This window comes from Rhinolophus sinicus, chromosome 16 (assembly GCF_057876585.1).
Source record: "Rhinolophus sinicus isolate RSI-liver-muscle chromosome 16, RSI-T2T, whole genome shotgun sequence".
NCBI lineage: Eukaryota > Metazoa > Chordata > Mammalia > Chiroptera > Rhinolophidae > Rhinolophus > Rhinolophus sinicus.
This window is the reverse complement of record NC_142516.1, coordinates 19,389,764-19,517,690: the sequence shown is the minus strand read 5'-3', so window position 1 is coordinate 19,517,690 and position 127,927 is coordinate 19,389,764. Positions and strand designations below refer to the sequence as shown.

The 127,927-nt window shown below is 35.5% G+C and overlaps 1 protein-coding gene and 1 pseudogene across 7 annotated transcripts; both read right to left on the bottom strand.

The window, feature by feature from the left end:
* Nucleotides 1–6,279: 6,279 nt before the first annotated feature.
* LOC109456966 (large ribosomal subunit protein uL13-like) lies at nt 6,280–7,042 on the bottom strand (annotated as a pseudogene).
* Nucleotides 7,043–19,008: 11,966 nt separating this feature from the next.
* Nucleotides 19,009–118,902, bottom strand: PTBP3 (polypyrimidine tract binding protein 3). 7 transcript variants are annotated; one of them, XM_019749546.3, is made up of 15 exons: nt 118,593–118,902; nt 115,606–115,639; nt 80,221–80,305; nt 65,621–65,790; nt 62,468–62,614; nt 54,646–54,810; nt 46,361–46,471; nt 44,727–44,901; nt 32,006–32,074; nt 31,044–31,183; nt 30,770–30,803; nt 28,312–28,404; nt 27,330–27,546; nt 24,359–24,436; nt 19,009–24,207 (listed from the first exon to the last, which is right to left on the bottom strand). In XM_019749546.3, exons 1-15 carry the CDS (start codon nt 118,829–118,831, stop codon nt 24,075–24,077), a joined length of 1,890 nt encoding a protein of 629 aa, XP_019605105.3. In that variant the 5' UTR covers nt 118,832–118,902; the 3' UTR covers nt 19,009–24,074. The 7 variants fall into 7 exon arrangements, with proteins under 7 accessions (XP_019605105.3, XP_019605106.3, XP_019605107.1 ...); XM_019749547.3 differs by having other exon boundaries at nt 80,230–80,305; XM_019749548.3 differs by lacking the exon at nt 115,606–115,639 and having other exon boundaries at nt 118,593–118,805.
* Between the last annotated feature and the right edge of the window lie 9,025 nt (nt 118,903–127,927).

The window sequence follows — 127,927 nt, the reverse complement described above, 5'->3', positions numbered from 1 at the left end:
ATAGAACCACCCATGAACACACCCATATAAGGACTAAACTGGTGCAGCCTTAAAAAGTAGTTAAAAATAAACTTCCCAGCCTCTTCTGCAGCAGGCTTTTTTGCTAATTATTATTATTATTTTTTTCAGTTCAAAGATAAGAGACTGCTTTGAGGAGTAGAAGATGGACATCGTGTCTATTGTAGCATATCTCCTGTTATTTAGACAATTTTTTTGTTAAACAGCTCTCCATGAACTTTGAAATCGTAATTATTTCAACAAAAATACGTTCATTTAAGACATTTTAAAACCAACCTATACCTCTCTTTTTCTGCCATGCCTCCCTGCAGAATAAATAAACATATACTTGTGTGTGTGTGTATTTTTTTAATTGGTGATGTTAGGAAAAAGTCCAAAACTTGGAAATAGGCAAAAGAGATTATTGAGTGTCTTTTTCAGTGGGACTCTGGGTGTTGCCTAGTAGCCCTTTTAGAGATTATCTGATTCCACAGGATGGACACCTTTGGCTGGACTTTCTATTGACTAGGCTATTTTCAACTCTGTAGGGGTAGACGTTAACTTGCAGAAAACTGATGATAATCAAAAGATTCTTGTCCATAGCAATGCAATTAATTTTTCCAGTATTAATATAAGTGATTTCTACTAGGTGAAAATAAGATAAGCCTAATAATTGAATGTTGTCCTGTATGATACTAGTTAGCCAATTTTGCATCTATTAGCAAATTCATTTTATCATTCCTGACTGTGCATGTGTATATATATTATTTTTTTCAAATTTTCTTTTGAAACAGTATCTTACTAGTTCTCTGAAGTAAACATCTTACTGAGTCCCTCATGAATTAGTTGAATAAAATCTTAGCTAGGTTTTCATTTTATATTTGCATTAAGTGTATTTTTAGTATTTTGAAAAGTTTATGTTAGCACAACCTATGTTACTCTTATATTCCACATTAGACTGTGTGTCTCTCATTAATTTTATTGGCTCACTTTTTGCTTTCAAATAAATATTTTTGTAAAAAAATTACTTCTTACCCAATGGTGAGTTCATGAAATAACGGAACGGAAAAATGTCTCCTCATCAGTATTTGTCACTAGACTTAAAAGAGAATATTGAACCAGTGTTAAAATTGGGAGCAATAGGATTATTGCTGAGAAAATATTTAGCTTAAGAAAAATGTTCTTTTAAGAGAGCATGGCCGATACACCAACATCTTCTGAAAGGATTTAGAGAGAGCTCTTTTTCCCCATGACATCTAGAAGATTTTAATGACTTCAAAGAAAATTTTAACTTTTGGTTTCAAGATGGCATTGTAAGCCCTGAAAGTTCTCTCTCCCCTCCTGCCCAAACCCCAGTAAAATGGCCAAAGATACACACACACACACACACACACACACACACACACACACACCACAAACAATAAATATGCAGCAGTGCTTGCAAACAGGAAAGAATGACATCATCGAACCAGATAGCTTTGAGCAATGCGTTGGACATGTCTTCCACAAAAATATCCACCAAAAGATATGGAAGGTAGGGAGAAAAATAAAAAATGTAATTAAAATTTTTTAAAAATTATATGTACACTTCAAGTTATTATTTGTACATGTTAATATAATGTGAAGATTTTATAGTATTTTAAAACTCTGTAGGAATTGTTGAAAAAATACAAAGTACACTTCTTACCAATTGAAAGCGTTTAATTTTGCTCATCTGTGTACATAGTGTTCTCTACAATCAGCAACTTCTTCAGGCTTCAAGACACCCAAATACGAGTTTCCTGGCCCTCCAGAAAAACTGTCATTTCCACACTTTTAAGAAATCATTTTTAACTTCATTTAAAAAAATCTTTTACAATAATTTAGTTATCAGAGGGCGTTTATGTGGTTAGACAAAATATTTAAATCCCACCTAAAATATTGAGATTACTGACCAGTATCGGAAGTGATCTTAAAGGATCTCAAGTAAGTATATATACTCAAGAGAGATTCCCAATTTGTTCCTTTCTCCAGCCATCAAAGGTTAATAAATGTTGAAGTCTTAACGCATCTTACTGCATCTTGCTATACAATCAAAACCCTCAATGACAACAAAGAAATATTTGTACACCCCTGTTCACAGCAGCATTATTCACAATAGCCAAAAGGTCAAAACAACCTAAGTGCCCATCCAAGGATGAATGGATAAACAAAAGGTGGTCTATCCATACAATGGGATATTATTCAGTCTTAAAAATGAAGTAAATTCTGACACATGCTACAACATGGATGAACTTTGAGGACGTTAAGGAGGGTTAAGTGAAATAAGCTAGTTAAAAAAGGGCAAATACTGTATGATTCCACTCATATGAGGCATTTAGTCAAATTCATAAACAGAAAGTAGAGGGGTGGTTGCCAGGAGCTGAAGGGAGAGGGGGAATGGGGAGTCAGTGTTTAATGAGTAGAGAGTTTCAGTTTCACAAGATAAAAAAAATTCTGTGGATGGATGATGTTGACGGCTGCAAAACAATGTGAATTACTTAATGCCACTGAACTGTACACTTAAAATATTTAAATGGTAAAAAAGAAAGGAAGGAAGGAAGGAAGAAAGAAAGAAAGGGAAAAAATCAGCGACAAAAAAAATTTAGGTGCCAATTTTTATTTTTATTTTACTTGACTGGCACTAACATATAGGACTTTCCAAGTCAATTTGGATCCTGGTGAATCAGAATTACAGGAAAGTTCCCATGGAAAGCCCCATCCCCCAACTCCTGAGACATAATCTCTCTCTCTTTCTCTCTCTGTCTCCTTCTCTCTGTCTCTCTCTGTCTCTGTCTCTCTTACACACACACACACACACACACACACACACACACACTGTCACCTGCCTCATTTGAGGAGGCCTCGGCTGTTTGTTCTATAAACCATGAAAGGAAGCCTTGCTGACAGCCCATTTCCGGACCCAAGATCAGCTAGGGGAGCCTTGCAGCCACCCACAGCCCTGAGGAGAAGTGGGGCATATCCAGCAATGACTGACACAATTGCTGAGGAAACCCACAACAGCTGTGAAGGCTGATTGAGATAGACTTCCCTTGGTAAATAGCAGCTGACAGTGAAGACGCATATCACCGACCTTAGCAAATAATGCAGTCTTCGAAATATACTTTATGCAATTATTTTGAACTTGAGGTTATACTGGAGTTCTAATTATAAAGTACACCTTTTTGAGAAGCCTCTCTTTCTGCTTTCATGGGGTTGTAGGTGCATTGGCTCTTTCATGTTTTTGTTAATCTGATGATCTCTGCTTTTTATCTTCCACAAATCATCTCTATTTTGGTGCTCTGCTAATATACCCTGTCTGGATTTCCAGTACTGCTTTCAAGTGATTCTTTTTTCCTCTCCATTTAAAAAAAAATGAAAAAAAATCAAGGCACAATTTACATACAGTGAAATACATAAATATTAAGTGTACATTTCTACTTCCAAAGGTCCCTATGAGCCCCTTTTTTGTCCATTGGACTCTAAATTGCTCCAAGTCTCTGTGAGTGCCATATTAACCAGCGATCCCTGTATCTGGCAAAACGACTGGTACCTAGTAAGTGTTCTGCATATCCGGGGAAGGAAGAAAGGAGTGGAGTCCATTACTGTCAGTCCTGGGTTGCCAGTGGGTGTTAATATTCAACTCAGCAGCACATCCGTGGAGCAAGCTGGTATAGAAAAGCTTCAGATTACTCATCTGCCTACATGCCTCATTTCCTGTTCATTCAAGGGCTTGGTGGTTCCTAGATGATATATGTCCCCAGGTGACTGTCTCCCACACTGACTTGTCTCCGGGACTCGGATGATGCCCCACATTGTACGGACTTGCTCACACAGTTGTTTTAAAATGGATATGAGTGAGGAACTTTGACTCTGTGCCAAAGTGGGTAATGAAAAAGGAAGCACGTATTAACCAGTTCAAAAGATTTCTTGTGCTTTGATTTCCTCTGGCAGGTTTGTAAAATAAACCCTAAGCACCCATGGGTAATTTTTTAATCAAATTATTCTTTTGCATCAGGGTCGCTACTTCTTGAAGACAATTTGCCAATGTCAGCTACGATATTGGGCTGACAGGCCACAAACCTTAAATGCTCATAAAACATAGGTTGTCACACATCGTCTAAATGAAGCTGCCTGCCCCTGCCTAAACAGGCTAGCTCTCCGTATTGCCAACTCACCAGCTGCTGTCAAAACTCCCCTCCTTCATACCCCATCCTGTGTACTACTTAGGAGACTTTTGGTCCAAGTGACTTAAAATGATCCAAAATATTGAAAGCAAAACTGGAATGTATTGGCTACCATAACCTAAAAGTTTCCCTGACAGAGCTGACATAAGGTGTGACGTGACCAAACACTGAGAGTGCCTCTGGAACCCTGTTCCTTCCTCTCCATTCTCAGGTTTCCCCCTCATTGTTGTAAGATGACTGCTATAGTAGTAGCAGTTCTCTATCCAGTGGACAGAGAAAGCAGAGGCCTTGAGCCTATTTATCCCTGGGAACACGTGTCCTTAGCCAAACCACTCACACCATTGTACTGGATAATAGGATCAATAAATAGCCTAGAGCCACCAGGGCTCACCCTCTGTGTGGGGTCAGCCTCACCCAAACCCCAAGGACTGAGCTGGGGAGGGATGGTTCCCAATGGAAATACAGCGTAGTGTTTTATCAGCAGGTGCTAGGCAGCAAAACCAGCATGTGGGACTATAGTTTGTGAGCATGCTGCCTCTTTGGAATCGCTCCCTTCTCAATTTAACTAACATGCATGTTCACAAATCCTAACTTATTTGAGCTGGACGCCCTCTTCGGACATTCTAGGACGTGGCTTTGAGACGCTCATCATTCTGGGTAACTCCTTTCTGTGGTGTTGTTGTTGTTTTCAACTTCTTTTTTCTAAAGAGTTTACTTGTACCCGAAACTGAACACAACACTTGGAAATAGTCTGGCCAGTGTGGATCTTTTCCTGCAGGTCCTGATAGTAAACCCTTGTAATACACTCAAATTTTGGATAACTCAAGTGTAGGACCTTAAATGCATACCCGCTACATTTTACATTGTTAGACGCAGTCCATTGCATGTACCCTCTGGTCTTTTAGAACATGGTGACTGCAGAATGCACTATAAACTGCTTTCTGGAGATAAACTCTCTCTCTCACCCTGGAATAATGAGCCTGAAGTCCCCTCAGGCTAGCTCCCAGGACCTGGGGGGGGGGGGGGGGGGGCAGAGCAGGGCCTAAAGCGGAAGTATGGGGCAAGGAGACTCCATGGCTTCCATAAACCACACATTACATTTGTAGCCTCTGCAAAGATTTAGGAAGGACTATGGCCTCTAGATCACTGTGTTTTTTTTTAAACATCTCCATTCATGCACCTTACATTTTATTTATTTATTTATTTAAGATTTTATTGGGGAAGGGGAACGGGACTTTATTGGGGAACAGTGTGTACTTCCAGGACTTTTTTCCAAGTCAAGTTGTTGTCCTTTCAGTCTTAGTTGTGGAGGACGCAGCTCAGCTCCAGGTCCCGTTGCCGTTGCTAGTTACAGGGGGCGCAGCTCACCATCCCTTGCAGGACTCGAGGAGTTGTACCAGCAACCTTGTGGTTGAGAGCCCCCTGGCCCATGTGGGAATCGAACCGGCAGCCTTCAGAGTTAGGAGCACGGAGCTCCAACAGCCTGAGCCACCGGGTTGGCCCCAGATCACTTTTTAAGAAGCTTTTCCATCTGGCTTAAACAAAGGCCTATGGGGCCTCAGAAAAGGAGCCTTCCATCTGCTAAGATCAGGAAAGATATCATTAAGGAGGAGAACTTCAAGGTAGACCCTAAAAGATGGGTAGCTTTACAATAGGTGAAAATGGGGACCCAAAAGGCAACACAAGATCGACAGAAAAGGTCGTCTCTCTGAAAAAAACAAAATGCACGTAAAGAAATTTGCTAGGGGATGGAGGGGTCTGATTTGCTGTGGACACTCAGAGAAGACAGAATGAAAAGGAAGCTCAAAGGAAAATCCTGCTTGTGCCCAGCCTGAGCCCTCATGCTCTCAAAGAAATTCCCCAGGAAATGTCTCTAAGCCAGGATGCTCTTTAATTATAGCAAGAGGAGCCCTCACCCCGACCCCTGCTTTTCAGAGGGCCCTGCACGTTACAAACATATTTTTAAAAATTAAATTTATTAATGCACAAAGTAGCACTTTCTGGTTCATCATATAATTATAAAATTGACTGAATTATGGACTTTGTTTTTTGGAGGAATAAATAGTCTTTATTAGGCTCAGACCAGGAGTCCGAGGGTCTTAAGGACCTCTCCATGTGTCAGTTTTCTTCTCCAGGTCCTTTTCAGCCTGTTTCCATAGCCTTGTGAGCTACTGTGTTTCCCCCAAAATAAGACCTAGCTGGACTATCAACTCTAATGCATCTTTTGGAGCAAAAATTAATATAAGACCCAGTCTTATTTTCCTCAAGATCTGGTCTTATATAGTATAACATAACATAACATAACATAACATAACATAACATAACATAACATAACAAGACCGGGTCTTGCATTAATTTTTGCTCCAAAAGACGCATTAGAACTGATTGTCCGGCTAGATCTTATTTTGGGGGAAACATGGTATTCTTTCTTTGGTAATTGATCTTGGCCTCCTCCTTCCTCTTCTCCAGGGTAACATGGAGAAGTGGTTCTTCCAGGCAAGGTCGTGAGCCAGGCACCCTTGGTACTTGTCATAGGGCGGTAAGGTCCCATCAAACACCTTGAAGCTTTCAGGGCAGCCTGGCCTCGCTTGGTCTTGGGGACAGCCTGCTGTGCACCATCCAAAAGATGAGGCTGGATGCTTGGAAGTGGAATGCGTTGGCATCCATCTGCTTACAGCGGAAGGCCACGTACTTTCACTTGTTTCTGTAGAAACTGCCTGAAATGTTGACACCCTCACAGCACACAACCACCAAGCAGTATTTGCTTGGCCACAATGGGCCTCCAGGGGCCCAGGGAGATGGCCTGGGCAGGTGAGCACCAGGATTTGCCCCTCTGCCATCCTCCTCAGCTGCCTGGGAAAGCGGACCATTTTAATACAGAACAATTATGAAGAAGAAAAGAAGACTGGCCATAAACACGATTGTTTAATTATAAACATCACACAAGTGCCCCATCACTCAGAGTCCTACTGTTACCATCAGCGTAAGCAACCTGCCACTCTTAACATCCACTTCCATGAGCAACCCCATCTGGACTCAGCAGAGTCTTATCCTACATTCTTGAAACAAGTGGTGGCAGCTCCACATGCCCGGGAAGTTTCTCAAGGTATCACTGCTGACAGCAGAGGTAAGATGCTTCAAAATGTAGGGAGGGTTGAGAAGTGAAAGCACATTAAAAAGAGAGAAGACAGAATCGACTGACTTATTACATCCCTTCTCTGTGAGAGTATGAATGTAAAAGATTCTTGCATGATGAAGAATCATTTCCCAGTCGTGCTGTGTGTTCATTTTCTGGTTTTCTTCATGTTCTATCTAAATCAGGGCTCTCAAGGTACTCACAAGTGCCCACAGGTTTTGCAACAATTGCTCATGACAGCTAAGCATTTGTAACATTAGGAATTCCTATGACTTTTAAATGTGTGAAGATATAGATCTAGAGCTAAGGTATAGGAAGCCTGATGCCAGTTCTTTATGTCGGCAACTAAATGAACATTAAAGGCTAGAATTGTGAATAGGTTTATTTGTATAAAACTATGTAATAAGATTTAGTCAGATCTTTACAAAATTAATAGTCAGCTTTATTGAAATGATTTTGACTTAAAATGTTGCTATTAACTAACCTAATTTGTATTCTACTCTTAATTTGAACATAGGATTTGGAATATTTTCGAGGACAACTTATTGAAAATGTATTTAAATAATTAACAATTTTTATTTACTGTTTTTGAAAAAAATATAGTCAAATTTTGTCCCCTGTTACACAATTATATTTTATTTTTAACCCTGTGGGGTTAAATCTGGCACACCACCTGTTTTTGTTTTGTAGATAAAGTTTTATTGGAACACAGCTTTACTGCTCAACGCTTACATATTCTCTATGGCTGTTTTCATGTTTCATGTGGCAGAGTGGTTTTCACAGAAACCACATGGTCCACAAAACCTAAACATTTTACTCTCTGGTCCTTCATAGAAAAAGTTTGCCTACCACTGCTTTGGATGACAACTGCCAAAAGAGAACAGATTATGTGAAAATCTTGAGCGTCAATATAATTTTTCTGTAATAAATACAAAACCCCCAATTTTATGGAATGCATCTATAAATCTGATAAATTATGTATGTCTTTATGACTCATCCAAACATCACTGGCTTCCCAACAGAACACCCAGGCATGTGCAATAATAATTAAATTCAATCATCTTTAATAGCCTGTCAACTTTCAGCCATATAAAAGTCAGAGCCTTGCCCATGTTTTTCAATTTTGCACTTAGGAAAGTGTGTTTTTCGATGTGAGGCATGTTTTCTCTTGCCCCAGGCTCTGCAAATCTAGGGGCAGGTCTGCCAGAGTGTGCCTGAAATGTTCCCATGTTCTGCCACATTGAGGCCTGAGTTTGGGAGACTGTCCCTGTGCCTCTGATGGTAGATTGTACAGAGGGCACCGTCCCAGAACAGTAACACACGTCCCCCCCTGTGCCCCTGATTCAGGCTGGGTGGCCACCAGGACATCTGGACACAGTGCCCGGAAGGATTCCTCTTCCCTTCTGCAGCTGACCAGGTGGGACCAGCTTTGACGCTAGAAGCCCATGTGAACTTCCAGACCACGTGTGTGGGAGGCTCTGGCCTTGGGGAGAGCTCATGAAGGCCTGTCAGTGCAGAGACAGATCTCCTGCTCACACCAGCAGCCCTGCATTTCCTCTAGCAGCTGCAGTCTTTTGGCCACTGCCTGGGCTCTGCTCTGCCTGCCCCGCCAGACCTACATGCCAGCAAGAGCTAGTGCTGTCTGTGGTGGCTGTGCAGCTCAGAATGTCAGGCTGATGCTCAGGGCCCATCCGTCTCTGCTGCTGGGGGAGACAACCATTCACAAAATGCCAGCTAACCTTAACCGTTGCCAAATTCAGGGGGGGAAAAAAAAAAAAAAATATATATATATATATATATATATATATATATATATATATATATATATATTGCCCAGTAAAAATTGGAATCTCAGATAAACAGCAAATGCTGTTTCAGTATACGTATGTCCCATGCAATCATATTGAATAATATAAGTGTGTCCCATGTGTCACTTCTCAGACAAGGCATTTAATAACTGGGACATTTAATAATCATTGCTCTTTCCTTGCTGAGGAGACTTTAGAGGCCATCCGTTTTAGATGATATAGCTACGAGATGGAGAATAGTCTCCCAGCCCATAGAAAGGAACTTTTATGCATTGTTGGAAGCTGTGAATTTTTAGGGCTTATCTGTTACCACAGCATCACCCAGACTCCCCTATTACATCATCCAAGCCCCGACTCAGACTTCACTCTTGCTCCTTCTCCTCCACTGTGCTCCTTGGGTGTTTTATAAACCCCTCTCTTACAACGCTTTGTGAATGTTTGCTCAGTTATCGCTCTCCCTCCAACAAGGGCTCAGGGGCCTGGTCTCATTTGACTTAGCGACCACAGGACATGGTATCATAAGCTCTTTAGTGTGTGCTGAATGAATGAATGAATGAATGGCCAATAATTTCCCGAGTTTAGAGCCAGGAATTAGCTTCAGAATCACCTTGGTCTCACCAAGGACGTCACCTCTCCAGGTTTTATCTCCATTATTCCTTAAGTAAAGGATAACCTCCCTTTACATAGGTCCAGGCATCTTGGGAAATGCAATTACATAAAGCTGTGTTATTTATATAGTGGCTGGTAAACAGAGGAGCGAGAGATTGTGGGCGATGACATTCATTCTTAGTCACAAATTAAAAGCGAAACATGACAATGACATTTCCACTGTGAGAGAAAAGGTCACCTGGCATTCACAGGCCTTACTTGCAAGGCTGTGTTTGTGTTCTAATGGTCCGTACTTCCTGGGATGTCTTACACCTGATGGAGAAAGTCGAAGTCCACCGTCTACTGAGAAGAAGAAATGATAATTTCTCTAAATGTTTACCCTCGCTAGATCAGTAATTGTCAACCAAGGAATGGAAAGGGGGCATATCGGAATCTCAGAGTGGGGGAGAACAAAGAAACTATACTTATTTTATTTTAAAAATTCATTATCCTAATAAAAACTACAGAGATTCAAGTGTGACATTGTGGGCTGATAGGCATGTGGAGAATATGGAATGAAAAAGCATTCAGACCAAACTGTAGCACAAGGTGGGGCTCAGCAGACGTTGGCCAAAGGCTGTTATTTGTATTCCATGTCTGGTACCATCTGTGCTACAGTTCCTACTGCAAACACACAGTGAGTGTTCTCTATTTTAAGGGAAGTGTAGGTTTTTATTTTAAAGCAAGTTCTGATTTTGAGTCCTTACGATGTGGCAGGAATGAGGTGGTTTTGATGAGTGTAGAAAGATGAAGCAGCCGCAGAGACAGTTCTGCTTGGAAGTTTGGCGGTGAAGGGGAAGATAAGAAAGGCAAAGAAACACTGGGGGTTTTATTCCTTGTTTTCAGATTGGAGAGACTTGAGAATGTTTAAAAGGCAGGTAGGAAGACCCAGTAGAGCCCACGAGGCAGAAGGAGCAGGAGAGACTGGACAATGGATAGAGAGAAAGGTTCGTGGATAGAGTGAGATCTCTGAGGAAATAGGTGGGGATGAGATCCTGAACACACAGGAGGGAAAGAGTCAAACAGGACAGAGAACTGGGGTGGCCGCAGGAAGTTTTAGAGTCCCTGGTAGTTTGCTGAGGACTGCAGGCCATCAAGGCAGTTAGGGGGTGAGTAGAAAACAAGTAAATGAATTTGCCTATTTTTGTGAATATCTGAATGCCGATGCCAAATTTATACAAATTTCTTCAGTTCCATATGGAAGTTTGTGGGTGGTCAAAGTAATAATCAGTTGGCTAACTTTATAAACTATTACCCTGCATGGGGGAGAGGTTAACTTTTTCAAATTTTTCAAAGAACGCTAACTTGCAGTTGAGCTTGTTTTGTTTGAAATACAGAATTGAAGCCCTGAAGACATTGAATCTGAAATATAAAGGCTCAAATACCAATCTTGTTTGTTCTTTTAAGCATTTATCACAAAAATCCATTTCTAAATTCTTCAAGTTGATATTAAAATGGCCTTTCCTTTTCTCATCTTGATGATGCTCTAAAGGACAGAGTTTTGAGATTGGTTTCCAAGAAAAACAACCTTCCCCTCATCTAGCCCAGCTGCAGGATGGATTCAGGCTAACTTTTCCTTGGGTCGGGGGGAGACCCAAATTTCCTCTGTGAAACACTGGGGGTAACTTCTTCCTTCCTGATGTTCAGTCTTTGCCAGAAAAAGACTGAGGAAGGGTTTAAGCGACACAGCTGTGAGTCAGTTGCATACCATTTAGAAGAGCACGTTAGAGAATTTAGGGATGAAGTGGTTCCGTTTATCCCAGAAAACTGATGTTGTATGCCATTAAATCATTCCCATCAATGTACATTTGCTAACCTGATTTGTCGGCACCTCTGGTTCTGTAAACCAAGCAGCATTTGAAAATGCTGTGACTTTCACACTGTACGAGGCTTATGATGGCAAGCTGGTTGGTACATTCAGGGATCACATTGACACCCCCTTAGTACGGTTAAAAAACATGGACTTTTTTAAAGACCAAAATACATTTGTTTTCAAAAATCGCCATTGCTTTATTTTAGGCATGATGTTTACATGGGATGGGCATGAAATTTTAAAGATTATCAAAGGCGAATAAAGAAGAGTTGAGAAAAACTGCTCTAAAATGGAAAAAAAAAATAGTGCTGCGAATGACGATGCTGGTAGAGGAATAAGGAGTAGCTGTCTGCAGAGGTCCCACCATGTTGCCAGTACCCGACTTAATTCAAATTCGTGGCTTAGTTGGAGGTATAACTTGGTTCTCTGTATTTGGAGATACGAACTTTAAAGAGATAATTAAGGTAAAATGAAGTCAGATGGGTGGGCCCCAATCCAATATGACTGATGTCCTTATAAAAATAGATCACGACGCAGATACACAGAAGACTATGTGAGGACACAGTTAGACGCAGCTGTCTACAAGTCAAGGGGAGAGGAAACGAAACCTGCCGACACCTTGATCTTGAATATCTAACTTCCAGAACTTGGAGGGAATAAATTTGTGGTTTAAGCCACCCAGTTTGTGGTAGTTTGTTATGGTAGCTCTAGCAAACTAATAGTGTGCAAGGGAATATTTTGGCTTCTTTGGGATTGACCGTATTTGGGGAATCTATGCTTTTGGGGGGCATCATGGAAAAAGTTATGGCCACCCCCAAAATGTATAGGTTAGAGGCGATACTGTGTTTCCCTGAAAATAAGACCGGGTCTTATATTAAATTTTGCTCCAAAAGACACATTAGGGCTTATGTTCAGGGGCTGTCATCCTGAAAAATCTTGCTAGGGCTTATTTTCCAGTTAGGTCTTATTTTCGGGGAAACGCGGTAGTGTCAGTAAGGGTAGGGATCTCGAATACATATACTTTAACATAGTTGTGTCGTTGTAGTTTCACCAAAAGTGGAGTGGAAAGTAGGTGTTTTTGTAGATTGGGACAGACCTGTAATTATTTCTGTGAGTACTCACTCAGCTTTCTGTGTATTTCACTAATCAGCTGGCAGCTTGGTCTAAGTGAGGTGTTGGTCTCTAACAACCAGTTTTTACTCACAATGTCACCAGAAGCCCCAGGGTTATATTTATAATGGTCTCAGTAGTTTTACTTCAGGAGTGGAGGATGGGAACTGTCAGGAAAAAAACTGGCCCTGGGTTCCACCAGAAGCTCCCACCAGCTACAAGGAAATGGTAAATCTTGATTTATCCAACAGATAACGTATTGTGTGCTGGTCTCTGCAATGAGTGCTTTATTTCTTAAGGAAAGACTCTGCTACTTAGTGAACAGGGGTTTTCATTAGAATCCTGTAATCTCTAATTTTTATGCCTTTATTTGTGAGAATTGAGAGAAGTTTAAGTGTCATTCGCCGAGCACATAGCTAACAGATAATTCCGTAGCTCTGAAAGCTGTATTTTTTGAAAAAAGAAAAAAAACAAACAAAAAAAAACCATAGAAGCATGATCTGAAAATACGAAGATACTATGCCTGTTCTAGAAAGTCTCAGAGGCTTTGTTCTTGGACCACATGGAGAGATGTTTAAAAACACTAGGTGTCAACGAATCAGGTAATTCTTTAGAATGTTTGTAAGCTAGAACCATGCCGCAAGAAAAAACATACCAGCACTTTACATCTTTATTATGTTCCTTGATGGCATTGTTAGAATTACTTTTACAACTTTGGGCCCTCCAGCAAACATGTTTGTCCATCAAACCAGCCTCCACTAAGTACAATAAAAGGTATGGGGGTGAGAGAATCATTGGGACAATCCTAAACCTTGTTTAAGTTTTCATTCCTGCCTAGTTTTATTTCACTCTCAAGCCTGTATTTATTGTTTTTGTCATAAGGGACAGATATGCAGTGGAAATCTTTAGGTTAAACAAGGCAATCAAAGCAGATAGCTATGATTAACATACCCTTTTACAAAAGAACCACAAAATAAAATCAAAGATAATATGAAACATAAAACATTAATGAGCTACAAAGCTAATTTATTTGGGGGATCAAAACAAACGAAAAGAAAGATTTTTGAAAGTACTTCTGGCAAGACAGCTGAAGAGAAAAAGAGAAAAGGCACAACTGAAAAAAGTAGCCAATTACAAATGACTGTAAGTACCAGTAAGGCAGAGATTTAAAAATATTATAAACAACTTTTTACCGATCAATTTGAAAACTATTATATAAAATAAATTATCTTAATTCATTAATAATCTTCTAAGTAGAAGGAGACAATGAGTAGGGTTATGGAAGATTAAACACAATGTGAACGTGAAGTTTCATTATGCTTGTCTACTTTAACAAACGTTTGAGATTTTCCATAAAAACACAGGCTTAAAATAAAACTAAGGTAAACAAATTTTTGGAGGATGAAGAGAACAAAATAACTATTTTGAAAACAGAGAAATAAAGGGAAAGATTGAAGCATTTCTCTTGTCTTTCCTAGAGACTATACCTCAAAGTAACCACATAGTTGATATGGGGATGTTTCTATTATATAAAAGTAATCCAAATAATACATGCACAAGAAATGATAGCACCTTGCCATTTTGCAATCCCCAAAAGTAATGGATCTAAATGAGCATCAATAGCTACTACCAGTACAAGACACATTATGTAAGTACCCAATGCCGTCTATAAAGTATTTTTGCCAAAAAGAAGAAGAAAAAAAAAAAGAGCAGGGAAGCAGGAAGGAGGTAAGGAAGGAAGCAGCTCCCAATTTACAGAAAATGTGAAGTGGGGAGACATATTAAAGAAATCACTTCATGGGGCATAATCAGTGAAATCCAGACTGTTGGAATTTTTACAGAGTAAATAGCTGTTTCTTCAACAAATAAGTTGCAAGGGGAAAAAGCAATGGAAAGGAAAGCTATATATGAAGAGCCTTTACCAACAATTGCATTGTATGGACTTGAACATACTGAAATGTTTGTAGATGAAATTATATGAGTGGGATTTTTTCCCCCAAACAGTCCAGGGAGTGGGATGAAGAAACAAGATTTGGCCGCTAGTGGCAGTTGGGCATTGGGTACATGGGGGTTCATCACAGTATACTAATTAGTATGTATTTAAGAAACTTAATGACAAGACGTTTTGCTAAACCTTTGTATAATGTCTCCTTTTAAAATGCTAGAGAACTAGGTAGGTCTTTCTGGCTTTTCTTGATGAAAATACGTAAGGGGTCAGACATCAAATAGCCCACCGGATGAGGCTTACAGCTGCAAAAACAAAACTAGTATGTACAGTTGACCTTTCAACAGTGCAGGGACGGGTTAGGGGCATCACCCCCCATGCAGTAAAAAAAGCAGAGTATAGCTTTTGATTCCCCCAAAACTTTAGTCACCCCTCGGTATCCATGCGGATTGGTTCCAGGACCTCTCACGGATACCAAAATCCGGGATGCTCAAGTCCCTCATATATAAATCTGCATAGATGGTGTAGAACAACGCATAGTCAGCCCTCTGCATCCAGGGATTCCCAACCACATTGAAAAACTGCTTGCAATCCGCAGTTGGTTGAGTCCACAAATCCACGAGTGGACCCACGCAGTTCCAACCTGTGTTGTTCTAGGGTCAACTGTACTAACAGAATCTTTTTTGAATTTAGTTGGCTATGAAACTGTTCAAACATGTACACAGTTTATATTTTTTGTTTTGTCAGGGCAACATTTTTCCTGTAGGTATACGATGGTGAGAGAAATGCAACACGTACATTTGTGGGAGGGTTTCAAGGTGAAACTCAGTCCATGGCGTCTTGAGTACTTGTAACAAGGACTTCTTTACTAGGGAGAATAATCAGCTGACTTAAGCAGCAAGAATGGATTACAGCACCTTGCTCAATTACACAGTTTTCAAAATCCTTTTAAATGAACTATAATGCACAGAGAAATGTACAAGCTCAATGAATTATCAGAAAGTAAACACTCCTGGGTAACTGGTACAAAGGTTAAGAAATGAAACATTAACCATGCATTAGAAACCTCTCTTCATTCCCTCAATTATCTCCTTCCCAAAGGTAAGCACTATCCTGTTTTTGAACTTGATGTAAATAGAATTATACATTGTGTATTCTTGTGTAGGAAGCTTCCTTTGCTCAACGTCACTTCTGTTGATTCTTCCAGGTAGATTTTACATAGCTTTATTGTGTTCATTTGTATAACTATAAAGTATTCCATTATACATCAATATGATATATTGACGTCTAATAGTGCCTATTGCCCAAAAGTGAACTTTGTCTAACAGTAATATAACTCATACCAGCTTTCTTTGGTTAAAGACACTCTCTTGATCAAAGATTCAGCAGATAATTCCATAACTTTAGGTGTGTTTTACTTAATCTGAGGGCAATTTATTCCAAGAGAACCACTGAGTTTTTCCCGTTACCCTGTCTATAACCTTAGAACATAGGAATAAAAGAAATATACAAATCTTCATGAAACATTAGTATCAACTTTTCCTGGTTAATTATACTTTCTTCATACTAGCAAAAGTGGGGAGCTCTACATCCAAACCCCTTAGTTTATCAATGCAGTAACTCCAACAAAACTGTTATTAAATGTTTTATCAGTTCAGCATAAATTGTTTTGGTAGAAACACAGTGACGAATTTCCATGAGAAGTTGAAATAGGACAACAGAAACAATTGGTGATGTAGGAACAACCACACAAATTATAAACTGAGTGGATTTAACACTTCTATCCCTAACCCAGCACTCCAGGTCAAGTATTGATAAATGTTGTACATTAAAAATTGGGTACAGCTTGCTTGATGGTGTCCTCTTACTTGGTTATTCCTGTAATTGTTCAACTAATGGCATATGTCTCAAACAATCATCGCTCTAAAATGGCTTATTTCTAAAAGTAAGGAGTAGATACTTATTGAAGGGTGTGTGTCCCTACATATTCATAACGAGCTGTAGGACAGCTTTAGCCTATGTATTCTGACTAGAATTGCCTGGAGACTTCCTATCAAAGGCATTTTGGGGGCTCCCTATCAAAGGCAAGAGTTAAAGACTATTTGATTTATGGATTTAGGCTGACATTTCCACTATATTACACATTTCTAAAGTAAGTCAACATGTTCTTAACTCTATCATTCCCAGCACCTAGCTCAATTGATGGTACAATCAGCACTAGGTGAGCTGAATGAATCAATTTTTTAATTAAACAGTGTCATGGGCTGAATTGTGTTCCCTCAAAATTCTTACGTTGAAGTCCTAAACCCCAGAATGTGACTGCACTTTGGGGCTAGGACCTTTAAAGAGGTAATTAAGGTAAAATGAGGTCAGTTGGATATGATACAATATGCCTGGTGTCCTTATAAAAAGAGATCAGGACCCAGACACACATAGAGCAAAGACCGTGTGAAGGCACAGGGAGAAGTGGTCATCTATAAGCCAAGGAAAAGAGGCCTCAGAAGAAAACAATTCTGCTGATACCTTGATCTTGGACTTCTAGTCTCTAAAACTCTAAGAAAACAAGTTTGTTATTTAAACTGCCTAGTCTGGACTACTTTGTCAGCCTTAGCAAACTAATACTAGTAACTACATTTTTTAAGTTTTCTCAAATTTACAACTTGAAACTACATCTTTAGTTTACAATCTTCAGAAGTAGGTAGGCATTTTTACCCTTCAGCAGAAACACCCCCACTACTTATGCAATGTCTCTAAACTGGTGTGGGTAAGTATAAACGCCCCGATTCCTGGTACAGACCTTCAAGATTATAACCCTCACAGCACTCAGCGGGACAAAAGCACACCCCTGGGTGCAATGGAGAGTGCTGGGTAATGTCAAGGAGACCTAGTTTCTAGTCCCGACTCTGCACTTAACTGGCATGTGGTCTTGGGCAACTCACCTCCTTCTGTGTCGCTTAACTTTAAAAAGTGGAAATTGAACTAGGTGGTCTCATTTATGCTCAAAACTACAACTCTCAATGATGGCTGAGCCCTTTGCTGTGTAAATAAGCATTTCATGGTGAAGTAAATTCATAAAAACCTCATTTGGTCATAGGGTTCTTTTATCTTTTCCTGACAAAAATGCCTCTTATGCTTAAAAGAAACAAATTCATCTAGTTGCATTTCTGGAGAGAACAGATTTTACAGGTTGGACAGCAAAGAGCAGTAGTGTTTACCTAATTTTCTATTCCATTAAAAATCGTCTTCCAAAAGATCCCAGAATTAAAAAATTAAAATAAATGACTACTTAGGCTCCTACAATGCAGTAACTCTTTAAAGAACCCAGAAATAAAACACTGTACAAGGAAAAGCAATATATAGGCAGCCGGTAACTGTATTTATTCTTTAATAAAAATGGACACAAACTTGGTTTGAGATCACATCTCCTGTCTCAAAATTTATGGATACTAATCCCATAGGAAAGCCAAAAACTGAACTAAACTGGAAAAAGTGTTCCAACTCCTGCTTGGCATTGCACATGTATCGTGTGAGTGCGTGTGTTGAGAGAAAGAGAGAGAAACTCACGCCAAGTGTGCCAACGTGTACTTGTACTAAAGGAGTACTACAGAAGAAGTTACATTATAGGACTATAAGAAAGGCAGTTTGTGCCTCAAAATGAAAATTTTTCCTTAATTTAAAAAGAGGTGGTTTGGGGGTGGCCGGTTAGTTCAGTTGGTAAGAGCGTGCTGCTCTTAACAAGGTTGCTGGTTCGATCCCCACATGGGCCACTGTGAGCTGCGTCCTCCACAACTAGTTTGAGACAACTACTTGACTTAAAGCTGATAGGTCCTGGAAAAACACACGTAAAATATAAAAAATTTTAAAAAAAAAAGAGGTGGTTTATTCGATGGACACTTGTCTTACTAGGGAGACCACTTCAGGGATGGTGTAGATGCCTGACCACTGTGCCGTACACCTAAAGCTGAAGAACAATGAATGTCAACTATAATTTAATATAGATATAGTCACAGGATGTGGAGTACAGCGTGGGGAATAGATGGTCAATGAACTGTAACAGCTATATACAATGTCAGAGGGGTAGTAGATTGGGGGAGGGGGTTATCACTTTGTGAGGGGTATAAATGTCTATTACATTGTTTTGTACACCTGAAACTAACAAAAAAAAAAGGTGGTTAGTAGACTAGAGTTTTTTTCAGTTTTTAAAGTTGTATAAATATATGGTTGTTATTCTTTAACTACAACAAGTTTAGATGGATGGCTATGGAAACATAAAAGAAAATATGACATCATTAGAATTACAGGAAAGACAAGGGGAAACCCAAAGTACAGACAAGAACACAGAAAAATTTTAAGAGAGTACAGATGTCATGACATTTATTAAAAGGCATGCTACAATGCTGTATTTGTTAGGAAAAGAGATTAGCGATATCAAGTAATAGACAGCAAATATACAAACTGAACGAAAATGGAATATACTGTAGTATACAGAAGTTTGAAGTAACCATGCACTACGCATTTAGAAAAGGTTTTTTAATATTTTATCTTCTCTTTGCATTTATAACATAATTCACTTCAACAATCACAGAAGCCTTTTTTTCCAATGCCACAAACTGTGTTACAAATGAAAGCTGGTACTGTTGCTTATCAAAATATACAAGACAATTGATGTTTTATATAAAACCACTTTATATGTTAACTTGTTCCCCAAAACCTTTCTTTTTTTTTTCCTTTTTTGGCCTGGTTAAAAAAAATGTTACAAATATTTACAGCATCTTCTTCTGTTAGATGAACATTCTTATAAACTGAAAAAGGGAATTTAATGAACAGACCATGTAAAGCATGAGACAATGTCAGAGGCTCCTAGCTGTGCTATTTTTTTTTTTCTTAAATACAGTACTGAAAATGCCCATCAAACCCTTGTCATTCTAATCCATTCTGTTCACAGTTAAACTCCCATTTTCTCTTAAGTAGTCTATTCACCAATAGGAAATAGAAAGTAAAGGCCGCTTTGCAGTGGGTCTTCTTTCAGAAAGGAGCTTGAGAAAAAAATGCTTAATAGAGGAGTTAAAACCAGGTGTCAGTCTTTGGTCAGAGCAATGAGGTGACATTTTGATGCAAAACTTTGCTTGGTCAGCAATCTTTATAATTAGTACTTTCTGGATGTGGGATGAATTTTTAAAATATCTGGGTTAATAATGGTAAGGGGGGGGGAAAGGCCAGAGTATGACATCAAAAATAGCTATTTAAATATTTGTTATTACAACTACTACATAGATTCAAGAATTGAAAATAACACAAGAACAAAAATCTGTTTACAGTGCTGAATTAAGCTTGCCATAAGCAGCTTTCAATCATGACTATGATCACCAAGGTCACTGGACCAGACAAATATCCCTGTTCTCTGGAACATATGCCTCAGGTTACAAAAACTAAGGTGACTACCAGAGATCCAGAAGGGCTCTGTTCTCGCACCTGCACAATGCTATAGCGTGTATCATGTGATACAGGCAAAGGCGTAACTGAGACTTCATTTACACAGTTACCATTCTTTGCTCGTATGAATAGTCTGTGGGATAACATTCTTTTAAAACTATATAGTACGTATTTCCTGAAAACCAGAATACTGATTCTACCTTAGTCTCGAACAGGAAGAAAAGGTCAATTACGACTAATGAAGAAGGCACATAAACTTTGGTCCCGTTTTGTTTTCCTCCCTCTATAAAACCCCAAAAACTAATATTTTAGTAATTTTCTATTTTTTAAACCATTAACAATAAGCTGTTAGAGTTTTCTCTGAAAAAAGACTGCAAGTAGTCTTGTAAATAACAACACAGCTCTTTTAAAAGACATCTGGGTTATATTTTCTCTAAAAGAAAAGTTTTGTGCAATCTAAATTGTTTTTCTTTTAGCACAACAGTAGAATATTTTAAGTCTGGCAGTTTTATTCTTGTTAACAACAGATCAAGACAAAGGAAAGGCTAAGAAAAATGCTTTTACGCATAGTCATGCTGTCTTTCGGGTTTAAAAATAGCAGTACACATTAGGTTTTTCTAGGAGATAGGCTAGTAGTTTGGCAAACTTAGGGTTTTTTAAGTGACGCATTGGGGGGAACGCAAATTTTTGAGCTTGTCATCTTTTGTCCAAAAATATTCAGTGGGAACAGAAGAGAAATTACATGACAATATATATACTCAATGTATATAGGAACTTTGCCGCCTAATGACACGGAAGCTTTGGAAAGTCAATATGAAACAACAGAGATATTTATGAGTGTTACTTCTAATCAACTGCAGCAGAACCTGTGATCACCATCCGAGGTGGAGCCAAAGAAGGCACTGCTCCACTCCCATAGGAATTAGGCAGGTAGAAATATGTCTCTAAAACACTGTGAGCTCTGCAACTTTGAACAACAAAGTCAGAAACAAACAAATGATTGCAATATTTAGTCTTAAAGGATTTATGGCATTCTGTAGGTGCTATTGGGTAATTCTGATACTCTCCAATAAGTCATCAATTAAAGATACTGGGTCATTTTTCTATTTGTATCTCACACAAAACACATCTTACGGCTCTGCAAGTTATTTAAATCTCAAAGTAAAACTTTTTGGCATAAATTGCTACTGTTAAACATGTACTGCTATTTTTTTAAAGTCCTGAATATATATACTCTGTGTAAATGTCAAGACACCTCCAAAAGTGATGAGACAATACTCCTTAAAATAAAGTAAATAAACAAAAATAGAATAGCATGACAGCTCAACAGCAATAACATTGCTTAGAAGTTACGTCTAATAAACACAATGCAGAACAAAAATACAAAGATCTAGTTTTTCAACTGCCCTGGTATTTTAAACTCTTTTTACAGAAACTATGCCAACACAAATACTGTAGACCTCTAGAATTCAAACAGCAAATAGCCCAGTATGGACAACATCCATATGCTACAGCTAATTTTAGACACAAATTGATGGTATGAAGCACACTATTTTAAATAAGAATAGCTCACTTTTCCAAATCTTAATTTGATTTTGTCAATAAATTAAAATGTATGTAATGTGCATATGTATGTACAACATTAGAAGAGTGTATGTATATATATACACACTTATCTATACACACACATACACAAATCCCTGAAAAGGATTCAAATGTTCTTTCTCAGATTTAAAGGCCATGCTCTACTTTAAAATTACATTCAACACCATCATGATCTCCTTCCTGCTACACTTACACTGAATGTTGTGAGAATCATGACTTAAAATTACACAGTGATTCTTAACTCAAAGTAAAATGAAATAATCCAATTTAACATGCCACTGAAAATTGTAATAGTGCCTTTATGGAAGGAAAACAGAAGCAAATTTTGGAAAGTTTCTCAAAGAAAAAATTTTTCCTCCTCCTTACTCCGTGTTTTGCTAAGTGAAAAAACAACTTGATAAATGATTATTCCTATCAATTCAGCCAATGCTAACTTGGAAGGTCTCACTGTTGTGTCCTTCTTTCTATCTATTCCACCACTAACTGTTGGGCAGTATTGAGTGAATTCTGCTTTTTAACAACCTATCATATCTTTTATAGTCTCTGATTTCTAGTAGAATTTCTTTTGTAGAAACCTTCCCGTGTTCAAATTAATGGCTGAAATATATGTAGCAAAGAGATTGAGATATTCTTTTAAAAGGTGAATGAGCCACTCTGCGAATCTGAGAAGTGTAAAAGGGGTGGACAAAAATGTTCCTTTTGACAAACTCTTCTTTTAAAAAAATGTGATCAAGCATTAAGGGAATAATTAACAAAAGCACAGTTTCTCATTAAAAAGAAACAATTTTACATTATACAATCACTGAAGCAACATTAACATGTACTCTTACATTCAACCAAAATGAGAGTGACAGAGTATGAGAAGCCCACCTTCTCATATTCCATATATGTGGGCGCTAAGTAATGAAGTTACATTAATAGGATAGCAAGTTCTCAAAAAACACAAGTAATCCTGAGACAAATTCTAATGGATGATAAAGATTACACAAGATCCAGAAACTAAGATTGCATTTCATAGCCCCAAATTGGTTGCTATACCTGGCAATGACCGCTGTTGGTCACAATGTAAAGAGGCCTACAGGTGTGCACTGAGTTATTCCCCAAACCATTTACCTTTCCCCACCCAATCTCTGCACCAAAGCACCATAAATTTGAATAAAAACTATTACTTATTGAAAACCACTTAAAATTGCAATGAAAAAAACTTTAAAATCCTTACCAAAACAGGGCAAGAAAAAACAAATCCTCACCAAGCCCACAATATATCTTTCCAAGATACTTAGATAAAACTCTAACCTATCATATCATAAGCACATAATAAGGCACATAATAAGAAATTAAGTAAATACACAGTAATTCTGAATAAGTATTACAGATTATAGTGGTACAAAAAACCCTTGAGATTAATTTTTTTCTAAAAGAAGACCATACCAAAAATAACTTTAAAAAATCTGTCAAACCATGATAGACCTGAATATTTTCCTTAAGACTGTAAACTTTTTTCTGAAAACAATTGTAAAAAATTAGTTTATAAGTACAATTATTTTTTTAATTTTCCAAGATTATTTTACTCAGCAAATAATTGTCATTTTGAAATTTAAAACATGATCTTTCCTAATAAAATTATTAATTATTCTGACACCTTAATAGATCCCGGTTGTATTCCACTTAATTTCCTTGGGGTCAGTTGAGACACTTAATTTCTCCAAATAGTCTTAAAAAGTTAAAGATATGCAATATTCAAAGGAGTGTCTTACAGTGAAGAAAAAGAAACCATTGAAAGAAAATATGCAGGTTTATAAATCTGCTTCTAATATAACCCAATTTGTTTATGTAAAATAGCTATCAATATATGCCAAATAATTGATATAATTTATAAGTGAACATAATTTCCTATGGGGGGGGTCGAATCAAAGTTTTGAATCATAAAGTTAAAAACTTAGTTGTAAGGAATTTAAATTACTTACATCAAGTAATTTAAAAAGTCTGTATGTTTAAATTTTTTAAAGTACAAAGGAGTTTAGAAATGTATAAGGCTGATCTGTACCCAAACTAAAAGTCTGTACTCTTGAAATCCAATTCAATATGGCGAATTAAATTAATGAAAACAATTTTTCCTGATTTTTTTTTCCTGAAGATTATTTTCATAGAAACTATGGTAAAAAGAAAAAACAAACCTTTGATCACATATTGGCGGGGTGGGGGTGGGTGGGGGGGAGAGAACATCTCTTAATTTTTTTGAATATTCTTGAATATCAAACTCAGAAAGAATTATTTTTGTAAGAGGCAGAATTGGTCTTGAGCTGCTTCAGTCTATGTCTGAACATTTTACTGAAATTATGGTCCAGTCTCAGCAGAAAAATTCACAGAAAGCTCAGATTGTAGATTTTGAGAAGGAAACTCTGAGGTGGTGATTTTCTCCAAGGTCATGGTTATGAAGCTCAATGAGGGCCTGGATTGCTTCTTCCACAGATCCCAACTGAATAAGGGCCATTTTGCGATCTTTCCTGAAAATGGTATAAGAAATATAAAAAGTGTACAGAATTAATTGTGCCTATAAACCTCCTCCCCAACCCTAGAAGACTTCATCGAACTATCTTAAAAATTTGCACACCATATTAAATAAAGCTAATGTATTTCTTGAAAGCAGGGACTTACTGAAAGAATTTAAAAGCCTTCACTGAACATCCAGCTTCTGTGAAAAGGTTCTTCAGATCATCCATTGTAACAGAAGGGCTGTGAAAACATCACAGAGAGAGTCAACCAACAACCCTAATGAAGCAAGGATGACCTTGCAATCATCAAATCTCTAGAGTATCTGACATTTCAAAGAAAATAAAGCCATGCATGAACACATGATTTGGAACTGCCCTGGAAGAGGTTCGAGGCTGACACACACATGTCCTCAAACAATGGAATTTTATCTCAAATCTTTTGCAAAAGATGTGGGCAGGTATATAAAGAGCAGGAAAATGTAGGTAAAGAAGGTAACGACAGGAGCCTGCCTCAGTTATGCAGCAGTAGCTAATATAGTGGTCTATCACACGAGAGTCAACTGACTAAAAGTAGATTCTTTCTTATCTCACAACTGCCAGCAAGGACGGTACAGAAGAACATTAATTAGCTCTGCAGGGAGACAGCTCAGCATTCATTCTATTTTTCATTCATTTGGTATGAAAGTTTAAGTAAGTTACTTAACCTGAGCCTCTCAGTTTCATTGATAAAATGAAACTCATGACCTTACTTCAAACGTTATTATGAATACACTGACAGGCACAAAAAGCAGAATACAGTAGTCCCCCCTTATCCGCAGGTTCGCTTTCTGAGACTTCAGCTATAGGTGGTTTGAAAATATTGAATGGAAAATTCCAGAAATAAACAATTTGTAAGTTTTAAATTGAACGCCCTTCTAAGTAGTGTGATAAAATTTCCTGCCATCCTGCTCCATCGCTCCTGGAACATGGATCACCCCTTTACCCAGAGTATCCACACTGTATACGCTACCAGCCTATTGCCATTAGTAACCTTTCTCAGCGTTCAGATCACTGCCACAGTATCGCAGTGCTTGCGCTCAAGTCTCCCTTATCTTACTGAATAAGGGCCCCAAAGTACAAGAGGAATGATGCTGGCAATTTAGATATGCCAAAGAGAAGCCGTCAAGTGCTTCTTTTAAGTGAAAAGGTAAAAATTCTTGACTTAAGAGAGACCACATTCACATAACTTTTATTACAGTGTATCATTATAATTATACTATTTTTATTGTTATTGTTGTTAATCTCTTACTGTGCCAATTTTTAAATTAAACTTTATCAAGGTATTATGTATGCATAGGAAAAACATACGATACATAGAGTTCGGTATTATCCATGGTTTCAGGCATTCACTGGGGGCCTTAAAACATATCCCCCGTGGATAAAGGGGGACTATTGTAGAGGTTATCAGGGACTGGTGGTTGGAGGGAAATGGGGTTATTGTTTAATGGGTACAGAGTTCCGGTTTGGGATGATGACAAAGATCTACAGATGGATAAAGGTGATGGCTGCATAATATGGATGTACTTAACGTGCATGTACACTGAACTGCACACTCAAAAATGGCTACGATGATAAATTTTATGCTGTGTATATTTTATCACAATTTAAAAAAAAGATTAATAGGGAGATTTAATGAGGTAATACATGTAAAACACCATCACAGTGCCAGAACTCCGTAGATGGCTCAAAAAATATTAATGCCCCTTTCTCTTCTACCTGCATGTCCTGTGTATGCTGCAACTGAGACCAGCTCCTGGATAATGTATTGTATTTAAGAAGGTAACAATGACAGGAGCCTGCCTCAGTTACCTAAATATGTTGCCCCTCTACCTGACTCTGTAGTGATGAGCTGCTAAATTTCTAGATCCACATAATCTAGATTTTTCTTAAGTGGCTTTTCTAGTTTCCTGGCTGGCATGAGGTTTGAGCCACTGTCCAATTCAGATTTAAGGTTTCTCCATGTAGCCTAACTGGGGACTAGCTGGGACCGAGTATTCAACACTGTTTTGAGGAATTATTTTCTATACCTATTCATCTCCATCTCTCATTCTCAATAGTGTTCCAGCACTTTACCATTCTCCATTCCCTCAGTCTTTAAATTTCCACACACATGTGCACGTACAACCATACCCCACAGCTTTTACCTCTCCCTTCCCAAAGCTTATCCTGCTTCATGTATTAGATTAAGTTATACAAAATTGCCATCTTTGTAGGTCAAGGATTTCAAGAATTAGAACAGGGATTGCCAGATGTTATCTATCAAGGTCCACACAGTAAATATTTTAGGTTTGAAGACCATACAGTTTCTGTTGCAACTCTTCAGCTTTACTGTTTTAGCCATAGATAATAATACATAAATGAATGAGTATAGTTATACTCCATGAAATTTTATTTATGGGTTGTGAAATTTGAAATTTAGTATAATTTTCTCAAACCAAAAAAAATTTTTCTTTTGCTTTTCCCCCAACTATTTGAAAATATGAAAATCAATCTTAGTTCATAGGCCATACAAAAACAAATGGTTTTGGCCCATGGGCTGTAGTCTGTTGATCCCGGAGTGTGAAGATGGCTAAAGAACAAGTCTGTTACAACAATGGTTAATACACAGTGGCTACAAAAAAAAACAAAACTCATTTTTAACTATTAAATAAATAACTTATATAGGGCTTTGAAGCTTATAGATAAAAAATAAAGAATTCTTTTTTTATCAAATTCTTAGATACATAAATTATTTGATTTTGCTATGTTGGTTACTTATCTTTACTTCTATACAAAGGGATGAACAAGTATGTGCCAATGGAATATTTCTGCATAAATTTATTTTTATGCCCTTTTATAACTGAACACTAGCTGCTAATTCTCTATTTGGAAAATTTTTTTTAAAAAACTGTTATCTTTTACTTTTGCAGTGTATGACTGGAGATATAACCTTAAGACATAATGGCAAATGAATCATCTCACAAGAAATTAGTTAATAATAAGACAACTGCTTTAGAATAATTTCAGAGTTTTTGCCTCTCCTAAAACATATACTGTAGGTTATTAATTATCTAAATTAATAATATCTAATGAATAATATCTAATTAGGTACATACGGGATGTTGGAAAGATGCAGAGTGGCTGACGGCGGAAAAATATTCTGGAAGTTTTTAGAGCCAGGCTTTTTAAAGCGATGCAAAGGACTGTTACTAAAATCCTTAGTCAGACCTTGGTCTTCTTGTCCCTCTCGAGGAAGCTGAACTGTCTGATGTTTGGACAGTGTAGCACGAAGCACTTTTCCATAAAGTCTCTGACCGCTCAGATGGTTCATTGCTGGTGCATAGGAAGAAAACGAGAAGTTTGGGAATTAAGACAGAGTCTCTCTAAAATGTGTCTAAATTATAAATTCTTTTATTTAGTCATTTAAAATTATATTGTCAGTTTGAGGGTTCAAATGGTTTTAAATTAAAAAACTCTTATATGTAGAAATGTATTAAATGATTTATTTTACCATAATGAAAGAAAAATAATCAAACAAAAAATAACTGTCTTCCTAGCATAGTGCCAGGAAGTTCCAGAGTCCCTGGAACATAAGTGCTCAGAAAATGATTACTGAATAAATTAGTTTAATCTCAGGCAAAGTATTTTTTATAAAGTATCTCAGTAGAAGTATTTTAATAGCCACTATAACAATGAACAGTGTGGTCATGGAATGACACTTTGGACCGTCATTATGAAGTTTGCCTAAACTTTTATGCCATGCAATGGTTCTAGAAAACTTAATTTGGAAGGAAAACAAACAAGTAAACAAACAAACAAGGTAAAAGAGAGTAAGTGATGTTTATTAGTTTAAACTTAAAAAAAAAACCATACAGTCAAAGCTCTAAATATCAATATGTTCAAGTAGATAATGAACTTCAGACTTCAAAGAGTAATAAATATGTTTAATCTTAAAATACAAGAGGTCCAAATAATAAAGATGTTAGCATAAAGAGGCACTCTTCAGTAAAAGTATATTCCTACTAGTTGTAAGTTTGTTTACTTTATAGGAAGATTCCTGTATAAAAGGGAGAGGTTATCATTATTAGTCATTAGTACCTAGCTGAGCTTGATTTGCATCTGCCATCTGAACCAAAGCATTCTCTTTCTTATTAAACATAATCTTCACTCGATGTACATCACCATATACTCCTAATTAAAAAGACAAAACAAAACAATTTTTAATGTCCAACTATGTAATATTTAATTAATTTTACTAATACACTTAAAGGCTTCTTTTCTCAGATTACATATATTCCCTGGGCATTTCATACATATGCTCCCAAATATGTAACTCTTCTATGTTCCAAATCTTTTCCCCTTCCCACTTACAGTGACCACAGACTACTGATAAGTGTTACTATCATACATACTCCAGACACCTGGATTCATGTTTGGACTTCCTTTCCTTAAACTCATATATCCAATCAATCACTGGCACCCATTGATTCTATGGCCTAAGTATCTCTCACATTTGTCCACTTCTTCCCATCCTCATTACTATCAAAGCTATCAACATCGTTTAACATCTATCTGGACTATTGTAACAGCCTCCTGCTGAGCTCATTACATTCAATTTTTCTCCACTAGTGTTCCTCACAGTGGGCACCACATCCCAAAGGAGAGGCAAAATGGTTCACTGGAGTATGGGAGAAAAAGAATCAAACTCTTCTTTACACTGATTTGTTTATATAAAACCAGTATGAAAAACTACATTTTACTAATTTTTAATACATAGATAAAATTATAGGCAGAAGTGTCTATAATATAAAGAGCATCCTGATTTTTTTCATCCAGTGTATTAAAATATATTGCAGTTTATATGCTACAGGGTATCACCAATATTACAAAAATAAGACCCTTATAAGTAGTAGCATCATTACCATATTTTGTAATGCAATGAGAGAATGACTATGAAAATCTTCAAGGCACACAAAGGAGTGCTGGTTATCTTGTGGGCAAGCACAGAAGAGCAACTGAATGCAGAGATGAATGGTACTTTTAGAATTTAAAACAACAAGACAAGTATTCCAAATTTGCTGTCCTTTTCAGAAGTGACAAGTGGCTGAAATAACGTATTATTTTTATAAGAACACAATTTGGCCTTCAAGCTGAACGTGGTATTTTTTTTAAATGAATGAGAAATTAATTACTTTTAGAAAGACATGTGGTTTTGCTATTAAAGAGACATATGAAAATGTATCATTAATACATGATTTTGTTACCGAAAATTACAGAAATGTGCCATGAATAAAAACTTTTATGGTTATTGCAAATGAGCATAAAGGATCTCTGTGGGGTGATGGAAATGTTCTAAAATTGGACTTGGGTAATAATGGCTGCACAACTCCATAAATTTACTAACCATCCTGGAGTTGTGTACTTCAAGCAGGTAAATCGTGTGGCTATAAATTATACCTCAAAAATGCCTATTACCCATTCAAAAAATCTGAAACAATTTTCTGTTGTATTAAAAATTCTTCCAAATGAAAATGAGCTTTAACCCCATTTGTTAAAAATATTCTAATGCAACAATTTTCAAGACCAACTAATGTAATGAGGAAAAAGGGAACTTTTCGAAGTAAAGCACAACAAAAATTAGTGGTTTAGATGGAAACATCAGTATTGTAATTAGGTACAACAACAATGAAACACTTCTATTTATGTTACACATTTTTATGAGGTATCTTTTTCAATTATGACAACCATTAAGATCAAGTACTAAAGTGAATTTAGAATCAGACCTTGGAATACTGAATCAAAACAAAAGGATTTCTGAAAATAATGACACAGATTAAACCATATTTCTCACTCAATGTTAATAGTTTTTATACAAAGTTTCACTAATAAAAATCTTTAAAATATCAAATATTGCTTATTTCATTGCCCATATATTTGTACATATTACACTACACATAATGAATATAGTAAAAGATGGATGAAGTTTATTAATAATTAATCATATATAAATTAGGAGTACATGCTTTTTTTTTTTTTAAACTGAGAGAGGAACACTATTAGAAAGTTTGGAGATTTATTTGTAAAACCTGTATCTCATTTTGCCTCTCTCCTGCTGAAAACTATTCAATGGTTTCCCACTGTTCATAGGTTAAAACCAAGCTCTGTAATTTAGCTTACAAAGCTATTCATGATGTTGTTCCTATCCACCTGTCTCTCTCTCTCTCTCCTACGTAGTACCTGTGAAAGGACATTTGCCCTCCCTTTTCTGTGTGGCTAACGGTTTCTCATTTTTCGTAAGTCAACTTAACTGTCATTTCTCTTGGTACATCATCGGTGATTCTCTCAGTAAGGTTAGTTCTCCCACCTATATACTTCCATTACAATAACTATTTCCCTTTTTATAAAATTTTATTGTAATTGTAATTACTTTGCGACTCTATCCTCAGTGTCGAACACACTACATGGCACATAAAGATAGTCAATAAATATTACTGAATGATGAAAGGTGTTCAATCCACATCACAGATAATATTAAAAACAGCAAAAAACAACTTACCAAATAGGATAAAAAGCCCATGTGGTGTGATAAACTGAAAAGAATAATACAAAGTATAAGTATCTGACTAAGTAAAAATTTTAAATAAATTTACTAGTAATGACAGTTGACTTTGTTTAAAGTATTTATTTTATATGCTCATCTATATATACTAGTGATGAATTTTAATAAAAATGCTTACAACAAACTTGAATGTTTTTATTGGAATACAACACTAGATCAGAAGCTACTATAGACCTCTTCCTGAAAGACTTTATAATACTCTTCAACTCACATCAGGATTGAGATTGGTGACAAGCAGAACAGAATTTCCTGGTATACCACCAGCCCCAGGAATGGCCATCCTTCCAGTGACAGCAGAGGAGGTGAGTGTGAGCGGACCAAGAGCTCCAGGAACAGCTGGGACTGATATACCTTTTAAAAATACCAAAAGCATTTCATATTCTAGTTATCTGGAGAATTACCGTACAACACTTATATAATGTAAGTAGATAAATGAAGAAAAAAGCAAAAATATAGAAGAAAATGTGTCAAAATTACCATAAGGTTATCAAAGACCTATTTTTTTTGCCCTACAGAGTCTATCTGGAAGTCAAGTTCCTTATTTTTTGACATCATTCTCAGTATTCTATTATTTATATAGTACTTTGTGGAGCAACTGAATTCACTGGTCTTAAAAGCCATTAGGCTTCTCAGAGGGTCTATCAACTACAAGCACTCCCTTGTTTCTTGAAATAGATATACTGTAGCACATTTCTACAAAGTAGATGTAATTTTCAGATTGACTTCTCCCATAAAACCCGATATATATTTTTAAAAAGTCCTTGAACAGAAGTCACAAATATACATGTAAAGTGGTTGTGGAGCATGTTCTAAACTGGACTGTGGTAAATGGCTGCACAACTCTATAAATTCACTAAAAAATCAGAGTTGTATACCTAAAACAGGTGATTGTATACATGCAGAACGCAGGACATTCTGTATTTGAAAAGCATTTTGTAACTTTGTAAAGAGCTATATAATAAGTATTACCATCAGACACAGATTTTATAGAATTATTTGTAAATAAAGGAAGCTGTGTATCATATAATCAAACCACTTTTATGGTTGACACACATAATACTTTTGTTGTAAATCCTTCCAATATGGTAATATTTTTCATCTTTATAAGTTCCTAGAAAATATAGAACATCACAAAAATCATTTTAAATTCAACTTTAAAGGAGTCACCTGTACCTTGAAATCCAATGCCTGGAGCAAATCCAGCAGCCCCTGCATACGGTGAGGAAATTATACCTGGTGCACCTAATGGGGGAAAGAGAAGCTAAAATAAATATACTACCATCTATAAATATGGTCATCAAAACAAATAAAATGGCTATATGAGGGTGTAATATTGATAAAGAGATTCTGTTATGAAGTAAAAATTTGTTCACCTTACATATTGTGATCCTTAATACGTAAGAGCCTCTTGGCATTTCCAGAGGCTAATCCCTTTCAATTGGGTTCAAGGTTCAAGAGTACAGTTAGCTGTTATTCAGTTTTGAGTTATTAGTTATTTAGTTTTGTTCTTTAGGTTAAGATTCTTATTTAGAGCATTGTTTCTAGGGCATTGTTAATGCCCTTATTTAGAGCATTGTTTCTATGTGAAAATCATCAAATACTTATTAAATTGTACTGTACCTATGGGGTATGGTGCTCATAAAAAGGAAATATGAAATTAAAATTCTTGCCTTCGAGAGGTTTACAAACTAAAAGTATGAATTACAGGAGACTTGTATGCTGAGGATCTAGTGATTTAAACACAAATGTACTGCACGTAGTCTAAGAAGAAGGGACCCCAGAAGATTCACTGTGATTATTCGAAGAAAGTTTCTCAGGGGGTAAAACTTGAGCTAGACAATACGTAATTAAAAATCACAGTGTTTAGTATATACTAGATGCTGAACAAATGCTGGCATTTTCCCCTTTCCTTTTAGAAGCCTGGTGACTATCAACAAAAACAGGAGTTAGTTCAAATGGAGGAGTCAGTACTAGCAGGAAAACAATTTGGTTTTGGACATGTCAAGGGGGAGGTAATGGTAAAACATTCACATGGAAATGCCTACAAAGGGGCAAACTCAGAATAACTATTATAAGACACAAATTTATATTTATTTCTACATAAAAGCCATATGAATGAGAGCTTCACTAAAAAGGGCACAAGACAAGAAATGAGGAGAGTGAAAAATAGAGCCTGGGTGTATTAATACACTTAAAGGGTAGATGAAGGAAGAACATTCTAAGGAAAAGTGAAAACAGAATAGCCTTGGAAATAGAAATAAAAAGTGAATTCTAATCGTTCAGGAGCTAGAGGAACAGAGTTTTTTTTTGGGGGGGAGGGGTTAATAGAGGTCAAAGAGAATGAGAAACGTAAAAGGTAAAGAATAGTTTTAGGGTAATAGCAAGAAGTCAGATTGTAAGAGTCAAAGGGACAAAGGATTTTTTTTTTAGTGATAGAGTGATGAGTGTATTTATAGGAAGAAGTATGTAGGCTGTATTTTCTGGAGGAGTCAAAAGCTCATTAGTTTATTCTCTTCATTAAAGAGAACTATGTAACAGAGTTTGTTAAATATACAGCTGCAATTTATTTAAATAATTCAAGAAAATATAGTCATTAAGAGACTTCAGGGATAAAGTTAGCAAGAGAATTGAAGATACAAAAGAATAACTGACAGAATAACTGATGAAATAAAGGAAACAAATAGTTACTGAAAGCATACTATGAGCCAGTCATTCTTTTAGTGCTAAGGAAGCACTGAACAAAGCAGACAAGAATCTGTCTTAACTTAACTTACATTCAAGTAGTCTGGAGAATATGGGTACAATGATTTATTTTTATACTTAAGGCACAAGGGAAGACATAACAAATCTTCAATATGCAAATGAGTAATTATAAAAAATTTACGGTGGGAAGTTAATCATAGGAAGAGATATGGTTGATTGTATTATTTCCAGGACTTTTTTTTTTCCCAAGTCAAGTTGTTGTCCTTTCAATCTTAGTTGTGGAGGGTGCCGTTCAGCTTCAAGTTGTTGTCCTTTCAGTCTTAGTTGTGGAGGGTGCAGCTCAGCTCCAGGTCCAGTTGCCGTTGCTAGTTGCAGGGGGCGCAGCCCCCCATCCCTTGCGGGAGTCGAACAGGCAACCTTGTGGTTGAGAGCCCATGCTCCAACCAACTGGGCCATCTGGAAGGCAGCTCAGCTCGAGGTGGCGTGTTCAATCTTAGTTGCAGGGGGCACTGCCCACCATCCTTTGCGGGACTTGAGGAATCGAACCGGCAACCTTGTGGTTGAGAGGCCACTGGCCCACGTGGGAATCGAACCGACAGCCTTCGGAGTTAGGAGCATGGAGCTCTAACCTCCTGAGTCACCGGGCCGGCCCTGGTTGATTGTATTATTGTTGACAAGTATTCACTTGCCCTTTCCATATATCTCTGGCCAGTCAGGTGACTTGCAGTGCCTCCTATGGGAGGAACATACATTTCTATGCAATTCTCACTGCATTTAATGATGTCACAGGAATACACACACAGACATGCAGCATCTATACAGAAGCCTTAAGAGGCATTGTTGGTTTACAGCAGATCTCTCATTTTTTACTTTCTGCCATAAGAATGCCATGTCTCAAGTGCAGTGACATCTTCAGCCCTGGCCAAAGACATATGAATTAACGGCAAAAGCAGATTCACAGCTGCCTAAGCAGTCAGTGCTGTGAGAGAAATAAATGTTAATTGCTGGAAACCACTGAGATTTGGGGAGAGGGCAAGGGAGGTACTTTTTAAACACAACAAAGAGACTAATACAGATCGCTATGAGGAAGGAGGCAGACTAGCAGCAGGTTTTATGGAAATAATGAAAAATTTTGAGATAACTGTCACAGAACATGAAATAGTGATAAATAGAAGAACTGGCAAGCGATTACCAGACCCAAATTTTAAATAACTGCTTCCAAATATAATATGATGATTAACAAGAACATTTGTTAAAATTTGACAAAAGAATCATTTATAAAGTTTCCATAAATCTACACTCACATAAGCAGAAACAAACATTTTAGCAAAGTAACCTGTTAGACAATGGGTTAGTATCTTTTGAAAAAAGATTATATAAACCTTTAAGAAAAAAGGTTTAAGACCTGAATGACTAAGAATAGATATTTTACATTTGGAAAATATACCACCACAACAGCAATTAAAGCAATGCAAATTAATAGATAACATTTTAACCTATGAAATCAGTTTATCAGTGTTATTTATCATAGCAAAACCCCAAAGAAACAAGCTTAATGTCCAAATTGGAGAGTAAATAAATTACAGAGTCACTAGACAAAATGCAGAACCATTTAAAATATTATAAAGAATGTATACTATAAAAAATATAGCACAATTATGTTTTTTTTAAATGTGGGTATAGCAGCAGACTAAATAATATACACCAACCTTACAGCAGAAAATGCCTAATGAAAGAGTAAAAAGACCTTCAAAAAAAAAAAAATCTAACAGTTGACAAGATGATAAGAAATAACCAGGCCAAAAAACTAACTCTGTGAAGCTGAGCTGTGGTTTAGTCAGCCCCATGGGGTAGTGGACAAGATACACATTCCAGGGTTAACCCAAGGAAGAAGTTAATAGGAGAATTTCACAATATTCATCCAGAGTGTAAGCCTGAAATAACCTATCCCATTTACCTTCTCTTCCTACCCTCAGAAGACTTCAAGGAAAGTTACCTACATATCTAGCAGAGAAGGAATAAAAACCTTCCTGGAAAGTTCTAACCAAAAGCAAGCTCTCATGCAAATTTGCAGCCCAAATTCATTATTTCTTAAGGTCCAGAGGAAAATTAATGAGCTGTAGATTTAGATAGAAATGGCCCCAAACATAGTGCTTTAATATTGCAGAGAAGCAAATTCTCTCTGGAGAAACATACCACCCCAAAAATTCACAAATTAATTCTCCAAGCAAACTAAGTAACTCATTAAAAAAAAAAGCAAAGAAAAATCTTACTGCAGAAACACAACTGCAAAGATTTCAGATACTGGAATTATTAGATGAAGATTTAAACAGTATATCTAAAGAAATAAAAAACATGCTGAAAAATATCTGTAGGGGAGGAGACACTTTTAAAACAAGGACCAAATAGAGGCGGCTGGATGGCTCAGTTGGTTAGAGCGCAAGCTCTGAACAACAGCATTTCTGGTTCGATTACCACATGGGCCAGTGAGCTGTGCCCTCCACAACTAGATTGAAGACAATGAGCAGCTGCTGAGCGGCCAGATGACTCAGTTGGTTAGAGTGAGAGCTCTCAACAACAAGGTTGCCCATTCAATTCCTGTCCATGGGATGGTGGGCTGTGCCCCCTGCAACAAAGACTGAAAACGACGGCTGAACTTGGAGCTGAGCTGTACCCTCCACAACTGCATTGAAGGACAATAACTTGGAACTGATGGGCCCTGGAGAAACACACTGTTCCCCAAAATAAATTAGAAAAAAAATAAAACAAGGACCAAATAAAATTTATAGAAATATAATTAAAATCTAAAATTACCAGAAAAGTTTAACAACAGATTAGACAAAAGCAAAGATACTGTTAATGAAATAAAAGTTAGGCTCTAAGAAATTACTCAGAACGCAACTGAGATAAAGATATAGAAACTATGATAGTTTGAGACACTCAGAATACAGTAAGAGGGTGTAACAGGTCTAATCAAAGTTCCAGAAGGTAAAAAAAGAACTAGTGGGAAGAATAAATATATGAAAAGCTAATTTTTAGAACCAAAAAAAGGGACAATCCCAATAAGCTCCAATCAGAAGCCCAATAAGCTCCAATCAGAACAAATCATACCGAAACTACAAAACATCAAAGATGAAGAAAATAAAGAACAGCCAGTAAGAAAAGAGCAATAGTCAGGTTGACAGCTGGCTTTCTAAGAGCAACAATGAAAACCAGAATATTGTGGAATGATTTAACATATTGAACGAAAAATAGCTATCAACCTGGAATTCCATGTTCAACAAAAATATCTTTTAAAATCGACAATACTTTTTCTTTCCAATAAATTTCATTGGGGAATATTGGGGAACAGTGTGTTTCTCCAGGGCCCATCAGCTCCAAGTCGTTGCCGTTCAATCTAGTTGTGGAGGGCGCAGCTCAGCTCCAAGTCCAGTTGCAGTTTTCAATCTTTAGTTACAGGGGGCACAACCCAGCATCCCAGGTGGGAATTGAACCGGCAACCTTGTTGTTGAGAGCTCACGCTCTAACCAACTGAGCCACCCAGCTGCCCAATACAGGCTGTTTTTGACAAATAACTTCAAATATGTTACCACAAATTTCCCTCAGTGAATACTAAAAGATGTTCTTCAGGCAGAACGTAAGTGATCCTAGGTGGAAAGAAGGAATGAAATGCCTATGGAGTTATATATGGTTTAATCTAAATGAATACTGATTGTATAAAGCAGTACTAATAAATTGCCAAGTTAAAATAAAATAAATATTAAAACATAACAATATCACGAATTTGGAGTAGATTTAAAAAGATGGTAAAGGAGTTAAAGTGTCCTGAAGTTCTTGTGTTATGTAAGGAAAGGATATGCTATCAATTAACTTTAGATTTTGGTTAAAATAAGTATGAAAGTTAAAAATCCTATATGAAAATACAAAACAGAGTTAAACTTCAAAAACAGCAGTGGGAAAATCAGAATAATAAACATTAATTCAACAAATATTTTTTGAGTGCCTATTTTATGTCAGGCACAAATATCAGTAACCTTAAAAACCTACCCTGGTAAACCTTAATTCTAGTGATGAAAACAGAATAAACAATAAACACAGTAAATGAGTTAACTGCATAAATAAGAAGGTGAAAATACTATATATATGTATACACACACACACACATACACACACACATAGATATACGTGTGTGTGTGTGTGTATATATATATATGCATATGTATATATATCAGGAGAATCAGAATACTGAGGGAGGGCTGGTCAGCATAGGTCAAAGAAGACAGCATGAACAAAATCTAAAATCTGAGGGTATATGGAAAAAGCACTCCAGGAAGAGGGAATAACTGGTGCTACAATCTGGATGGAGATGGGTACATACCTAACATGTTCTAGAAACAGGAGGGAAGTCAGTTTGGTATGCAGAGGGAGCATCAAAGGAGATATGTCAAAAAGTAAAATTGGAGTGGATAAGGCCCTGGTAATCCAATATAGACAGATGTGGGCATTTACTCTGAAAGGAATGGGAACCTTTGGAGGGTTGTCAGCATTAGACTGAAAAGACATGACTTATTTTTCTTTGCCAGTATACACACAATAAACTATACATATATAAAAGATACTGAAGAGTTCTGATGTATATCTAAAACATGCGAAACTATTACAATCAAGATAACAAATATTTCCATCACCTCAAAAATTTCCTTTTGTCCCTTTTGCAATCCATCTCTCTCCAAACCCTGTCCTCAAGCAACCTGCTCTCTGTCCCCATTGACCTGCTTTCTATCACTATAGATTAGTTTGAATTTAACAGAATTACATATAAACAGATCATACATTTTTTTGGTCTGGCTTTTCATTCAGGATTATCCTGTGGTTCTTATCAATTTATTCCTTTCTATTGCTGAATGGTATTTCATCATCACATAGATGAACTTTTTGTTTATCCATCGACCTATAATAGAGTATGTCTAGATTTTGGTCATCACAAATAAAATTACTATGAACATTTGTGCACACATGTTTGTGTGAACATAACTTTCATTTATTTTGGATAAATGACTGGATGGAATGACCAAGCCATATTGTAGGTACACGTTTAACTTTTTAAGAAACTGCCAAGCTCTTTTCCAAACTGGTTATACCTAAATTTTACATTGTCACCAACACAATATGCTAGTGAAAGATGGCCTACATCCTTGTAAAGGAAGCCTTTTTAATTTTAGTCATTCTGATGAGCATGTAGTAACACTGTGATTTTCATTTCCATCTCCCTGGTGACTAGAGATGTTGAGCATATTTTCATGTGCTTTGTAAAGTAATGCTTCAAATATTCTGCCCATTTTTTATTGGTTTCTTGTTTTATTATTGAGCTATAAGAGTGTAATGTGATATGATGAATTTGTCTAATATATGTGTTGCAAATATTTTCCTTCAAGTCTGTAGCTTGCCTTTTGGTTTTCTTGATAGTATATTTGAAGGAGTAAAACTTAAATTTTGATGTACAATATATAAATTATTTCCTTTTACAGTTGTGCCTTTTGTGTTCTATCTAAGAAACCTTTGCATATCATATCCTCAGGTTGCAAAGATTTTCTCCCATGTTTTCTTCTCCAAGTTTTAGTTTTACACAGAGGTCTAAGATCCATTTCAAGTCCATCTGTTAATATGGTGTGAGATAAAGATCAATGTTTTTTTTTTTTTTTCTAATATGGATATCCACCTCTCCAAAACCTACTTGTTGAAAGAGTTCCCTTTTCCTACTAAATTTTACATTGGCAATTTTGTTGAAAATCATCTGACTACATATGTGTAGATCTAATTCTAGATTCCATACCTATCCTTTTTACATTACCAAACTGGCTTGATTACTGCAGCTTTATATTAAGTTTTGGAATTTAAAAAAATGTAATTCCTTTTAACACTCTACTTTCTTTTTCCATTTCTATATAAATTTTAGAAGTGCATCTTACCAAAGAAAAAGAAATTAACAGTTTAGAAAAGAAATGAATATAAAATTAGTTTATCAAGGATGCTGAAAATGAAATCAAGAAACACTACATTTCTATATTTGCAACAGTTAAAAAACAAAACAACAATGACATTATAAGCTAACACTTACATTGCACTCTGCCATGCACCATTCTAAACTCTATGTACATCAGCACATTTAATGTTCATCACAACTCTGCCAGTTAAACACTACTATTATGCTCATTCCACATATGAAGAAATAAAAGTGCAGAGCAGTTAAGCAATTTGCCCAAGGTTACACAGATCAGTAACAATAGTTCTAGAATTAGAATCTTAAAAGTATGGTTCTTAGTAATAAATCTAACAAAACATGCAAACCTTTATGGAGAAAAGTCACCAAATGTTACTGAAAGACATTAAGGAATATCCAAGTGAATGGAGAGATGTACAACGTTCAAAGACTGGAAGACTCCATTGGAGATGTCAATTATCTTCTAAGTGATTTATAAAGTCAATGTAATCCAATCAAAACCCCATAAGCTTTTTTTTTTTAGAGGACTTGTCAAGCTGATCCTAAAGTTCATGTGTAAAATGGTCAAAACTGTCAAGATACTTTTGAAGAATAAGGTAAAAAGATTTACTCTATCAGATATTGAGATGAGGTAATGAGAAAGGAAAGACACACCAATGGAACAATGCATAGAAAACAACTTAAGCAAATATTAACTGAAGTTCTAATGGTATGTGTTAAGAAATCTGAAACTACTTTTTAAGTTATTATAGGATTGAGCAAGTAAGTAAATGTGTTGAGGCTAATGGAAACTAGAGTTTTCATTCTTGAAGAAAAAAGTTACCAATATGAAAAAGGGTGCTGGATTGGAATTGGAGGTATCGGTTAAAATTTGTGGTTTTTAAACAAACATACAAAGAAAAATATATTTATGAAGCATATATCCTCCTAGTGTGTACAAACAATGACATCCTATTAGCAATGACCACATCTAATGCCTACATATTGATTTCCAAATACCATTTTCCACTAAAAGGAATCAGGGCTCATTTTGCAGTGTTAAGTCAGGGAGGGTAAAAATCTGAAATATCTTCTGCCAGAAAATAAGGACGAGTTCAAACAATGATGGGGACACTTCAAATTCCATAGAAGCCAGTGTGAAAGAGCTTCCACTGCCCAAATCTGGGACAGTTAGAGCATAAGTTGAAAAATAACAGCACAAAATTTTGACTTATAAAGTAGGAATCCATACTGACATAAATAAATACAATGAGTAGTAAGTCATTGAGATCTAATACACATTATAGTGAATATAGACAACAATATTATGCTATAATTATGTAATGTGATTAAATATGGCTATATCTGCAATCATATAATATATAGATGTAGGTTGTATACCTTAAATTCACACAATGTTATATGTTACATTTATACAAAATGAATGAATGAATGGAATGGTGTTAAGAAAAAAGTCCTGTATAATAAAATCTCAACTAATAAATGTAGAAAGAAATTATTGCAATCCACCAATATGGCAACCATCAGAATAACAAGTAATTTCAGCAATGAATGCTAAAACTAAAAGGTGAAAAGTGATAAGGAAAAGGATATTTATATAGTCTCAACGCATCTGCCTAAAAATTAATTAGAAAAACAATAACTTTACTTGAAGAAACTTGGCAGAAACCACTTTAATAAGTGACTGTAGGGGTTCAGAATGAGTCACCCCAAGATGTACCTCTCTGGTATGCACACTATTTTGAGCTAAAGGCAACGAGATCCTATGGGCGCAAGAGAAACTTCTGCCCCCGTTTAACTACCTAGAAGAATTTAAATTAGAGGCCTTGCCCATGATAAGAGTTATCACCAGAAATAAGTTTTTATGACCCATCTATAGGGCAGGGCAAACTACTAATTACTAAACATCTACTATTCTTATCACCCTGCAATGACCTTCATCCCCTCTGAAGTACCAAGGCACCATACCTCACCCTTAGCTCAAAATGTCACACATACCTCATTTGCCCTTTGTCTTTGAACCTCCATATATGTGGGGTCTCTGACTCTCTCATGTATGTGGGGTTCCCATGTGTATGTATGTAATTAAATTTGGTTATTTTCTCTTGTTAATCCGTCTCATGCATACTTAATTAATAGACCAGCCAAAAGAATCCTGAGGGTAAAGTGTCTTCCTCCCCCATATGATCAAAGTTACTATCACCAGGAATAGGATAAACTGCCATTATGTGTCTCCTGATGTAATAAACTGAGAAAGACACAACATCATTTCAGCCAAAAAACTCGTATTGAGAAACATTCTATATAATACTCAACCTGAACTCTTAAAAAATGCAACATCATGAAAGACAAAGAATGAAGAAATGTTCTAAATTAAAGGGCTCTAAAGAGACATGACAAACTAGCCTGATACTGGTTTGGATCTTTACCAGAAAAAGAAAATTCTCTTATAAAGAACATTATTTTCACAACTGGCAAAAATTAAAAAGGTCTATGGATTAGATAACATTATTGTATGAGTGTTAATTTCCTGATTTGATAACTGAACTATATTTAGGTTAGAATGTCCTTGTTCTTAGAAAACACACAATGAACATTTAGAAGTAAAGGGGCATCATGCCTGCAACTTAGTCTCCAGTGATTGGGAGTGGGGGAACTACCTACACACACACACACACACACACACACACACACACACACACACACACACGATAAAGTAAATGTGGCATGATGTTAATTGGGGAATATGAATGAAGGATATAAGGGAATTCTTTATATCCTTCATTCACATTGCAACTTAAATTATTTTAAAACAAAGTTACTAAAATACTATAAACTTTAGAATATAAGTAGTATCTTTATAATGCCAGGGTAAAGGATTTCTTAAACAAGACACAAAAAACACAAAGGAAACAAATGCCAAATAAATTTGACTACATAAAAATACCATGAAGCCAAGACTGGGAGAAACACATATAACCAACAAAGGACTAGTGTCTGGGATAAAGAATTCCTAGAAATAAACAAGAAAATGCAAGAAACCAAACACAAAAATAGGCAAAAGAGTTGAACAGAAAATTCATAAGGAAGAACGGACAATAAATAAAAATGTGTTCAACCACATTGGTAATCAGGAAAATTTCATAGCAGCATTTTTCATAATGGCCTCAAATTAAAATAACCCAAATGTATCAACAGTAGAATAGATAAACAAACTGTGGTATATTCACACAATGGGAATCTATACACTTGACAGTACTGAGAATGAACACAGAACAGCCACATATATGAATATGAATGAATCACAAGTCACAAAAGAAAATAAATAGCATGATTCTAATTTACATAAAGTTCTAAATATAGGAGAAAATTTTTTAAAATTACACTTAGGGCCCCATAATGAGTGGTTAAAAAAAAACAGAAAGAAAAAGCTGAAAAGCAAAAGAATGATTATCATAAAATTTGAGACTGGTTATCACTGGGAGAGTGGGAGCACAATCAATGAGAAGGGTACAAAGAATGCTTCTTCAGTATGTGTAAATATTTTATTTCTTAACCTGGGTGGTAATTACATGGGTATTAAAAATACATTTACATGTTATACAAGCTTATCTATAGGTATAACATGTATCACTAAAAATAGGGACAGAGTGCTTGTTTGTTTACAACTTAACTCTAGGAACTTTAAATGGAAACCTTTAAAAGAGAGAAAGAACAGCCAATGAGGTGGGAAAAAAGTGAGGAAAGTGTGGTGTTCCAGAAGCCAAGAGAAAAAAAGGAGGGAATAGCAAACTGTGTCAAATATTAATGAGAGGCAGAGTAAAGTTTCATACAATACACAAAAACCATTTTGTTCTCTGATGAATCACTTATCTTAGGATGTAGACAAAACTTTGCAATGACTAAGGATTTATTAATACAATAAAAAAGGATGTTAACACTCTGATATATTCAGAAACCAAAATTCTTAATTGTATTTTTTAAATGTCCTCCTCCCACAATGCAGAACACATTAATTACATCAACAGTATATATTCAATTACTGGAGTAACTACAGTTCTGCATTTGTTAGTCAAGTTTTGGCAACCCTGAATAATAGACTCGATTTCTATCATGTGTTATCGAAATGTATTTACAAAGACCTTTGGCTCTGCAAAATCAGACATGTAAGTAAGGGCTGATAACAAATATAAAACACAAAAATTTGGTCAGACCAAAACAGAAACTTTAACCATTTTAGGAAAGTGAACTGAATAGTTCACTTAATTTTTTCAGTTATAAACAGCAATAAACTTTTACTTTAAAGTTACAAACTATCTTCCAGAAAATTTTGGACAACCATTTGGCTAAGGATACTTTTTTCTCACCTATAAAATGAAGATTGACTAAATACTACTTAAAGTATTTTTATTGGTGTCATTTGGGAAAGACGAGTCAATCACAAAGGGTAGAAAAATTTAATATTTTATCTAAACATAAAACCACACTTTTGAGAACTGCAAAACCAAAAAGTACTATACATTTACTTATTGATATATCCACTGGGCCATCCACTGCTTTTTCCTTTCTATAAAGGTTTATTTAAAAAGTATAAAAATATTGAGAACTAGTTTTAAATAAAAGAATAAAATGTCACTTGAAGTGACATTTGCAGAGAGAATTCAGAAGACTAGTTTTATTAATGCAAAATTGCAACTTCACATAAACTAAAGGTAAAGATGGAAGTTCTGATATTTAAAAAACAAAATAATAAATGAATAAATGAAAATATGCCATTAATTTAGGCCCTTGTTTTAAAATATCACTACTTAAAAAGGAAAAAGTATTTCTCTCAAGAGCACTTATGCCAATATTCTGTTGGCTATAAGCCAACATATTTAAACCAGTATTAATATGTAAAAGACTACTGATTTGAAGCAAATGGTTGCACGGTTTATAAAGAATGAGTAATATTCATGTTAGAAAATAAATTTGTAACTTTTAATTTCAGGTATTCACTTGTTTTGCCAACTAATAGAATCTACTAATATTAAGAATTAATGGACACATTTTGTTCTATGAGTCTTGCCTTTCTTTAGAGAATCCTGAGAGAATCCAAGAAGAAAAAGGCTAACTGACATAACATGGATTAATGAATGAAACTTTTAACTTCAGAAAACTTGCTTTGTGACCCAAAACAGAACTACTCACCAAAAGCAGCAGCCATAGGGGGTTCAAGGGATGGATGGCCATCACCAGTAGGAAGGTCTAAGCGAGTGAAGTCTCTGCTTTTGTCATTATTATATTTCACATTAAGGCTGGTGAGCTTGGAGAAGTCAATACGCAGAGTGCAGCATGCATTATAGATATTCTGGCCATCCAGAGCCTAAAGCATGTAAGAAAGGGACTGATGTTTTGCAAGACAACAACACTGATACATCAAGTAGCCTCTACTTTGAAACAGGTATAAAGCAGAGAGCACTGGACTAAAAGCCAAAGACCTTTATTTACTTTTACCTTTGTCACTAACTATGTACGCCTAAGAGAGAAAAAGAAAATCTCTAACACTCGGTTTTTCCATCTGAAAATAAGGATAACAATCCCTATCTTGTCTCTGGTAAGATCAAAGGAAAGAGAAGAAATGTAAAAGCTTAGAAAACTATTATGCATTATTGTACATTGTACTAGTTATTATGATTATTTTGTCCACAGAAAATGTTAAAGATATTTTAATTTTACATTTCATCTTAATTCTTTTTAGTATAGTTTATATAGGTTAATATGAAATAAAGACTTTGTAAATGGTACTCGTCAGAACATATGAGTATTATCTACCACTTCTTTTTCTGTTGTAAATTTATGTTTTTAATGCTTTGAATAATAACCTGAGGGAAATTTGGAGTCAGTTCTGATATAAGACCAATAATCAGTAATCCCTTCCTTCACAATAATAAAAATTTACCAAAGGGATATTTGCAGCCACTTACGACTGCCACAAATGCTCAAATTCATAAAAATAGATGAGACACATAAAAATAAAACAAAAAATACACAAATACACTAAAAACCCTAATTAATAATGGTTATTGATCACTAGGCCATCATAAAGGTACAAAATAATACATGCAGGTAGAGGGTACAGCATATATAAAGGCTAATATTCCTAAACAAGAGCCAGACACTGCGTGGTCCACAAAAGTACTGCAAACCTTAGTCCCTATCTTTGAAAACAAATTATAAATAATTCAGATACCAATACAAGGCAGAATTTGGGTTAGGATAGATCTCAATAGGAGATGAGTGAATGTGAAGTTTTATATCTTGTCAGAAATCAAACACTCATGTACTAAAAATCAACAACAAACAAACAAAACTATAAACTGACAGTAGCATATTTCCTAAGATTTAATGTCTTCACCAATTCAGAGCTCAATAAGATACAACAGTGAGTATGATTGCAAAAATAGTGAAATCAATCTTTGGCTAATTTAATAGAAGTAAATTAAAGCATAGGGCAAAGATAATTCTTCTTTATTAGTCAGATTATATCAGGAGCACTGCCCTCAATTCTAGACTTTAAATATGACAGACAGAAATGAGTCCCAGAGATCTGAGAAATAATAGGTGATTTGAAACCATTTCATATGAAGGAAGAAGTAATTTTTACCTTACTATATAAAAGAGCATATGAAACAGTATATTTTAAAATGGTAAATTTTATATGATGTATATTTTACTTCAATTAAAAGAACACATGGTAAACTGGAACAAGGGAGACACGATGGTTTCCTTTGGTATCAATGAAGTGACTGATTAACAATTAAAAAATGAAAAAAGGTAATTACCATTTTGGCATATTGTGCATTCAATGGGTCAGCATACTGAAGCAAGGCTTGAAACTGATTATTCTTTGTAAAGGTGATAATTTTCAAGACTGTGCCAAATTTAGAAAATATCTGAAAAAAAATTTACATTAGGTTAAATCTAGGGGAAAAATTAGGCTAACATATCTTTATACACACAACTTGATTCATGAATACCATATTTAAATGAAACTAATTTCCTCTATTGAAACTGCTGGTACCAAAATGACTTAAATCAAGCCTAAAATGTTAAAGTTTCAACACTCATGCATGTCTTAAAAAAGTGCCTAGCCCAATAGGCATGCAAATATTTAATCTATTTTATAACATGTCACAAATAGCACAATACTAAAACAGGAGGCTACAACAGGAATTAATTAACATTGTAAGATAGTGGGGTTATAATGTATATGAACGGAAGTGGAAGAGTTATATGGATCAAATATTTCATCCTGAAAATCAGCATCTGTTTCTTGAGATTGTATAGACACAGAAACTACAAAATGTTCAATAGAAACTGCTCTATTAATTCATCAAATATTCACAGAGCACTGTGGTAAGGACTGGGAAGTCAGCAGTGAACAAAACAGTGACAAGAGCCTCTGCCCTTATGAGGAAAGACAGACGATAAATAAGCAAATAAATAACAGTGTCTGATTGCAAAAGTATTATGAATATAAAAAAAGAAAAAGGGATAAGAAAAAGGAAACCGGAACGCAAGTTGGGAAGGTACAAGAGTTGTCAAGAAAGACCTCCTGAAGCGCCTTTCCAGAAGAGGAATAAACAGAGTACAGTACGGAATGGCAATTCCGTTACCAATGTTCGGTTACCAATGTTCTTACAGTATTTGTTCTACTTCACCACCACAAATGTTCATGGCTGGGGTTACTGTAATGCATTTTATTTTCCTCTGATATCCCATTTTAAATTTGCATCTTGAGCCAGAAAGTTGTCCTTCTGCTTCTAAGAATCAAAAGGTAAGTATTCCTTATGGTGGTAAGAATTTGCCATTATGGAATACTATGTCTGAGTGTCCTTACTTTTTAATTATCAGAAAGAATGATGAAGAAAAACTATCCTAAAGTAAGTACAGGAAACAAAGAAAAAAAAATTCGACGATATCAAAATTAAGAACTTTTGTGTATCAAAGAACACTTATCAACAGAGTGAAAACGCAATCCATAAAATGAGAGACAATATTTGCAAATTACGTATTTGATAAGGGGTTAATATCCAGAACATACAAAGAACAACTACAACTCAATAACAAAAACCCAATTTAAAAATGAGCAAAAAAGTTGAATAGACATTTCCCCCCAAAAGATAACTGAACAGCCAGCCAATAAGAACATGAAAAGATACTCAACATCACTAATCATTAAGGAAATCCAAAAAAAATATGAGATACCACTTCAAACCCATTAGAGTGGCTAGTATAAAAACAAACAAACAAAACCCAGAAAATATCAAGTGTTGGGGGTGATGTGGAGAAAAAAAGCACTGTTGGTGGGAAAGCAAAATGGTACAGCTGTATGGAAAATATTATGGCAGTTCTTCAAAAAAAACTTAGAATTACCATATAATCCAATATTTCCACTTCTGGGTATATGCCCAAAAGAATTGAAAGCAGGGACTCAATGAGGTATTTGCACCCCATGTTCATGACAACATTGGTTGCAATAGTATAGTCAAAACATGGAAGCAGTCCAAGTGTCCAACCAAAGAAGACATGGACAAAATATGGTATATACATACAAAAGGAAGGAAATTCTGACACACGTTGTAACATGGATGTACCTTGAAGAGATTATGTTAAATGAAATAAGCCAATCACAGAAGGACAAATGGTACATAATTCCACTTGCATGAGGAACGTAGAGTACTAGTCAAATTCGAGACAGAAAGTAGAATGGTGGTTGCTAAGGGCTGAGAGAAGAGGAGAATGGGAAGTTGTTTAACAGGTACAGGAGTTGCAGTTTGGGAAGACGAAAGAAAATGTCTGGAGATACACAGTGTTTGTTGATGGTTGCAAAATAATGTGAATGTACTTAATTCCACTGAACTGTATACTTAAAATGGTAAAATTTATGTATATTTTACCGCCACCTAAAAACTAAAGTATCCTAACGTCCAAATACTCATTTTGGACATGACATTCTTTAACACAGAATTAGCTTAGAGTCAAACACATCTTATAGGAAATAACATCATTCTGTAAGATTTGTGGAACCAATTTGTCTTGGAAGGGCTTACTAGAAAATGCCCTTCCTTAAAATTAGACAGTCTGAGAGTTCTTTATTGAAATTAGAAACTTAAAAAAACCCTGTAATTTCATTATGGTCACATTTCAGGATTTAGAACTTTGGGAATTTAATCCTCATTTAACTGTGTTTTGAACAATAAGAAATTTTTTGTTTTATTTCTTTTAATGAAAATTTTTGTCCTGTCACAGGTATTTTCTCAGTACACCCTGGTGTTCTAGATAATATTCTTTAAAAAAATACCAAATTTACCTTCTTCTCAGCTGACTGTCAAATAATTTGAATTTTATGTTGTATCTTACTTTAAGATATACTGTAGGTATAAACATTCTTCGGAAAAGGTCTTATATTTTCTTAATTTTCATCCTTGGCAATACTGTGGTGTTGCACGTGCCTGCGCACACACACTAATCTATATATTATAAGTGCACCAACTAGGTGTTTTTTCCTACCTGATAAATGAGTAGCAAAGACTTTTAATATGTGTGTGTGTGTGTGTATACACACATATATACATATGAAAAGACATATAATAACTGCCTAACCTCCCTCCTTCATACTGCAGTTAAAGGTAGTGAGTGTCCTGAAGAATAAGTCAGATTATATTTTTCACTGCTTAAAATTCCTCACTACCTCCCGATTACCTGCTTGGAAAAATCCAAGCTCTATGGTATACCACACACAATCTTGCCCTGGTATATCTCTCCAACCTCATCTCCTGACACTTTTTCTATCACATTATCTACATAAACAATATGCAGTTGTCTATAGTTCTCCAAATACACCAAGAGGTTTCATACTTCTATGCAATATGTGTGGCTTTTTCCTTTACCTGGAACTCTGTGCCTAATACCTAGTAAATTTTCATTTGTCTTTTTCAAAACTCAGTTCAGAGAAGGAAGTTAACGCCACCAGAAAATTCTCATCCTCCCCCAAATCTCAATAGCTAGTTCTCTTTCCCAAATATTATCCCCTTCTTGGCCTCATATAAATATTTACCTTGTTTTACTTATCCTGCACAATACATGTTTACATATCTGTGTCCTTTAATTAAAAAGCTCCTTGAAGTATATGTCTTGCCTTAATCATTTCTATTTCCTTATTTTTTGTTTTTTTTATTGGGGAATATTAGGGATCAGTGTGTTTTTCCAGGGCCCATCAGCTCCAAGTTGTTATCTTTCAATCTAGATGTGGAGGGCGCAGCTCAGCTCCAAGTCCAGTCACCGTTTTCAATCTTAGTTGCAGGGGCGCAGCCCACCATCCCATGCGGGAATTAAACTGGCAACTCTGTCATTCAGAGCTCGTGCTCTAACCAACTGAGCCATCAGGCCGCCCTAATCATTTCTATTTCTTGAGTACAATTCCAGACACCTAAGAGGTACAGGGTAAATGCTTTTTACTAATTGATAAAGAATTATACTCTGAGACCTAATTGGAGAGTCACGGTAATATGCAATTTTTAAAAATGATAAATATTCTTGATGTACAATATCTCACTAATAAAGTAATAAGAACATATAATTTGCTCTAAAATTTAGGATAATTTTATATCAAATTCTGCTACAGAACCTAATTTCCACTTAACCTTCATATTTTTTAGTATTTAGATTCTCTCATTTAACTTGAACAGTAACCCGATGGACATCCTTACTAACAGCTGTGTTTGGCCGTGTGCTTTTTATCTGAAAGTGCTAAGAAAACATAAACTGACTGAACTGGCTAACCATGGATAGCTCTCTAGAGCCCCCTGGATTGTATTTACTGAGAGAGTAGCTACAATAATCAACCTGATACTTCTGAATAAAGTAAGCAAGCATCAACATAAGGAGTCTAGAAAAGCCTAAAGTGTGATTTTTAACATTTTTTTCATAATTATCAAAATACTAAATTTTACACAGATTTGGCCTCAAAAGATTAACATTCAGGAAAGTTTAACATATATAGATTTATTTTTATTGATTATAAGGTCTTTGACTCTATTTCCCTCATATATTTATTTTGCTGTCATAAACATAGACACATAGATTCAACTCTTGTATTTCCTGTGCATTGCATCTTTTCAGACTTTAATTTTACCAGATCAAATTCTGGTAAAATTAATCTTCAGGGTGATTTTTATAACAGAAGAACTTGCCAGAAACTAAAACTGTTCACTAGCATTCACTTATAAAAAGCACATTCATATTAGAACTTTTAAAACTATCAAGCATACTGGCCACAACTTGTTTATAATAGTTTCTGTAGCCAACAAAACAGTATGACTTAAAAACCAGAATTTCATATTACTAGTATTGATTCTTTATTTAACACCATAATAATTGATTTTTGCAAGTCATTTATCTTTAGTCTGCAATTCAAAAATATCAGTCCTTTGTCCTAAGAGATTTGTCTATTGGACATTCATAAAATACCCCCATGTATAACATAACAATACTTGGAAGTAATGAATTACACGAGAATACTGTTTTGAATTACTCCTTCAGTGTACAAAAAAATTTTTTAGTATGCAGGGTTGAGGTTACATAATGATCAATGAGTGCCTTCTTTATCTGCAAATACTCTCCAGGTGACGCCATCCAATCCAATGGCTTTAAACCACCACCCACAAGCTGATGATCACCAAATCTCTAGTCTAGAATTCTTCTACCTAATCCAGACTTATTTCCTAACTGTCTATTCAACATCTCCTACTGGGATGTCTAATAGGTATATCAAACCTAACATGTCGAAAACACTCTGTTGATTCCTGCCCTATTTCCCACCCCTGCCCCCAAATCTTTTTTTCTCCTCTGTCTTTACTATTTTAATGTAAGATAGCTCTATTTTACCAGAGGCTCACAGCCAAAATCTGAAATACATTCTTGGTTACTCTTTCTCCTCATAACCCACATCTACTCAACCCACCAGCAAATCCTTCCAAATATGTCCATAATCACCACTTCCAGTGCCCATGTCCTCACCTGAGTCACCACCATCTCTCATATGGACTATGACAAGAGCCTCTACTTGTGCCTACAGTTTATTTTTAACAGTACCAAGAACGATTCTGTTAAAACATAAATCTATCATCTCACCCTTCTTCTGAAAATCCTCCAATGGCTTCCCATCCTACTCAGTGTAAAGATTATAAAGGCTTTGTACCATCTGGCTCCTGACCCCTTCTCTGACTGTATCACTCATAGCTTTCCTACTTTTTACACTCCAATGACTAGCCTTATTTCTGATATTTGAACACATTAAGCACACCTCCATTTTAAGGACTTTGCACTTGTTCTTTCTGACTGGATTATTATTCTATCACATACACACAATACTTAACCTTAACATCCTTCAAGCCCCTGCTAAAATGTCATTTTATTGGAAACACCTCCCCTACCTTTCCTCATCTGAAATAGCACCACTTCCACCTCAGTCACTCTCAATCCCTTACCAGGAGCTAAAGGAAAAACACTAGCTCCTCCCGATGTTAGAGAGCAGTTTAGCTAATGTCAATTCTTCAGCTAAGAATATAAAATAATCCTCTAATTAATTATAACAGTTGCAAGTAACTCCACACTTCCTTGCATTTCCTCATCTCAATATTCATTGCATTTTATGCTATTAACTTATGAAATTGTATCTTACCTACAAGACTACAAAAGCAAAGATCAGTTTCTTACAGTGCAATTTACTAGCATCTGATGATTACTAAAATTTCCTGAGCATTTAATATGTAGCAGGCACTGTTCTAAGTGCTTTAAATGCATTAACTCGTGTAATCCTTACAATGAAGGTATAAAATAGAGACCATCTTCATTTATCCCCATTATATAAATACGTGAAAGACAGAGATGAGGTAAGTTACTTGCCCAAGGCTATAGAGGTAGTAAGAGGTAAAACCAGGATTCAAAGCAGCTCCAGACTCTGTATCCTTAATCATTACGCTATAGGATACTTTAGTTGGCTGATGGGATAGCGTGCCAGGGGGAGAGGACTTAGTTAACATAATTAGAGAAAGATTCTCTGAGGAGGTGAATAATAAGCTGAAAACCTAATGACGTAGAATTCAGCTAAGTGACTACCTCAGCGAAGTGTGTTCTAAGCCTACAAAATAGGAGATACGCAGAAACAGAATAAGCTGGAGAGAAGGGGAGAGAGGGTCAAAGCCACGAAAGAGTGCTAAATAAGCAGAGGAAGTGTTAGGAAATGAGGTTAAAGAAATGGGGAGCGGTCTGGATATGGGGGCCTTAAGAGCCTCGGTAAGGAGTTTGGATTGATTCCAACAGCAATGGGAAGGAGCCTTAAGCAAGGGAGCGCTACACCTGAAAGGCTGAGTCCTAGCCTGATGGTTATTATTGAGTCTCAGAATTACTCTTTGGCTGAAGGACCCCATAATCTCTTGGGAGAGAGACAAGTTTGTTACTGTTCTTAGGGAGACAAATGGAATGATAGGACAGGACCACATGATACTGGCTAAACTCACTGCCACTGAGGGCATGTCGAGACATAGGAGCAAGAATATCTTTTGTAAAACTGTAAGTTAATAGCTACAGTGTTACAGTAGCAAAAACAAACAAACATACAAACAAACACTGCGGATGGATCACGGAGGGCTCAATGCCACTTTGTGGAATAAACAGAAGAGAAGAAAATCTACCAGACAAAGAATCCAATCGCTCAAACAATTCCTGAACCCTTTTAGGGAACAACAGTAGCTATAGATACTACTGTTACAGCCCTCCCTAGAAAATGCCTCACTAATGCATATTTAGAAAATGGTACTCAGAAAACGATCATAGGGAATACAGTGGGCCTAATAAATGGTATATTTTGATATTTACACGCATGGCAAAGAACGTGTATTGGGAAATGTATCCCAGCTCTATTACCAGTTGGTACAATGACTGTGGAAATGTAACTTAACTTCCAAGAGCCCCAGTTCCCTCATTTGTAAAATGTGATAATAGGATAAGACGCATTTCAATTCTTAAATACACATGCACACACACACCCTTATAACTCTCCACTTAGTAGAACAAACACAAAGGTTAGGAAAACAGTTAAATAATTTTGGACTGGCTGGTATTATGCTGGCAATATATATGGATATAAATATGAAAATAAGCAAGTAATATCTTAGTGTTTTGATATTGTAATGTATGTATTGACAAGTATAATGAAACAGAATCAATATATAGCTAAACGGGACAAACACTAACTGAAGTTTTTAGGCTAGATGCCAAATATTCTATGTTACAGATAACCAAATAACTGCATGTTACATTTTGAGGGTATGTATGTATGGAGTGTTAGTTAAAAATGTAACACGCATACAAAACACTGGATTTCACATTAGAAGCCTTGAGTTTTAGTTGACTCTTCAATTACGCTCTAATATTCAATGCATCAATTATCTGAGTTGCAGTTTTATTCACTGTAAAATTACAAAAACTAGGTGACCTTCCAGTCCTTAGATTCTATATATTCATAGTAGGCCATGATTTGGTAGACTGCCTTTTATCAAGACACTTTAGACATATTAATGGGTAGTCTATGAAAGCTACATTGGGTATCGGTCACTAACACGATACATCCATGTTACATATAAGGAGTTATTATATACCTTCCTTTCAGAGTTTTTAAAATAAAAATACTCAAATGTAAGAAGGAGTCAATAGGAATAAATTAGTTGTTTTCTATATTGATGTTACTTTCTCAGGAATAACTACTACCAATGCTTTTAATAGGAGTCTATGCTTTATTCATTTTCATGCTTAGGTATATACATATAAAAAAAGAATGTCTGACACACTGTTTAAAATCAGGTCTTTAAATTAGTAAAAGGGGGCTGTCAAAAATGATCTCTGATTGATACTACTTCTTGCATGAAACAGGATGCTGAAGAATTTTTATTATTTAAACAAATACATCAACCAAAATCGACCAGCTAAAAAACTAAAGATATAAAACATCTAAATTTACAGAGGTCCCATTTGACTCTGCTTTCCTAAGACTGCTCCTCCTTACCTGATGAAGAACTTCCAGAGTAACGGGGTAAAAGAGGTTTTCAATAATTATTCGGAGCACAGGGCTCTGCCCAGGTAGGATTGTGCCTTCATTGGTAGGAGCTCCAGGAAGGGCCAGACTTCCCGACTGGACAGCACTGACAGCTTGCAGTGCAGCTTGGGCTCTCTATAGAACAATCCAAAATAAGAACTTTTGGTTACACAGAAGAATTTTATATGAATCCTAAAAATCAGGTATGTAAAATAATAGGAAGTACTATAAATAAAAACATACATATCTACTCTTTCTGAATGCACATATCCTAAATTAATAAGGTTGGTGCAAAAGTAATTGCGGTGTTTGCAATTGTTTTTAACCTTTTAAATCGCAATTACTTTTGCACCAACCTAATATAATCAAGAGTCAAAAGACTTGCTTTCTTATCACACCGACACAATATTTAAGATAGTTGCTTAAATTTACTCCAAGAAATGAAAAAATACATGGCAAAAAAAGACAATTTGGATATTTTTATTCTTAATTTTAAATGACAATAGGAAAAAAGACAACGTGTAGGTAACATTAAAGACCACTTAAAAAGCTATTAAAGTCCCTCTTGTCTCCCCCCCCCCCCCCCCCCCCGCCCTGAACAACTGAGTTCTAAAGCCTTTAGGTGGCATGTGAGAGAGTAAATATGGAGGAGGAGAGGAGCTGTGGTGGTTCAGAGTGGAATAAGGGCATCTCTATAGGAAGACATCCTAGCATGGAGAACCAGAGCCTGAGCAACATGAGGAGAGCAACCACGTGGCAGGGCTGTCTGGCAAGAGGAACCTTAGCCCAAACAAAGTAAGGAAAAGTATAAGTGGGGGTTGCTCACTGCTGGATATCAGAACCTGAGGAGCAAGAGAGGGTAAGAAAGGCATCCAGAGTATAACCTGGCCAGGAGAGTCAGAGGTCAGAGCCCAAGGAGAGTCAGGAACGGGTCCACATGGGGTAGAGAGCCAATGTGGTGAAGATTGCTTGGTGAAGTCTGAGTATAGAGAACAAGAGGTTTATGAGGGCCTGAAGGGGGCAAGGAGGTAATTAATTCAAAGGAGGGACATCCTGGCATGGGATGGCAGACGAGTTTCTAAATATCATGTTCTACTGAAAGAAACCAGGGTGCTAAAAATGTCTAGTTCCAGATCTGGAGCAAGGAAAGCACAAGATGAGGGTATAACTTCTTGTTTTTATGAGTTTTTGTTGTTATTTTACCAGAATGCAAAGAAGTGTTCAAAGAACGATAGAAAGATGCCAAAGGGACATAGAAAACAAACTGAAGGGGCTCCCACTGGCCAAATATAAGACAACTTGAAAATCAAAAAGTAATAATTGTAACAAATAATAACTTATCATTTAAAATAGATCTTTACTCCATATTGATATAAACTGACAGTTAACAAGGAAACAGTATATTTACATTGTCTTAAAGTATTTTCCCCCAAATATTCTTCTTTCCCTTAAGTCCTAACTTTATAGTGGAGAAGCCAGACAAACACCAGCCTAATCAAGTGATCAAAGAGTGTATCAGCAGTAATGCAACAAATTGAAATTACGTCCCACTTGACAGGATGCAATCAGAAAAAAAAGAACATAACTTCTGTAATATTCCTGTCAAAGATATATACACTGAATCTAATCACAAGGAAACATCAGACAAACTCAAACGGAGGGAAATCCTAGAAGATAAAATGCCTGTAATTTTCAAGTGTCAAGGTCATGACAGTCCAAAAAAAACTGAGCAACTGTTTCGATTAAAGAAAATTAAGAAGACGTGACTTCTAAACAGAACATGTGATTTGGAATAATGTTTGGTTTGCTTTAACAAATGTTATTGGGACAAGTGGTAAACTTGAATGGGGACTGAGGATTGAAGGGAAGTAATGTATCAATGTTAATTTCCTGATTTTGAGCACTGTATTCTGGTTGTATAGGAGAATGTCCCTGTTTATAGGAAATACATGCTGAAAGTATTACACAATGCAGACTAGATTAGCAATTTATTCCAAAAATGCCTGAAGAAACCAAAAGTTGTTTGTAGTTTATCTGCAACCCTTTTCTAATTTTAAAATAATTACTTATAAGATCAAGTAGGTGAAGGAGGGAAAATAGAAGGGAAAAAAAGCATGGTTAATGATTACTGAAATTAAATTCAAGTTTTCATCAATATTTTGTACTATACTTATTGCTTAAGAATGGTGATAATTAGTAAAATATTTGTGCCACAAAATAAAAAACTTCAAAGTAGCTACTCCCATTTTCACATATTGTGTTCATTTGCAATTTTAAAGGTCACAGTACTTTGTGTGTTGTTTTAAATGAACATTTCTTTTGTTTTCATGATTTTAATTTTTTACTTTGTGATATCATCACTCTAACATGAGATAAGTGTTAGACTCTAACATTTTGCTATGATAAATAACATTAAAATAAGTATCTTTCTGAAAATTGGCATCTTTTATTTTCTATATGCTTAATAGCTGAACAACTCCCACTTTTATGCTTATGTACAGTCATGCACTGCATAGCAACATTTGGGCCTACAAAGGATTCCATAAATGATGGTGGTCACACAAGATTACAATGGAGCTGAAAAATTCCTATCACCTAGTGACATCTAAAACATCATAATGTCCTAGCACCACGTGTTACTCACGTCTGTGGTGATGCTGGTGTAAACAAACCTATTGGGCTGCCATAATATAAAAGTATGCACATGCAATTATGTATAGTACATAATACTTGGTAATGATAATAAACGACTATGTTACTGGTTTATTTATTTACTATACTATGCTTTTTATTGATTTTAGTGTACTCTTGGCTACTTATTAAAAGAAAGTTTGCTGTAAAACAGTATGGCGTATAACGCTGCCAGTATAGCCTCATTCACCTTGTTTACCGCGTCCCTTAATTGCATCATTTTCTCTTGTGCTTGATTTACCCTCGTGTGATTTTATAAAGTCAGTACAGCCTAAGTGCACAGTGTTTATAAAGCCCACAGCGGTGCACAGTCATGTCCTCCACAGCCACTCACTTCTCACTCACGCACTGGCTCACCCAGACCACCTTCCGGTCCTGGGAACTTCATTCCTAAATGCCCTAGACAGGTGCACATTTTTAAAAAATCTTTCATACAGTATTTTTACTGTACCTATTCTGTGTTTAGATATGTTTAGATGCACAAATACTTACCACCGTGTCACAATTGCCTGCAGTATTCAGTACAGAAACATGCTTACAGGCTTGAAGCGTAGGAGCAATCGGTTCTACCACAGAGCCTAAGTGTGGTAAGCTATACTGGGCAGGTGTGTGGAAGTATACACTATGATATACTATACACAATAACAAAACCGCCTAACGACATATTTCTCAGAACATATCCAAGTCGTTAAGTGGCACATGATGTATGACCTTTTTTTCTTCCAGAGCAGTTTTCTGATTTTTACATTTCTTTACAGATAGTTGGTATACAATATTATATTAGTTATAATAGTCTCATGTGTACAATATAGTGATTTGACATTTTTATACCCTACAATGTGATCACCCCACTAATTCTAGTATTCATCTGTTACTGTAAAAACTTATCTGAACACTTGAAATGTGTCTTGTGCAACTGAGGAACTAAATTTTTTTATTTACTTAAATTTAGCCACATGTAGGTAGCAATGACCATACTGGACATCACACTCTAAAATGACGAGGAAAAGACACTATCACAGTGAGAGTCTAAATGGAACAATGGTTCCTTTTCCTCTCAGATTAGGATGATTAAATCTTATCAAATTAAGCCTGTACAACTGAGAGTAAACGTAACCTCACTGACTTTACTTCATTATCCCTCTAATAATTCTATCAATCCTTTATATTATAGATATGCTTGCTGCTGCTAGTATTACTGTTGTTGTTCCTCTTCACTCCTTTCTCTTTGGCATATCCACAGTGGAGAATATGAGAAGCCATGGTATATATTGTCCTAATCATTCTAGAGTTTTCAATGTACTCTGTATTAGTATTTCATAGAGCACTGAGTACAACAGTCTCTCAGTAGCAAGCATGCAAGCAACACTTCTGACAAGAAAATTCTGAGAAAATAATGCCTCAAAAAGTAAGACAGCTTTACTTTATAAGTAACTCTAGAGTTTCAGTTTTTAATTAGGCAAAAACATTTAAGTAAAAAAAATGAAATTGAGGTCTACTCTCCATGGAGAACAGAAAAGTCAGAAAAGAAAACTGAGAAAGGTCTTAATATGAAGAGATATTTTAAATACACAGAAGACATGTCCTGTGAGTTGGATGCTAAAAATTATGACACAGAATTCCTATTATGGGAGATAATTTTTCAATGTTTCACTAATAAACTCTCTGGAATGGTTACACTAACTATTAATGAAAGAAATAGCAGAAAGATGATTAAAAAAAACAACAAATATTTTCTTAAGGTGGGGGAGGAAAATACACTTTATGTAAAATTTAAACATGCCTGATTAATGTGAAGAAGACATTTCTAAGATTGAAATGAAAATGAATATACAATAAAATGCACAGATCTTAAGGGTTTAGTTTGATGACTTTTTAGGAAAAGTATTTTAGAAAAAAATCCTTCTATAGTCATCTTTTTGCATATTTATAAACTTCTACCCACAAGGTAAAAAAAAAACTGTCTATACAATAATGACTGCTACTAACACAACCATTTCTCAAATGCTGTACCTCAAAATATGATCTAAAATTTTAACTATAATTTTAGTTTAAGTAAAGGGACAAAAATACTTGATATTCACCTAACCCTTTGGCAAATATGTCCATAAGCTAGAAAAGAAGTTATGTCCATGTTTTAGGATATCTTGCTATTCAGAGAACAAAAGAGAAATGAAACAGTAATTTATCAGCTTCCCAGAACTGTCAGAATAAAAGACACCCTGTACATTTTATATATGCAATCAGGTACCTTCAATTTTGAATTCAGCTTTGGTGTAGAACTTTGAAAAAAAGAAAAATTATATTTTATGAAACATCAATGCATAGAAACTGCACAAAAATAACAAAATAGAAAGGGTACTGGGAAGAAATCAAGGCTATCGAAGAATAAACTAGGTCATTTGGGCTGGCTTTGGTTGCCAAGCAACTGGGATTTCTCACTGTTCCTCTTTAGAATAATCCAGTCTTTAAGAGTTTTATTAAATTGTTTATTTCTTCTTCAAGACTTATACAAACACAGGAATCACACTAATGAGAAAACTGCATAACTTACATAAAGGAAAATGAAAAGCTTTACAGAATGATAGGAAACAAAACATAACTTCCTAGTCAAAAGGACCAGAGAGCAACATAAATGTTAATTATCATTAAATTAATCTATAAAATCAAACCAATCTCAATTGTGCTTTTTGGGGATAGAAGTTATCAAAAGAATTATAATATATCTGGAGAAATAAACAAAATATATTAAGCAGTTAATTTCAGAAAAGACAGAGTAAAGAACGAGGCTTTGCAGTATATTAAGCCACAGGGACATTGAAACAGGAATGGAACAGGACAGAATCCAAAAGGTAGTTCAAATTAGACAATTAGACACAGAGAACATACCATGTGAGCAGCTCACACATGAGGGTAGATCAGGGCCATGCAAGCAAAATGTGTATGCCTGCTAACAGGTGTAAATAGGCATGTTGTAAGGTAGGGATAGCATGTGTATGGAAAACTAGAACATGATAAAGGACATGTTTCCTATGAGTGGATAATGGATTACAAAAAAATAACAAAGCAGAAACTGGTCACCGGGAGTAAAAAAAGGCCAAAGCCCCATCACCAAGATATTCCTAATAAAACAAAGATGTACACATTAAAATAAGAACTAAAACATAAAAAGTAGAAGATAGGTAAAAAAAAAAAAAAAAAAAAAAAAAACATTAAAAAAAAAAATCGTACTATGTTAGGTTTATGAGTATGGTACCAAAACCAGAAACTGTAATACAGTCTTGAGAGAGCTGAATGTTATATAGAAAGTCAAATGGCAGCTTCTAGGGGTTGGGGGCAGAGGGAAGTAGGGAGTTAAGTGTTTAATGGGTACAGAATTTCAGTTTGGGAAGATAAAAAATTTTGGAGATGGATGGTGGTGATGGGTTGCGCAATGTGGATATACTTAATGCCACTGAAATGTACACTTAAAAATGGTTAAAATGGTAAGTTTTGTTATATATTTCACCACAATTGGAAAAAATGGGGAAAAACCCGCATTAACAGAAATCACTATAAATACTTTACAAGTTATTGAATGTTACGTAAGATGAACAATAAGATATAACTTCTTACCTATCGTATTAACAAAGACCGAAAAACTGTTTGCTCATACATTATCAATGGCACCCTAAGTGGGCACATAATCTTTACAGAAAGCAATCATGCAACATGTATCAAAATATAAAATATGCATATGCTTAGTCCCAGCAATATCACTGCCAGAAATGTAAACTAATAAGATAATGTTGCAAGTATGCAGTACTATTTGTAAAAACATAAAATTGGAAACAATCTCAATGTCTATTATCAAGAAACTGGGTAATTACAGCTGTCCTATAGAAGGGAGTATTGGGTAGTCATTTAGAAATGATAACATAATTCTGTATTTGTTCTCATGAAACAATGTTTATGATATCTTACAGTGAAAAATAATAGCTTTCAAAACATTATAGAGTTCCATTGGTGTAAACTTATATACATAGACAATAATACACCTGAACAGAGAAGGGGCACACACCAAAATGTTAGTTATCTTTGCTTTTTGTTTTGTTACTTGGAATGCTTTTTGTTGTTACTTTTCTAGATTGTTTGAATGTTTTACCATGAGCATATATCCTATTTGTAATTTACAAGGCAAATTTTCATTTAAAAAAGTCTACACTATTTAAAAATATTAATATTTCATTTATTCTTAAGTTTATATAGTTTATTATATGACATTAATATCTCTTAGAACAAGTTAAGGATTATACACAGGAAATGTCACTGTTTTTAGAAATGTGGAAAACTATAATTTAAATTCAGCAGCTTGCATTATAAATAACTTTCAACATAGAATCAAAGAGCTGGAGTTCTTTTGCCTAGAGCAAGAGTAGAGGGGACAACATTTTCTTAACATAAAAAAAAACACCTCTTTCTTAAAATGTACTTGTTTTATGGATAACATTTTCCTACCCTTAAGTAACTTCAATTACTATTTTAACTACTTAAAAATCAACCTGGAGAGGCACAAAAGATTAACATGAACTTTATCAAAATAAAAACTAGAAAATGAGGTAAGAAATGTTGATATTCTACATTCCACATTTATCTTGAAGTCATAAATAAATCATTTAATGAACATGTCTATACAAATTCTTATTAACATCTCAAGTTCAATTACTTAACAGCACAACAGAAGCATCACTCAACTTCTTAATGCCTTTATTATTACATATTCTGTAAAAAGAAAGAATTGACTTCTAAAGTTCCTTTTACACTTGTGATTTTAAGATATATAACAATGTTATTGTTTTCTCATGAAAACAGTTTCAAGGGAAAACTATGTATCTACCGTTTTTAACACTGTAACTTCAAACTTCAAACATGTTTCTAAATGGCTCTACTTTCTTATATTTAGGCCTCAGGTAAGAATTTACACATACAATCTTTACTAATAAAGCATTCTAAGATGAAGAAAAACACATGACTTTTTTCCCTCTGAAAAACACAAAGTTAATTTTAAGTTATTACATCATGTGTTCTTATAACTATTTTTATAAATGCCTTTAATACTTACAGCTTGATTAGGTAGATTGTCAGTCTTAAGCTCTCTGTGATTGGAATACTGAATAAAAATAGGCTGGCTTCGAAGGTGAGGAGTAACAGGAGTGTAATAATTCACCATAGTAACAGCAGCTTCCTCAGAAGCCATTTCTAAGAAAGCCTGTAATAAACACAAGAAGGTAAAGTGAAAGCTCCTATTTTTGAAAGGCAGCTAAGAACTACTTTGTCATTCTAGCTTGCTCTAAACTCATGCATTCTCAATAGAAATAATATTGCCCTCAAGGGGATGAAAAGATTTTTGCTTCAATGTATATCACTGATACTAATTGGAAACATATTTGAACAGTTGGGTTCAGTAAAGATTTGGGGTTGGGAAATTGCCAGGTGATGAAATGATTTTATGTGGTTTCTGTTTTTCCTTTTATTTATGTTTGTCCTACATCTAGAAATAATTAAAAAGGCAAAAATAAATGTGTGCATCGCTACTATAAATCGATGCTTTCAGGTATTGGGATCTAACAGTTCTTTCCTAAAAAATTCTCAAACAGAGATTGGGCAAAATGATTTGTTCTTCTTTAGCTTGTTATAAAATAACTTTATGAATACAATGAAATAGAGCATTCAAGTCCAGGGGCTCAACTGTTCAAAGTAGGGAAATGGGAGAGAATCCTGTATTAATATACATTTTTTACTACAAGAGCATTTAATTAGCAAGCACACAGTAACCAATTCAAATTATATATAAAACATTTACAATTTATTTATAAAATATGTATTTAACAACAACATTTATGGAACACAGGAAATGGCAAGTATCTATAAATCAAACTCTTTCTTAAGTTTATAGTTATCCTTACTTGGCAAGTGTTTCCACTTGGCAAATATTACAGGCAAATGAATATTATTAACTTGACAAATGTTAAATATAATGTTTAACTGAATCAATTAAATGAACTAATAATATCCTATGAAGTAGTAAGTACTGTTAGCCAGATGAGTTGATCAAATACCACTAATTAATTAACTGATCCAAAATAAACAAATAAAGTTTCACTATCTTCAAGGAGTAAAATAGACTTCGAGTCATTTATGCTATCTAAAAGGTATAAACGTCCATGTCGTACTTTAAATCCACTATTTAATTGTACTAGGAATATACTTTTTCTAATTTTTCTAAGAAAGGGTAAAAATGATCAAGGTAAAAATGGCTATAGGAATAGTTCCTATCTTGTTTTTAATCATCTTTTCAACAAAAGATTTGTAAAATGTGTTCTAATAATCATTACATGGGGAGAGCGTATCTTTCTGCAAACTCCTTACTACATGTTAAAAACTAACTTAGTGTTTAACATCAGACACACAAAGAAAAAGCTAAACAATGTTTTTGAAATACTACATGATTCTTGTCATGGAAAGTGTTTCCTGAAAGTATATACAACCCAAAAATTCAAATCTAAAAATAACTATTCCATATGTTGTCTGGTAAAAGACTCATGTTTTTCTAAACTATCTAGTCAAAAGGATCAATTTTCATAATGTGAGTGGAAAGAAAATCAAAGGTCACCAGCCACAGAAAGACTCTTTAAAATAATCCTCACTGTGCCCTCAACACTCCACCTCCAAGTACCTCCTGAAAGTAATTCTAGTGACTCATGGCAGAACCTCTTGCTGAAGTATATATTACTAACAAGATATTTTTCAAACAGAATTTATGATCAAAAGACAAGCAATTAACATATGGTTAATTAGCACTATTGATAAATATAAACCCAGAACCAACAGTAGAGACAAAGGAAACTGTGACGCTGCATATACTACTGACACATGATAATATAGATGATACATGGCTGCTAGATATCTCACAACCATTAGAGACGGCCATGTTGATTCTTTTCAAACCACACAAACCATACTATTCTCAATAGTGAAAACTGCATTAAAATAAAGATCTAAGTACATGCACAATTTCCAAAAGATGTTAAGATAAATGTGTAAACACAACAAGGGCTGAATACTAAGAGTTGTTATTTAACTTCTATAGCTCTTATTAATCTCATTTGAATTAAACAGGGATGTTAGTTTAGTAATGATAGGGGCCTGAAACAGACATCATCATCCAATCTCTAGCAAGTCTAATGCTAATTAACTTATTTATAAATATATTTATAATGTGTTTCTTAAGTTTATTATTTATGAAAAGTGTAAGAAACATAGGGATTTATCATAATGTAGTATACAATATCTAGGGCCCAGATTTGTTATTTTCTTTTCAGCAATGCTCAGTGTAAAAGATTTTTCAGGACAACCAAAAACTAGGAAAGAACTAAAAAATGCATCCCAGTGGGGTCTGAATTGGAACAAGAAAGGATGTGATTATTCAAATCAACATGACAAGTATTATATTTTTGTCATGATCACCAAAGCAAGTTTCCTTATTCATCTTAAAAACTGATTAACTTCTGAAATGAGGAACCTCTTATAGTCTCTTTCAAATTATTAAAGAAGCTACCGTGTTTCCCCAAAAATAAGACCTAGCCGGACCATCACCTCTAATGCGTCTTTTGGAGCAAAAATTAATATAAGACCTTATTTTAATATAAGACTCGATATAACATAACATAACAAACATAACATAACATAACATAACATAACATAACATAACATAACATAATAATATAATACCAGGTCTTATATTAATTTTTGCTCCAAAAGACGCATTAGAGGTGATGGTCCGGCTAGGTCTTATTTTCGGGGAAACACAGGACGTATTAATTCTACAACTAAAATATATTAAACATTTCTATATGATTTTGGAAAACTTAAATGTCCTTTAATTTGCCAAATGAGGTATAATTTATATCCTCTCTGTTAGGGTCTTGATATAGATATCACAAGATATTTTCATAAACCATTTTGTAATTAAGAATATAAAATGTATTTTTTTAAGAGGAAAAAGACAAGTCACTGAATAAGAAATAATCCTGTTTGCTGTGCTAATATTTTTGTTTGTTGCTTCCTGTCATACAAAAAAATTCTAATTTAAAAATTACTTCATGTAAATAGAATGAAATTTAGAAAGTACAGAAAAGTTCAAGAAAATAAAAATCATCTTTAACACTAATACCCAGAGATAATCACTATGGGTGAATTTTTAAATATTACATACCTGGCTTTTTCCTTTCAACATCAAAAGATTAGTTACTTTGCCAAATGGTAGACCTAATGATATGACCTCTGCTTCGGTGACATCACTTGGAATTTTGCGAAGATGGAGAACACGGGAAGGTGAACAGGGAGGTCTATCTCCTTTAAATTTCTTGTTGTCATTCCCATTAGCTAAAAAATATAAAATTTTAAAAAAATTACTGAAACTAATTTGGGTTGACATACTACATTAACCATATTGTCACATTTGATCCTCCAAGAGTTAGAGGTTTTGAAAATTAGGGAATTATGGGGTTGATGCGGGGAGAGGAGATAAGGACACTGGAAAACAAAACTATCCATTTTTCAATAAATGGGTTTTGGGATTTTTCACTGCAAGTTATTAAATTTTTTTAAAATTTTAAGTCTGATGTTTAACTTCAAGGAAAGTACTGGGTTGATTAATTACATATTTACAGGTAACAAATACCTCTAAACAGTCAACTATTTGTTGCAAATAGAGAACATTTATGTTTTTAATGCATTTTTAAATATATTTTTCTAATTTGTTCTATTGCTAAATAAATAAGAACAGTAACTTTTAGGGAAGACTATAACAGAAACTTTGTAATTTAAACCTCCTAAAGGGATTTGGAGTTGATCTATATGTTTATGTAAATTAAGTTTATTTCTTGGGGGTTATATATTTTTTATTAATCTATTTTTTAAAGCTATTTTTTAGAAGCTAAATTGTGCTTTCCCAGAGTCACCTTATTCCTTATTATGTAACTGAAGTTCTTAACATAAGCATGATCACCTTGTTGGAAATGCAAATTTTCAGCCCTACCCCAGATCTACTGAATCAGAAACTAGGGTGGGACCCAGCAACCTGTGTTTTAACAAGTCCTCCAGATGATTCTGGTGCAACCTAAGGTTTGAGAACAGCTGTTGTAAAATAAAGAAAACCTTTACCCTAGTTCACAGCTAAATTATATTTAAATCCTATTGTTTGAACACTGACAATAACTAGAAATGAGAAGCCTGTAACAAATACTCAAATTTAGGTACATAAGATTCAGATATGTTTTTTCTCCCAGAAATAGCACCATGTAAAACTAAATGCCAGTTATCTGAAAGCCAAATGTTTCATTAGTGTTTTTTTTTTAAATAATAAATACCATACTTAGTACTATTAGGAGGCAAACATAATTTTTCCAAATGTCTAAAATTACCATTTTTCCAAACACTCATGTAACTGTACAATCAGATGTCTGTGATCCTAAATAAACAAATTTCATGATGGCCACATAAAAATTATATAGCAATATTTAATACTCATATCTGTGACATGGAAGGACTCAACTTGCTTACAAGTGAATAGGTTGACTAAATACTCAACCAGCACTTACCCCGAAATTTCTATGTTCCTGAACGCACGCAGCATCCTACCTGGATCCAAAAGACTATCAATTCCCAGAGGTCCTTACAACTCTGTGCCTGTATATAGCAAATGCTTAGGCCAGATTGTGGAAAATAATATGCAAATATCTCCTCCTCCTCATCAATCACCACGAAATATTGATTTTTTTCCATCTAAAATGACTGATTACATTTTCATCTCCAGTCCCAATGTCACCAACCTCACCTATTATCTTGTCCCCTTCCTTCCCTTCCTCTAGTCTCACATCCAACATTATCAATCTATCTAAAATAGTGTATCATGTCCTTTATCCTACTCTAAAAACCCTGACAGGCTTCCTACATAAAATGTCCATTAGTTCCTGGTTTTCATTTACACCGTCCCATATGAGTCGGCACATGAAAATATACTTATTAATCTTACTAATTTTAACAGATGAAAAGACAGAGGTTCAGAGATTAAACTATTTCTGTACACAGCTGGCAAGTGAAAAAAGCATTATTGAAACTGAAGTTTAAAGGCAATTTTTTTTACCACAAAAATCTCAGTGTCTTACCACTCCTAGAAAAAAGTAAGTAACTTGATACTGACATTATACATTATACATTTTCAAAGTATGTGCTGATTTATGTGGATTATAATATCATTGTCACTGGATTAGATTATCAAACATCACATCCTGGATAGGAGTGAAAGCCAAGTCTGGAGTGCCTTTTTGCACCCTCCCTGTAAGGTCTAGATGGCTAGACAAAAATACCACCACCTTATGCTTTCTTAACCAGAACAAGGTGTTAAAGACTGGATGAGGCTTTTATCTGTTTACTCAGACTATTCCAAATGAATGAAAGAACATTAACACGTTGTGTACGAGGGGGTTTAAATCCCTCGTGAAGATTCTCGCCTACGCAACATGTTAAGAAGGTTGTTTCCTTAACAGGAGTATTCATAATCTCTGTAAAACTATGTATGAGAAAAAACGAATACCTATACAAGCTATTTGAGCTTATGTTGCACTATTGAATAAAGATCTATGGTGACAATATGATCTCACTTATATGCAGAATCTGAAGAAAAGAATAAGTGAATGAACTAATCAGAGACAGTTTTGGAAACATGGAGGAAAAACAGAGGGTTGCTAGAGGGGCGGGGGTGGGGGGGGTGGGGATAAGGGGAAGGTGAGAGGTTTTGAAAAATAGTCGGTAACCACAAGATGGTCATGGGGGTTTGAAAATTAATTTGGGGAACGTACAGAGGGATAGTGGATGGGGGGAGGGGGGTTCACACAGTGTGAGGGATATAAATGATAAACGTCTAAGTTTTGCTTTGTCTTGTGCACCTGAAACTAATTAAAAATAAATAAATTAAAATGGAAAAAAAAAAGATCTATGATGACAAATTTTTATTAAAAAATATGCAATTATAAGTCACCATTTTAGGTTAATTGTTCTGCATTATAAGAGTGACTAAGCTATGTGCATGGGCTATGAAATCAGACATTGTGTTCTAACCAAGTTAAACTTGACATAAGCCTCAGAGTCCTTTGTAAAATGGGTATAAACAGGGCTATTCTGAAAACTAAATTAGATAACATATTTAAATGTTAGGTGCAATGTCTATCTAGTACATAGTGATCAATAATGTATGTCTAGGTTTTCTTAATTGTTTTACCTAAAAATACATTTTTTTCTACTTTTTCGTTGTTAAAATGATTGTAGGCAATATGACTTTTTTCTCTTGGTGTTCTTCCTTTGCAAAATTAATTGAAAATTTTATCATTTTATGAAATCTAAAAATCTAATAATTAAATTACTCATCTAGATGACCCCCAAAGAAGTTATAGCTAAAGATTTGATAAATAATCTGAAAGTAGAAAATACATACAAAGCAATCATATGGTCAAAATTTAATATAGTCAACAGGAAACAAATTCTAATGCAATGGTCACATAACTTTGAAAAATTCTCTATAAAAGGATACACAACAGACTTCAAAAATTTTGTTACGGAAATAAGCATTCAAAATACTTAGCTTGTATAAATCTTGTATTTTATTGAACTGAAAACTACCAAATGCCTACTACATATTAGTCATATGTTCCAAAGAGATAAGTGGAAGAGGCTTTATAAAAATTCATATATTCCCATGTCAAAACTGGAGGAATCTACCAGGAAAACTACCCTAGAAATACAGATCTTTTTAAAAATCCAACTTGATTAGGGTATATTTTAGATACAGTAAAATTCACCCATATTTTAAATGCAGAGTTAGACAACTTCTGACTAACTCTGTGGCCCTATGTAAATCCCCATAGGGCCACAAATATCAAGACAGGACAATTCCATCATCCCCACAAGTTCCCTAGTGCACCTTTGTAGTTAGTTGTCCTTTCAAGGCCCCAGCTCCTAATTAAGCCATCCAGTGCCATTACCACACTGTCTTGATTACTATGTCTTTAGAGCAATTCTGAAAATCAGGTACTTATCTGGGAAGAATTCACATTTTAGTAATTTTGAGTCATCCAAACTATACACATTGTGATTATCTCTATGCATTTATTTAGGCCTTCTTTAATTTCCCTCAGCAAATAATCCCCCCCAAATATTTGAGGATCATGTTTTTATGATTTCTAATATAATTCTAATGAAATGAGAACTCTGCATAATTTTAATGCATTTATATTTATTGAGACTTGTTTTAAGACCCAGTATATAGCCTTTCCTGGTGACTATTTCATGTGAACTTGAAAAGAATGTGAATTCTGATGGTGTTGGGGAGACTGTTCCATATGTCAATTAGGTCAAGCTGATTGATACTGTTGAAAACCTCCATATTAGGGTATCTGTAAACTTTTCCTTAAAGGGCCATATAAATATTTTAGACTCTAGACCATACAATTTCTGTCATAACTATTAATCTCTGCAGTTGTAGCATTAAAGCAGCTATAGGTAATGTGTAAATGAACGAGTGTGACTGTATTCAAATAAAATTTTATGTGTGGACACCAAAATTTGAATTTTAAAAGTTTCACATATCACAAAATACCATTCTTTGTTTTTGTTTTTTTTGATCATTTAAAAATGTAAAAATCAGTCTTAGTCTTGGCTCATGCGCAATACAAAAATGAGCAATGGGATGAATTTGGCCCACAGACAAGTTTGCCAACATCTGTTTTGTGTGTCCTTACTGAAATATCTATTTACTATGCTATCAATTAGTGAGAGAAGTGTTGAAATCTCCAGCTATAATTGTGGATTTATCTATTTCTCCGTTTAGTTCTATTAGTTTTTACATTATCTATTTTGAAACTCTGTAATTAGGTGAATATATATTTAAGATATATATATGTATATAAAATGCAAAATGATTAAATGGTAAATAAAATGGAATGCAAAACAATAACAAAAAAAAAATAGCCAGGAAACAAAGGAAAAAAGGAATAAACAATGACTGGGACAAATGGAAAACAAATAGCAAGATGACAGACTTAACCACGTCAATAATTATATTAAGTGGAAGTAGCATAAAGATTCCAATTAAAAAGCAGAGATTATCAATCTAGATAAAATCAAGACTCAATAATATGATGTGAATAAAAAACCTATTGTAAACACAGAATCTCAGGTTAAAAATAAAAGGATTGAAGAAAATAAATATGCCAACACTAATCATAAAAAACCTGGAGTTGCTTAGTAAACTAGCAGACAAAGTGGACTTCAGGAAAAGGGATAGAGACATTTCTTAATGATAAAGGTGTCAATTTATCAAGAAAACATGTTACCCACAAAAGGTGCATATAACATATATATAAAAGGCAGACCATCTCTGCTTTTAAATTGAAATCTTTATACTCTACTTTTTTGCTTAGTGTAAGTGACGGTTCTGGAGTTAAATCAACATGCATCTTACACTTACCACAAGCCTACCTTCAAATAATAACACCTACATATAATGTAAGAACTTTTCTATGTCCCTCATCATACCTTTTGTGCTACTGGCATATATTTTTCACATATACTATAACCCCCAAAATATATTAACATTATCTTGCTCTAAGTAGTCAATTATTTTCCTTTTCTTTTTTCATCTTGTTTTATTCATTTAATGGATCTTGCAGAGCTTTCCACAGAGAGCACTCCATATTTTTCCAATTTTATCTACTGTCGTAAAATATGTAACATAAAATTTGCTATTTTAACCATTTTTAAACGTAGAATTCAGTGGTGTTAAATGCATTCACAATGTTGTGCAACTTTCACCACCATCCACTTCCTAATTCTCTCCGTCTTGAAAAACTGAAACTATACCAATTAAACAGTAACTCCCTATTCCCCACTTCTTCCAGCCCCTGGCAACCACCATTCTACTCTGTCTCTATGATTCTGACTATTCTAAGTATCTTTTCTCATTTCCTTTTGTGCATATTCTATAGCTATTTTCTTTGTGGTTACCATGGGGATTACAGTTAATATCCTTAAAGTTATAACACTCTAATCTGAAATTACACCAGCTTAACTTCAATAACACACAAACTCCTGTACATCTCTGTCCCCACCCCATTCTGTTGTTGATGTCACAAAATTACATCTTTATGCATTGCGTGCCCAGAAACACAAACTAATAATTCTTTTAAATTCATTTGCCTCCTAAATAATGTTGAAAACAAAACGTGAAGTTACAAACCAAGTTACTTGGTAGCTTTTAGATTAATAATTTTTTTTAAAAAAAAGTATGTCTCTTAAATAATGCAGCAAACAAAAAGTGGGGTAACAAACCATTGTTAGAATATTATCTTTTATAATTGGCATGTATTTTATCTTCATTGAGATCTTTATTTCTATATGGCTTTGACTTACTGTCTAGTGTCCTTTAGGGCAAGTCTAGTTAAAAAACTCCTTCAGCTTTTATCTGGGAATGTCTTGATTTCTCCATCACTTTTTTCTTTGTAAATCAGTGACTTGACCTTAAAGTCAGATGTATTACACATAAAGCATCACCTTAGGTGATTTCTCATGGCCTCCAAAGTTCCTGATGAGAAATATACCTATATTCTTACTGAGGATGCCTTGTATGTGATGAGTCAATTCTCTCTTGCAGCTTTCAAGATTTTGTCTTAATGAACAAGCAAAACAGAGACAGAACCACACACACAGACAACAAACTGATGGTTATGAAGGGAAGGGATTTGGGTGGCTGGGTGACAAAGGGAAAGGGATTAAGAAGCACAAACTGGTAGTTACCGGAGAGTCATGGGGATGTACAGTACAGTATGGGGAATATAACAAACAGTTTTGCAAAAACTATGTATAGTGTTAGATGGGTACTTGACTTATTGAGGGGATCACTTCATAAATTATATAAATGTCTAACCACTACACTGTACACTTGAAAATAACATAAAATAATACTAAATGTCAACTATAATTAAAAAAAAATTAGTCACGGGGATGTGTGTTGTAGTATGGGGGAATGTAATCAATAATGTTCTAATAACTATGTATAGTGTCGGGTGGGTAGTAGACTTGCTGGGTTTATTATTTTGTGAGTTATGTAAATGTCTGATCACTACATTGTTCTGTATTCCTGAAACTAAAAAAAAAACCAGAATAAGAAAAGAAAATTTTTTTGTCTTTGTCTTTTGAAAGTTTGATTACAGTATGTCTCAGTGTGGGTCTCATTGAGTTCACCTTACTTGGAGTTCATTAAGCTTCTTGAATGTTTACATACATACGTGTGGTTTTTTTTTAATCAAATTTGGGAATGTGGTAACTGTGGAAGTCAGATTCTTCCCATTCTCCAGGATTTTCCGGGTTTTGTTATTTTCATTTATTGCCTCTTTTTTATTGTTATAGGCTGTCTCTGTGCCAAGGATGAGCCTGAGGTATAAACTTAAGAAGGTCTTCTCAGGTTTTTCCTAAGTCTTTTCATGGAACTGCATTACCACTTCCTAATCTTCCCTGTAGATGCAGTTGTTTTTTTAATGTCCTAGTCTTTAATGTCTCGTTTCCAAAAGGGAATAAACATAAAAAAATGAAGTGGGGGGAGGGTAAGAGCACTGGCCCGTTAAACCTCCAGGTAGTCACTTTGGGTGGGGGAAAATTGCTTCCAATAATAGGGGGAAGATGCAAGGACAATGGCTGCCTGCCTCTTTGTTTGCAACTGTACGATCAGAAAAAGCAATTACCTATCAGATCACAGATCCCCAAAAGTTAAAGGACAAGGTCCTTTTTGCTCACCCTGGCTCCCACAAGCTGTTTGTAAGCTGCTCCTGGAACATGTACACAGCTGCCTGCCATGTGACTGGGGTGGGGGATGGGTAGCTGCTACTGTGCTAAAAGCAGAAATTGACCAAAATTAACCACAATTTACCTTCCAAGTCTTCCGTGGAAACATGCAAGCCTTCAACAGACTCAAGAGTTCCAAATTAGTTACAGATTCTGCCAATGAAATTATTGTCTAGGTAAGAAGTCAGATTCCTGGTGCTTCTTATGCCACCATCTTCCCAGAATCCTCCCTCATTTATCTTTTAAATTAACGAGGAAAAAAGTGAGGGAGAAGAGTTAGGTATCCACATAATTACCACTTTGTGTAGACCCAAGTTTCCACCTGGTATCACTTTTCTGAAGTCTGAAGAATTTCCTTTATCATTTTGTAAAATGGAAGTCTGTTACTAACAAATGCTCTCAGCTCTACGTGCCTCAAAGGCTTTAAAACTTCATTTCTGAAAAATATTTTAAATGGACATAGAATTCCAGTTTGATTGTATTTATTTTCAACACTTTAAAGATACTGCTCCATTGTCTTCTGGCTTGCAGTTTTGGGCAAGAAATCTCTCATCATTCTACCTCTGAATAAAATGCGACTTTTTTCCTCTGGTTACTTTTAAGATTTGTTCTGCATTCTTGGTTTTCAGCAATTTGATTATGATGAAACTTGGTGTGGTTTTCATTGTGTTTATCCTGCTTGTGATTCACTGAACTTTTTGGTTATGTGGGTTTATAGTTTCCACCATATTGGGACCATTTTTAGTCATTATTTCTTCAGATAAACTTATGCTTCCCCTCCCCCATCTTTTTTTCTGGAACTTCAATTATACATTATGTGTAGACCACCTGATATTGTTCTACAGATTACTAAGGCTCTGTTCATTTCTTTTTCAGTCTTTGTTTTGGGGGGGTCTGTGTGCTTTAGTTTCTATTGCTGTTTTCAAATTCACTGATCACTTCTGCAGAATATAATGTGCTGTTAATGCCATGTCAGGTACTGTTTTCAGACATTAAGTTTTATCTCTAGAAGTTCCGTTTGATTTTATCTTTCATTTTTCTTCTTGTTATGCTGTTTTACTTTAAATCCTTGAACATACTTTTAATAACTGTTTCAAAGTCCAAAGCTGCTAATTTCATTTTCTCTGTCATTTTCTAGGTCTGTTTCTGTTGACTGATTTTTCTCCTGACTATGCATTACAATTTTGTGGTTTTCTAAACATGTTTGGCAATTTTCTATTGAATGCTCAACATTGTAAGCACTAGAATTTGTTTTATCCCTTTAAAGTGCCAGACTCTTTTCTGGAAACTAACTGTTAATTTCAGATCAGGTAATTGTTTTGGAACTTGTTTATAAGCTTTGTTAGTGTGTGTTTAGACTTTAAGATAGAGCATGTATGTGGACCCTAAGAAAGAAAGTACCTACTAAGAAGGGCTCCTGGTGGCTAACTGAGATCAAACTCAACAAGAGCCTAGCAGCCATTTCTAAACAGGGGCCTCTCACGCAAACCGCATTCTAGGGAGAAGCCTGTACCAACTGTCTGCACTGTGCTCCTGTCATCTGAGCTAGCCCTTATAAAGAAATTCTTGGAATAGTATTTCAACCAATAGGATGTCCAATTGGAGCTATACAGCTATATCCCCATCAGCATCTGCACTGACCAGTCAGAGCAGTTCCATTGTGACCAATCAGGACAGTGTCTTTTGGACCAATCAAACTGAGAGGATTTGGAGTCCTCATTTGCATAAGTATGGACCAATCAGGGACAATGGGTGGGAAGTTCTGTCTATGTAAGTCAGCTCCCATCTGGCTCAGAGAGTGCACTGTACCTTTCTACCAAAGACTATGTTTCCCTGTTAGAGCTGAAACACTGAAGATGAAACACCAAAGATGTTTCTCCAGATCAGAGTGGAGAAGAATAGGCAGAGAAGAGCAGGACAGGACAGGACAGGACAGACCAGACCAGAGCCGAGCAGAGCTGTCTAGATGAAGAGGGGCCTGGCCTCAGGGCCACCTTGCAGCCATGCTGCTCTGTAACCCAACTGTTCTCACAGCCATGCTGTACCACAGTTGAGCTGTTTGAAATGAATACCCCAAATTGGGGATTTCTATTGGTATTGAATTGACAAGCTGGTGTACCCCTACTGGTAACATGTGTGGCTTAATATTCAGCATTAGATTCAAAGGCAGATTCCTGGAGCCCTTTTCTCACAGAGCTCCCTTCTCTCCCATACTTTGTCTCCATATCTCCCAGCTGCCTCAGCCTTCCCAAACTCGCATCTCCAAGTCTTCGACTCAGCAATTCTTCCATGTTTGCTTAGGTTCCCCTCTCCTTACACACAGCTTAGGGAAAAAGCCAGGATGATTATAGGGCTCACCTCATTTGTTCACTTTTCTCTGAGCTCACAGTTCTGCATATAATACTAACATATTTGAAATAACCACTATTTAAGAAAAAAGGTTAATTTCTCATTCATGTAAAAAGTCTAAATGTAGAATTTCCAGGTCTGGAATGGTGACACAGAAAGTTTTCAGTGACTCAGGCTCCAGTTGTCTCTGTTAGGGTACAGCCCTCATCCTCATGATCTAAGATGGAAGTTGGAATTCCTGCAGGTAGCAGTATAATAGAGAAAAAATAGTGTACCCATGTAGAGAAACCCCAGAAGTAACATTTCCATTTATATCTCATTAGCCAGGACTTAATCACATGACCACACCTAAGCTATAAGGAAGACTGGAAAAATAGTCACTTAATCCTGGTGGCAATGTGCCCACATGAAAATTAGGGTTTTGTTAATAAAGCAAATGGAAAAGTATTGGGGTACACAATAAATAGTCTCTGCCCAAATTCCTAAGATTAAATGTAAGAGGAAATACGTATGATTTATAAAGAAAAGTGAAAAACATTTTCAAAATTATCAAAGAACACAAAATAAGACCTAAAAACATGGAATCACATGCCATGTTCCCAGATGGAAAGATAATACCACCAAAAGACCGACATTTCACATTAAGATATAAATTTAACATAATTCTAATCAAAATGTTTAAGATTTTTTCAGGAAATATTGTGGGATGAGGAATTATTTGTTTTAGAACTAGATGAAATAATTTAAAGTTCATATGGAAGAAGATATATCCGCAATAAGCTAATATATATTTCTGAAGAAATATTAATGACTAATATCTAAGTAGAATTACCATATGTCCCAGTTTACCTGGGACAGTCACAATTTGGCACCACTGTTTCAGAATCTTGTACAATTTAATATCCTCACTTTTGAAAATTAATAATGTGAAATAAGCCAGAATAAGCTTAGTAGAATACAATTTTTTTTAACTCCAATTTTTGCCAAGATCTCAGCTAATAATTTATGAACTACCACACATACAGTGGTTACATCTGAAAGTCAACCAGTGAGAAACTGCATCTTTTCACGACTTTTTCACAGACAACAATATCTCCTAACTTCTTCCATCATGTTTTTACCATGACATTGTGCTGTACCAAATTTTGTATTTGTATTATTACCTCCAAAAAATGTTTTATCTTTAATGTTGAATTTTTTACACTGAATCTTCATTAGTGTCAGATATTTCATTTCTGATAGAATGACTTACTGGGATTCTATTGAAAGGATTCAATATTAAACCATTACTGGACAATAACTGATTCTCTAGTGTTCGTAGATGATAAAACTTATATAATTTAACTGTTTGCAAAGTTCTATTAATGGAGTCAACATGTTAACACCTGTCACTTTACTGTTTACACATGGAGAGGAAACTTTGCAAGTTAAATTAATTCAGAATTATGGATTTGTGGATTTACTGCAAGATATAAAATGGAATGGTGATAAAAATTGTATCTTATATGTACCTGGCCAATAATTCCCACATTTTCCACTGACTGACAGCCAAATGAACAGCATAGGCAGCAAGCTTTTAGAGAACTGCAAATATTAGGTCAAATATTACAAAAAATTTTTTAATATATAAATGACCTCAAAAAAAAAAAAAAAAAAAGTGAAATTTCTAGGTGTCAATAGCTAAGCCCCTCAGCAGGATACTGCCCCTCAGTGAAAGGTAAATTAAAAATTTCCCATCTACTAGAGGTATGTAACAAGGTTCAGGGATCTTGATAGAGAAATGTGAATATCTGAATTTTCTCTTTCCTTTTGGTACAGAAATCCCCAAGGCAATAACTTAACACATGCATTAGAACATGTTAGGGGCTAGTGATACCATAAAAAGTCTAGCAGTTCAAACACAAAACTACCCTGGAGATTCTCACGGAAGAAAAAAACAATTCAGCTAAAGACTATCTCACAACCAAAAATTATGAATCTGCACAAGGAAACATAATATACCATAAGCAAATATTTAGCAGATACAAAAAAACAGGAATATTAAACTCCCAAGAACTCCATAATTGTAAAATGTGAAGCTTAGCCCTGAAAGCAAATACTCAATAGAAGAATTAAACAGCACATTAGATGAAGCTTAACAGATGAGTGAATCAAAAAGTGATTTTCGGAAATTATCCAAAATACAAGAGCTGAAGGAAGGAGAGATGACAATAAACATAAGAGGTTAAAACAAATGCAGGACTGAATGACGTGGTCCTATACATATCTAACTGGAGTTCCACAAGGAGGCAATTCTGTGGAGAGCTGGGCACTCCTAAGCAGGATAAACGAAGTCTCCAGCAATGGTCTCAACCCTGGCTGCACCACAGATGTATCACCTAAGAAGCTTTAAAAACAAATAAAAAAACTGCCTAGACTCCCTGCCCACAGAGATTTTGGAAGTGGTGTAGGGTAAGTCAAGGCATCTGTATTTTCTTCAGTGTTTCCCAAGTTATTATAGTGAGCATCCAGGATTGAGAATCTATGACCCATACCTAGACATAAGTAGCAAAATGACAACAAAAATATAGAAAAAATGTTAAGAATAACTACAGAGAATACAATTTACAAAAAACTTAAACTGACAAGACTTCTCAACAACAGAAGCCAAAAGAATCATAGAACAGTACAAAATGCTGAGAGAAAATAACTATCAACTTAGAATTCTAAATAGCTAACTATCATTCAATAGGAATAATGAAATAAACATTTTCAGTCAGTGGGAGAGTTTACCATTTATAGAGCTTTGCTGAAATAGCTACTAAAGAGGATGTGCTTCAGGAAGAAACCCTGAACCTAGAAAGGAAACGGCATACAAGAAGAAATTCAAAACATAAAAACAAAATACAACAAACTGCTGCTGCCTGCTAAACTCACATCTTGTATTTCTTTCTTTTCCTAAGTAATCAATCAACCAAGGTGTTAAGTCTTTCTGGTTATCCATCCCACTACTTCGTAAACATCACCTAAGAAGCCAACTGACCTCAGTTTTTAAAGAACACACAAGGGACCCACTCTAGATGTACTGTAATACTGGGGAATATGGGCAGGAATTTTTATAAAAGCCTACCAGATCAAAAGGATATCAAAAGGATAACCAGGTTTAGGAACTTCAGATTCTAGCATTTCCTTTGCCCAGTAGTTCTCAAAGTATAGGTCCCTCGAATAGCAGCATCTTCTTTACCTGGGATATAGTGCAAATGCAAATTCGCAGGGCCCACTTCTGATCTACTGAATTAGAAATTCTGGGGATGGACTCAGCAACTGTGCTTTAACAAGCCCTCCAGGTGATTCTGATGTCAGCTCAACTGTGAGAAAGCTACTTTGCTTTTGTTTCATGCGCATATTACTGTTTGTTGACATTTCTACATGAACAAATCCGCTGCTGCTGCCCTGCCAACAAAATCTTTCCATTTAGTTCTCTAGAGTGATGTACCATGGTTGACCAATTCCCATATATTCTTAATCTCTTCCCTGAATTTTCTTTCCACCTTTTGCCTTAATTGAACCTAGTCCAATTCTCTTATAGAGTCCTCACATAAAGACTGGTCACTCTCCCCAAACCCCATGTAGCTCAGGGTCTGGAAAGTCAGGTCCACTCATTCTCTAACTCTCTGTAACTCCAAAACCACCTGGGTAAAAATCTCATCTTTTCTGACACTTCACTTTCATTGCTTCAGCTGTCAACTGTGTATGATATTTCACTTCCAAATTTCTCTCGTGATGTTGAGATCAGAAGAACCCATTGTCTACCTGAGACTTCCATCTGGATGTTTCCTCAAACTCAATATATAAAATTCTGAACCTGCTGTGTTTTCCAACTCTGTTCTTCCTATATTTTCTAATATAAATGAGTGGCATCACCATCTCTCCAATTATCCGAGTCCAAAACCTGGAAATCATCAATGGAATCTCTTAATTACCAAACAGTAACTACCAATAATTATCAATTTCAACTTCTTAAGTTCTCTAATTCTCTCCATCACAACTGCTACTACTACAGTACAAATTCCCTTACAAGCATGGCCTACAGAGCAACAGCCTCTTAACTGCTCACTCTCCTTCCAGTATTACACTTCAACTCATTTTACAGTACCCACATTTTCAAAAATATTTTAAATCATATATCTTATGAGGTGTAAATTGTTTCAATTTTTAAAAATCACGTCATCTTAAAATTTTAATACTTCTAGTCTAAATCCATCATCATTCAGCACAAGAGTTTCTATCTAGCTCTTTTACACAATGGCTCAGAGTCACCAACTCAATGATAGTTTTCTCACAACTGTGTAACACACAGAACATCAATCAAACACAGAATTATTGAATTAGATCCAAATTAATCCTTAAAATTTAAGAGAGCTGTAACTCTTAATTTGAACTTTAATGCAATAAATTTTAGTTTCGTTATACATAAATAATGGCACTTCAACATGTTTATAAGAAGAGCAAAATAAGAACATTGTAAAAAAAATTTTTTGCAAGACCATGGAAAGAAAAAATTTCAGATTTTGAAAAAAAATGAAAACTCACCATACACACCTGTAGAAGAAGTAGAATTGTTCATGGTAAAAGGTCCGTTAATGATGCCAGAAGAAAGTAGCTCATCAGATCCCCGCTAAAAAGCAAGAACAACATTCTATTAATATAGCAAGTCTCGGATAATGATCCATATTCACTACTAAAAATATTAAAAGTTAACATTACTTCATCTGCATATCAGGGTATTTGAGGGGTAGTCCTTAAGAATCACAAACGCTAACAGTGGAAGTGAACTTTATAATAAAGAATAATTACTGCACATCTACATGATTGTTAGTTGTTAAAAAAACAGAACAGCCATCACATAATTGGGGGCATACTCCTGCACCCTTTTTTGATTAAACCCAATCCTCTGAAATGTTACATTTGAAGTACCAGAAACCACAGTTAGGGGTTGCATCCTGACATGTTTCTGTAGTATATTTTTAAGTACATTTAGTATATTAATTATGTTTTAAGTGTATTTAGTGTGTTAAGTATGTTAAGTTTTTGTAATATATTTTTAAATATTTGCACGCATTTTGTGCAGCACTCCCCCAAAATCCTAACTTTTGATACCTTCTTTTTCTATTTTTTTTAAGTTGAACACAAAGATGCAGTTTATTTCTATTGTGGCCAAGTCCTTTATATTCAGTGATTTCTCATTCATTAATCTTCCAAATTATCTTTAATATGTACTGTTTCTTAAACAACTACTATGTAAGTAATTTACTCTATTTTTTCAGGTAAGGGTTTTGACCAATTCCAAAACTGAATGGTCACTGCCAAAAGACGAGCCAGACAAGCCTTTTCATGTTAACTATAAGACCTATTACCAAGATTTAAAATTTAAAAAAAAAAAAAAGATTTAAAAGTTTACTTTTAGGAAGGACAATAAATACCGTGTACAAAGTTAAAACCTATTGAAAATGGTAGTTTGTTTAACTTGGTCAATCTTTAAGAAAAAATATTTTGAATTACTAGATGGTAAAACTTAATACCCAAACTATCCTAAAAACAGAGTAGCAATAGTGCTACAACAGATATTTAATGTTTAGGTTTAAGTACCAGTTCTGTAGGGAACAACTTCAGTCTTTGCTGAAGAAAGGCAAACTACCAAAGTGTTTGCATAACAGACGTACAATTATTTAAACAATTTCTGTATTACAAATCCAGAAATTATTCCCTTTGGTTCTTTCACTAGAAGTTTATAGAGACAGCCTGGGACAAGAGGAAGAAATTAAGTAAGCTTGTAAGATAAAATAAAATTGAAAATCTTAACTTCCAGAAAGACGAGAATTACAGCCTGAGTTAAAGCATAGGTCTTCCTGATAATATCTGAAATACAGACTTTAGAAGCCAAAGACAGACTTTGTTTACTGACTACCTGCAGATACGGAAAGGGGAATTTTTGCAATTTTAAGTGTAGTAAAAAACTTAAGCATGCCAAACATGTTTTTTAAAAAGAGGAATTCGGTAAAATATGTTGTTACTGATAGATATATTTTCTACATGTATGTGAGTTTAGTATCAATGTTTCTGTATGTAAATTGAATTAATTTGATCTTAGAAACCACTTAAGAGATCACTTTAGCTCTTTTTTAGACCTGAAGGAGTATGTTAAAATGTCAGCTAAAATTAATTCTAGGTGGTTTACAGATTGAAATGTAAAAAAACTATAGACTCTGGAAGATAACAGAAAAGAGTATCTTCATAATCTTAGAATACGGAAAGATTTACTAAACAAGAAACAAAAACAAAGGAAAATACTGGTATACTAGACAACACTGAAATTCAGAATTTGATTTACAATACATACAAATATTGAATCATTATGTTGTATACCTGAAACTAATATATGTGAATTACATCTCAATTAAAATATTTTACTTAACAAGACATCATTAGGAGGGTAAAAAGGAAAGTCGTAGAATCGGAGTAAATATCTGCAATACATGTAATCAACAAAAGTTGTATATCCATAACTAAGAAAAGAAAAGGAGGAGGAAAAAGAAAAACTCCACAAAGAATAAGAAAAAGTGAAGAACAGAAAACGACAAGACAGTTGAGCAGGCACCTCACAAATAAAGTGCCAAACTTTATTACTGTTCCAGATTATTTTGTGCCCTCTCCTTTTTCTGTGGAAGGACGATTCATCCCCATCCATGGCCATGTGACTTTTAATGCTTCCTGTGAGATAACAATACAATAGGTCCCTGGCCTGCTGACATTGAGCATGGTTTTATGATATGCACTGGCCTATAGAATATGAATGGACATGACCTACACGACATCTAAGCAGAAGCTTCAAAAGGTATTAGGAGTTTCTGCTAGTTTTTTCCTCTTTCCCTCTGAAACAAGAGCATATCCCAAATAACAGCTGCTCTTTCAGCCTGATTCCCAGAATAGAACACAAATAGCTCTGCAACAACCACTAACATTGTAAGTGAACAAGAAATGAATGCTTTTATCTCAGCCATATTGAAATGACTAATACCATATCAAATAAACATATATGAAAGGATGCTTAACCTCATTGGTCATCAGGGAAATGAAAGTTAAAACCACAATGAAATACTAGCATGTCAAAAAGGCTGAAATAGCAAGTGTTATAAGAACGTAAAGCAACAGAACTCTTGCATGTTGCTAAAGGGAGTGTAAATTGGGACAACTTTGGAAAACTGACCCAATATACTAAATTTGACTATATGAATATCTTAAGATCCCTATGTATTCTATTCCTATGGATACACTCAAGAGATTGCCTGCTTATGTGCACCTAAACATGTGAGAATGTTCTCAGCAGCATTATTTCTACTAGCCAAACTGGAAACAACCAAATGTCATCTATGAATAAATAAATTTGTATAAATGCATGATTTATAGCAATGAGAATGAACTACTGCTCTACACACTAATATAGATGACAAACATAAGAAGTCGGTCACAAAAGAATACATACTATGTCATTGCACTTACACAGAGTCAAAAATAATAGTCAAAACTAAATTATACATCTAAACTATGTACTCTAAATACAAAAGATGGGACCCCTTCCTCACACCATATACAAAAATTAACTCCAAAAAGGTCTGTATCTAAATGTAAAACTATAAAACTCTTAGAAGGAAACACAGGAGTAAATCTTCATGGCTTTGGGTTAAGAAATGGCTTTTTGACACCAAAAGCACAAGTGACAAAAGAAAAAAAACACACAGATAAATTGTACTTCATTAAAAATAAAATATTTTTGTAATTCAAAGGACACCATCAAGAAAATGAAGACAAGCCAGAGAATGAGAGGGAATATTTGCAAATCATGTATCTGACAAGAGACTGGCATCCAGAACATATAAACTCTTACAACTCAATAATAAAAAGACAAATAACCCAATTAAAAAATAGGCAAAAACTTCAACAGACATTTCTACGAAGACGATATACAAATGGCCAATAAGCATATGAAAAGATGCTATCATTAGTCATTAAGGATATGCAAATTAAAACCATAAAAAGATGACTTCAAATGAAAATTAAGACCATATCACACACCTATTGGAATAATTAAAATTAAAAATTACAATATCAAATGCAGGTGAGGATGTGGAAGAAACTGGATCTCTCATACATTGTTGATAGGAATGTAAAATGGTACAGCCACTCTGGAAATAGTTTGATGGTTTCTTAAAAAACTAAACATACACAGCAAGCTCAAAAGATTACATGCTCAAAATAAAAACTCACATGTTCTATGATTGCATTTACATAACATTCTCAGATTGACAAAATTATAGAGATGGAAAACAGACCAGTGGTTACCACCAGGCAGGAATGGTTGGAGATAGTAATAGTTATATCATTATAAAAGGGTACCAAAGGGAAATCTTTGTGGTGATGGATTAATTCTGTACCTTGATTATGGTGACAATTACATGACTCTACACATGTAATAAAATGAAACAATTATACAAAGGCATTGTATCAATGTCAATGCCCTTGTTTTGATAGTGGACTACAATTAAGATGTAACCATTGGGGGAAATTGAAGGGTACACAGGACCTCTCTACAGTATCTTTACAACTTGCTGTGAATCCCTAATGTTTTCAAAATAAAAATTTAAAAAAACAAAAAACAACCACACAAAAAACCAACTGTGACAAGAAATACACCATTCTGAGCCAGAGGACTCCTACTGACTTGAGAGACTTCTTGCTCGCCTAAACTAGTCATTGCCATCACCTGTGCTAAACCCTCAAGCGCAGATAATAAAATTGGTCAAGTTGTCAAATACCAAAGCTCATTCTCAGAGCTCATCCCTTCTATACAATGGTGGTCCAGAAAGACAAGAAACATTCAAAAACAACCACGTGAATGGTATTCCTTACGGGAATACATATGTAAGGAAAAGGAAGGAAAGACTCAAAAGGCAAACAAGATACACCAAAAAAATAATACAACTTTAAGTTATGCACAAACAGTTCTTCTTAAAATGAAAAAAAATTTTTTTTTTGTAGAAAATATAATAGCCTCTCCTAAATAAAATACAAAGGGATACAACAGCTCAATGGAGAAGCAAATGAGAATTCTACCAAAGGAGCTAAAAGACAGATTGATAAGAAACAAGAATAAAAGCAGCATCACCAAGTCAGACATTTAAAGAGAAGGATAAGAGAGCCCGAAGTGCAAAACCCCTTTCTACCATCCAAAGTTATCTGCTGTGAGGAACCAACTTTTACTTTATAATTTCAATATAAAAAAGCTAGAAAGAACAATTTTCAGGAAAGCACTCTGATGGAGACACATGAGGTTACTACCTAAAAGGCATCTAGAGCTGGTGTCAAACTGTTAATACAGACCCAGGCAAGGCTTGTCAGCTAAGAATCAGTCCAAAAGGTTGATTTTAGTCTTCTTAATGCACACATGCCGTTTCAGTTTGAGGAGAGAAGTGAGTTAGTCATGGTTCTTCCTATTTCTACCTTATTCAATGAACTCCACACCTAGTTTCCTAACAAATAAATCTCCAATCAACCATTAACATGAAATTATTTCTTGTTGCTTACTGAATCAAGTCTAAATGTACTGTGATGCCAATTAAAAGCTCTTTCTAATCTGGACCTCCTATTCACAGTAACACTCCTGTCTTGTAATTTCCCCCAAATACATCCTATTTATTCCTGCCTCTTTTTATGCTATATTCCTGCCTCAAACACTATCCCTTCATTACACATCCAATCCCACCTATTGGTCACAGATAAGTAATACCACAACCCTGACATTTTTTCTATCCTAAAAGTGAAGAGGTTGAGCTTAATTTTTATTGTCTTTCAACATTAAAATGTGTATGGTTCTAGGATTTTAGTACACTTCACATAATATATTCTTCATATGTATAACTGTCAGTATCACACATTTGGTCAAATATGTACACAAAGTTTTTTCTCAGCTACTTTGAGGTCCGATTATTGTGCCTTGTGCTTGATTGTATCCCCCCATTTCCCATAGCAGTGTCAAGTACGTGGCTTTCTACCTAGCTATGCATTAATCACCTGTCCAGTTTATTAATAAAGTAAATCCTACATACCAGGTCCTGCCCCAGAGATCTTTAACCAGAAGTGAAACAGACAATTCTTCCTTTTTGAGTGGAAGACAAAACTACAAGAAATCTCAAATTCCTACTTAACAATGTAGAGTAACTTCAAGTTACTAAGACACTACAGAGACTACTAAGAAGCATTTTTACTTCTACAGAAGTCTTTCAAAAATATCAGAATTAGCACATGACCAACTCCTTTTAATATTACCCACCCAAGAGATTGGCTCACAGTTTGCATAGTAAAGAACTTAACGTTGGCCAGAGAGGTCAGGTTTTTGCCCTCTCCTTTTGGGAGGTAATCTCTAAGCCCCTAGAAGGTCAGGCCTGAGAGAAGAGTCTTTTTTTAACCTGGGGGCTTTGAGTCACTTAGGGTGGGGGCTGGCTACACCTAAAACACCAACAATGTGATTTAGGGGAGGGGCTTTTGGGAATGCCTGGAGGAGCTGGAGACTGGAGCCTGAGATAAGCTTCAAGGGCAATCAATTGGGCCCACATAAAAGAGCCCCCTCAATAAGAAATATAACCACCAAAGCACAGGTGAGCTTCCCGGTGTGACATACTCCATGAATACTGTCACATATTGATGCTGGGAAAAGTAATGTCTTGACTCCACGGAAGCTCTGTGTTTGGTTACTTCCCCAAACTGTGCCCGATGTGTGTGTTTTTTCCTTCGGCTGATTTAAATTTATATCCTTTCCCTGTAATAACCACTAACCATAAGTATAACAGCTTCCAGTGAGTTCTGTAAGTCCTTCTAGCAAATTATGGGACCTGACAGTGGCTTTGGAAACCTCCCAGAAAGTATAATTGGTGTCAGAAGTGAGGGTAGTCTTTTGTGGACCGTGTTCCCTAAATTTGCAGAGAGCCTAATTCTTCTCATGGTTAAATGATAAATCAATTTTGAAAAATAAGAAAATTATTCACTTAGCAGATTTTTAAAAACTTTATTCTTAACCTTTGAATTACTATTTGGACTTGTAACTGTAAAAGAAAAATTTAATCTAAAAATGTAATTAGGGGCCGGCCCGGGGGCTCAGGCGGTTGGAGCTTCGTGCTCCTAACACCGAAGGCTGCCAGTTCGATTCCACACAGGCCAGTGGGCTCTCAACCACAAGGTTGTCAGTTCAATTGCTGGAGTCCTGCAAGGGATGGTGGGCTCCACCCCCTGCAACTAGAATTGAACGCGGTACCTTGAACTGAGCTGCCTCCCGCATGGCTCAGTTGGTTGGAGCGCCAGCTCTCAACCACAAGGTTGCCAGTTCAATTCCTCGAGTCCTGCAAGGGATGGTGGGCTGCGCCCCCTGCAACTAACAACGGCAACTAGACCTGGAGCTGAACTGGGCTGTGCCCTCTACAATCAAGATTGAAAGGACAACAACTTGACTTGGAAAAAGTCCTGGAAGTACACACTGTTCCCCAATAAAGTCCTGTTCCCTTCCCCAATTAAAAAAAAAAAAAGTGATTAAATATTCAAGCATAGAAAAATTGGAAAATTGAGCTTAAATTTATATGGCATTTTAAATAAATTAATGCAACATCTTAACTATCATATTTAATGTAGCCAAATAAAATATATAAACTATAATAATAAAGAAATGGTGAACACTGCAGAGTCCTCCAGTCTTCAAAATAAAACCATTGAAGTTTGATAATTCCAGATCTTTCAATAGTAACAGGAAGAGCTTTTAAAAAAAGAATATGCCTAAAATAATGCATAGGTAAAGCAGACCCTACAGTAGCAGGTGAAGTGCTGACATCACTATTTTTATTGCCTCATTATATAAGAAAATTAAAATATTTGATCTTAAAATTTCATATCTGGAAATTCTATCTTACATCAGAGATGGGGTTTACCATTCATCACATAGAATAAACAACACATCTCTGAAATAATATGATCCTTAAAAAAACCCTGGTAACTTCTTGACCCTAATAATTTCAGGATATGATAAACAAAAGACAAAGAGAACAAAAGAAGTTTACATTTGAAAATGCAGTCATAAAATACATTCTGATAATCACAACTTACTGGTCAAGTTTTCCCCCCAAGAATTTATTTTCAAATTACAGAAAATAAAGGTTTTTATAAAAAAAAAATATTATAAAGCTCAAATACCAAGAGTCATGTTACTTTGTAAAGCTCTGTAAAAGATGAGAAAAACACAATTAGCTCTGTATTACTTTAAGCATTTCCTTTCTTTTAAAAAACTTTTCTTTCCTAGACATACATTCTCTTACAAACACATCACTACCTATAATTAGACTACTTCAGTATAAAACAAAAAGTATTTTTGAAAATTATACTTAATATTTATAAACTAAGTGTCTGAAAACTAATTTTCCATTATAGTAAAGGAAAAGCAGTACAAACCTAGGTAAAATTGAGTATCTCTCTCATAAAGTCTGACTGCTATGATAGATAAGAGATTATATCTCTTATCTCAATCTCTTATATGATAGATAAGAGATAATAGTTTAAGAGATGGCTGAAGATAAGCAGAATGAAGACATTAAAAAAATAAAAGGAAAGCTTCTTTGGATGAGTGACCGTAGAGGAGCAAGAAAAGGAAGTTGTTAAAAAGAGAGGGGGAAAAAAACCTCAGTACCACAGGTAAGCAAATTAACATTATAAAAAAAGCTTTAACAAGCCAAATAATAAGGACAGGGTGGTGCATGAACAACACTGGATCAACAGTCGCCTTAGAAACACAAGTAAATTTACACAAGTGTAGCAGTTGTTCTGTGGACTTGTCAGCTCTATGGCTAAGTCAACACACTAATCAGCTTCACTGCCTCAAGTATCAATTATTAAAGCTCTCTCCTGCTGAAGAATAATTAAATACGCAGGGCCAACAAAGCAAAGGAATATTGTTATTAAGCAGCACAAATAAAGTATGTCATTATCAAATTTGATGGGAAGTGGTTTTATTTAGCATTAAAGTGAGATTATTAATAAGATAAAAGGCAATCCACACAACCGAGAAACAGCCACTAAAATAACATGGGAGGAAGATTCTGAAAATAAACCATTAACTCATGGTTAACTTCGTATCATGAAACTTCGTATCATAGCTAAAATGGACATGAAATTCAAGAAGAATGTTTGTTTCAGTCTGTCAAGATACTATGACCATAAAAAAGAGGCTATCAAAAAAATTCACAATTTTCCATGATCCTAGAACTTTTTTTAATAAAAGAATCTTAAATATCAAAATTAGTATCTACTTTGTAGTCCCCTGCTAGAAAATTTGTAGCAGATGGTCTAGTGACCCTTTGTGAACACTTCCCAGAATAGGCAACTCATGTTAATCCTGCTCTGTTACTATGTTTTTCCATAAACAGAAGTAAAAGTGCCATTAAGTAGTCTCACCATTCCATCTACACTGTTGATTGTGGTCTCCTAATTATTCATTCACCTTTATATCCTCCTCCACAGAACCTACTAAGTTTTTTTTAAACTGGCAATTTTTTTGTTTTGTTTTTAATTTTTTATTGGGGAATATTGGGGGACAGTGCGCTTCTCCAGGGCCCATCAGCTCCAAGTTGTTGCCCTTCAATCTAGTTGTGGAGGGCGCAGCTCAGCTCCAAGTCCAGTTGCAGTTTTCAATCTTTAGTTGCAGGGGGCACAGCCCACCATTCCATGTGGGAATTGAACCGGCAACCTTGTTGTTGAGAGCTCGTGCTCTAACCAACTGAACCATCTGCCCCGGAACCTATGTTTTGCATGTAAGGTATGTTCAAAACATTTTTACTTAGAAAATGAATAACTATAAAGATAAGCGAATAAACTGAATATTCAGAGAGGGTTTCAGATTGTGAGACAGTATGTGACAACTCCAAGTAGTTTTTTTTTTTTTAACATGTAGCCTTTTGTTAGCATTCACCCTATCACAGACTCCTGTCATACTAAACACATCCAAATCCCAAAGGCACGCTTACAAATGACTTGGAGATCATATCCCCACAAATACTGTGGCCCCATCAACACTCCATCTACTAAATGAATATGATTATCCCTAAACATAATACCTAAAGAACAGTTACCCCCTCCCACCAAAAATAAGAATAGTTACCAAATTGTTTATTGTAACATTTTCCTTTCCAAGGCTACCACTGTTGAGATTTTAGGACAGTGAGAATAAAAAGGGTGGTAGTTAAAGATGGGGCAAATTCTTCAAATGTACAGGTGTGGCAATGTTGAAAATCCCATTTATAACACAATTTCATATAAATAAAATGAATTTGATGCCTTCTTTTTATGTGTGCATCTTAGCAATATAACATTAATATTTTTTAATGGCTAGCAAATTTCTCCTTCAAAAGCCATGTAATTCATGATATCCAACCAAAATGCCATTCACCTGAATATTTATTTAGTTCCTACTAAATAAGCCCATAAATATTGAATTCAATATATATATAATTGTTGTAGCAATAATATTCATTCATTAAACAAATCCAATAAATATTTACTGAGCACCAAATATGAAGCCAGGTGTTTAATCAGTTGGGGAAAAATCCCAGTCAACAGAAAATAATCCATGCCCTTATTTTACGGCATTTACAATCTAGCAAAAGAAAAAATAATAAACTGAGAAAATTATAGTATGTTTTAAAGTCATAAGTGCTTTTTAAAAAGTAGGATAAGGAGCAGCCAGAGGTAACGAGGAGAATTAGGATTTTAAATAGGTGGTCAAGGAACGATTTAAGAGAAAGTGACACTTATGCAAAGTCTAAAAGAAGGGAAGAAGCAAGCTATGTTGATATCCGAGGGAAGAACGTTGTACGCATAGAATGAATGCCTCGCATGTTCTAGAAAACAGTGAGAAGGCAATTATGACGGAAAGAAGTGAGCAAGGGGAGAACAGAACTAAAGAGACTGGGGGGTATGTTACAGCACACGGGGCTGTCGAGGTCCAGAAAATGTTACTGTGTGAAACGAGGGACAGAGAGTTTGCAACAGGAGTGATGTGATTTGATTTCCTTTGTAAAGGATCACTCTGGTTGTTGTGGTGAGAATAGTCTGTAATATCCCTTTCCGAGGAAAGCGGCACAGACTGCCATAAGGAAACTACGATGATAATCCAGAAGAGGGGCCGACAGAGTGGCAGTTACAGTGGAAGAATGGTTGGATTTATAATATACTTAGAAAGATTTGCTAATAAATTAATGTGGGGTGGGAGAAAAAGAAAGTCAAAGATGTCCTGGTTGTCCCAAATAGCCTTCAGTGTAAAATATTCTTATAGTCAGTCCAGACATTTTAAAGTTTATATACATATTCTTTAATTCTCACAATTCTGCAAAGCAGGTATTATCATCCCTCAAAGAAACTAAGTATCAGAGAGACTGTATTATTTGACACAGGTCAGAGAGGGTACATGGTACAATAATGGTTTAACAGAGTTTATTTTCATGACAAATGGTCTATTTTTCACCCCACATATCTATTCTTCTTAGTTTAATAAATCTCCCCTCAATATTTTATACCAACCCTTTGATCCATTTATTCCACATCTACACATTATTTTATATTAGGACTGTATATAAAGATTTATATATGAAATCATCCTTTACAAGAGCAAAATAAACAAAACATAAGGCTAGTTAATACTTACTGACTGCTTAGTATATGCCAGGTACTGTTCTATGCACTTTACCATACACATTTTATGTAATCTAAAAAACCTTCGATTGTAAGGCCCATAACTTAATCTAACACCTAGAAAGAAAAAGTGCTACCAATTAAGTTATAAATACAGTATCAACTTTAAGATGCTTTCTGATGTCAGAAGTGTTACTATAAAAAGAAAAGTGTGCCTTAGAATCAATGAAATATCAAATCCTCACAAAATTCTAATTGTGGACTCAACTTACTATATCTCATCTCACATTTATTAAAAATACTAATTCTATCCTTTTTCTTACCACATTTTAAGTTTTGAGCCTTTTGCAATTGCTCCCCCCCCCAAGGTGAAAATTAATGGAATATTAATATATAATTTTGAAACCACAGGTCCTTACAAACTGCTTGTGAAAGGTATTTCTGTTAAGAAAAGGAGAAAGTGTTCTCTCTTCCACTATGGCTGCAGAAAAAGACACAATTCTGGTCAGAAAACTGCTTACAAATGGTATTTCTAACAAAGGAGTCCTGTGATCACCTGAATTCTTGAAAGCATAGCTATGTCCTGTAAAAGCAACAAAGGTCTGGATTTTAGGTAATTGTCATGCTTACTAATTTACTTCCCAGTAGCAATACTTATACTGACAACTATTTTCTGAAATATACATACACTTGTTTTTTTTTAAGCTAATCATTAAAACTTCCCTCTTCTCACATTCATAAGTAAAACAACAATTTTTTTAGATTTCTCATAACAGAGAGTTGGAAAGCCTAATATTTTAGGAATCAAAAAATGAAGGCACACATGAATTAAGTAATTTATACAAATCACACTACAAATAAAGAGCAGAGGTCAGTATTCAAACCCATGTAGTCCAATTTCAGAGTCCATGCTTTTAATTGCTAAACTACACCGACTGCCAAAGTATTGAACCATCACTGTTTTCACAGTAAGCGATTAGTTAAATGAGTTACAATACATCCATGCAATGAAATACTAGGTGGTTATTAAAATGATGAAGCACCATACTTATCAACCCAAATATAAATTCACAAAAAACTGTTCATTTTGAAAGCCATATATATTAGTTATAACATGTACTTTCCACTTTCGTAAAAATAAAATAATAATAAAGACGTGAACATACTAGAAGTATACTTAAAGGTTTAAAAAACAAATTCACCTATATGTTAAAAGGTATTATAATATCTGGCTTTTACTTTCTCTTTTATATTTATCATATTTAAATGTTAATTAATCAGAGAAAAGGGGGCTATTTTCATTTCCAAAATAATGAACTTTAAAAATGTTGCCAACATCTGTCTCCTCCATAGCTGGGTCTTCCAATCAAACACATTTCATAAGCATTTTTGGTCAATTCTACTACTGGCCATTACTGAACATATTATCATCCCAAAATGTTAACAACAACAAAAATGGTTTTTTAATTTAAAATTTCTTTTGCATCATTTAGTGATCTGCAAGCATTTCTGAATTTTGTAACAGCCACTGTATGAACTTGGGCTAGTTTTCACGTTTTTTTAGTTCAAGAAATAGCATTAAGAAATCAGAGTGAATGGTAATGAGCCCCAACAGATGAAATTTCAATGCATCACAAAAACAGGATTGTGTTCTAACTTCCTTTTCATTTTAGTGAAACTATAAATACACTTTACTGCTTTGGCAGACTGGAATCTATGCTTCTATCTCTAATTCTAATAAAATGGTATACTATTTGTCCTCAAACAAACCAACTTCCAAAAATAATGAAGTTTATTAACCAAATACTGTCTGGAATATTAATTTTCCTAAAGCCAACAGAGACACCATGGTGTAAAAAGCAGAACATGAGCTTTGGAAACAAACCTTTGTTTGAATCCAGCCCCCATCACTTCTTACCTGTCTGACATTGGGTACTAGGTTATAATAACGTTATAGGTATGGTATCCTGCAAAACTGGTCTAATCTTACAATAGATATGCAAAGTTTCCTCTTGAAAAGTACTTCTTGTATACTGATACCTAGCAGGATAGGGATAAAATGCATTTTTTATCTGGGGGGAAGCAAATGCTGTATTGGTGAATACAATGTTGATGTTCTGTCTACTTATTCTATCAATAATTGAGAGCAGTGCTAGTCTTTGTCTAATGCATTTGGCTATTTCTTCTTTCACCCCAAACTGTTATACAACTTCTCAAAAAAAAAGTCTTATTTTCATAAGCAGGAATTTTCCTGAATGACAAATTCTAAAATCTCAGCAGTGCTGCTAACTCAGTCAAAAAGTTGCTTCTCTTCAACTACTACTGCTCTGTGGCTGTGGATGCTATTGCTCCAACATGTCATCACTAGCAGTATAGCTGTTGAATGAAGTTCCTGTCTGCAAGAGTGATGGGCATAAACCAGTTAACCTGCCAGTATTTCCTCTGCATGTTAAAAAAGAAACTCTCCTATGGTGATACTCAGCTACTGTTGCTCCTAACCTCCCAAAGTTATAGAACTCTCAAATTCTATAGATTCACCATTCTCTCCCTCTCTCCACCCGCTTCACATGCAGACATATGCACACACACACGCACACCCTACCGCTCAAATCACAGCAAATTTTTTAGTGTCAGTGTCTAGAATTAGCCTAAAGGCCACCCCCAGATTCAATAATTCTCTAAAAGGACTCACAGGACTTGGCACATAGTTGTGTTCTAAGACTTACTATAGTGGAAGGATACAAAGGAAAATCAGCAAACAAGTGTATGGGGAAAAAATCCAGAGAAAACCAGGTGCAAGCTTCTAAGAGTTCTCTCCCAGTGGAGCCACATGGACAGGCTTAATTCCTCCAGCAATGAACTATGATAACATATATGGAGTGTTGCCTACCGGAGAAGGTCATTAGATTCAATGCCCAGGGTTTTTATTGGGCGCTGGTCACACAGACACTCTCTGCTAAGCATGTACCAAAATTCCAGATTCTCAGAAAGTATAAACTGTATCATCTACACAAACAGTTTAGGCACAGTGAGCCACTCTTATTTAAGGAAAGACAGATCATATCAATATAGGGAACTACATACCAACCAAGGGCCAACCTTGTAAAGTTGTAAGCAGGAGGGCGCAGCTCACAGTGGCCCTGCAGGGATCGAACCGGCAACCCCAGTGCTACCAGCACCACCCTCCAACCAACTGAGCTAACTGGTCACCCCCCCCCCCGCCCCCCCCCCCCCCCCGGCCCTGTAAGCTGCCTTTCTAAGGATAGCAGTCTCCATCCAGCCTGCTACATTAACTATTTTCTGCACTTTGCCAAGCCCAAATGGCCAAGTAAGTCTTTATTTTTCTTGTAGTTCTCTGGTAAGGCTGGAACCCAGACACTTCTTTAGTTAAGTTTCTATTTCCATAGCCACTGCCACCGCCGGCCGTTGCAGCTGCATTACCGTAGCAATGGATTTGAACGGGGAAAACTGGAGGCTCTGTGCAGCCTCCATAAGGTCAGAGACAGGACACGGCCCTGTAGGGTTAAATGGGTTAAACAGCACAGGCTATGGAGTCACACCCTCTGAATTCAAACCTGGGCTCTACTACTTACTATGTGATGGGTAAGTTATTTGGTATCTTTGTACCTCAGTTTCCACATCTGAAATGGGGAAAATACAAACATCTTCCTCATAGTGTTGTTGTGAGGATTACATGCAAAAATATGCACAATGGACTTAGTAATTATTATTATTTAAAAGGAAGTTTCCTTCCTCCTCTGCCTAGTGTTCTATCTCAGATTAACTGACAATCAGAATAACCAGAGCCTTATACCTGTGTCATGATACTACATTAGCAATGGCTAAAGTATCAAAGCATATCATCAATATACAGTGGAGAAAATGGACTTTTTATAATAAATGGCATTTGGACAACTGGGTATCCATTTGGAAAAAGATAGTTGACTCCATCCCTCATACCACACACCAGGATAAAATCCCAAATAAATCAAGATTAAATGAGAAAAATAATCATACAAATATTAAGAAAATGTAAGTGAATTCCTTTATAACCCTGAATCGGAGAGCCTATGACTCAAAATCCAGAGCTATACTACTACTGCTACCGTGTTTCCCCGAAAATAAGACCTAGCCAGACCATCAGCTCTAATGCGTCTTTTGGAGCAAAAATTAACATAAGACCCGGTATTATATTATATTATGTAAAAACTGGTCTTATATTATAGTAAAATAAGGCCAGATCTCGTATTAATTTTTGCTTCAAAAGACGCATTCAAGCTGAGGGTACAGCTAGCTCTTATTTTCGGGGGAAACACGGTACTACTACTCCTACTCCTAGTAATAATAATAATAATACAAAATCCAATTATCCACAAATCAAAAGCCTCACATGGCAGAAAGTTTCATAAGCAAGTCAAATGACACACTGGGGAAAATACTTGCAATTCATTACAAACAAAGGATTTACTTCCCTAATTTATAAAAAGCTTCTAGAAGCTGAAAAGAAAAATACTGAGGCAATAGAAAAGGAACAAGAACCAACATACCAAAGCAAAGGGATTAAAAGCCCTCAAAGATATAAAAATATGCTGTAGCTCACTCATAAAAGAAATACAACTAAAGTGAGAACATTTCTCACCAATACGATTGGCAAAATCCAGAAGTTTGAAAGGACAATCTTGGCAAGAACTGGGTTGTGCAAAATACTACTACCCTAATGGAGGTGAACCTGTTACTATTTACCTACAGATCTACCTTTAATCTTTGAAACAGCAACGCCATGTCTGGACTCTACTTCACAGATACACCTGCATACACATGGAATGACATACGAGTATGTACAAGATTATTCACGAGGAACTGTTTATTAGAGATCAATACTGGAAATAACATTAGAATCCAAAAGAGGACTTAATAAATAACTTCTAGATCCACAAAATGTTTTGCACCTGTTAAAAAATTAGAATGGGGGAACTCTGAGGAAGATTCCCTATGTTTTGGTGAAAAAAAATCAAAGTGTACAACAGTACATATAAATATGCTACCTTTTGTAGAAGAGGAAGAAAAAAATGTATTTGCCTTTATTTGCATAACTAGAAGTTTTAAGAAAAACTAATAAAACTGTTACCTTTGGGGAAAAGACAAAAAGTGGGACAACACCGCGAAGGAGAGCTCTTTCATTATATACAGATAGCTGAATTTATTTTTTGTTGAATTATTTGTTCTTTTAACTTTTATTTATGAACTTAACTTTTATTTTTTATCAAATAGAGATACTATACCATTAACATATCAAACATTACAAAGGAGTTGATATGATAAAAGCAAATCTCTCCATCTATATCCCAATGTTTAAACAATCTTAGTAACAGTTGTCCCCATAAACCAAATATGTTTATACCACTACTTTTGAGTTACCAACTTTAAAAATAAACTGATTAACCTTAATGTGAAAACTTTAGAAATTATTTCTTACACTTCCTCTTTTTTATCCTCTCCATGTACGAAATATATATTAATACTTACATAAGTATCTTTGAACTTTAAATATTATACTTTTTTAATTTCTTGATTCTCCATTTTGAAAGACAAAGTTATTAGTGCTAGTAATCTGTTGTTCTCTCCTTCCGTCCCTCCCTCCCTCTGCCAGCCTCACTTTTACTTTTTTATTACACTCTTTTTATTACATTCTGCACTGCAACAACAGTATTCTGGGCTTTGCCCGTTTATGTCCTGTCCAAAGGTTGACTCAAAGTTGGAAATTAATAAGCAGCATTTACATTTTTATGACTATGTAAGGAAATGTAATCCTGGCACACTTCACTTTTTACTCTACGGTCTAATGTCACAAACTTAGGACCACTTAAAAAAGATTACAGTATTTCTAAAATCAAGATCAAATGGATTCTCATGGGGCCGGCCTGGTGGCTCAGGCGGTTAGAGCTCTGTGCTCCTAACTCCGAAGACTGCCGGTTCGAGTCCCACATGGGCCAGTGGGCTCTCAACCACAAGGTTGCCAGTTCAATTCCTCGAGTCCCGCAAGGGATGGTGGGCTCTGTCCCCTGCAACTAAGATTGAACACGGCACCTTGAACTGAGCTGCCACTGAGCTCCCGGATGGCTCAGTTGGTTGGAGCGCATCCTCTCAACCACAAGGTTGTCAGTTCGACTCCCGCAAGGGATGGTGGGCTGTGCCCCCTTCAACTAGAAAATGGCAACTGGACCTGGAGCTGAGCTGCGCCCTCCACAACTAAGATGGAAAGGATAACAACTTGACTTGGAAAAAAGGCCTGGAAGTACACACTGTTCCCCAATAAAGTCCTGTTCCCCTTCCCCAATAAATCTTTAAAAAAGAAAAAAATAGAAAAAAAAAGATCAAATGGATTCTCGATTACACTATCAATTTCTTAACATCATTCCACATTCTAATTTGGTTCATAGTTAGATCATAATTTTCTTTTTGTTCCTTTCTTTTTTTTTTGCTTTCCATGGCATTTTAACTACCTTTATTTTCCTCACACTATTGTCTTTTATTATATCCTTAAATTTCCCCCCCAAATCTTCACAACACCATACCTTCTATCTAATCCCGGTTTTACTTCCCAAGATCTCTTTCCTATAAAACCCTCTTTCCTCCTGCATCAATCTAGAATGCTTTCTAGGCCTTCTGAACCACCATTAACCTGAGACTATTTTTCATTTTTCTTCTAGATTGGCTCAACTTTTTCGTGAATTTATCTTCCGTGTCCTTAGTTTATCATCTTGCTGGCATACATCCTTAAATACTACCTAAGTGATGGTAAACAGAAGGTAAACTTTCTAGGTCCATACATGTCTGAAAATTCTATCTTCATAATTGTACTTTCATAATTAATAATTTGACTTAGTAAAGAATTCTGGGTTAAAAATTATTTTTCCTAAGAAAATTATAAACATTGTCCCATTTTCATCCAGCACATAGTGTGGCTGGTAAGATGCCAGTCTGACATTCATTTCTGTGAAGTTGAAGTTGACTTGTTTTTTTCCCTTCCTAGAAGCTTTCAGATATCATCTCTTCATCCATGGAATTCTAAAATTAAACAATAACATCTGGGTGACAGTCCTCTGTATACACTGTACTAGGTTACAAGTAGGTGGGTCTAACGCCTGAAACTAGAACGGGTTGTCTCATCCACTGTCCCTTGTACTTGCTATACTACTAAGTACAGTGATAGGTTGATCTGAAGTCTGAAACTAGTATCAATTATTAACTCCCATCTCCAAAATCAACCACGGAGAAACTGTAGAGGGATATATGGATTTCAGGAACCTAAATAACAAGAGAAAAGCCTTAAGAAAGCTGAAGGTCAACTTGAAATGGTATGTGGGGGGTGACGGAGATGACGCGGTTGAGGACTCAAAAGTCTCAGTGAAGGGACAAGTTGGAAGCTTTTTAAATTCTGTTCTTGCCTAAAAATATTCTCAGAAATACAAAGTCTCATTGGATTTGCCACAAAGATACATGTTATAAACTTTTTGGAAAGAAACACTCAAATCAACTGAAAGACAAAGCTAAGAGATGATGCAAGAAATAAAAATGATCAGATATCTTGGTGAAGGTTATATTGTCAAAAAATAAGCTGAGGTCTAGAGAAAATGAGGATTTTACTATAATCCACAACTAAATTTCTAGATCATCACCATGATGAAATATAAAGAAAAAAGATAAATCAACAGCTGAGTTGAAATGTTAATAGATCCTCTTAGAAACCAATGGACCAAACATATAAAACAACACTGGAAAAATGAAATACAATCAATAACTTGAGTTAACAGATATACTGAATGCAAAAGAAGACACCCAGCTAAGAATAAACATTTATAAAAACAGACACTGTATCATGTTGGCAAACTTTATCTGTAAAGGAACAAACAGTACAGTCTCTGTCACAACTACACAAAAGCAACTGCAGACAATATGAAAATGAATGAACATGGCTGTGTTCCAATAAAACGTTACAGGCACTGAGTTGGAATCTCACCTATTTTTCACCTGTCACAAAACATTAATCTTTTGATTTTTTTTCAACCATTTAGAAGTATAAAAGCCATTTTACTTTTCAGGACGTACAAAAACACATGGCACTGAGCTCTATTTAGCCCTTTGGCCATATAGTCTACCAACTCCTGTATTAGTTCGAAAAGAAGTCTCAATATTATCCATAGGAATATATTAAACAGACTGTAATAAAATTAGAAACAATAACAAAATAGTAGCTAATGTATGGAAACTAATTGTTTTAAAACACTAAATAATCCCTGGGTTAAAAAAGATTTTGTTTTAATTGTAAGGAAAATGTAAAAATACTTAGATATAATGAAAATGAAAACAAATCCAAAACTCGTGAGATCCAGCTTTAGTATTTTAATATAAATTTACAGTTGTAAATACATTTATCAGGAAACAGATAATTAGACAATGAGTTAATTATCTTAATTCAAAAAAGTTAAAAAATGAGCAACAGAAACCCAATAAACAAGAAAAAAGAAAAACTTAAGAACAGAAAACAATGATATCGAGAACTGAAAAATCAACAAAAGAAGATTAATAAAAACCCAAAGCTGGTTCTTTTAAAACATTAGTAACTTGGGCCTCTGGCATAGCTGATCAAGGGAGAACAAACTATTTCAGAAAAAAAAATAACGAAAGACTGCAGACATTAATATTATAAACTGCAGAATAATTTATGAAATCAATGAGATAAACCTATTCCTAGAAAAATATGAAAATCCCAAAATTAGTGTGAGAGGAAATACAGTACTTGATTTAACAATAAAAATTAAAGGTAGTGAAATAATAGACAAAAACCTCCCATCCCCCACTCCCAACCCAGGCCCAGTTGGCTTTATAGGTGAGATCAACCAAACTTTCACACAAAAAAGTTGTTCAACAAAACAGCAAAAGAATGAGATAATCAGTTCACTTTAAGAGGCAAGTGTCATCCGGATTCCAAAAATAAAATGAGAAAGTCACCACTTTGCAATTATCATTATAATAACTAATTCAGGCAAGAACCATCAAATGGATGCTAAAATTAGTAAGTGAAAGTTTGAGAATTAAATTATTATTAATCGGGTCTCAAAGTATCACTCCACAAAATACTCATTAGTTACGAAGGGAAAAATGTAAATTTACAACTTAACAAACTGATCAAAACTAACATTACAAGTACAAGGACAAGTCAATATTCTTTGCCTTCTGGTACAATATATTGAGAAAAACATAACATCAATTCTGTGGTATTCCTGTCAAAATACACAACCTAAATCTAGTTATGAAGGGACAGAAAACTTGAAGTGATGAACACCCTGTATAATAACATGCCTGTATTCTTTTAAAATGTCAATGTCATGAATCAAAATCACCATGGATCCATTTTAGATTAATTTCCTGATCTTGATAATTGTAAGGAAATATCATTTCTTTAAGGTATTACACTCTGAAGTATTTAGGGGTTAACAAATAAATATAGTAAAGTAATATATCAATAAAGTTTTAAAAAATCTTGACAAATTATTGATTACAAAGGGAACGTTAGTAACAGTAGTGGAGAAGCCTGGCTGAAAATCGTATTAACTGATGATTCAGAGGGGGGAGAAATAAAGGATATATAGAGGTATGTATAGCTACAGAAAAAATACAGAGAAAATGAATGAATATGAGTGGTAAAAAAAAAATTAAAAAAAAAAAAAGGCAAATGTGAACTACCCAGTAACGATTATGTAAGTTTTTTGGGACTCTTCGGCTACCTTTTTGAAAGTTTGTTCAGTCATGAGCCACTTAATGACAGAGAAACATTTCTGAGAAATGTGTTGTTATGAGGACCTAATAGAATGAACTTACACAAACCTAGATGGTATAGTCTACACACACCTAGGCTATACGGTATAACATATTGTTCCCAGTATAGATATCTGTACAGCATGTTACTGGACAAAAAAACCCAGAAGATTAAATCAAGAACAAGAGAGAATGATGCAATCAAGAAACACGGTAAACATGAGATAGATATATGAGGCTGCTGTCAGTGTTAATATGGCAAATGGTTTTACTTTTGTAAGTAGAAAGAGTACACTCTAAAATAATGATAAAAAGTATAGTAAGTAAACCAGTAACAGTCACTTATCATCATTACCAAGTATTATGTACTGTACGTAAGTGTATGTGCTATACTTTTATACGATGGCAATGCAGGTTTGTTGCCAGAATCACCACAAACACTGAGTAATGCTTTGCACTTTGACAATTACTAGGCCTGATAGGAATGTTTCCGCTCCATTGTAATCTTATGGGACCACGGTTGTATGTATGGTCCATTGTTGACCGAAACATCATTATGTGGTGCATGACTGCATTCAGGTTAAAAAAAAATTTTTAAATAAGATGTCAGTAAAACTCACATTAGTACATTAAGAAAAAAGAAAACCTTTAAAAAGGAAAATCAAAGTATATATAAACTATGGTAAACTATGAGAGAGAGAGAGAGAGAGAGAGAGAGAGAGAGAGAGAGAGAGAGAGAGAGAGAGAGAGAAAATGAATATGGTCATGTAAAAAGTCACATGCATAATGGATTTACGACCAAAAGGTACTGGCACTTACACAATCTTACTTGGATGTTAATAAGCTATTTTATTATTATTTTTTTCAATATTAATTAACCACTCTGAGTTAAGTAGTAGTATTAATTATGTATGGCTGTGTAACAAATTACCCCCAAATTTAGCAGCTAAAAAAACAAGTATCTTTTTAACTCAATTTCTGTGAGTCGGAACCTGGGCATGGCTTAGCTAGGTCCTCTGGCTCAGGGTCTCTCACAGGATGGAATCATCTCAAGGCTCAATAAAGGAAATGGAGGATCCACTTCCAAGCTCACTCAAGTGGTTGCTGGCAGTATTTGTTTTGTACATGGGCCGCTCACATCATGGCAGCTCACATGCATTAGTGGGAGCTAAGGGACAGCAAGAGAAGCCCTTCTTTTGGAACCTAATCTCCTTCAAGTAGGTTTAAACCCATATCTTGCTATTTGTTGTCTCTTTGACTCATCTGTTCTTTAACCTATGTTAAACACAACAGACTAAAAGGAAAAGGAACAGGAAAAAGATATACCATGTGAAGGTTATTCATAAGGAAGTTGCAACAACTATATTAATACCAGAAAAAGTGGACTTCAATACAAGAACCACTAATAGAGATAAAGGTGTATATCCCAAATGGAAAAAAAAAAAAGACCAACTCATCAGGAAAATATAGCATTCCTAAAAGTGAATGTATCTAATAACTGAGCTTCAAAATATATAAAAAACTGATAGAACTACAAAAAAAAATAATGAATCAACGTTATGAATGGAAATTCCAATATTCCTCTCCTCTTTAAGTTATTAACAAAATAGAAAAAAAATTATAAAGGCTATAGAAGAGTTGAATTTTCAATCAACATATCCTACTGACATTTAAAAAGCACTACACCCCTCCAAAAAAGCAAACTATACATTCTTTTCAAGTGTACATAGAACACTGAACATTTATTATGACAGACCATATACTTGACATTAAAACAAATCTCAGGAAATGTAAAAGGACTGGAATGATATAAAGTATGTTCTCTGATCAAAGTAGTATTTAAGAAAACAGGAAGAGAAAGATATCGGAAAAACCCAAAATATTTAGAAATTAAACCACATACTTACAAATAATCATGAGTCAAAAGAGAAATCACAGGAAGAGAAAGTATTTTGAAGCGAAAATAAAAACCTACCATATTAAAATTTGTGGGATACAGTGAAATAAATAAAAAATCTGAATAGCACAGTATCTATTTTTAGAAAACTGAATTCATAATTAACTTTCCCACAAAGAAAATGCACCCACAAATAGTACACTGATCGATTCTATCAAATATTTAAGGAAAAAATAATGCTAATCTTACACAAACTCTTTTTAAAAAGGAGGAGGGAATCCTTTCTAACTCATGTCAGTTTTGGTCATCAGACTGTTCCTGTCTTTCAAGAAATCTGTACATTTCGTCTAAGTTACTTATTATTTCCTTCCTCCTACTTCTTTGGGGCTTAATCTACTCCAAACAAAAATGAACAGAAAAAAATAAAACTCTTGGGATGTGGCTAAAGCTGTGCTTAGAGATAAATTTATAGCATTAAATAAAAACATTAAAATATCCCAAGGCAAAATACTAAGTATTGGTGAAAATTTGTAGTAATAGTAACTCTCGTACACTGCTCAATATTAATCTGAAACTATCTAGTAAAGCTGAACATGTGCATCGCCCCTACCACCCAGTAATTTTTCTGGTGTGATAAGCAGACTTCTAACATGGTCCCCAACGATCTCCACTGTCTAGTATTTACATCCAGGTGGAACTCCGTTCCCTTAAGTGTGGGCTGTACCTAGTAACTTGCTTCTAAGAACAGAATGAGCAAAAGTGATAGGATACCACCTCCGAGATTAGGTTTCAAAGGACTTCTAGCTAGTATTTATCTTTCTTTGGTTACTAGGGAGTAGCAAGATGCGGAAGCAAGCTGTCCTACAGAGAGACCCACAAGGCAAGGAACTGAGGGCAGCCTGCAGCCAAAAACCAGTAAAGAAGTGAGGCCCTCAGCTCAACAGTCTAGGAGGAACTGACTCCTGCCAACAACTGTGTGATTTTTCTTGGAAGCAAATTTCTTTCCCAGAATATGACTGCAGCACCTACCAACACCTTGATAGCAGCCTTGTGAGAGCTCCACAGAGCCAGAGGGCCCACCCAACTATGCCACTCCTAGAGTCCCACAGAAAATGTGAGAAAAATCTTAACAAATGTTGTTTTAGGCTGCTACTAAAAAAAAAAAAAAAAAAAAAAAATCCAAGTCAAACAAATTAAACCCAACATAAGTAGAAGGAAGGAATAATAAAGAATGAAACTGATGAAATAGAAAAGTCAACCAATACAGAAAAAAACCAAAAACTGGCTTTTGAAAACGACCAATAATATTGAAAGCCTCTAGCTAGACAAATCATTTTAAAAAAAGTGAATTACCAATATCAGAACTGAAATGATGGAAATCATTACAGATCCAAGAGATGTTAAAAGGATAAGGAAATATTATGAACAATTTTATGCCCGTAAACTTACTGAAATGCACAAATTCCTCAAAAGATCCAAATGCAACATCCATTCATGTTATCGAAAAACAGGAAACAAGAAATGGAAAGGAATTTTCTCAACTTGAAAAAAGGCATCTAAGAAAAACGTACAGCTAACAAAGACTGACTGCTTTCCCTTAAGAACAGGAAAGAGGTAAGGATATTGTCACCTCTATTGGCATTATATTGGCGGTCCTAAAATCTGCATTAAGGCAAGGAAAAAAATAAGTCATCCAGATTGGAAATAAAGAAATAAAACTACATTCACAGATGACATGATCATGTATATAAAAAAATTCTAAGTTTTTTTCCTTATAAAACTAATACAATAATATAGTAATGCCGTAAGTTACAAGTCGATATGCAAAATATTTCTATATACAGATAAAATAACATTTATATTAGTAAAGAAAAATGGGATACACTTAAAATATACATGCAAAATCTATACACTGAAAACCACAAAACAGTACTAAAATACAGACCTAAAAAAATTGAGATATTCTATTTCATAGAAGACTCAATATGATTGAAATGTCAATTATCCCCTAAAATTATCTATATATTCTATTCAATCATAGTCATCATCCCAGCTTATTTTGTAGAAACTGACAAGCTGATTTAAAATTTTTAAATGTAATTCAAATGACAGCATAGCTAAAACACTTTTGATAAAAGAACAACAAAGTTGGAGGACCTACATCACTTGATTTTAAGACATACTGTGAACCCACAGTTATCAGGACAGTGTGATAGTAACATAATAAACAAACAGATCAACTGATAGAATACAATGTACAGAAACAGACCCACTCACATATGGTCAATTGATTTCCAAAATAACAGTACCAACATAATTCAATATGGAAAGGAAAATATTTTCAGCAACTGGTGCCAAACTAATTGGATAACCATCTGGAAATAAGTCAATCTCCAGCTCTACCACACACCATATACAAAAATAAATCTGAAATTCACCTCAGACCCACCCTTTTATAAAAGCTAAAAGTAAAAGCCTTCTTAAAACGAATACAAGAGTATCTTCATAACCTTGGGATAAGCATATTTCCCAGACAAGACAAAGAAAGCCATGACCCCCCAAAAAAGAAAGGAAAAAAAAAATTATCAAAATTAAATTCTAGAAAAAAAATAAAATAAATTCCTCTATTTATCAAAATATACCATTAAGAAATGAATACACAAGCCACAGACCAAGAGAAAATATTCACAATACTGTACATATATCTAAAAAAAGACTTACATCTAGAACATATTAAAAAAAACACAAAACCCTTACAACTCAATAATAAAGACATAAACCCAATTTTAGGTAAGACTTCCAGGTCAGTAAACAGCTTAGAAGTTGTCACTGCCATTCTTATAAAAACAGTGAATAAACTAAAAAACAACTCTTTTGGGGCCCAGAAAACTGAGGTCATGGAGTAAACTCAATCTCCCTTTAAACTCATTCTCCCTTTTAAAACTCATCCTCCTTCTAAAATGCCCAGTTACCTATATACAAATCAAAACAGTTCAGTTCACAGTTTTCTTTTACCTACTGCAATAGTTATTACTGATTAAAATCTGTCCTTACCACCTTAACTAGTGTCTGGCTTTTTTATCTTTGACACCACCACATAACAGGTCTCCAGAATAGCAGCAATGAATTACAGCTGAAAAGACCTGCAAGGCTCAGACTCTATTTAATGAGGGGGGAATAAAAAAAAAAAGTGTGTGTGGGACAACAGACGAATCTCAAGTCTCTGGCACTACAGCTACAGCAAACAAACACACAGGCCAACTCCTAACCAGATTAACATAAACCCTCACACTAAAGGCCTTTTATCTCAGTTCGTATTCTAGGATACATCATGTCGGGCTTTCAACAAAAATTATAAGGCACATTAAAAGGCAAGGAAAAACAACAAAGACTAAAGAGACAAAACAGGAACCAGAATTAGACTCAGATATGACAAAGACTTTGGAATTATCAGACAGTGGTTTAAAATGATTATGATCAAAATGTTAATGGCTGTAATGGAAAAGTAGATGTATAACATGCAAGAAAGATGAATTATATAAGCACAGACAGGAAAACTTTGAAAAACAATTAAAATGGTGTTAGAAATCAAAAACATTGTAACAAAAATGCAGAATGCTTTTGATGGGTTCATCAGCTGAGGAAAGAACTAATGATCTTGAAGACATTAAAATAAAAACTTCCCAAACTGAAATACGAGAAACAGACAAACAAACAACAACAAAGAGAGAGAATGTAGCATTTCAGTGTAATAATAGCCAAGAATATCCCATAATTATTGGAAGACTCCAAACCACAGACCCAGGAAGCTCAGAGCCAAACATGGTAATACCACAAAATATACACCTCAGTATATTATTCAGACTTCAGAAAACCACAGACAAAAGGAAAAACCTTGAAAAACCACCTTACCAATAGAGGAATATGGATATGAATTACAGATGTTTCTTTCTCATTAGAAACCATGTATGAGGAAGAAAGTAGAGTGAAACATTTAAAGTGTTAAGAAAAAACAAAACAAAAAATAAACCCACCAACCTAGAATACTATATAAAAAGTATCCTTTAAAAGCAAAGGAGAAATAAAGAATGTCTCAGACAAAATGGAATTTACTGTAGATCTGCTCTTCAAGAAATGTTTAAGAAAAACTCTTTGGGGAGAAGCAAAATTATATAGATCAGAAACTAGATCTACATAAAGAAAGGAAGATTAGTGGAGAAGGAATAATGAAAATAAAATAAAATATTTTATACTTATTCTCAATTGACCTAAAAGATAACTATTTAATGCAATAATAGTAACAATGTATTGGATGATTATTGTATATGGTTAAATAATATCATATTGCTTCATGTATACTGTAGATACAGTACTTAGAACATTCCCAGTTTCTCTTTCCTGTTCTTTATGACATTGTTTGATGCATAAACAATGTCATAAAGAACAGGAAAGAGAAACTGGGAATGTTCTAAGTACTGTATCTACAGTATACATGAAGCAATATGATATTATTTGAAGATGGACTTAAATGAGTTGTAAATGTATATTGCAACTGCTAAAACATATAAGGCAACCACAAAACATTTTTTAAAGGAATGCATAATTAATATAAGAAAGGAGATAAAATCATCTAAAATACTCAAGTAAAATGAGAAGGAAAAAATGACAGACAAAAAATAAAAAAGAACAAGTCAATGAACAGAAACCATTATGAATAGGGTTGATACTAATCCAATTACATTAATCACCCCTTGAACAAGATTGATACTAACCCAATTATATTAATCATCCCTTGAAGTAACCTAACCCACTCTGACAATCTCTGTCCGTTAGTTGGAACTAAACCAACAAAAAGACAGAGACTGTCAGAGTGGATTTAAAAAAGACTTAAATATATGTTGTTTACAAAAAACCTACTTTAAAAGAAAAGGCAAAAAACTTAAACATTCACAAGATGTTTCATGTGGCTAATAATCACATGAAAGGGTACGATCACCACCGATCATCAGGTCAGTGCAAATCAAACTATAATGAGATACTACTAGCCATTCGAGTTACACCCACTAGAACGGCTAAGAAGGCTGGCAACATCAAATGCTGACAAGGATGTGCAGCAACCTGAACTCTAATACAAACTTGGTCAGAATGTAAAGTGGTACGACATTTTGCAAAACAGTTTGACAGTTTCTTACAATGTTAAACATACACACATCCAATTCTACTCCTAAGCATAGTGTAAAATGAAATACGCATCTACCCAAAAGCATTCACAAATGTTTATAGTAGTTCTATTCGTAAAAGCTCAAATCTGGAAAAGAACCCAAATGTCCATCAATATGAGAATTTTTAAATATTGTGATATATTCACAAAATGAATACTCTCAAAACCAAAAAGAACAAACTACTGATAGAGGCAACATGGATGAATCTAAAAATTATTTTGCTGAGTAAAAGAAGCCAGACATCAAAGACATATACTACATACATGAAGTATGAACACAGCAGGTCCTCAAATAACATTGTTTCATTCAACATTGTTTTGTTACAGCATTCATGAGGCACAAAAAAACCTATTCCCAGCTGGGGCCACTGTCTGTGTGGAGTCTGCAAGTTCTCCCCATGTCTGCATTGGTTTTCTCCAGGAACTCCAGTTGCCTCCCACATCCCAAAGTTGTGCACATGAGGTGAACTGGTGTCTACAATGTCCCAGTGAGTATCAGTGTGTAATGAGCCCTGCAATGAAAGGGCATTCTGTGCAGGGTTAGTTTCTACCTTGCACCAAGTGCTGGAATAGGCTCCAGCCACCCAAGACCTTGAACTGAAATAGGCAGATTGGAAAATAATTATCTTACTTGCTTGAATGTGTCCTGTACCTCTGGTTGAGCAGCCTTAAATTCAGTACTAGCAGTAGCCTCTCCAGGCACTTCCAAGCACAGCACAGGCGGCGGCCATCTGTGGATTGCTTTGTGGCTCCTGCCGGATGGCCCAGCGTAGGGCATAGGCTGTGTTGAACTTGACGCTCAGCGGGTTCCCTCCCAGGTGGCCCTGGAGCTGGCTTGCCAGTGGCCAACTTCGAAAGGAGCTGGAGCATCACCCAGCTGCCTCCAAGGACAACACACCTAAAGGGCAGATTGGGCAGGCACCACAGCCCTGCTGAGACAGATGCTGCTCTGCAGGGTCAGCCCCTATACAACAGCTCCTCCACTGTACTCACGGCCAACCTCACAACCAACGAGTCCGAAGGTCAATCCCACCTACTGATGTGCAAGTAGCAACCAAGGCTCAACTATAAGAGGAGGGCACACACAACCCACACAAGAGACACATATGGAATGAGTGGCTCAAGTGACCAGGAAGACTGAGCCACTGAGCCCCACAGCACACCTACTACATAAGGCCATTCTACTAAGACTGGGAGACATAATAGCCCTACCTAATACAGGTAACCCCCGTATAATACGGTTGTTAGGTTCCTAAAAAATGCAGTGTTATGCAAATCCGTGTTATACGAAACAAAGAACTAGTACAAAAAGGGGGTTAAGTTCCAAAAACTAACACACTATTACATTTTTATAATTAAGAGAAATATCTTTACTAAAGCAATTTTCACCAAGAGTATAACATATTACCATGTATTAAATAACGTTTTCTTTGTCATCACTACTGAGCTTTTATCATGTTTCATGTTATTTGGGGATTTCCCTAATTTCGAATAAGATACTTTTTGCTCTTAAAAAGCTCTTATGCTCCATGTTGTTTGGGGATTTCTCTAATTCTCAAACCGTGTTAGAGTGAAATCATGTTCTAGGATGCCATGTTGTACGAAGGTTTTCCCCAATTTTCAAACTATGTTAGAACGAAACTGTGTTATAGAAGTGCCATGTTATATGGGAGTTACCTATACACAGAAACAATTACAAGGAGGCAGCCTAAATGGGGAGACAAAGAAACATGTCCCAAATAAAAGAACAGAACAAAGCTCTAGAAAAAGAACTAAACAAAATGGAGACAAGCGATCTACCAGATGCAGAGTTCAAAACACTGGTTATAAGGATTCTCAATGATCTCAGGGAGAACTTCAACAAAGAGATAGAAACATAAACATGAAGATAGAAAACATAAAAAAGAACCATCAGAAATAAAGAATACAATAATGGAAATGAAGATTAGAAGGAATCAACAGATTAGATGAAGCAGAGGATCAAAAATGCGATTTGGAAGATAAGGAAGCAGAAAACACCCAATCAGAACAGCAAAAAGAGAATCCAAAAAAATGAGAAGAGTTTAGGGGTCCTCTGGGACAACACCAAGTGTACCAACATCTCCGTTATAGGGATACCAGAAAGAGAAGAGAGAAAGTAAGGAATTGAAAACCTATTTGAAGAACTAATGATGGAAAACTTCCCTAACCCAGCAAAGGAAATAGATATACAAGCCCAGCAAACACAGAGTCCCAAACAAGATGAACCCAAAGAGGCCCACACTAAGACACATCATAATTAAAATGCCAAAGGTTAAAGACAAAGAATCTTAAAAGCAGCAAGAGAAAAGCAATTAGTTACCTACAAGGGAGCTCCCATAAGACTATCAGCTGATTTCTCAATAGAAACTTTGAAGGTCAGAAAAGATTGGCATAAAGTATTCATAGTGATGAAAAATAAGGACCTAACAACCAAGATTACTCTACCCAGCAAAGCTATCATTTAGATTTGAAGGATATATGAAGAGCTTTCCAGATAAGAAAAAGCAAAAGGAGTTCACCACCACCACACTAGTTCTACCAGAAATCTTCAAGGGACTGCTTTAAGATGAAAAAATAAATAAAAAATCTGAATAATAAAATAGCAATAACTACATACCTATTAACAATTACTTTCAATGTAAATGGATCAACCACTCCAATCAAAAGATAGGAGGGCTGAATAGATAAGGAAACAAGACCTTTACATAAGCTGCCTAAAAGAGACTCACTTCAGATCGAAAAACACACACAGGCTGAAAGTAAAGGGATGGAAAAAGTTATTTGATGAAAATGTAAACCAACAAAAAAAGCTGGGGCAGCAATACTTACACCAGACAAAATAGACTTTAAAAAAAAGATTATAACAAGAGACCAAGAAGGACCTAGTAATCCCACTTCTGGGTATTTATCTAAAGAAACCCACAATGCTACTTCTACAGAACGTTCTCATCCATATGTTCATTACAGCATTATTTACAACAGCAAAGATATGAAGGCAACCTGGGTGTCCCTGAATGGATAAATGGATAAAGAGATGGTTCAAATACACACAATGGAATATTACTCAGTCGTAAAAAAGAATGAAATCTTGCCATCTGTGACAATATGGATGGATCTAGAGAGCATTGTGCTGAGTGTAGTAAGTCAGACAGTGTCATATGATTTCACTTACAAGTACAATCGAAACAACAAAATAAACAAAACAGAAACAAACTCTTAGATACAGAGAACATTTTGAATGTTTCCAGATGGGAGAGGGGTTGGGGGTCGGAGAAAAAGGGGAAGGGATTACGAAGTACAAATTGGTTGTTACACAGTAGTGATAGGGATGTAGGGTATAGCAGAAGGAATATACCATGTTTCCCCAAAAATAAGACCTAGCCAGACAATCAGCTCTAATGCATCTTTTGAAGCAAAAATTAATATAATACCCGTATTATATTATATTATGTTATATCATAATATATTACGTAAGACTCAGTCTTATTTACTTTAATATATTAATTTTTGCTCCAAAAGATGCATTAGAGCTGATTGTCCAGCTAGGTCTTATTTTCTGGGAAACATGGTATGTATAGTGCCAGGTGGGTACTAGTCAGGGGGATCACTTCATAAATTATGTAAATGTCTTAACTACTCTGGTGTACACTGGAAATTAAAATAATACTGAATGTCAACTGTAATTGAAAAGTTAAAAAAGAGAGGGAGGTAGAGGGGAATAAGAGGTTCAGAGTTCCAGATTTAAAACAAGTAAGTCTTGGAGATAGAATATACTGTATAGGAAATAGTCAATAATATTGTGATAGCATGGTACAGTGTCAGATGGTTGCTGGACTTATCATAGTGATCACTTCTTTCGCACAGGGTATATAATCAATAATATGTTAATAACTGTGTATAGTTCCAGGTGGGTACTGTTAAATAACTGTGATGTACACCTGAAACTCACATTGTACGTTAGCTATATTTTAATAAAAATCTTTAAAAAAAAACCAAAAAAACCTGTGCATTTCATTCTACGTAAGTTACAACTCAGTTTAAGAGAAAAAAAGATTTCCAGCAAAGGCCTTCTTATTTTCTATAGTTCAAGCTCAGCAGTAGGCAAATTTTTTTCTGTAAAGGTTGAGAAAGTAAATATTTTAGGCTTTGTGGTCACATGGTCTCTGTTAAAACTACTCAACTCTGTCATTGTATAGTGAAAGGAGCCATACAGTATGAAAACAAATGAGCATGGCTGTGTTCCAATAAAACTATTTACAGAAACAGGTGGCAAGTTGGATTTGGTCTGTAGGCTATACTTTGCTACCCCTTGGTCAAACAAATAGAAAATTGACCTTTAAAATTAATTTAAATATGCTGTATTGTTCTTTCCTATATAGTTGACAGGTGTGATAATTATTAGAAGCCAATTATAGTCCTTCCTAAACATGTGAGTTTTTCTATAATAATCTAATTACCTAAAAGAGGAAGACACTCCAGGAAAATACTGCAACATGTTTAATATGGAAGATCATCATTTAAAAAAAATCATTTGTCTTAATAGCTACTATTGCATTTTGAAAAACAGCCAGGAGTGTGAGAAATATTTAAAATAAACTAACTAGGAATAATTAAAGTACAAACTGAAAATTTTAAATACTCTTAGGTATATACACAAAAAGCTACCTTACCCACAATGCTGACACTTTGATTTATTTAGTACAATCAAGTTCTTGAAACATGCCCAATCACTCATAATCACCTGGTTGCTTCTTCATTTAAAATAATTGAAAATTAAGGATAGCAATTACTTCTGCTTTTAAAAGCATTTCAAAGTACGACATAACAGGAATAAATATTTCAGGAGAAGTACCAAAAGCTAATTTTCTTGCCTAATTTAGACAAGGCTCAAAAACCGATACGCTGAACATACCATAAAACACCTAGGGTACACAAGTATGTGTAAGTAAATCTCCAATATGTTATGGCCCTAAACTGACTGAAAATGTTTACCTGTCTTCAAGAAAATTTCAACCTAAAAAATGAATTCAATTCTTCCTCACCATGGTATGTAACTAACAGAAGGAACACTAGCAAAATTAGAAGGTTTGGATTCCAGTATAAGTTTGCCACCTAACTAGCTGTGGGACAACTTTTGCATTCATTCATTAATCAGATATTTTGGAGATCTTATTATGTCCGAAAACAATGGAAACAAAGTGGTGAAGAAAGTATCAAAAAATCCCTGCCCTCATGACACATTCTAATGAATCACTTGATCTCTAAAAACATTTCAGGGTTCTTTCTCTAAAATAAATTTCGTATTTGAGGGTATTTTCAATTCTTTAAAAAAGAAATCCTTATTACTTTTTTGAACCTAGGAAAGCAACTTACGGAGCCTAACTTGAATCCACTCTTGCCACTGGCTAAAACTATTTGTTGTATCATTATATTCAGACAGCAAATAGAAAAATATAAGTAACTAAAATTCTAGAAGGACTTATTTAAATTTGCTAATACTGTTTTATACAATCTAGATGAACTATGAGCTTTGTTCGCCTTTTACTTGGTAACTAAACTTCCTCAATGGGATCCAGGAAGGAAGTAGAAATCTCTCCATAATGAATAATTTTACAGACATTTCCAGTATTTAAGTTTATAAAAACATAGATTGCTTAGGGAATCAACTAATCAGCTTATCTTTTTTTTTAAACCCAGAGTAGGATCTGATCTTTGCCTTCAAAGTCCTTGCTTCAAAACAGGTAGTCAGAAATCCAAATCATGTATTCAAATCCAGTTCCTGTGTCTAACATTCAAATTTTTTTTTTTTTTTTAATCATCAAGATACATTCTTCCCCACAAGGAAACAGTCATGACAATCCTTCAAGCCTAGTTCCTCAACTCCAAAATGGTAAATTTTTAAAATATCTTATATATTCATTTTTTTTCAGATAAGCTTTAGAATCATTTCTGATAAGACCAAACAACATTCACTTTAAATATCCTTTCCTACGGTTTCTAATCTCTGAGTATCATTCCCAAATGAGAAACTGACTTAAATATCTATGACAAAATAACAACAAAAAAAACCATATGCTGCCCAAGGAGACTCCTTCATATATTTTCCACTCATAAAATACGTTCAGTTTGCCAAAGCAAGCTAACTCCACCAACTTCAAAGGACAGTATAAAAAGTAGTTCCCAATTATGTCAATCTTGGACATACTATTGTTAATCTCTAATGCTGTATGCTAAACTTATGCTTATCTTTTAAGGTGTTTTAAGAATACGAGTGCTACCATCAGATCCAATAAGTGCAAATGCAGAAGTGTGGAAACGGCTAGAAGATGGACATAAAGTGGTGTAACAACTTTACATAAAATACATACAATAAAAACATGAATTATTTTATTTTCTACAGTGATCTAAACTATAAGTGGCTTCTAAAACTAGGTTCTCAACTTAGCTATATCAAATACCAAATTGCAAAAAGAAATCTTAAAATACCCATTTATATTTTAAAAGCCTCATATTGATGAACACTGTTTACTTGATTTATATTTTAGAATCCAATAAATAAGAAAACTTTGATAAAATTGAAATGACTTATAACTTAGAAAAACTGTTACTGTGATAATACTAATTATCCAGCTCTCCTGCTGTTTACCCTTTAGAAAGAACCCTCAATACTGGCAGCTAGGTATAATGAAAAAAAAAAAAGGTCAGGCTTTGGAACTGGAAGACATGGGTTTGAACTCTGGTGCATCACACCTTGAACACAAAATTTCTGAACCTATTTTTTCATCTCTGAAATGGGAATATTAATACCTACCTTGAAGAAATTATAATTAGTGAAAATACATGTAAAGCAGCAAGGACACAGTAGGAACTTCAGCTGCTGTTCATTATTCATAAGCACATTAAAGAGACAATATAAGAAATGACATGATAGAAATCAGAACCTAGGTTGCATTTAACTGCTAAAAGAAAACAAAAGAAACACACACCGTGACAGTTCATGTGAAACTTCGAGCTAAACTTTTTGTTCACATTTTAGATATACAAGATAATATTGTAGCCTCTATTTATAAATATGTAAAATCCAACATTAGCTACGAAAGCACTTATTTTGGAGCTATATAAAAGATTATTATCACACAGTAAAACAGATAATTTTATGAACAGGTGACATGATTTCACCATGGGAAAAATGCCAAAACTAAAATTTAAAAATGCTTATGAAAGGATAGTAAAAGATTCCTACCTTTAAACCGACTGCTATAAGATCTGTAACAACACTGTATGGAAAAAGTAAAAAGAGAAAATGGAAAACAAAGTTAGAGAACAAGTTTTTAAAAGACAGATAAGATTAGAGAAAAAAAAGAAAAAGCATTATAATAACAAATAATAAAAATAAGAATGTGATGAGTTGTGAAATGTTAATACAAAGAAAAGTGATGGGACAATCTAGCAACAGCAGAGTGTAAAAGCAAAGCTTTAATAGCAATGTAAGGAATAACAAATAAATCAAATTATTTTTTAGTATATAAAAAAGTATAATTCTGCTTTAATAAAATTAGTGAAGTATATGTTTATCCATTTATCTCTTTTTAACAAATCCAAACCAAAACTTAAAATCACCAAAGTTCATGCTCTTACATCACTGGTATGAATGATCATGTTTAAAGTTTTAAATTAAACAAAACCAGCGAGTGGATTTCACAGAAATAGAAGGTATCTTGCAAATTCTCATCTACCACCCAAAAGAGCTCACCAAAATACAGCTAAGATAGTCTCTCAGAACACATCAATTTCAGACATCAAAACTTTCAAAGATTTTCTTAAAAAAACAAAACAAAATTCAACGACACCAAAACTGTGTTTTACTATACATTACCTCAGGAGGAAATGAAAACACACACACACACACACACACACACACACACACACACGCCCCCCCCCCCCCCAAGCTGGGATTTGAGAAGGAACTAGAAAGATGTTGACTGGTGGTTTATTGTTTTCTAACTATACAAAACAATGAAAAGGGACCTTTTTCAGGCTGTGGGAAAATGTAGAAATTTAATTAGCCTCCTGAAAGCCAAAATTCACTGTGTTAAAAACCACATTCCTTAACACCAAGGTGTAAAAACCCCTATAAAGTTCTGCCGAACAAAAATCCATCTCTTCTAATTCCAAAGAAACTGTCAGTTAAGTTTGTCTCCATAGGTCCTAAAAAACAGGTCTAACTAAATTCTATATATTGTTAATAATCTATAATGTCATCATTAGTTAAAAAAACTGAACAAATTAGACTCGGGACTGTTTAATGATGCAAATTTAATTCTCTTAAACAACCATGTAGATTTTTTATTTTTCCTTACTTTAGAAACTTGAAATTCATTTGTCTGAAATCTAAATGTGATAAATAACTGATACTGGTGCATAAAAAATAAGACTGTAATATACTATGGTATTGGTCCTGTTGCAAAGAATAAGTCATGAACCTACTTGAACTCCCAAATGAACTTACCTTGTAGTATCTTATTGCCCCATATATTTAAATCATTAAACTCATTTGTAGCTTTAAAACCACAGAGTGAAGAGTTAACTTCTTAAAACATTATTCAAAAGAGTAAGTTTGCACTACATGTTGTCCAAGAGTTTTTTAACAGCCAAGATGCATAACCCAAGAGTCCTCTTTATTATCACTATCAAATTTCCAATACAAAAAGCTAACCTGGTTCCTCCCTATCTCAAGTCAGTCTTACAATTCACACACAAAATGAAATACTAATTTCACACACTTACTAACTGAAATAGCGGCATAATTACACAAAATAGTAAAATGTTGCGCACATAGAATAAGGTGATGTGAAATGAGTTTTTAATAATGCTCTCAGAGAAGTTTCAATTAAATACAAAGTTTCAATTAAATAAAAAATGCTTTAAAGAACATCACAACCATAAATGAAATGTGAAACTGAACTTTGTCTAATGTCTGTAGCAGTGTGCAATTCGCATTCAAATGAGTTAATCCAATGTATCATACAGACTTAATATGAAAATAGGATAAAATCTAACGAAGACAAAAATTATTGGAAGATTTCATCATCTTTACACAGCATGACAATCATCAACTATGACAACATGTACCCAGCTTTTACTGTTCAAGCAAGTTCTACATATTCTACAACCAAGAGGTTTACAGAAATCTTGTCATCAAAAGCAAATAAAAGGCCAAACAAAACCTCGAATGCCCAATGAAATGGGAATAGACAAGTGGATTTGCAGGTTCTAACAGAGCTGGAGTTTTGTGAAAACTCCTGATGTATATATACTAACTACAACCTTCAATTAATTCACTAACATCCTACTCGTTTCCTTAATCATCAAAATATCTGTCAAGTTCCACGCCATATCGCTGGGTCCCAAGAGAAATATTTATATCGGTGATATTAAATCTTTTTGATCACGGGCCTCATTAACTTTTAGAGCTTTTGAAGGCTCTCCGAAAATTGCGCTTACACAATATTTTTCATACATGGCAGGGAATTCAAGAAGTTTCTTTGGGGGGGGGGACGGGGTGAACGTCCATGGTCACTAAGTCCAGACGCACGGTGGACAGAAATCGTTAACACAGCTCAGAACACAAGTGTGGAGACCTCGGCTGGTTCTCATGCATGTCAAGACCCCGCGTGGGGCCCTGGCTTCGGGGCCAGGTCGCCGCCCAGACGTGTACGGACGCGAGCACTCACTGTCCACCACTCGGCGGCCACTCGCCTCCCCGCCAGGGGAAGCTCCAGCGCTCGCCCCACCTCGCCGGTAAACAGCAACTCCCTAAGCGCGAGGACGCCCGCCCAGAGCGCCGCCTCCGCCTCCCCCAGGGCCGCGCACCATTTTCTGAGAGGAAGTGTCGGGAAGCCGGGCAGGGCTCCCCGGACTCTCGGTGCGGACGGCGGCCCCGGCACCCCGCGGCTGCACGGGGCTTTCCTCCACTCCCAGTGTGAGGGTGTGAAGGGGCGCATATTACGGGGGCGCCTCGTGGGGGAAGGCGAGGCTGCGGCCGACCGCCCCTCCGTGATTCGGGCTCCCCTAGGAGGTGCCCGGAAGCCCCGCCGTCGGGCTCGGCCCTGGCCGCTCCTCGGGCCGCCGGTGCCGCTCCCCGCTCCCTGGCCTCCGCACGTCCGGACAAGAGCCGAAAGGAAGTGGGGCAAGCAGCACCCCGTGGCCGCCGCGCCGCCGAGGACTTACCCATCCATGGCCCAGACGGAGGAGCACACAGTACGGGGACTGACCGGCTCACCGCGAGCAGAGGAAGGAGGCGGCGACAGCAGGGCGGCTCCGGGGTACGGGCAAGCAGTGCCTCTCCGGAGCCCCAGCGGGTCGGAGGTGGAAGGAGAGTGGGAAACAGGGGCGGAGACCAGGGACGATCCCGCCACCGCCGCGCCCCCGCCTTCCCACTCCGCAAGCGCGTCCCCGCCTCGCCTCATCCCGCCCCTTAGCGTCGACGCCCTCCCTCGGCCCCGCCCACAGGTAGCCTCCGGTTCGGCTCCAGGGCGCCCTCTTCCAGCGGTCGCCTTAAGACCCCGCCTCCCTGCCCCTTATCCCCGCGCGCGCGCGCGCGCGCCCGCCCCCCGCGCCTGTCTCCCTCCGGCGTTCACGGGAGCGCGCGCCTGTGCTTCCCGCTTTGCCGCCCCGCCCGCCCTTCCGCGGGTTCCGCGTGCTTTCGGGCTTCTCCGCTCAGGGCCGGCTTTCTTGGACACCTCCCTCTACCGGCGAGAAAAGCGTTGGGATCCGATTCCGGAGAGTAGGTAGGAGTGTCCCGCGAGGACCCCAGAACCACGGCGGAATTGCCCTGGAGGTTGAGGCTGTCGGTGGCTCGGCCCCAAGCGCGCAGGCGAGACGCGGGCTGTCGTCTTCGGAGCCCTGGGCCCTTCAGTTGAAGGAAACCTGGGCTCGGGACCCCAGCGAGATCCGTACGTTGTCCCTCCGGGCTTGGAGTCTATTCTGGGACCCGCACCGGCCCAATAGGTATGCTTGTGATTAAGATGAATGAGGTGGAAGAGACTGCTCCGAACTTGAGAACATTTGAATTTTTATACAGTTTTAGTCTCCGGGGGCTTTTCGACCCGACAGTCTGGGATTGAATTTATATAAAACATTCATTGCATAATATGGAAAGGCCACTATAATGCTAGCATTTTGTAAGTTTACACTTTCCTCCATGTAAAACAACACCAAACAACAAAACTTAAGAGGGAGTGATTCCCGTTTTTCAGATAAAAATTTAGACTCAAATACGGTAATTTACCCACAGTTTCACAGCTGCTTGAGAGCCCTTTCCTCTAGGTTGAGAAAAATTGTATAATAGTGGCAACTCACTTGTGTTTTTTCCCTTTTATAGTCTGTGTAGTTCTGAAATTGAGTGATTTTTCCATTCACGGATCATCAAAACGTAAGCCACTAAACACTGTCCTCGACCAAATTCTTTTTATTTTTATTTATTAAAAAATTTTAAAATTATTTTCAGGGGTACAAAACAACATAATGATTAGGCATTCACAGCCCTCACAAAGTGGTAACCCCCCAACTCTACTAGCTCTTCGACATAGTACATGTCACACAGAGGGTACATATACACATAGAGTGTGCCAAAAAAATGTATACACTTTTTTTTTTTTTTTGGTTTTTCTTTATTTTAAATTTATTTTTTAAGTTTATTGGGGTGACAATTGTTAGTAAAATTACATAGATTTCAGGTGTACAATTCTGTATTACATCATCTATAAATCCCATTGTGTGTTCACCACCTAGAGTCAGTTCTTCCATCACCATATATTTGATCCCCCTTACCCTCATCTCCCACCCCCCACCCCCCTTACACTCTGGTAACCACTAAACTATTGTCTGTATACACATTTTCAGAAAGGGAAAAACTATTAAAATTATGCTGATGGTAACCACTTTGAGCACCTCTTGTAACTGGAGAAGTCAAATGTCACTTGCATTCAATTTATCGGTATATATTGAGTATTAAAATTTTAATACAATGTTTTTCTTCCTTAAAATGTGTAGACATTTTTTTGGTACCCTCTGTATATATCTATATACCTATGTGTGTGTGTGTTTGTGTGTATATATATGTGTGTGTATATATGTATATGTGTGTGTATGTATATATATGTGTATATATATATATATATACACACACATATATATATTTGACATTCAATATTAGTTTCAGGTGTACAGCAATGGTTAGGCATATATAAATCTACATAGTGATCCCTCCTTAAGTCCAATACCCATCTTACACTCTATGTAGTCTTTACAACATTATTAATTATATTCCCCATACAGTATTTCACATCCCTATGACTATTTTGTGACTACCAATTGGTACTTTCTAATCCCTTCACCTTCTCCCCCATCTCCCAACTCCCCTCCCATCTAGCAACCATCAGTTTTTTCTCTGTATCTATGAATCTATTTCTGTTTTGTTTCCTCGTTTATTCTGTTTTTCAGATTCCACATATAAATGACATCATGTGTCTGGTATTTGTCTTTCTCAGTCTGACTTATTTCACTTAACATAATATCCATGTTGTTGCAAATGGTAAGATTTCATTCTTTTTTATGGCAGAGTAATACTCCATTGCATATATGTACCACAATTTCTTTATCTAATCGTCTATTGATGGGCATTTTGATTGTGTCCATATCTTGGCTATTGTGAATAGCGCTGCAGTAAACAGGGATGCATGTATTTTTTCAAATTAGCATTTTGGATTTCTTTGGATAAATACCCAGGAGTGAAATTGCTGGGTCATAAGATAATTCTATTTTTAATTTTTTTAGGAACCTCCATACTGTTTTCCATAGTGGCTGCACCAATTTGCAATCCCACCAACAGTGCACGAAGGTTCCTTTTTCTCCACATCCTTGCCAACACTTGTTTGTTGATTTATTGATGATAGCCATTCTGAGAAGAGTGAGGTGATATCTCATTGTGGTTTTTATTTGCATTTCTCTGATGATGAGTGACGTTGAGCATCTTCTCATGTCTATTGGCAATGCAATCAGTATGTCCTCTTTAGAGAGATGTCTCTTCATGTCCTCTGTTTTTTAATTGGGTTGTTTGTTTCTTTGGTGTTGAGTTATATGAATTTTTTATAAATTTTGGATATTAACCCCTTATCAGATGTATCATTAGCAAATATCTTCTCCCATTCAGTAGGATTTTGTTGATGGTTTCCTTTGCTGGAATATATCAGTAAAAATACTACTTAGAGTAATGTCTGAGAGTTTACTTTCTGTATTTTCTTCTAGGAGTTTTATGGTTTTGGGTCTTACATTTAAGTCTTTAATCCGTTTTGAGTTTTTCCCTTTTATAGTCTGTGTAGTTTTTTTCCCTTTTATAGTCTGTGTAGTTCCATTTATTTGTATCTTCTTTAATTTCTTTCTTCAGTGTCTTATAATTTACTGAGTACAGGTCTTTTACTTCCTTGGTTAAGTTTATTCCTAATTTTTTTATGCAAATGGGATTGTTTTCTTAATTTCCTTTCTGATAGTTCTTTATGGGTGTATAAAAATGCAACTCATTTCTGAATATTAATTTTGTATCCGCTACTTCACTAAATTAATTTATCAGTTTTAATAGTTATTTGTCCTTGACCAAGTTTTTAACCTCCTGAGTAGAAAGCAAGGGCTGCTCCCTCTCTGCTTCAGAATTTGAAAAGCAAGTAACAAGAAGCTCAAGTAATACATAGCAAGGTATCATCTATCCTTGCTAATATGCTGCTTTTAAATAAGTGGGTGCTGCTAAAAAGTTTAAAACTGTCTATTCATCCACCATTCTGTCCATATTTATTGAATGTTTACTATGTGCCAAACACTGCAGGAGTATCCAAGAAAATCAGGTTCCAACCTTCATGGTTGAATGGATTCTATGTTCAGTTTATTATTTATTTATTGGCCCCAAACAATTTTCAGATAGCTCCAGTACCTTATTCAGGGTACCATTTTTAAACGACTGTATCTAATCTCAATCCTTCTTTCCAAAAGTTCAAAAATATTTTGTATGTTAAATGAAAAATTAAGTTACAGCTGTTAACATTACCACCCTACATTGCCAGATGGATATTAAAAATATCAGCAAGATAAATAGCTGATGTACTTTTGCTGTTGTTTGGGGAATACATTCTGTTGATGAAATTTCCTTAATTTTTTTCCTTTTTTTTTTTTTAGCTACACAAATAATATAATCAGACATGCTTATTTTGGAAAATTCAAACTATTAAATATTAAAAAGTCTATAATTATTTTTCTTTACAAACCACCCCTTCCCCGTGATAATCAGTGTAACAATTCTGTATGCATCCGTCTAAACGCTCACAATTTTTTATTTGCCTTTTTCACTTACAAATTTTGGAGACTTTTTTCATGTCAGTACTTCTCATCTACTTAATTCATTTTAATACTGCATGATATTTCATAGTTTCATGTGCCGCAATTTAATGTTTTACAAAGTAGTAGAAATTTGCATTGTTTCTAATTATTTAAAATAACTAACAATATTGCAAAGAACATCATGTATGTATGGACATCTTTGCACACATATGATTATATCTGAGGAATATTCCTAGAAGTAGAATTGCAGAACAAAAAGTATAGACATTTTCAATATTATTCAAATATTGCCAAAATGATTCCCAAAAGGCTATACCAATTTATACTTTATTTAAAAAATAAAAAGTTGTCTTTCTCTTAGCCCCATGCCGCAAGACAGACTAACAGATTTCAAATATTAAAAAAAAAGTAAAATCTATTTAAAATTCAGTGTCCATATATTACTAACAAGAACTCTGAAAAGTCTCCAATGTAAAGATGGTGTACCTGACTCAAATGAACAAAACTGTGACATTTCCTGACCACTTAATGCCCAGTTTTAACAACAGAAGTCTAGATATAAGAAAACAGCTCACAGCAGAAAACAAGTTGAAATCTTTCCCTTTCCCCTGCTTCTTGGTCATAAATTCAAAAGACTTCTCAGGGATTGAGCTTTATTGGTTTGTGAGTCCCTCTGATTCAAAAACAGCAGATAGAATAGAATTTAGGTTTTTTAGGACTACTTTTAGAATCCTAGCTATTCCCAGAATCCATATGGCATATAATCTCAGCAAACGTTTCTGAATTTCTGGAATGATCAGATATTACCCATGTGACCTGGCTTGTCATGGGAGTTTTGTGTTCTATATACTATTGGCTTCTTGATGGTGAAGAGGAGCACATGTTCTTTATTTGCTAATTTATACTTTTGAAATGTAAGACAGTTACAATAATTTAGTTCATAAATTGTTCTAACATTTTACTTTCCTTGTGTTTTTGCTTTAGTTTGTCTAAGAAATTTCCCTGAAACACCTTCATCTGATAAGAGACACCCCCCCCCCCCACCACCAACTCTTATTACGGTTGGACAAATTTGCCTTAAGGCATTCCAGTATTCACTGATAGTTAATATTTAACCAACATTACTGTATTAATTTCTACAGGTAAGACTTCTTCAAATATAAAAGTAATACAAAAATGCCAATTTAGGTCAGAAATAAGACCAATCATTAGGTAAATCTGGAAGATGGACATTTTGGTATCATTTTATCCCATGACAAATATAAAACCATAATCATTAACCTGTATTCCCTAAAATAGAAACATCTGAAATTATACTGAGTGAGAAAAGCTAAACTCAAAAGGTAACATACTGTATGATTCCATTTATATAACATTCTCAAAAATGACAAAATTACAGAGATGGAGGACAGATTAGTGGTTGTTGGGCGTCAGGAACTTGGAGGGAGGGGATGGAGCGAGAAGGGGGTGTGTGTGACTATAACAGTAGCGAGGGGAATGTTTGTGGTAATGGAACAGTTCTGTGTCTTGATTACGGGGTTGGTTATACAAATCTGCACATGATAAAATTACGTAGAACTTTAGATACACAGAAATGCGTATAAAACTGGCAAAATCTGAGTAAGATTTGTGGATTGTAATAATGTCAATTTCCTGTTTTGTTATAGTTATTAAGATGTTACCATTGGGGGAAACTCGGTAAAGAGTACACAAGACCTCTTTATACTACTTTTTAATCTTCCTGTGAATTGATAAGTATTTCAAAATAAAACAATAAAAGAAACCTTGCATAGTGTTTCTTTATACTCGTTATTTGTTCGATAGTTAAGCAATAACAAATCTGAAAGGCTTAAGAAAAATATGTGGGATTAGCGTTCAATTTTTTCAAGCTATGTCACCTAGGTTATAATAGCTGACACACGCTGAGTCTGACAGTGTGTTGAATTTTGAGTCTTTCTTCAGAGTCCTTCCCAACTATTTGAGGAGGCTTGAAAGCATCTCCTACGGACTCACTGCCCTCTCCACCACCATGAGTCGTGTCCATTTTCCTCATACTCTTTGTCACCCTGATGTAATCATCTCTGTGGGAATCGTCCATTTTCCTCATCCTCTGTGTGACCCTGATGTAATCATCTCTGTGGGAGTTTCTTTCCTGTCCAGTGCCTGGTTTACAGGACTCCAGTGTTTGCACTGAGGGAGCTGCTTCCTGTCACTCCTACAGTAGGAGTTGCCAGCCCATGTCAATTTTCTGAAGAGAGGAGTAATTCCTTTCCTGTCTTTTTGTCATCCTGTATCACCTAAGTCCTAGTGTCTCTCAAAGGTTTTTTTTTTTTTTGGTTTTTTTTTTTTTTTTTTTAATTGGGGAAGGGGAACAGGACTTTATTGGGGAACAATGGTCAAATTGTTGTCCTTTCAATCTTAGTTGTGGAGGGTTCTGTTCAGCTTCAAGTTGTTGTTGTTCTTTCAGTCTTAGTTGTGGAGGGCGCAGCTCAGCTCCAGGTCCAGTTGCCATTGCTAGTTGCAGGGGGGCACAGCCCACCATCCCTTGCGGGAGTCGAACCAGCAACCTTGTGGTTGAGAGGACACGCTCCAACCAACTGAGCCTTCCGGGAGCTCAGCGGCAGCTCAGCTCAAGGTGCCGTGTTCAATTTTAGTTGCAGGGGGCAGAGCCCACCATCCCTTGCGGGAGTCGAGGAATTGAACTGGCAACCTTGTGGTTGAGAGCCCACTGGCCCATGTGGGAATCGAACCGGCAGCCTTCGGAGTTAGGAGCACAGAGCTCTAACCGCCTGAGCCACCGGGCCGGCCCTCAAAGTTTTTAATAAAATAGCCCTTTCCATCTTTATTCACAGAAATTCCTCTAGAATTTCAGCATGCGTCTGTGGTGCTAGGCCGGAGAACAATCTGAGCAGTAATCACTACATCAGTGCCCTTCCCTTAAGCACTGAGCTTTTGTCTTTTAAATGTGTGTACCCCACTCTTTACTGGGGGGGGAGGGTCGGTTCTTACCAGAGTTTCCTCATCCCCACTTAGAAGTAGATCTCTTGGAAATAGAGATTGTTGTACCTCTTCAGATAGGCTTGAGTACATTTGATCCTGCTTAAGTTGAAGCTGAGACCCCCATTCCCACAAAGAGAATCCTATTCACTAACTTTTATCAAAGAACTGGATAAAGGGCACTCTTTGAGTTAAGCAGAGGAAGTGGAATAGTTTAATGATCCTGACTATCAATCACCGATAATTTTACATCACTAATAAATTGTCAGAGAAGAACAATGGTTAAATTTTAACATGCATCAGAATCACTTGGAGGTCTTGTTAAACAGGAATTGATTGTTTCTGATTTGTGCATGGGGCCCAAGAATTTGCATTTCTTGCAGATTCCCTGGTGAGGCTGCTGCAGCTAATAGTATTGGAACCAAGTTTTGAGACTGGTTCATGTAAGGGATTAAGATTTTCCTGCAACCCCTGCACCCAGAGTTGGACCCCTTAGCCCATAGCATATGTTCTTTGCTAAACTCAAGGTAGAATATATTCCCATTAAATGGTTTTTTTTTCACACTTGAGCCCATAGAATATATTTATTCAGACTTACCCTTTGGCCATCTACTTCTTGAAAACTAATACCAGAATTTTTGCTTTGCCCCCTCTTTATATTCTTGCTTCCTTTTTCCTTTTTCTCATGATGTTTTCTTCCTGTTTTCTGATAGTCTTACTCTAGGGCTCTCTACATCAATATTCTGACATTCTTATTTCATCTATAACTTTACTCACTCTCCACCACTCCACTACCTTTTCAACCTTATTTTAGGTAAAATTTACATATGTTGAAATGCAAAGATGTTAACTTTACAGTTTTTGTTTGTTTGTTTGTTTTTTGTTTTGGATACACCCATGTAACCTACATCTCTGGACTGCTTTTAAAGAAGATACTCTTCAGCATTGACTTACATAGTTTTCTTATAATGACAGTTAAATATTTAGAAACATAAGACTAGATTCTTATAAATAGCAAACTAAAATAGATTTAAAAGTTAAATGTAAAAATTACAAAACCAATAGAAATCCAAGTTAGCAGTTATTAATTTCAAAAGACAAAATTGTCTAGCTAAAAAATAATTCTTGCGCACAACATGAATATAGTACTGACTCCTACAGCAAAGGTTCTTTGGCCAATGATATAGGTGATAGTCAAAATTTTTATTAACTGGTAGTAAATGGGCACCAACCATTCAAAATACATGTCCTTAAACAATTAGTAGGGCCAAACCTTTGTATATTAGCTGAGTATCTGTAGGGGTATAACTTCACTACAGTGGTCTGTATGACCATGACTCAATTGTATCAATAACTTTATACCTTCATTTCTTAGAATGTCATAATATTTGCCCTCTATCTGAATCAAATGCCTCAGTTACCTATCAAGCCCTCTATTCTTTTCTCATTAGCCCAAAGCAATTAACGTGGCACTAATGAGTGAGGAAGCAAATGTAAATACAAATGTAGGCATTAAATTTACATCGCAGCACTTTGTTATAAGATAGTTATTCACATTTTCTAGAACATAATTATAAAACATAAACAAATTGAAAAATTGAAACATTCTTGCAGAAAATAGAACAGGATCTCCATGTGTATTCACAGGCCCATTTAAGAAATAGCTGCCTGGAACAGTTTTGCAAACTTGAGTCGTTCCAATACCAGCTCCATAGTTACAGCTCAATCCATGTATCATCTTTACTCTTGTTTCCTTAACATTTTTTCTTTAAATGTTTCTTCAATAGTTCTGTTTTAAAAGGAAATTTTATATCACTATCATAAATGGAAAACCTGTATCATTTGCCGAAAAGAGCTGTCGGTAAATACAATGTAAACAGAAAATATTATTGAATTCTAGCTATTCTATTACCTACTGAAGGCTCTGGGCCAAACACCTGTCTGTTATTTTGATAAAAAGGAAGATTACCAAGTACTGGTATAAAAGGCATAGCACCAAGAGGAAACTTTTCTTCTATTTCCAGTGATAAAAACACACAGCAGGCTCAAAATGGAGTCACTTGTGCTAAGCCCTACATCTGCAAACCAAGACTTAATACTTAATCTATTGTAGTTTCAACCACTCCCAAGAATGTAACCTTTAACCAGTCAACCTGGAATTACCTGGTCAGCAGTAATGA

Excerpts from the sequence above, each read along its gene's own strand:
- PTBP3 (XM_019749546.3), bottom strand. The coding sequence starts at position 118,831 with ATGAGGCGAGGCGGGGACGCGCTTGCGGAGTGGGAAGGCGGGGGCGCG. Across the intron at positions 46,472-54,645 it reads CTCTGGAAGTTCTTCATCAG|ATATTTTCTAAATTTGGCAC; the intron begins GTAAGGAGGAGC and ends ATTTTTTTTCAG. Across the intron at positions 30,804-31,043 it reads TCACCAATCTCAATCCTGAT|TTTATCACACCACATGGGCT; the intron begins GTGAGTTGAAGA and ends TATTCTTTTCAG.